Source organism: Pholis gunnellus, assembly GCF_910591455.1.
Source record: "Pholis gunnellus genome assembly, chromosome: 17".
NCBI classification, from domain to species: domain Eukaryota; kingdom Metazoa; phylum Chordata; class Actinopteri; order Perciformes; family Pholidae; genus Pholis; species Pholis gunnellus.
Window position 1 is genome coordinate 6,442,660 of NC_136544.1, and position 143,362 is coordinate 6,586,021.

At 40.2% G+C, this 143,362-nt stretch overlaps 11 protein-coding genes across 21 annotated transcripts; 8 read left to right on the forward strand and 3 right to left on the reverse strand.

Annotated features, from left to right (window-relative positions):
* The first annotated feature begins 8,538 nt into the window (after window positions 1–8,538).
* Window positions 8,539–14,302, forward strand: cdc42ep1b (CDC42 effector protein (Rho GTPase binding) 1b). The gene is made up of 3 exons (XM_079178368.1): window positions 8,539–9,004; window positions 9,852–10,399; window positions 12,867–14,302. Exons 2-3 carry the CDS (start codon window positions 9,949–9,951, stop codon window positions 13,493–13,495), a joined length of 1,080 nt encoding a protein of 359 aa, XP_079034494.1. The 5' UTR covers window positions 8,539–9,004; window positions 9,852–9,948; the 3' UTR covers window positions 13,496–14,302.
* A 2,041-nt stretch (window positions 14,303–16,343) lies between these two features.
* Window positions 16,344–78,348, forward strand: LOC306709995 (interferon-induced very large GTPase 1-like). 9 transcript variants are annotated; one of them, XM_079178347.1, is made up of 32 exons: window positions 16,344–16,398; window positions 17,006–17,062; window positions 17,384–17,482; window positions 17,590–17,630; window positions 18,813–18,921; window positions 19,260–19,850; window positions 21,277–21,317; window positions 21,593–21,698; window positions 21,809–21,940; window positions 22,184–22,218; window positions 61,873–61,978; window positions 62,105–62,185; window positions 62,380–62,414; window positions 63,651–63,759; window positions 65,510–65,550; window positions 65,822–65,927; window positions 66,034–66,165; window positions 66,409–66,443; window positions 66,798–66,903; window positions 67,030–67,110; window positions 67,305–67,339; window positions 68,569–68,677; window positions 70,428–70,468; window positions 70,740–70,845; window positions 70,952–71,083; window positions 71,327–71,361; window positions 71,717–71,822; window positions 71,950–72,033; window positions 72,694–72,728; window positions 73,005–73,116; window positions 73,276–73,310; window positions 73,412–78,348. In XM_079178347.1, the coding sequence occupies exons 3-32, from the start codon at window positions 17,401–17,403 to the stop codon at window positions 78,194–78,196; spliced, it is 7,584 nt and encodes a 2,527-aa protein (XP_079034473.1). In that variant the 5' UTR covers window positions 16,344–16,398; window positions 17,006–17,062; window positions 17,384–17,400; the 3' UTR covers window positions 78,197–78,348. The 9 variants fall into 9 exon arrangements, with proteins under 9 accessions (XP_079034473.1, XP_079034476.1, XP_079034474.1 ...); XM_079178350.1 differs by having other exon boundaries at window positions 73,279–73,310; XM_079178348.1 differs by having other exon boundaries at window positions 70,431–70,468.
* On the forward strand, window positions 38,164–39,523 carry LOC306709855 (interferon-induced very large GTPase 1-like; the record flags this gene model as incomplete). The annotated part of the gene is made up of 1 exon (XM_079178157.1): window positions 38,164–39,523. The coding sequence occupies exon 1, from the start codon at window positions 38,303–38,305 to the stop codon at window positions 39,521–39,523; it is 1,221 nt and encodes a 406-aa protein (XP_079034283.1). The 5' UTR covers window positions 38,164–38,302.
* Window positions 69,012–70,420, forward strand: LOC306709187 (uncharacterized protein; the record flags this gene model as incomplete). The annotated part of the gene is given in 2 exon segments (XM_079177250.1): window positions 69,012–69,302; window positions 69,306–70,420. Coding segments are annotated over 2 exon segments (582 nt in total). The 3' UTR covers window positions 69,597–70,420.
* A 3,371-nt stretch (window positions 78,349–81,719) lies between the features above and the next one.
* On the reverse strand, window positions 81,720–82,626 carry LOC306709209 (galectin-2-like; the record flags this gene model as incomplete). The annotated part of the gene is made up of 4 exons (XM_079177272.1): window positions 81,720–81,866; window positions 82,023–82,194; window positions 82,323–82,402; window positions 82,549–82,626. 4 exons carry the CDS (start codon window positions 82,624–82,626, stop codon window positions 81,720–81,722), a joined length of 477 nt encoding a protein of 158 aa, XP_079033398.1.
* A 2,772-nt stretch (window positions 82,627–85,398) lies between these two features.
* pick1 (protein interacting with prkca 1) lies at window positions 85,399–91,049 on the forward strand. Of its 2 annotated transcripts, none has more exons than XM_079177981.1 (13): window positions 85,399–85,538; window positions 86,021–86,093; window positions 86,313–86,424; window positions 86,539–86,667; window positions 87,388–87,454; window positions 87,605–87,694; window positions 87,788–87,841; window positions 88,027–88,089; window positions 88,218–88,351; window positions 88,567–88,659; window positions 88,791–88,841; window positions 88,974–89,118; window positions 89,397–91,049. In XM_079177981.1, the coding sequence occupies exons 2-13, from the start codon at window positions 86,053–86,055 to the stop codon at window positions 89,666–89,668; spliced, it is 1,251 nt and encodes a 416-aa protein (XP_079034107.1). In that variant the 5' UTR covers window positions 85,399–85,538; window positions 86,021–86,052; the 3' UTR covers window positions 89,669–91,049. The 2 variants fall into 2 exon arrangements, with proteins under 2 accessions (XP_079034107.1, XP_079034108.1); XM_079177982.1 differs by having other exon boundaries at window positions 85,527–85,538; window positions 86,029–86,093.
* Window positions 91,050–91,635: 586 nt separating this feature from the next.
* On the forward strand, window positions 91,636–98,334 carry plbd1a (phospholipase B domain containing 1a). Its single transcript, XM_079178194.1, has 11 exons — window positions 91,636–91,774; window positions 92,403–92,625; window positions 93,026–93,109; window positions 93,563–93,704; window positions 94,264–94,404; window positions 95,233–95,377; window positions 95,520–95,720; window positions 96,244–96,384; window positions 96,474–96,659; window positions 96,931–97,037; window positions 97,157–98,334. The coding sequence occupies exons 1-11, from the start codon at window positions 91,705–91,707 to the stop codon at window positions 97,331–97,333; spliced, it is 1,617 nt and encodes a 538-aa protein (XP_079034320.1). The 5' UTR covers window positions 91,636–91,704; the 3' UTR covers window positions 97,334–98,334.
* Window positions 98,335–99,680: 1,346 nt separating this feature from the next.
* On the forward strand, window positions 99,681–103,819 carry LOC306710055 (uncharacterized protein). Of its 2 annotated transcripts, none has more exons than XM_079178431.1 (3): window positions 99,681–99,821; window positions 100,394–100,570; window positions 102,646–103,819. In XM_079178431.1, exons 1-3 carry the CDS (start codon window positions 99,719–99,721, stop codon window positions 102,981–102,983), a joined length of 618 nt encoding a protein of 205 aa, XP_079034557.1. In that variant the 5' UTR covers window positions 99,681–99,718; the 3' UTR covers window positions 102,984–103,819. The 2 variants fall into 2 exon arrangements, with proteins under 2 accessions (XP_079034557.1, XP_079034558.1); XM_079178432.1 differs by having other exon boundaries at window positions 102,661–103,819.
* Window positions 103,820–103,952: 133 nt separating this feature from the next.
* On the reverse strand, window positions 103,953–119,589 carry gucy2ca (guanylate cyclase 2Ca). Its single transcript, XM_079178430.1, has 27 exons — window positions 119,249–119,589; window positions 117,315–117,427; window positions 116,591–116,658; window positions 116,287–116,505; window positions 116,065–116,183; window positions 115,056–115,152; window positions 114,780–114,891; window positions 114,549–114,690; window positions 113,361–113,446; window positions 113,166–113,280; window positions 112,826–112,907; window positions 112,490–112,583; window positions 110,983–111,045; window positions 110,805–110,876; window positions 110,252–110,356; window positions 109,375–109,461; window positions 108,923–109,055; window positions 108,698–108,835; window positions 108,502–108,590; window positions 108,261–108,352; window positions 107,660–107,818; window positions 106,906–107,098; window positions 106,577–106,751; window positions 105,334–105,432; window positions 105,115–105,209; window positions 104,906–104,982; window positions 103,953–104,570 (listed from the first exon to the last, which is right to left on the reverse strand). The coding sequence occupies exons 1-27, from the start codon at window positions 119,457–119,459 to the stop codon at window positions 104,363–104,365; spliced, it is 3,243 nt and encodes a 1,080-aa protein (XP_079034556.1). The 5' UTR covers window positions 119,460–119,589; the 3' UTR covers window positions 103,953–104,362.
* Window positions 119,590–126,577: 6,988 nt separating this feature from the next.
* Window positions 126,578–134,926, forward strand: pmm1 (phosphomannomutase 1). The gene is made up of 8 exons (XM_079177100.1): window positions 126,578–126,946; window positions 127,680–127,797; window positions 128,647–128,723; window positions 129,151–129,242; window positions 129,360–129,459; window positions 129,956–130,031; window positions 132,437–132,552; window positions 133,441–134,926. The coding sequence occupies exons 1-8, from the start codon at window positions 126,863–126,865 to the stop codon at window positions 133,561–133,563; spliced, it is 786 nt and encodes a 261-aa protein (XP_079033226.1). The 5' UTR covers window positions 126,578–126,862; the 3' UTR covers window positions 133,564–134,926.
* Window positions 134,927–137,589: 2,663 nt separating this feature from the next.
* On the reverse strand, window positions 137,590–140,394 carry csdc2b (cold shock domain containing C2, RNA binding b; the record flags this gene model as incomplete). The annotated part of the gene is made up of 3 exons (XM_079178205.1): window positions 137,590–137,752; window positions 138,231–138,353; window positions 140,213–140,394. 3 exons carry the CDS (start codon window positions 140,392–140,394, stop codon window positions 137,590–137,592), a joined length of 468 nt encoding a protein of 155 aa, XP_079034331.1.
* Window positions 140,395–143,362: the final 2,968 nt, after the last annotated feature.

Consider the following 143,362-nt stretch of genomic DNA (forward strand, 5'->3'; position numbering starts at 1 on the left):
TCAGCAGTCAATACTGAAAAAGATGGGACACTCACACACACGCACGCACGCGCACGCACGCGCGTGCACACACGTGGAGTAGTACACATTTTAGGCATCCACTTCAACCTCTCTCTTTCAGGGTTAGGGCTACATGGCTTCCTTCAACATCCATTATTATTTATTAATTCACGCTTCGAGTCCAGCGACCTCCTCCCTCTCCTCCTCTCCCTCTCCTCCTCTTCCTCTTCCTCTCCATCTCCTTCCACTCCACTTGTCAGCAGCAGCACGGAGCCGCTGCACCGATGCAAAGTTCATGTCCAAGCGGCAACATACGGTGCGGACCGCAAACCGAGGAGAATGACGGTGAGCTTGTGTCTGTACGGAGGGATTACTTTGTTCTAAGGCAGGGGTCTCAAACTCAATTTACCTGGGGGCCACTGGAGCTAGGGTCTGGGTGAGGCTGGGCCGCATCAGGTTTTCAACAAAAAAAACGCATTTATTAAAAACAGAAAAAAAAAGAAAAAAAAACTGTCTTCAATGCTTTTGCTTCTGCTATACCCTACACTTTTTCAGTGCTTTGGTTCCGGTTTTCCACAAGAAAAGCTCTGATAAAACATTCCACTGTTCTCAAATATCTTAATTTTTAATTTTCTACACAAAATAAGATGAAAAAATAAATAAACAAATAAAGAATAAAGAAAATAAATCAATCAATCAGTAATAAATAAATAAAATAATAATAAAACAGCAAATAAGAAAAACTTAAGAAACCACATATAGTTGGTGGGTAGAGAAATTATTTTTTTTCAGATTCAAATTAACAGTATTAACAGTTATTTAACCTTTAACATGAACATTAATGAAACTTTCAACATGAGCTGTTCTGAACATGGCTTCTCTTGCCTACTTTTGGCTAGAGGTCTGGCAGCGCTTCCTCTTGCATAGCCGAGCCACATTTGGCTTGAGGGAGGAAGCAATTGAGACCCTCAGTAGACTTTGAAGATGCTCATCAGTAAGTCTGGTCCTGTACTTGGACTTATTGAAGTTCAAGGTGGAGAAGAGCTTTTCACACAAGTACGTGCTCCCAAAAAGGCACATGGTCCGCTTGAACATTCTGGAAAGCTCAGGGAAGCTGGGAGTCAATTCTCTCAAAAATTGCCCAAGCTTGTCTGCTCTTCCACTCACCTCCCTGAACTTGGCTTTGAGTTCAGAGTTGCACTGCAGGTCAATGAGCTCCATTTGAAGCACAGGAGGGGCATCTTGCACATCAAAGGAGAAGGGGTCCGCAAAAATTTGAAATGTGGCTCTGTGCGTCTTGAAGTCTGCAAATCTGTGGTCAAATTCCTCCTGTAGCTTCAAAATGGCATCAGCATACTTCTCACCACTGAATGGTGTGCCTGCATCCACAAGTGCCTTGCATGCTGGGAAATGGCAAAGGTTTGTCTGAGATAGCTGAACTTTCCATAGCATAAGTTTTGTGGAGAATGCTCTCACATTGTCATAGGCAGCACTGACAAGTTGCCCCTGGCCTTGTAACCTCTTGTTCAGTACATTAAGCTCATGCGTGACATCAACAAGAAAAGCTAAGTCCATGAGCCATATAGGATCACTTAACACAGGAACAGCCACCCCATTCTTCTCCATGAAGACTTTCACTTCTGCTCTCAACTCAAAAAATCTCTTCAACATGTTTCCCCTGCTGAGCCAACGTACCTCGGTGAAGTAAAGCACGTCCCCATATTCTGACTCCATTTCTTCTAAAAAAGCACGGAACCTTCTGTGTTTTAAGCCCCTGGATCTGATGTGGTTGATGCATTGCACAACAACAGACATCACGTTGTCAAATTTCAGGCATTTGCTGCAAAGGGCCTGCTGATGGATAATGCAGTGCAGAGCTATGGCTTCCTCCACACCCTCCTCTTCCAGTTTTTTTTGAACAAGTGCCACCAGTCCATTTTTCCTCCCTGTCATTGATGGCGCTCCATCAGTTGTTATCCCAACAAATCTCTTCCATGAAAAACCGGCATTCTCAATGGCATCACACAGCTGGTGAAATATCTCCTGAGCGGTGGTCTGGCCATGCATTGGCATTACTGTGAGCAACTCCTCTGTCACTTCAAAATTGTCATCAACACCACGGACATATATTGCGAGCTGGGCAGTGTCAGTGATGTCTGTGGTCTCATCAAGAGCGACTGAGTATACACTGAAACATTTTGCTTTCTCACACAGTTGATCATAAATGTCACTTGACATGTCACAAATGCGCTCTGCCACGGTGTTGGCAGAAAGGCTGATGTTGCTGAACTGACCTTTCTTTTCTGGACAGACAATACTTGCAGCCTGTAACAGGCACTTTTTGACAAATTCACCTTCTGTAAATGGCTTTCCTGCTTTAGCAATCATCTCACTAACCACATAGCTAGCTTCGACTGCTGCGTTATTCTCTTTGGTTACTTTCTTAAAAAAATCTTGTTGCTTCAGTAGACATGTTTTAAGATTGGCAACTCGGTTGGCTCTCTCATCTCCCTGGTATTTTGCATAGTCCTCAGCATGTCTAGTTGTGTAATGACGTTTCAAATTGTATTCCTTATGCACCGCAACTTTCTCTGTGCAAATAAGACACGTCGGAGTGCCCCTGTGCTCCACAAAGAAATACTGAATTTCCCACTTTTCCTGAAATTGTCTGTGCTCATCACCAACCTTTCTCTTCACTGCAGGCTTTGAGAAAGACATGTTTGGGGCTGTGTAATATATAATTCCACTAGGTATCGCTGTTGTGTTGAAGTTTAAGTTTTAGTGTTTAGCTGACGTACAAAGAACGTAATTTCCGCTGGTACCAGATTGGCTCAGGGTCCTGCGCCTGCATATGACGTCGAGCACGGCACAGTTAGTGATTGGTTGAACGTCAGAAACCATGGAAACACAAAGTGTTTGTGGTGGCCGTTTAATATTTATATTATAAGTTCTCCCTATAAACGTGCATTTTTTTCACACTGACAGGATCAGATAGTTACAATAAGTGTCCGACAACATACTAGAAAGGAGAAATGAACGTATGTCTACCTTTAGCTTGAGATCGCTGTTTGTTGCGAGAGCCAATCAGTGTGGAGAGTCTCATAACGTTACTGCACACAGGTCCTGTGCGGTGTCCTGCAGGCTGCTGTGCCCGCTGCAGTTTATGGAAGACAGAGTTTACCGACAACCGTTTAACGACCAGGAGAGTTTATGTTTCGCAGCCGGCTCTGGAGGGAGAGAGCCGGTGAATCCCCTGTGAACTTCCCCTGACCGGGGGAATGGGACTGGACCGGAGTTCGCTGGCGGTTTACCTGACCGGGAGTTTCGGAGGGAGAGAACCGGAGGAAAACCGACGAGATTACATACAAAGTCAATGCAGACCGGAGGTTGTTTATTTTTTTCGCGGGACTGGACCGGAGGACTGAACCACTGCTAGCTGGCAGGCAGCCGGCTCAGAGCAGCAGCACTGAAGGATAGAACTGGGGGAAAAACCCACAGTTTACCGGCGGCCGTTTACTGACCATGGGAGTATTTTTGAGTATTTTGCGATTATTTTTGTCGCTTTTGCTGTGAACACCCCTTTAGTCCACACAGCAACAGAACAACAACAAACAGCGATCTCAAGCTAAAGGTAGACATACGTTCATTTCTCCTTTCTAGTATGTTGTCGGACACTTATTGTAACTATCTGAGCCTGTCAGTGTGAAAAAAATGCACGTTTATAGGGAGAACTAGGGAGAATGTGACGCCTCCAGAGGGTATCATGTACCCAGAAATGACAGCGGAGCTTCGGACTTTCAGAGCAGTACAGCGCAGTGATGGTGGTGATCTCAGTCATGGATGATGAGAGAAAAAGCAAAACAGGCGGGCTCGCTCGCGTATGGGCGAGACAAAATCGTGTCAATTGTGTCCGGTGTGCACACAGCTTTAAGCTGTCATTTCTGGGTACATGATACCATACAGCATCCATGTCAAACTCGCGCGGGCCGCACTAACATTAAACTTTCATATCAAGGCGGGGGCCTCAAACTAGCGTCCGGCGGGCCGCATTTGGCCCGCGGGCCGCGAGTTTGAGACCCCTGTTCTAAGGTAAGAGCATTCTGTAAAGTTTGTAAATAACTTTGTTTGATGTAAGTTGCATGACGAGTACTGGATTTGAAAAATCAACAGCAGTAAATTACTACACAGTCAACATCTAATCCAGTTTTGTTGGCTTTCTATAGAAACACGTTTGAGTGCCTTTTTCTGTGCGTAAAAGAAGAGCGCATTCAGAGCAGCCACATGCGCAAAGTCTCGCTTTAAAATCACTTGGTCACGATGAACATTTGCACCTTAATGCCCACGTGCGTACATCACCGTGGAGGCAGTTGGTTAAATAGTGAGTCCGTGTTTCTCTTGGGCATTTGAACGGTTCAGACAAAATAACACAACTAAGGACTTGATCACGCTATATGTGTGAACAAACTTGCCTTAATGACAATTAGCAGCATTTGTCAACTTTAAATAACATCTAGCTTGAGAAAACTATTAAGAGCTCCAAAGGGGACAAATGATCTGTGTCCAGAATGCAGGTGCATCAGTGCATCGTTATTCAGTCAAATATGTAAAGAGGGAGAGTCTCCTAACAACGTATAAAAACTGCATGACTTTACAACTTTTCCAAATTCTGCCATTTGGCATAACGAGTGTTTGCAATGTTGAGACCGTTACTAAGAAGTGCTTTTTTAATTTACATTATGTTACCCTCTGTACATCCTCTTGTGCAGCATTACTTCCCTTTAGTTCGGTGGTGATTCGTGTTTTTAGGTCACATTTCAATAGAACTTGCTATGTAAATTGAAATTGTAAGCGCTCTATTATATGACTTCAAACAGTGTTGGTAACATGGACGGCAGCTTGGTTCTAACCGGTGAGAGGTGTGGTGGAAGCAATCAAAACCACTTGGTCACTGTGCTCCTCCACTGGAACCACAGAGCAACTGTCTTTTAGGGACATGCCAGATCTCAGATCAGTGGACTGGCCGCCTGTCAGGGAGGTGACGTAATGGTTCTAGAGACTGTCCCTCATCCATTCAATCATCTGGACACTCTGTCTGTCCCTGCAGCAGCGTAGGTCCTCAGTGGACACTGCAACAGCAAACAAGGACCAAAACGTTAAACTCAGTATATGTGCATAATTATGGGTTTGCTTGGGGATTTCAAATGTGGATAGCTGTGATGTGACACAATGGAGACCACTGCACCTATTTTTTGAAGAAGTGACGATCATGACATTGTGATACAAAAATAGGGCGAAATGAAAAATCATAAAGATGTAATAGGATAGCGAGTGAGCACTGGAGATGATAATGGTCATCACTTACACAGACTTTTCAAATAAGACTTTGGATGAGCGTTGCTTTAAGCGGCCACTTTAACTGTGCCTCTTTGTTTATGTTTGCCAGGTGGAGGTTTGGAGAGGCAACATTTCCTTATGCTCTTTGTTCAGCGTGTCTATTGAAATGAAATGAGTTGTTGTTTGCACTTCACTGTTGCTTGGCCTCGTTTCTCCTGCGTTCTATTGACAAAGGTCCCAAGCATAAAAAAATAAAAAAAGAATCCATGACAAGGGTTAAACCTGAGCATAAAGATTGATCTGGTTGCTTAGCCTGCTGTTGTTTAGTAATATTTCTTTGTGCTGTAAATGGAGTCATTTAAAGTTGAAGGGGTCAAATGTGCAGAAAATTCTTATCTCAAATGCTTCTTCCCGTTGAGCTATTCTGTTGACTCGGTAGTGCGTTAAGGAAAGTGTGAGAGGGCGTCAACAGGAAGTTCATTTACAAGTTACAGTTCTCAGATATGAAACACATATAGACACAGTCTGATACTGTCAGACAATGTCATGAACCCATCATTACACACATATCACCATCCGATAGTATTATTCACAACTCATGACAGTTAGCTGTCATTGCAGTCAGATAACATACAGAGTAAGACACTTTACTGCAGGCAACGCAGAGACACCCTCGCCACAAAGACCTGGCAGGGTTTGAAGTGTTTTGCCACGTCGCAGCAGCAGATCCTTGTAAACTGACTGAGTGCATGTTGTATTTTGGAGTCATGCGTAATGGTCAGGGTGTACTGACCTCAACCACAGTTTGCTGGTTCGGTGCTGTAAAAGGCCCTCCGGTCCAGTGGAGGAAGCAACCTCAGAGCTGACCTACTGCGACACAGCCCTGTGTTTGTGTGTAAGTCCATGTACGAGCACACAGATGTACCTCACTCTGAGCCACTGGGATTGAACGGTCCCTCAAATGTCCCCAGAGTTCTGCAATGTGTGGCTCCGTGGTACCAGATGTTTGACTCACACATCAAATCTGCCTGCAACAAGGAGAATGACAGAGATGGGAAACACGACGGTATGTGTGTGTGTGTGTGTGTGTGTGTGTGTGTGTGTGTGTGTGTGTGTGTGTGTGTGTGTGTGTGCGTGCGTTTGTCACAGAGGGAAAAACAGATAAAAGACAGCAAGGTTGAGAGCTGAAAATAGAAATCTGGTAAAAAAGAAAAAAACATAAAGACATGAGGTAAAAATGTGTTTCTCATCAGCGTCCTCGATCCTTTATGTGATGGCCATAATAGATGGTGTGTCTGGTCCCATTGCAAGCTATTCCCATTTTACTTTCCTGAATCTGTCTCTGCAATCAGTCAAGCAGCTCGCGCAAAACAGGCTTGTATATGGATGCCTGCTGGTACAATTTACGGATAAATAACATGTTTAGCACATATAAATGTCTTTCCGTGTATCCTTAATGAGGCCAATTCTCTCCCCAGAGTGAATTTCTGTGCTGGCATTTACACTTTAGTGTGCATGAAGAGATCTGTGTTGAGCTGCGTTTACTGCTCAAAGCCGTAAAGGAAGACGGAAAACCATATAAAAGGCTGATATGGGGGTAAAAGAAATTGGCAGCTATGAAGGCAGGAGAAAACAAGTTCGTTACACAATGAAAAGCTGTGAATTATCATCAGATGACTGAAATGCAGCAGCAAAATGAAGGATTTCGGGATGGAAATGATATTTTACATACATTTCTGAAATGATTTGATTTCTTTCCAAACTTGGGGTTGACAGTGACAGTGGCTGTTTGTCTCCCTCGCTAATGTTTATCTGCCTCTCACCTTTCCGTGCCCCTCAGGCCCTAATCGCTCCCTTAAGCTAAATGTTATTGAGCTGGAGGATCAGAAGCGGTCTGACAACGGCTGAAATCCATTGTACCTCCACTCCCTCCGCTTTATGAATGGTCACTCTAAATTGAGTACTCTTTCTGTCACACCCATATTTTCACCATTTATTCCCTACTTTCCTATTTCTGGCTGACAGACAGTGAATGCTCCCTGCAATGCCCCCCCCCTGAACCTTTGTGCTGTTGAAAAACTGGGATTAGTTAAAGATTTAGGGAAGGTAATCTGAGCCCAGGCCAGTGCCCAGTAAGAGTGACACCAGCACATGGGCAGATTGGCCTGGCAGCAGTTTAAACTAGTAACTCCTGCGGCATTAATCCAACACGGACTATGGTTTGGAGAGGTCACATGTTTGGAGTTTACCAGTGCTCGCCTTGCCTTGGAGTCATTCCTTCAGCAGGCGGGAAGAAGGTGTTCGGAATACATCCAGGAAAAGCAGACATCGGAAACATTTCTATCTCTGGAGAAGTGGATTTATGGTTTTAATGTTGTGCATAAATCTGCGAGATAGACCTGTCATCTCTGCAGCTCAGTGTGGTTAAACACTGAGCTGCATGTCTGTGGTGCAGACATGGGGCTCTTGTTTTTATGTCACATCACATGTGATTTGTTTTCATTTTTAATTCAGTTTAATTTGAAAAATGTAATGTAAAAAATTGGATTAACATAAATATCACATTTGGAAGATCCATACCTTAGCAAACACTCCAAATAGGGATTCTTTTTAATTAATTGATTCATTATTTAGTCCGCAAAACATATGATATGGTTTGGTCTTTAAAAAGCATTTTCTATTCAACCACCAGTCCAAAACCAGAGCATAAAAAAATGTTTAGTATATGTGCTCTAAGTTTAGAAATATTGATGATCAAAATGGTTAAATATTTTCTGTAGATTGACTAATCTCCTTATTGCGTCAGTGCTAAAGTAGATATCAATGAAACCTGTATAATGATAGAAACGTTCACTCAGGAGAGAAGAATGGAAAGTACTTGTACTGAAATGAATATGTATCATATGAGTCAGACTTAAGAGAGTACACAGGTTCTATTTGTCAAGTTTGGTCCCTGAACAAATTCTCGAGAACCTGCTAACTCCTCAGGCAACTGAGAGAGAGAATTACATTCCCAGCATGCATCCGTCAATCCAAAGTTTTACACGCCTGACACATTTATGTGCGCCTGAACGCTCCTGTTTCAGTTTTTCGTTTAGCATGTCACTGACATTTGTCTCTGTCTGTTCTCCCAGCTGGCCTTAAGTGAACTGAATGAAAACACAGAAGACTCCCTAACTGGAAACCATCGGAGAACTAAGTGGATTGAAGAAGGCAGAGAGCAAGTGTGGGAGTCAGAGCGGGGGGGAAGACAGAAGGGATTAGCAGCTAATCCAGTGCATGGACAATCCTGGATGAGCTTTATTTTTTCCTTCTGGGTGATGCAGGCAAAACAGTCGCTGGACAACGGCACTCTACTTCGTTACCCTTTTCTAGAAAGCATCACCCTCCTTTTTCCTTTGCTCTGATTGTTTTCATTGCCTCTCAAAGGGCCGACGTCGCGGGGGCCGAGGGACCAGGGGAACGGAGGACACACAAAGAAGCGGGGCGACAGGCCTGCTGACAGGATGTCCCATGGACAGTCTGGTGTCACACATGGATAAACGTCTTTCGTGGGAGAGACGGTGCATGGCAGTGGACTCCAAGCTCTCTCCGTCTGGACTTGAGACACACAAGATTCTCCTAAAAGCTGAGATGTATTGAAGACGCACGCGAAAAGGACTCGCTGCCAGTAAGCTACAGAGTGGTGATACTGCTGTGTTGGCATTTAGCTGGCTTTTTCTTCTAAAGTGCAGGGTTACAGAGTAACACATCAGACATAAACTACTTTACTATAGCTTGTGGGCTAATCTGAAACCTAAATAATAGTGAGAAGGGTAACCCCATTCTGGTGGAAATGGGCCTATAAAGAGTAATTTATGAATTTGTATGCTGGTGCACAATACTCTCCAGTCTCACTTTGGTTTAACAAGGCTTCCTGGTGAGTTAATCCACTTAGTGTTGCGAGTAAAACGTAAGTTGAGACTGACAAAAAGACAGTTCTCCAAATCCTAAAAGATATCAAATGAAGTGGACACAGTGTACAACATCACTCATTACTGTTGTCTCGCAAACCAGCGGAGTTGTTTGGCTGAAGTCACGTCTCAGTTCATTTGCAGTTGTGGCTGGATTCTGTGTTTCTTACAGACTGTCATGCGCTAAACCAAATCTGAAGAAGAGTCCAGCCAGCCCCAAATTCTCCAACCACATGAGCTGCGGCAGCCAGAGGCAACAAAGTGTGGCCTTATAATTCATCTTCTGTGTTCTGTTGTCATCTGCTGGGCAGTAGAAGCGAGCCGAGGGTTTGGCCATGTGCAGTGCTAGCTGTGCTTGAGAGGGAGAGAGACTGGCATCTTTTGGTGTAGATCCGAAAGGGAAACCGTAGGCCGTCCGTGGATGAATAGTTGGCTCTGGCCGTGTGGAGAATGGATTATACACACATTCTCTGCCGACTGAGCAACCACATATTTGTGTTTTCTGTTCTCACTGTCCCCCACATTTCATTTCTTTTTTTTCTCTCTCTCTCTCTGGTTTTACAGTGGACCCCAAGTTGGAATTTAAACTTGACTGACATGTGCGCAGAGCTCAGACACTCTCATCCATATTAAAGCAAAATTACACCATTCTTCTGCCACCATGAGTCTGGGAAAACTGCCAGGGATTAAAGGCCTTGTGTCTGGCTCTCAGGGGAAACGTCGTTTCAAGAGTGAACTCTCAGTGGACATGATCAGCCCGCCGCTGGGGGACTTCCGACATACTATGCATGTTGGCCGTGGCGGGGAAGTGTTTGGTGACACTTCCTTCCTTAGCAACTACGGGGGCATCAGGGAGCCAGGCAGTCCGGACTCGGCCAACAGCTCCAGGACAACCAGGTTTTTTACACGCACCTTTGGGCATGTGCGGAAAAACTCCGTGCCACGGCCGCGGGGGGGCTCCCGTGACTTGTCCCCACCACCAGACGTCTCACCCATCATCAAGAACGCCATCTCCCTGCCCCAGCTGAACGTGGACTCCCCTAATGGGCGCCTTCAGCGGATGCTGTTCTCCAGCTCCATCAGCTCAACAGATGACTCCCTCTGCACATATGGTGAGATATCGATAATCACATCCTGCATGGGACAGGGTTCATGGGAAGCCTCTGAGTTAAATGTCAAATGAAAAAATGTCTATGTCAGTTTCCAAACTGTCTCACTTCCATGGTATGCTAATGCTGGATTACCCTATGGAAGAAGTTTGGCCCAAAAAATAATATTTTGACATTGCTGCTAAAAAAAACAGCGAAAGGCTTTTTCCACTGACACACTGATTCGGCTCTCAGCTGGACCTTTGTCCTGTTTAACAGAAAGGGCCTCACATGTTAATTTATTATTGAGTAAGAGAGCTCTGTGATTAACACTAAGTTCGCATGAGACAACATTCCTTTGAAACAGCTGTAGACAGGATATAGCAATGATTAGTGCTGACAGGAGGGAGATGGAACAAAACAAATGTGTAAGTTTGGTGCTAAAATTGACCTCACGTTTGCCAACTAAACACGATAAATGACATGATATATGTAGAGCTTTCTGTTCAGGAAACACGTCAACAAAAAGTGCAAACGAGAAAAAAAAGCTTCAGAGAAACAATTCAAACAAGTGGTTTCTGGATGTAAATGTAAAAAATAATAATAATTTAAAAAACAAACAGATGAGATTTGGTAAGATCATAATCATTAGTTAGAAGCTCAGAACATCACTCTAACTTATGGAGCATTTGTGTCTGAATGATCAATGACCGATGGGCTGCAGCTTAGTGGTAGACCAGCACTACATTAGTTACCATGAATTAGGGAAAACAAACTGGTGGTGTATATATCATTAGTTGCAGTTCTCACTATTCAGTCCCCAGCAGACCAAACAGCACAAAGAGCTGCTTGGATCACTTGGTCCAAACAGGACTATAAATGTCGGTGAACACACCAACAGAGAGAGTGAGGTTGCCCTCCTTTCAGCGTCGCTCCCACATTCCTCCAAGACAACCAGCAAACATGCGGGCTTCTTCTGAGTCATCTGGAATCACCTAGGCAACACCTGTACACAATTAGGTCTATAAACACAAACACACACAGCTGGTTTGGGAGAAGGAAAGATACTTAGTGGGCATTTACCTGTCGTCTCTGTGTGCATGTGTCACTGCCTGAATGCTCAGCACAAACGCACCATTATATCTGCTAACCAATCAGAGCTCATCAGGCAGCAGTGTGCAGAGCCTGGACTGGAAATCCCCTCTTCCATCTACAGATTACTTACCCAATTCATAAGGAATTTGCCCAAACTGAGTGATGTGGATCCGGCATAGAGAGTCAGTGAACTGAAGGATGATGGGGACTTTTTGTCATCAGTGCTTCTCAGTTTGCCTGCATGTCATCATTTCCATTCATCCTTTCATATTCGCTCAGTTGTTTGTCACATATTTTGTCGTTATCCTCTTTCACTGTTGAAAATAAAGTTCAGCAAAAAACCTTTTTGATTTTCACAGTATTCCAAAGGAAGGTATACTTACTATACACCTATTGGATGTAAATTAGAGTAAAAAACTTCAACTTTAGATCATAATACTGCAAAGAAAAATAAGTAAATTAAAGTAAATAAACATTTTTAATATGTGTTGTACATGGGTTCAAATTGTTTGGCATTTGTGTATAGACTGGAACACACATTTGTGAATACCCGAAATTACGCACAATTCGCACACATTTGTCATTCTTATTTTTCAAGTAATACACGTTTGTGACCATTTCATTGAAATCATTTTCACTTCATAGCGACAGCTCCAGAAACACTTGTTGTATATAGAACAACTTTATTATCATGTTACAGCTTGAGGCCTTCATCAGGGTCTTTGATGGACCCCCATCATGAAACATCACGGCAAGTTTCCCGTTACTTCACATCCATTTCTCCGTCCTTCTTGTTCTTCTCTCTTTCCGCTCCTTTCAGTGTCACCATAGCGCACTTACATGTCCTTCTGTTTTCTACTGTCTGTAACATTTAGTCTGGCAAGGAGACAGAAAACTCTGCAGGGAAGTTTCAGCATTGAGTTACTGGGTTGTTAGATACTGCCACCCTGTGGTGAAGGAAGGTAAAAACTGTACATAGCTCTATTTAAAAGTGTGTACTTAATTCATTTCTTTTTCAAATGTATTATTTCTCGAGGTTTTCTGATATATTGGGACTTTTCAGATTTACACAAATAAAATGATTCTGAATGTAGCTAAACCTCAATGAAGACTCTCTGTGCCCATAGAGTCTTCATTGTCTGATTTCCAACTCAAAGGTATTTGTGTTTGTAAAAATGTCAATTCTGTTTTAGACCAGATATCCCTTCAAGTGTTGTCACAGGTTTATACTTTGCAAAGTGCCTTCAGATTGAAAATGTAGCATGTAACATACATGCATTGAGATTATTCTGGTTCAAGGTTAAGAATGACTCCAAGATGTTTTCTGTGTGTTGTGTCATGAGTCCAGATCATTTCAGTGACTTGAGTGCGTTTTTCTTCTTCTGCTTGTTTGCAGGTCTGCAGTCTGGATTTGTGACTCTGCCCCGCCTCTCTCGCCTTGACAGACAGTTTCAAGATGGAGACGCCCGGAAAGGATCTCTACCAGACAGCAGCGGCATCACACTGACACGCTCAGACTCCCTCTCCTCGTTCACTGTTGACCTTGGCCCCTCCCTTATGACTGAGGTACTGAGCTTGATCGACAACCGCAGCTGCCTTCAGATGTCCAATCACAGCCAGGCAGCAGGTGAGGAAGAAGAGGAGGAGGAAGAAGAGGACGACGTGTCTCTGACAGAAACGCCCGTGCAGACCCCTGGGGCGACTTCACCCAACCCCTCCATGGGCAGCGGGTCATTCAGCAGGAACGGGGGGCGCTCTTGTAGCAGGAACTGGACAGAGCAGGAGGAGGAGAGGGGGTCACTGACGATACCAGACGAGTGCACTGGGTCTCCCCAGAGAGCCGAGCCTGCAATTGAGGCAGAAAGGTTCCAGAGGGCCGCTGACGTGCTGTCTCGTCATTATGGCGGAGGGTCCTTCACAAAGGGAACGAGGATGAGCAGCAACGACGCCACCTCTCCTGCATTTACCCAAAGCCGCAAAACACCACATGCCTTTTCTGAAGAGGAGGAAGAGATCAAAGTCTAGACGTTGAAACTGTCTCTGAAAGAGTGCTGTGACTTTATTGATCAAACAAAACCATAGGAGCCCTCCAGTGACCTGAGTTCTGGGTTTATGCTATATTGTTCTGTTCCTCCATAGAAACGTTCTTCCTCTTCTCACGTGCATCTACATGGGGGGCGACGTTGATCAAAGACCAGATCCTGGTACTAATGCTGATCATGACCCTGGACCTTTCTCTCTCTCTGCACTATGTTGCTGCCATGCTTTTATAGATTATTTTAACTATTGTAAAATTACAAGTCACTGATTGAGTTTGATATCACAAAATGGATTCTTTTTAACACAAACTAATAATGACTTTTTAATTTGATCAGTAACAAAGATTTAAAAAGTGACTGAAGTTTGTCCCACCTGCATTAATTATGCTCAGAACAGCTGACTGATTATACTGGAGAACAGTGAATGTTGAATGGATCTTTTTCTATTTTTTTCACACTGTACATAATCACTCACTGCATAATCATGATGTTCAACAGCAACATGTATTCTAAATTAATAAAGATCTTCAGGTTCAAAGGTCTGAGGCCAAGTTTAGAGTGAACCTGAACTGTTTTATAACCTCGTGATAAAACTTCTGCACGCTGTCAATAAATGACCTGTAATCAGGAATAGTGGTGTTATACAAACTAAGATAGTTGGACATTTTCCGCTGATGTTCCTCTGAAGTGAAAGTGATCACTGCACCTGTAACATGTAGGCTGAATGTTTATCAAGCTTTTATCAGTTTAATTGTTTTCTTAAATTATACGGCTGATGCAATAAAGGCCTGATTTGAAATTTCAGCTTTTTTAAAAACAACATTTTGAACACACATCAAAGATCCTCAACAGCTGTTTAATTGTGTAAATAGACAGTCCACTTTGTTTTGGCATGAGACCATGTTGCACCCTCTTTTTTAAAGTAAAATGATCAGCATTTGTGCAAATTGGTCCCCATGTCTAACTAAAACTGTCCACTTTCATTAAATGAATACAAGTATATTAATCACAGCAGTATCATGATCAGGTTTTTTGCTGAATAGGTTTTCACGTACAAAGAATTGCTTTGATATTTCTTTAATTAACATAAAAAGCAAGAGAAAAAAACCTAAAAAGAAGTACTGCACTGAGGACAATGAGCATTGCAAAGGCTGGGTGCAAATGCTTCACTCCATTTAGAAAAAGCCCCCCAGGCTCTTAAAATGCACTTTGTTTGAACAGAGCCTTAGATATCTTTTAGACTTTGGTCATATTGAGACACCGTTAAATGATAGAACACAAAGCCAGCTACAGAATGTGGTTTTATAACTTTGACTAGTGGTCATAGAGCTCTGCACATTCTTCGTAAAAGTTTAATTTTCTCAGGTGAGGAACAGTAAAAATGCTATGCTACACATCGCTACATAATGTACAGTTAACAATTAGCTAAATTACTTCCATACATAGATATACAGATCATTGATAACAGGTAGTTTAAGGAAGATCTACAAGTTATATTCAACACATTTACGTGAGATGAATTGTTTACACGTCATATATAACAGGTGAGAAGTGAGAATGCTAATTAGGATCAACTGGCACACGTCTTCAATTTAAGAGGACAATTGGATTCATCATTGTAAGAACACAGGTACCAGCAATTCTGCAGTTTAAGAACACGTCACAATAGCAATTACATACCATTGTGACAACATTATTTTAAAGGGCTTTGTTCTGAGCTGTGCAGGATTATACCCAAGAACATCTAGACACAGGTGGTTGTGAAGGGGTGAAGAGCAATGGCTGAAGATCTGGATTCATGTGATGTGGATCAGGACTTCTGATGAGCTCAGTGGAAGGTCCTATGGGTGCTGGTTAAGATGAAAACTGGAGGTGAATGGGGTGAAGTAGGGACGCATCAATCTGACACAGAAAACTCTCAATAAAAACAATTACAAAAAGCAATTGAAAATGCCCATTTTAAATCTGCTCTGCAGGCCTGGAGAGGCTGTTTAGGAGCAACTTCTTTTAATGTGTTGAATATCAGTGGATCTTCTGTATACTTAATGGTTTGGTAAACAAGCCTGAATTTGTAGCTTTTTGTAGCTTTGCAAGTAGGAGCTCAGTGTTGACGGCAGCATGTGCTCGGCAGTATTTGGGTATAGTGTGACCTGTAAGTCTCCTGAATGTTTTCCTCTAAGTCACATGGTTTGGGGGAAAAGAGCTCTTTTACTTACACTTTAACTTTTGTTTTTTTTAATTTAAAACTAACATGCATAAAGAATACCATGCTATAGAGCTGTCCTCTGTCAATTAACATAAACCGGTTTGTTGCAGCAGTGTTCAGTGTTGACAGTGGTTTGTGCTTCACTGTTTTTGGTTGAAACCAGAAACATCCTCAGCATGCGATAAACCTTTACACCATTTCCCTTGAAGTCACATGATTTCGTGTAAATCATGAGTTAGGACAGTCGGACTTTCACTTTGACATTTCTCATTACTGATTAACCATTAAAGTGCATGCAGAGTTCACAGCTGTTTATACCCATTATATCACATGACATCATATTTGTTGATACATTACAGTTATTTAGCAGACGCTTTTATCCAAAGCGACTTAAGCGAATTCAGATTCTAACACATTTCTACACCGTAGGCACAGCAACGGGAGCAATTTTTGGGGTTAAGTGTCTTGCTCAAGGACACATCGACATTCAACTATAGCGGAGCCAGAGACGGCCCTCTGATTGAAGGACGGCCCTGCTCTCCGCTCATCCACAGTCGCCCAGGTGGGAGGGGCTTGTGAGAGGCAAACCTAGAATTCAACAGGCTTCTGATCTCTTTATATACAGTATGGTGGACTGGAAGGCTTACTGACACGGCATCCACATCTTCACAGACCAGGCAGAGGTAAGGTGACACAGAACAATAGTTTATACAAATGTGTAGTGTTTTTGTGTACACTTCTAATGAGCTCATAGGTTTTCTAACAGACATTGGGTCTCATTCACCAACCGTTAAATATTGTTTTACAATTATTTTCATTTTTTACAAATCATAGTGGTCTTTTAAAAATAAGAAAACACCACACCAACACTGAATGAGATATAGCATACCATGCATCTTTTTTTGTGTAGTTTTTTTCACTACTGACACACTACAACATTCTTTTTATTTGCAAAGGGAATTACACATTTTTAAATCCTACTTTTAAACAACCATTTCCCTAACTTCACACCAGCTCTTTCTCATTTCAGGAAGTAAATGGTTCATACTTAGTATATTATCTAGCTTTGCAAGTATACCAGGAGCTCAGTGTTGACGGCAGTGTTAGTGTGTAAGTCTCCGTAACGTTTTCTTCTGTCGTACTTTCACTTTACTTTTTGTCATCAATGGTTTAAAAGAAGGGCAGACGTTGAACTCTTCAGCTCAATACATCACGCCTAACATGTGAAGAGGAGGTGTTTGTGAGGGACAGACCTACTAATCATGTTGTGATCTGTGTGTCAATTAAAAGGATTTGCAACAAGTCAGCACATCTACACAGACCAAGTAGAGCAACTGCAACACAAAGGTGAGTTTATTCAACATTGTTGTAGTTATATATTCTTTTGATGGTTTGTGGTGGCTCGAGGTCAACAAATTGCAACGTTATTTTCCGAAAAGATTGATTGATTTAAAAAATTAAAAAATAAATACATGGCCCTTCAGCTTGAATGGTGATACACGCACGCACACACACACACACACACACACACACACACACACACACACACACACACACACACACACACACACACACACACACACACACACACACACACACACACACACACACACAGTATAGTTTATTATTGTAGTTGTCTAACTGACTTTGTCTTACAACTCTATAAAGCATGACGAACCGATAAGATGGAGGTGGAAAACCATGACAATACAGCAGCTGGAAGACGGTCTGAAGTCACATCTGTACCATCTGGGACAAATGAAAAGGGTAATTTAAAAGATTTTTATAAATTAACTTGAATCAATAATCTAACCAAATATTATGTTTTTTTTTGCTGACCATATGTATTCTGCTATTCCAACATGACCCTGTAGTGGAGGAGTTAGAGGAGAGTGCAGCTGAAACCAAAATAAAAGTAAGTCTCTTCACCTTTATTAGTTATCATTACTATACAACTGTATTTGTTTTTAAACAGTAATCCCATTTTTAGCTGCGATCCACAAACATTTCCCCACCTTTTGGTGGACACAGTTTTTGCCATAGGAGGCTATAATTTGCTATGGAAGTGTGCGTGTGTGTGTGAAGGTGTGTGTTCGTGTTCATGTCTATTGGCAAACAAGGGGTGTGGCAATGAGAGTACCAGATAACAAAAGGCACATAACGTCTAAAGGAATTCATGTACAAAGGCCAAACTCATGAACTGTTTGTCGTGGACTCTTGTAGGAGGCTTCATCGGTCTCAGCAAAGAGTTCCTCTCTCATTAGTGTGGGTTAGCCCTCCCCCTATACTTTAGCCATACCCTCTTTCAGAACTGCTCGACTGCTTTTATTAGAACAAACTTTGTTTTACTTTGCTTTTAATTTCTGTTTGATTGATTTCATAACTGCTACAACAGTGTAAGTTATTGATCTTCAAGTTTTACATTTTGATGCAGTTTTCTTGTCTTTGGGTCAATCCATCCTTATATCAAGATCACAAGAAATATTGTAATCTCAGTCAGAATCTGGAGAATTGTTGTTCCGTTCTCTACTCGAGTCAGAGCTCGCATCCAGTTAAAGACTCTGGTACTAGCCTACAGAGCAGTGAAAGGCACAGCTCCTTCCTATCTCCAGGCCATGGTCAAGCCCTACACCCCCGCCCGACCTCTTTGCTCTGCTGCCTCGGGGCGATTGGTTGCCTCGTCGCTCAGAGGTCCCTGCGGCCGATTGACCCGGTCACGGCTGTTTTCTGTCCTGGCCCCACAGTGGTGGAATGAACTCCCCACTGACGTCAGGACAGCAGATTCGCTGCCCATCTTTCGGCGCAGGCTGAAAACTCACCTCTTCAAGAAGTGCTACCCTGAGCCTTCCACTCAGCACTTATTGTATTCATACTAGTTTGTTGCACTTATTGTATTTGTTTGTTTCTGCACTGCACGTTTGCTCTGGTTTATGCTCTTAGATGCTTGTTTAACAAAGGAGATGCACTTATGACTTCTGGTGACTATAGTTCTCTTGAATACCGATGTTGAATACACTTATTGTAAGTCGCTTTGGATAAAAGCATCTGTTAAATGACTGTAATGTAATGTAATGTATTAAATCACATATGTTCTCAGTTTGATCAGGTGAATGAACCTGGTGAAGCTCAACACTCCGAGAATAATGATGAAAGCAGAGGAGCAGAGACGATTGCATTTGCAGAGCCATCTTCATCAAATAAGAAAGGTAATATTTTGATTATGAATTGATTGTTGAGCAACATCTTATAGATTTTCAAACACGGAAAAAAAATATATTTCAACTAATTTCTGCTGTCTACGATGAAAAAATATGAATCTTCAACAGGAGAAAATAATGACTGTGAAAAGGTCATGAAAACACACAAGACTAACATCTTAGAATGTATAAATATTAAATAATGTGAGAGTCACTATATCACATTCATTATATTTTTGCATTACATTTGAGCAAAATGTGAAACAGAACTTTTAGTCATTACAATATTATCTGAATGAATCCTGCAGTATAACATGGTGATGTAATTATTTTTGTTTTTGTTTCAGTGATACCTGAACTCACACTAGTGTTAATTGGTGACACAAATTCCATTGAGATTGGATCTAAAAACATCTTAATTGGCCATGACGAGCAAACAAATGTGGAACAGTTTTCAACCAAACTGTATGATTTGTGTGGTCGACACATCTCTGTCATTAACATGCTTGGTCTACCAAACATTGATAAATTCCCATTAAATGAAGAAATTCATGGGTTTCTCATGCTGTTACCAAATGGCCTGCAGAGCAGCCATTACAGTTCAGGAGTGCAGTGGTTAGAAAACACTTTTGGGAAAGGATTCATGGCTTCTGTAATGACAGTTGTGACTCATGAGTCAGATGAAAAATGTGAAAGTGCCCTGACAGACCTGAAAGCCAACAGCAGTTTTGTTGAAAAAAGATACCACACATGTAAAAGAAGTATGATGGATGAAGGAGAGATAATAGCTCTGCTGGAAAAAATAGACACCATGGTCTCTGAAAATGCTCCCAACTGCCACAGTGGACTGATGTGTGATGGAAATAGAGGAGAGAAAGAACAACTGGAGCACAAAGAAGAAAGACTGGAGTCCTCGTTGTTTCAGCAAAGTCAAGCAGGTGAGATTTTAATGTTGGCATTTATGAATTACACCGACACTGCTTCATGTGGACAATATGGACAGAACTAACAACTAACGTATCAACATGACTTTGAAAACAATTTTACAATGTCAAAGTGGTTCTCACAGTGAAGAACCTACAAAGAATTATCACACATTATTGACTGAGCTTTACAGTGAGTTTTATTTCACTGTTTTGATTCACTTTCACAGCTCTCATGGCATTATTTTCAGCCGTAGCAGGCAGCTGTTCCAAAATAAAGAAATACAAATGATGTGTTTTGTTGGTTAACAAGTTGCACTAATATGATGAACATGCTACTGATTGAATTTAATGATTTGTGGGTTATCAATTCTTTCCACCAGATGTTTGAAAGATTCTGACGTCTGGCTCAATATTTGAATGTGTGGATTTACATAATGAGCGTACTGATAAGCAAGAGTTATGAAGATCATTAGAAAAGCACTTTAATCCATAATGATCAGTCTAAAGCAGTGGTCGCCAAACTACGGCCCGCGGGCCGGATGCGGCCCGCCTCCACATTTGGTCCGGCCCCCTGAACAATACCAGAGACGCATTATGATTTTTTTTCAGTCTGCACAATTAATCTAATTTTAATCGCGATCACGATTTTGGCTGCCACGATTAAATGAGCATGATCGTCTGCGATATTAACGTTTAAAATACGTGCTCTGCTACATATCAAATCAAACGCTTCCTGAATCAGCCAACCACCAGGGGGCGAACGAGATGAGCGCTGTCATGCGCGCACCCTGTAGAAGTAGAAGAGTAGAAGAAGTAGAAGAGCCGAGAGATGAGAGATGGGAGCTTGAAGGACGAGTACTTGTGCTTAATTTATTTACACGCCGACATGTCTTGTCTGTCAATACATGGTCGCGCGTTTTCAATTCCCCTGCTCTCTGTATCGCGCACGGCGGTGTTCCGCCCCGATCCGCGCACACGATGCAACAGTCGCTCACCTGCGAGTAGCACGCACGTAGCAAGCACGTAGCACCCCCCCCCCATAATCGGGCCCTAGGTCAAACGATGTGTTCAGTGATGTGGCCCTCACAGGAAAAAGTTTGGGGACCCCTGGTCTAAAGCATCACTGAATAATTTGAAGATACATGTATTTTACATTTAACTTAGCTGTTGTAGGAACAGACTTATAGATTAGAGATTTGTACAGTGTTTTTAATGTTTTGAGAATCAAAATTTTCTTTTGGTGTTTGTAACACTAGTGCCAGATATATATATATATATACATTTTTGTTATTATTATCCCCTCTATCATTGTGTCCCCTCCATCCCAGGTCTCCAGAATTTTAACACAGAAACTTTGTAAATATAATGATCATGGTTAGCTAATCCAGTGTTGTTTTTTAAATCTATATAATTGTGTCTTTCTTACATTATCCTGCAGTAGAAGATATTGAGGAGAATGCAACTGCAATCAAGGTAAAGGTAAGATTTTTCAACTTCGTTAGTGATCATCATTATGGAACAGCATTTGTTCTTAAAACTACCGACATGTGAGTTAGATCACATTTTAAGTCTCACGCCTAAGTAAACAGTTCCATTCTTCAAACTGAAGTTTAGAACTCGATTGGTGCATCACTGTGTGATATTGATCTGGAGTGTTGTATGTGTTCTTGGCAGAGTTTCTACTGGCAACATCTTAATCTCAAATGCTCTACCAAGTTGAACTAGAGGTTAAATGAAATCCCCTGTTTTCTTAGAGTGATACAGTGAATGGACCTGGTGATGTTGAAAACTCAAAGAATGATGAAAACACAGGAGGAGAGTCTGAAATCACATCTGTATCATCTGCAAACAATGACAAAGGTAACATTTTAATGACAAAGAACCCAAGTATTGTTTTGTTGAATTCAATGATGTCAATAAAATAGGGAACTAACTAACTCTGAAATGTGTTGGCTTTGACCCTTCCACAGGAGAGCCTGATGAAGATAAGGAGGTCAACAATGAAAGCAGCAGTGACGTGGGTGAGCGGTCCATGGAGGAGAGTGATGTAGTGAAGAACACAAGTCCAACATCTCAGACTGTTTCAACAGTTACCAAAGAAAGTGAGAATGACTTCATTTGTTTAAATGTTGTATTGCATTTCTGCCAAATCTGGATAATTATAATTAAAGTAAAACATCTATTATGTCTATTTGTCGTAGAGGACATCCATTATCTTAAACAATGCCCTTTTCAATATTTACATTGAACGTTTGCAGATAAATCTTATTAGCTTGGAATGGTTAAGTGACCCCAAAACAATTTGTTTTATCTTTGATTCTGCTCTCTCTTACTTTACCTTGCAGTAGATGAGCTGGAGGAGAACGCAGCTAAAACAGAGGTAAATGTGAGATCTTTTGGTTCTCAGTAGTCATTGTCTTACAGGAGCATTTCATCTTAACGCTCCCTTTTTTTCTAAAATGATGTTGTTAGTTAGTTAGAGTTAACTAACAACAGTTATATGTCCATCTGGTTGGACATAAGTATCAGTTGACAACACTTGCAGAAGAGTTTTCTTCTTTTCTCACTAAACTACAAACATGATTGCATTTAGTCTGTACTTATTGTTTTCCCCTTTATTTTAAGTTTTGTTGTACTCTGAATTGGTGTACCACTGAGTATTTTTGATCTTCATGTTCTTAATCCCAATGGTTTGAACCTGGTTAACTAAATGTCATAAAATCGTCTGTTTTATTAGAATGATCCAGTGAATGGTGCTAAACACTCAGACAAGTATGATGACAGCAGAAGAGTGGGAGGAGAGTCTGAAATCAATTCTGTATCATCATCTGCAACCAATAAAGGTAACAATAATAATATTCTTTATTGTAACATAGATTTTTTACAGTAAAATAATAATGAAATTCAGTGGTGTGAATAAAATAAGGAAATAACTAACTCTGAAATGTGTTGGCTTTGACCCTTCAACAGGAGAGCCTGATGAAGATAAGGATGTCAACAAAGTGAAGGACACAAGTCCAACATCTCAGACTGCTTCACCAGTTAACAAAGAGCGTGAGAAATAATTTATTTTCTTTAAATGTTGAATTGCATCTCTGCAAAATCTGGATAATTATAATTTAAATAAAACACATTATGTCTATTTGGTGTAGAGGACATCCATCATGTTGAACAATGAACCATCTTGGAATGGTTAAGTGACCCAAAACAATTGTTTTATGCTTGATTCTGCTTTCTGTTACTTTCCTGCAGAAGGCGAGCTGGAGGAGAGTGCAGCTAAAACAAAGGTAAATGTGAGATTCTTTTTGCGTCTCAGTAGTAATTGTCATAAAGCAGTTTATTTGTTATTGATACTTATATTTTCAAGTCAAGTTTTAGCTGAAGATTAGAGTTGTTTGCATTTGTAGTTTAGACTTGAACAGAGTTTTACTCTACAAACCCCCTATGTGGACACGTGGATGAGTTGAAATTAGATAAGTTTACTTTCTTCTCACTGAACTATACATCTGCTTGCATTAAGTGCATTAAGTGCATATTGTTTAGTCCTGATTTTATTTTGGAGTTGTCTGAATTGGTCTACTATTGTGTGTTCCTGATCTTCATGTTCTTAATGTCAATGGATCTAACCTGGTTAACTGATCCATCATCTCTCCATTTTCTAAATGCTACGGGGTCATACAGTTTGCGCCCTCAAATTCATTGTTGTCATTGTAGACATGCAGAAATTGAGAGGGAAGCCTAGTGTTCTTTAATGCCTATTCTTCAGGGCGCAACAGCTGCACCTCAAGATAAAAATAGTTCAACTGTTGGAACTTTATGGCACACACAGCATGTAATGTGTCGAGGAACAACCAATTACAGCTGGCAGATATCTTTTCTCAGTCTGCAGTAAATACATGAAGTTGAAGTGAAGTTAATCATTTTAGTGCAGGACTAACCGGAACTTAATCATCATCGTCATTGCAGCACACGGGTTTTGGTTGCTTTGTAACGGATGGAGCGACAGTAGCGTTACCCCCCACCCCCCCAAGCACCTTGGATAAAAGGATGAAAGTGACATGGTTGGCATTTTACGTGCGGTTTTAGATGGTGCGGGTATTTCAGACGTACCTCTCCCTAATAATGTTTCTAACTGTTACTGGGAAACCCCAAGGCGTTCCCAGTTCAGACGAATAATATAATCCCTTCAGCGTGTTCTCTACCCCGGGGCCTCCTAACAGTTGCCAGTGCCCGGAAAACCTCTGAAGGGAGTCATCCAGGCGGCATCTGGATCAGATGCCTGAACCCCCTAAGCTGGCCCGATTTGATGCAAAGGAGCAGCAGCTACTCTCCCCCCGGATGTCTGAGTTCCTCACCCTATCTCTATGGCTGACCCCAGCCACCCTACGAGGGAAGCTAATTTCTGCTGCTTGTAATCGTTTCACCACAGAACACATGTTTGACTTTGTGCTGAGTATATGGACACACCTCTCACTTTGGCTAGTAGCAATGACCCCGGTACCCCACATTCCTGCACTACCCCCCATAGGACTCCCCGCGGGACAAGGTCGTGAGCCTTCCCTAAGTCCAAAAAACACAGAGGGCAAAGTCCCATGACCTCTCCAACAGACCTGCAAATGTCAAGAGCTGGTCCACTGTTCCACAGCCAGTATGTCTGCCGTCTCCATAGTCTCTTCTAACTCCTCCCACACCTGGGTTTTTTGCTTTGCCAACCACCGCAGCTGCAGCCCTTGTGGCCAACTTGTACCTGTCTGCTCTATCTGGAGGCCTCTTTCTTCAGCTTGATGGCCTCCTTCACCGCTAGTGTCCACCAGCGGCTTTTTACGTTGCTACCATGACAGGCACCGATAACTTTCATACCACAACTCCTAGCAGCCGCTTACAAAATGGAGGCTTTGAACATGGCCGACTCAGATTCCATGTCCTCCTCCCCCACAGTTCACACTCAATACACGTTTGGGTTTACCATTTCTGTCCGACAGCCCATCCCGCTATCTGATCCAACTCACCATCAGGTGCCGTTCAGTTGACAGATCTGCTTCTCTTTTCAAAACAGAAGACATTAAGACATACTGGCACAGATGTGATGATACGGCCACAAAGTCGATTATAGATTTCTGGCCAAGGGTGTACTAATGAACCACCCTATGCTCGAACAAGGTGCTTGTTATGGCCAATCCATAACTAGTACAAATTTCTTTGAAGTCCCCCTGCAGAACTATATAGCTCCCAGTCGGCGGCCATTCCAGGACACCACTGTCGTAGAATATTTCTATGTTAATCGGGAGAAGAGAGTGTTATTCGCAAATCAAAGTAATACAAGTCTTCAAATCATTCAAAGTTGTCCTGTTCCATTTATTCTCTTGCAAGAGGGAGAATACCCAACACAGCTCTTCACACAGAGTCTGCTGGAAGCATTCTTCAACATCAGTTCAAATCTTCACATACTATATACTAAAGCAGAAACAGTCTCCGCCTTTAGATAGGTCAAGGATGTCTTACGCTGGCTTATCTAGTCTTCCATTTTCCCTTGATCTCATTGCCAGATACATTTACGTGACCCTAAACATCCCTAGAATAGGAAGAACCCCCAGTGTGAACCCTTGCTCCCCTTCCTGTGTCTGTCTTTATGGCCCTCTAAAGTAAAACAGTAACACTCAGTATATGGTCTGGTCGTAAACCATGTTTACCCAAAACTATCTGTTCTTAACCCATGTTTGGACAGAGCTAAATGTCTAACTCTGTTCTTCTAAGCCGTAAAATGTTTCTAAACCATTTCATGATACTGATATATATTTTTTACCATTACACCACTCAGAGACTCAAAGAAGGCAGGCTACTCCGAGGTGCTGTTCGGTGCATGAGCACAAACAAAAGTCTAAGACTTCCTCTCAGTGACTCGCAGTCACATACATGCAGTGGCCGGCTGTGCATTTTATACCTGGGCCTTCAGTGCTGTCCTACTACAGCTGAACCACCTCCCAATAACCTCATTATGATGCCACATCTACGGGTTATTATTTGTTGTAAAAAACGCATATTCACATAACACTGCAACATTTAACAAGTGAAATAAAATGTTACATGAAGCTCAACATCTATGAGGGCTACAAATACACTAACTGCAGAGTGCAGATACATGAATACGCGCATGGCGGGATGCTGCGTCATTAACGGACAATGCATATCGTCAAAATCAATCCAGCAAAACTGCGTCGCTAAAACACGCATTCCGCACAATATTAACCATATCATAAAAACGTCACGAGAGAAAACACAGTAGTGTACTACAGCAGATGTAAAAACAAAAGCAGTTCACTTACCAAAGCTGCTGTTCACTATTTAAAGACAAAATTCCATCCTCCTTTCTTTGTTAACAAAGAGTTAAATGACGCGGTTGTTCAGTACATCGGTCCGTTTCAGTTCCAGTAAGAGGTCCTTCTCAATTGCCATGGACACCAGTGATGACAGTCGAGCCTCCCCAGTTGAATTTCTTGAATACGTTTTAATGCTTTTGAGGGCTGGAACTCTGGAAAAGGCTACTGTCCAGCCCCTGTTCAGGAGTTTGGTTCCAGAACCAGTGCTATGTATGTCAATGCACCCAACCGTAATGCCTATTCCTGCTAGTGTTGGGCCCACAGGGCAATTGCTTTATGTAGATATTCCGAGCCACATGTGTCAAGACCTGGTCACCAAATGCTCACTGGCAAGCTCCCCTCCCAAGTCTTCCTCAAGAAGGGAGCACCGGTTTCCCTTTTGCGGGTGAGGTGCGACAACTCTTTTCTGACCAATAAATGTAGGGTCAGTGAATCACTCTTGGTCTTGCCACTTCCATGGGACCACTTTGGCCTGGGAGACCCTACCAGGAGCTATTGACAACATAGCTACCATGGTCACTGGGGCCCACAAACCATCCACAACGTTGAGGTGACGATTCACTAGATGGGTGATTAACTGATGTTAAATTAAATTATTTGTTTTCTTAGTGTGATCCAGTGAAACAACCTGCTGATGTTGAACACTCAAAGAATGACGGCAACACAACTGTGGGAGGAGAATCTGAAATCACGCCTGCACAATCTGCTGCCACTGAGAAAGGTAATATTTTAATGAATATTACCATTTGAAAAGGTGTACAGCCTAGCTGCGTAACCGATACCCCCTCCCACCTGCTGGAAGACGGCTTGTTCAATAACCTCTGACCTAGGTAACGAACACATCCCCCAAAATCTACACGTGAGACCGTCTTAGCCTGCTTAGAGGGGCGAAAACCAGGATAACTAAATACCACTAGCCACTGTCGTATCTCTTATTTCAGGCTAAAAACGTCGGTCTCCCACTCTTACCTTTGGGAGACTACGGGAACCCCACCAGAGATGAGCAACACTGGACTTTGGTCGGAATGCACAAAATACAGACCAGTTTTATTTGGTTTTTACAATAAGTAAAATAATCAAATTACAAAAATTGAATATCGGAAAAGTGTCTAAAAGTTAATACACCTTCCCTGTTAACCCCCTTTTCTGTGGAAGGGGTGTAATGGGAACTTGTGACATATGCTGCTGACCACCTGCACACCCTTCTTTAAGGCCTAGAGAACTAATACCTATATTCACGTGTTCTATGCCTTAAGGCACATGTGTCAAACTCAAGGCCCGCGGGCCCAAAAGTCAGACTTGATACAAATTACAATTATCCACCGCTCTCTGTATTGCGCACAGCAGAGGACCTCCCCGATCCGCGAGCGCACACCTCCACCAGTGGATGTGGAGGAGATGCCACAGTCGTCACCCGCAAGCAGCAGCAGCCCCCCCCCCGACGAAGATCCGGTGACATCCGCTCCTCTTGCGATCACCGCTGATGCTGATGTGGCCCCAGAGTGAAAATGAGTTTGACACCCCTGCCTTAAGGACACAATGCCTATTCTATGTGCCTTTAGTTACCCAGATACAGTATCTCCTCTACTTCACCAATTTTACGACTTGCACAGTGTGGCGCAGGATGCTTAAGTACATAGGCCCCATTGAACAGGGTTCTTAACCTTACCCCCTTTCTCCCCTGCTGACTGTTCATCTTCCAATTTGAGTGAGTTTAATATTAGTTCACTTATTTAATTTGCTTACACATAAATTCAGCACTATAATTCTTGCATGATTATATTTTGAAAAAGGATATAAAGTCACACATTAAATCAAAATCAATCCTTGAACTATCCCAATACAGTATGGGAATACATGTAACGATGTAAGTGTGAGCAAGATGCTCAAACCCCAAGATGCCGCCATTACGCTCTTTCTTTGTCTCGTGTCTCGCCCCTCAGGCTGAGAAGTGTCGTTGAAGTGTCAGAGTTCATCTGCAGTATGCAAGAACAATACTACAGCCTCCTCCCCGATACAAGTATTTGTTTAACCATAGTTACATTAAATCGACAAAACAACTGTTGTATTAATTATTTTAATAGCAAGATTGTTTCCAGGGTGTAGCGTGTCTCGGACATTATTGGTGGATACCTCAACACATTACAGGAAAAATTCAATAACATAAAAAATTATCAATACAGAAAAAAACATATTAGTTTTAAAGTGCATTGCTTGTCTTATGCTTGATTGTCTTATGATTCAGTCCATTATTCTACGGCAGGTAATATGGATACGAGTGGAAACATGGATAAGGTAAGAAACTCAAAATGTAATATTTGTATTTACTTTATAACCCAATGTGATTATAATCTTTTATATACATTACATGCTAATTTACTTATTTACAGAAGTCAGTGAAGCTTTCGGAAGAGATCAACAGGAAGAGAGAATATCAAAGAGAAACTGAAGCACTGCTTGGCAGACTTCAGCTTCAAGACAAACAGCAACAGAATTTGTCACCAGCAGATTTTTTTAAAGTAGGTCCATCTGTGAGACAGGACCATGACACATCTGAAAAAGATATAGCTCATACTTTTATTCAGAGGTTGATGATGTTAGACTATAGAGCCAGATATATTCCTGTAAGACGAGACAGTCCTGAGGTGAGCCACTCAAACCCTGTTGAAGAGTTTTATACGAATGACACAGAAGACGATGACCTTGATGATTTTTACAGCACCAATGTAGACTTTGAGCAATCAAATCACAAGACTCACGTGCATCCAATGGATGTTCAAATGGCAGTATTCCACTGCTCAGACAGCTTTTTCAAGCAGAACATGATTACAAAGCTATCACAATGTCAGTACGCCTTACCTTTGCTTGTTCCTGACCCAGTAACAATGGATATTGGCTGTCCTCTGTGGACATTCAGACAAATAAGAAAAACATGGAAGATAACCGAAATGAAAGATAATTCAAACATTGTCACCATGAAGAGTATGCCCATCTGCAAAGCTGAGACACCCATGGTGTCATTTCTCCGCCTGGGTTCATCATCTCTGTCTAAATCTGAGCTGATGAACACTTTGATCAACGATCGTCACAAAACCTTCTTCCACAGAAACTGCCCAGGTAGTACCAAGTCTCGACATCTGATGGATGGTGTGGCAGAGATTGCCTGGTACTGCCCTGCTGGAAAACCCAATGATGCCTTCACTGACTGCATTGCCTTCTGTAATCTTCATGGTGATGCTCTGTCAATTGTAAAACAGCGTGACATACTGACTGACAAATCTTCAGTCAATGTTGTACTTGTACCAACTCTGGAAAAAAATGATAAAAACAGTGCAGTGATCTCAGCCCTTCTCAAGTCTCCAAAGCCTCTCATTATTCTCATTGCTGATAGCGATGCTGATGTTGAAAAGAAAAAGGGAAATTACAAAATGGGTGTAAACAACAAAAGCCTGTCAGACATTTCTGAAGAATTGAAAAACATCATTGGAAAGATTTTATCTGGACCACATGGATCCTTCCAGCTTGAATCCATGGCTAAAGTTTCTGGAGTCAAAGTGGATGAAGACGACAATGCCTGCCAAAAAGGAAAATCTGCTGCAATGAAAATTGTGGACTTGCTTCAGGGGATGGATGTTTCAGAGATCAAAGATACATATCTCCCTTGTCAAGGCCAACTGTGGAAGGAATGGTGCAAAATCAACAAAGAACTGTATCACCTCAGAGGAAACATTGAGAAGGAGAAATGTAAAAAGCAGGAGAAACTGATGCAAATACGACAAGATCAATTCACTGTTTCCTGTAGTGAACCAATGAAGTTGTTCATTGAAAGCCTCTCATCTTTGTCATCAGCAGCAGAAAAAGATTATTTCTTGAAATGGACTCAGATCTTAATAGATGCCCTCTCCACAGACGATCTCCCTTCAATTCTCCAAGTCTATGATAAAAAGTGGGCTGAGCTCTTGGCCTTGAAGAACAAGCATGACAAATCTGCTAAAGATCTGCTAAAAAGAAAGCAAATTGAGCTTAATGAAATATCAACAAAAGTACAGTCAGCAACTTTTGGCTTGGAGCACATCTTCAGAGAAATGGGACAGATCTATGAGGCTCATGCATCTCTGAAGAAACAAACAAATAGAGGACAGACTGACTGGTCTAAATACCCCGAGCTGGCTGCAGAGTTGATGATATCAGGACACCCAATGGAGCTGATGGATGGTGATGCAGGTCATGTACCTTTAACATGGATCTCTGGTCTTTTAGATGAAGTCATCAAGAAACTGGGTGACAAGAGAGTCTTTGTTTTGTCAGTGTTGGGCGTACAAAGCAGCGGAAAATCAACAATGCTGAATGCCATGTTTGGGTTACAGTTTGCAGTGAGTGCTGGCAGGTGCACCAAGGGTGCCTTCATGCAGCTGGTTGAAGTGTCAGAAGAGATCAAGAAAGACTTTAAGTTTGACTATGTACTAGTGGTGGACACTGAAGGACTGCGTGCTCTTGAGTTAGAAGGTAAAGCCACTCTTCACCACGACAATGAACTGGCAACATTTGTTGTTGGTCTGGGAAACATGACACTGATCAACATATTTGGAGAGAATCCAGCTGAGATGCAAGATGTTCTGCAGATTGTTGTTCAGGCTTTCATGAGGATGAAGAAAATTAAACTTTCTCCAAGTTGTGTGTTTGTTCATCAGAATGTTACCGATATTGGTGCTGCAGAGAAAAACATGGATGGAAAGAGACGGCTGCAAGAAAAACTGGACAGGATGGCCCAACTAGCAGCCAAAGAGGAGGTTTGTGATGCCGAGTGCTTCAGTGACGTCATTGCATTTGATGTGCAGAAAGATGTGAAATACTTTGCCCAGCTTTGGGAGGGAAGTCCACCTATGGCTCCTCCAAACCCAGGTTATAGTGAGAGTGTCCAAGAGCTGAAGACCACCATCCTCTCTAAAGCTAAACAGTCTGCTGGGATGACTCTCTCACAGTTCAAAAGCAAAATTCATGACCTGTGGAATGCCCTGATGAATGAACAATTTGTTTTCAGTTTCAAAAACACACTTGAAATTGCAGTGTACAGAAAACTTGAGGTCCAGTATGGGAACTGGACCTGGACCCTGAGGAGCAACATGTTGACCATTGAGAACGGGCTTTATACCAAAATTCAAAATGGAAAACTTCACAAGGTCGAGCTCAATCATCTTCATCAAGAATCGAACAAAACCTATGGTGAAATCAAAAAAGCAATGACGACATACTTTGATGATGACAGAGACAAAGACATGTTGGTTCAGTGGCGAGGCCGATTTGAAAGCAAAATCAAGGAGTTTCATAATGAACAAGTGACAGAAGTTAAAAGAAAACTGGATGAAGTCATCCAGCAGAAAAAGGCTTGTAAAAAGCTTGATGATAAGAAGACAGAGTTTGAGAACAAGCTGCTACAAAAGAGCAAAGAACTCGCTCATCAGTTAAAGGACAAGGCAAATGATGAAAAGGAACTTAAAAAGCAGTTTAACTCTGTTTGGAGTGACTTGGTTGAAGAACTAACTGCAGGTACAAAACCTATTGAGAACATCAACTATGAAGAAGATCAGTCAACTGCCCTCCAGGAGCTTGGTTTTGAATGGTCTCTCATTAATGAATCCAAAATCAGTGGCAGATACAAAAAAATAGCAGAGGTTGGTGATTACGCTCATTATGTATCTCTGATCAAGCACCACGACCTCTCAGACACAAGCCAACAATCTCAAGATGAAAACAGAGAAAACACAAACACAAAAGGGCAAGGAAGTTCATTGTCAACTGTGTGGGGGTCTTTTAAGAGACTATTTACATCTGGGTCAACACAACAAATGAAACAACATACATCGAAGAGTGATTTACCACATGAAGAACAACAAGATATCAGATCCCTCATTGACGATGTTGAAAAATATTCCCTTGATGCAATTAAGAGCAAACCTGTTGCTACAAGAGGCTACAGGCTAACTTACTTGCCAGAAGTGGCCTACAATGTAAAACAAAAGGTTAAAGAATTTGAATCAAAGAGGAAATATGCTCTAAAGAAGGAGTTCACAGTTGAACTCTTGCTGTATGTATTTCACAGAGCAGGGAGATGGCTTTCAGAGTCCCACATGACATTCAAAGGGAACAATGATGCACACTCTTATGTAGAAAGCAAGAAAATGCAATATTACAACATTTTCAGAAGCTTCTGCAAAGGAAGCTCATCTGCTGTTGTGCTTGGACAGCTGATCTGTGACAAGCTGAAGAGTTCCACTGTTGAGGCCGTCTGTAACCAGACTGCCATTGATCTCACTAAAGAGATGAAGTGCAATTACCCAGCATTCAATGGGAACAGGTCGAACTTGGAGAAACATGTGTTGACGTCACTCGCAGAGAAAGAGGACTTTGATGGCTTTATCACCTACATCCATCACCCAAGGAAGCAAGCAAAGACATATATAAGAGAAGAAGTACAAAAATACATCTCCACAGAACAGGGAAAAAAGAAAGGACTGAAAATACTAAAGAAAAATGTTGACGACATCAACACGCTTGTTAGTCAAGCTTTATTTGAAGCAACAGAGAAAGTCAAAACCCACAACGGAGACTTAGACATGTGGATGGAGGAATTTTCCAGTTTGCTAAAAGATGAGCTGACATTCAATAACATCTGTTGTCAAAACTTTGACTTGTGTGACTTGAATGCTTTTGTCTTCCTTAAAGAAGAGATAGAGAAAGGTCTTGTATCCATCATAAAGGAGTTGATCAGCCTCTCACTGGATAACATGAAGAAATTCAGGATGAAGCCCGATAAAATCCTCATCGATCAGCTGTGTGACTGCTGCTGGGTAACTTGTCCATTCTGTGCAGCTGTTTGTACCAACACAGTCAAAAATCACAGTCCTGACAAACACAGTGTCCTTTTTCATCGCCCCTCTGGGATTAATGGATGTCACATTCGAGGCACACAGGACCTGGTCATTGATTTCTGCACAACATTAGTTGCAAGTGATCGAAGTTTCGTTCCCAGTCATGATTCAGAAGACATCATTCCTTTTAAAGAGTATCAAAGAGGTGGGGAGAAATATGCTTCATGGGAGATTACTCCTGATGAGTCTAAACTGACATACTGGAAATGGTTTGTATGTCGATTTGAAAAGCAACTGGAAGACCACCACACATTAAAATTTCAGGGCGGAGGAGAAATTCCCAGTGAGTGGCGGGATCACAAAAAACAAGAAGCTATTGATAGTCTGGATTAAAATGACGTGAGTGAGTCAGAAACAACCAAGCTCTACTCTGTAACAGAAGACCAACGTGTCTTTATCTGTTCAAAAGAAATACGAGTTTTTGATTTGATTTGAAAATGCAACAATATTGCTAATGTTAATGAAGTCTTTCCAAAATCAATGAAACAGCACCTTTTGATAATTTAATCAGTATAATTTTAATTATTTTACACATACAAAGTGAGTTGCTGTATAACATTAAGTAGTAAGGATTAATGAAAATGTGCTGAAGCAAAGAACACAACGTCTGCATAATTACAAATGACGTGTTTGTTCGTAATAAAAGGATGATTGTAAAAAGGATCAGACACATCAGAATTCATCATAGTTTATAATCTGTTACTGTATTTTTTAAGATGATATAGATGTCTTTGAATATTTAAAAGAAAAAATAATTCAAAGTAGGAATGAAGGAGTTTCCAGGTTCTAAAATATTATGGAGAAATTTTAACTTTTATTTTGACTTTTATGTGAAAATCTCATCAAACAGACATGAAACTGTTCTAGGTTGCATGCTTTTCTAAAGATATATTCATCAGTGAGTTAAATAGGATATTTGTCATTCATCCAAAGATGTGTATCTTTTAATACAAGATGTGTGAATTGTTGTTTTGTCAGAAGTGTATATAATTGAATTCATTCAAAATAAGAAATGGCAGCCATTAGTGGATATAATTTAGATTTGTATTTTGTATATAATATAGATCTCATTAAAAAGCATCAAGTTCATTAATTAATTAATGAACATACTATGCTTATAAAAATATTTGAATTATCTAAAAGATAATGTTTACCATTTAGCTATTTGTTGTCTAACTTGTCTGAAATTTATATATATATTTGTATTTTGTTTTTCATGTTTTTAAAGAAATTGATGAAACATGCTTTCTCTTTCTGAAGTGGTTGATGTCCATAATTACTAACAGAAATATCAGTCTTTGTATTTTCTTTTACTGTAATAAATATAACCTTCATGGAGTCATTGGAGTTCAAGCCTTTTCTGTTATTATTAAGCAAATTAAGAGGACCAGATTTAGTCTTGACACCGATTTTATTTACATAACCAAGATTTAATTTAATATTGAGTCTTCCTCTTATTCCTGAGATCAAAAGTTAGTTCTAGCTATTGTAGAAATATGCTAAAACTATATAGAGGCATTGAACTTATAAGAATTATGTATGTGCTCAATTGCAATAGTGTTGCGTGGTCATTGAGCAAAGGTTTCAAGCGCTCCGGGCGAGGCACTTTTGCGCTCCCCGTACAAAGAAGAAGCTCTGACTCACAGGTGGTTTAGCTCAAACTTAGTTGTGTTATGAAACGGATAAGTCCATTGAATATTATGTAGCAACAAATGGACGCAGGACCGACACCTTGAGAATTCCCTCAGCAGGCAGAACTCCCACACACACAGGGGCCTCTACCCTGGCGTGTGTGTGTGCGAAGATGATGCGTCCCTGTGCAGGACAAGGTCAAATCCTCATCGGAGAGGATAAAGAAACAGGGAAATGTTAGAACAGGGCTCACAACCACCGAGACGAGAGATACGTATTCTGAGCCCTGACTTTGTGTCTGATGCCAGGGATACTTAATCTTTGATGGTGTTCTGTGAAACCATAGATCTATGCATTATATGTTCTGATGCTTGACTTAATAAATTGTTAATACTTTTAGACCGTCTGTCATCTGTTGTTCATCAAAGTAATTCCAATTCAAACGATCTGCGCGGGGTCCTTCTGGAGGTGTAGTCTTTTGGAGTCAGATTATACAGTGGGCTCTTTGCCCGAGGTAGAATCCCCAACACTATATAATGAACAGTAAACAATTAGCTAAAATGCTTCTATACATAGATATACAGATTATTGGTAACAGGTAGTTAAAGGAAGATCTACAAATTATATGAAACACATTTACGTGAGATGAATTGTTTACACATCATATATAACAGGTGAGGAGGGAGAATGCTCATTAGGATCAACTGGCACACACCTTCAATTTAAGAGGACAATTGGATTCATCATTGTGAGAACACAGGTACCAGCAATTCTGCAGTTTAACAACACATCACGATAGCAATTACATACCATTGTGACTACATTATTTTAAAGGGCTTTGTCTTGAGCTGTGCAGGATTATACCCAAGAACATCTAGACACAGGTGGTTGTGAAGGGGTGAAGAGCAATGGCTGAAGATCTGGATTCATGTGATGTGGAGCAGGACTTCTGATGAGCTCAGTGGAAGGTCCTATAGGTGCTGGTTAAGATGAAAACTGGAGGTGAATGGGGTGAAGGAGGGACGCATCAATCTGACACAGAAAACACTCAATAAAAACAATTACAAAAAGCAATTGCAAATGCCCATTTTAAATCTGCACTGCAGTGCTGGTAACTGTTTCTACAGGCCAGTATCAGTGGATCTTCTGTATACTTAATGGTTTTGTAAACAAGCCTGAATTTGTGGCTTCTTGTAGCTTTGCAACCAGGAGCTCAGTGTTGACGGCAGCATGTGCTCGGCAGTGTGACCCGTCTTAAGTCTTAATGTTTTCCTCTAAGTCACATGGTTTGGGGGAAAAGAGCTCTCTGACTTTCAATTTTACTTTTGTTTTTTTGATTCAAAACCAACATGCATAAAGAATGTCATGATATAGAGCTGTCCTCTGTCAATTCACATAAACCGTTTTGTTGCAGCAGTGTTCAGTGTTGACAGTGGTTTGTGCTTCACTGTTGGTTGAAACCAGAAACATCCTCAATCTGCTAGAAACCTTTACACCATTTCCATTAGTGTTTTTGTGTACACTTCTAATGAGCTCATAGGTTTTCTAACAGACATTGGGCCTCATTCACCAACCGTTAAATATTGTTTTACAATTTAAAAAAAAAATAAAAAACCTCATGCTGGAGGGGGCCCACAGGTGAACGTGCATGAAGAATATTGTTGGGGAAAATCTAAATGACTGATTATAATGTGTGCTTACAAGATCTGGTGTCCTAATTTGATCATCTTTATTGCACCCTGTCCTTGTGTGAACTGCCTCACCACAGTTGTTTATTCTATTCGGAAGAACACTCAGCAGCATGTCCTGGATTGAAATGATAATAAGGACTGTTGGAGTGTTCAGATGGGTACAGAGCTATGTCATGAGAACCTAGCCTCCTGACTAGAGAATGTGACCTTTGTGCCAGAACAAATGCTCAGGTGAAGTTGCAGACATCTACTTGGACTACACGGTGTGGACGCCATTTGTGTGTGTGTTATGCTTCTGTGACGTATTATTGCCTGTGACATTGTTGTTTACTCAGTATAAATTACGAGGCTCGGAGGCAGATCTCCGAGCAGCCTTGATCCATGTATACTGTATGTGAATCAACTCTGTCTCCTTGCAAGAATTAATGTCCTGTTTAATGATTTTCCATCGGTCTCGGGTGAATTTTTCTAACAAATATCATTCCTTTGTCAATAAACGTAAAGCTTCATAGAGTCTGCTACGTTTTGTTGCAGGTGTTCAGTGTTTGTGTTGAGCAAATTTAGCGTTATCAATATTGTGTTATCAGTTTTCGCAGATGTTACGTTCCCCTTGTGGCATCTTAGGGATGCGGGGAGTAACGGTGTAAAATTCCCGCGGAAAGAGAGAATGAGCAACTGAAGAGGGTTAACAAAGGAGTATTTATTGCAAAGGTGGTTAGCTGCTGACACGGGAGCAAAAGAGAACTACTTTCTTATAAAAAGAAAGCGACACGAGTAGCAATATACCAACAACACACATGTCAACACACACGCCAACAACCGCCCACATGACTGGAACAAGGGTGGGGTGATCCACTGCTACACACACACACACACACACACAAACACACACAAACACACACACACACACACACACACACACACACACACACACACAGCTTCACTACTGCGGTTTGGCCCAAGGATCGGCCGCGTGGCGCTCCTCTCCTTTTAACCACCGGCGATTTGGGATCAATCACCCGGCAGTTGGCATCCAGGAACTTCACAAGGTCGAGCTCAATCATCTTCATCAAGAATCGAACAAAACCTATGAAGAAATCAAAAAAGCAATGACAACATACTTTGATGATGACAGAGACAAAGACATGTTGGTTCAGTGGCGAGGCCGATTTGAAAGCAAAATCAAAGAGTTTCATGATGAACTATTGAGAGGAGTTCAAAGAAAACTGGATGAAGTCATCTAGCAGAAAAAGGCTTGTAAAAAGCTTGATGATAAGAAGACAGAGTTTGAGAACAAGCTGCTACAAAAGAGCAAAGAGCTCGCTCATCAGTTAAAGGACAAGGCAAACGATGAAGAGGAACTTAAAAAGCAGTTCAACTCTGTTTGGAGTGACTTGGTTGAAGAACTAACTGCAGGTACAAAACCTATTGAGAACATCAACTATGAAGAAGATCAAGCAACCGTCCTCCGGGAGCTTGGTTTTGAATGGTCTCTCATTCATGAATCCAAAATCAGTGGCAAATATAAACAAATAGCAGAGGTTGGTGATTATGTTCATTATGTATCTCTGATCGAGCATCACGATCATGAAAATGACACAAGAGGACAGAGAATCCGTAAATATGTTTCAGAAAAAACTACTGAATTTGGATATTACTTGAAGCGGTATTTTCAGCATGAAGAACAGCAACTGATCAGATCCTTCATTGACAGTGTTGAAAAACAGTCTCTTGACGCAATTAAGAGCAAACCTGTTGCTACAAGAGGCTACAGTCTCACTTACTTGCAAGAAGTGGCCAACGACGTAAAACAAAAGGTGTCAGAGTTTGAATCAATGAGGAAATATGCTCTAAAGAAGGAGTTCACAGTTGATCTCTTGCTGTATGTATTTCACAGAGCAGAGAGATGGCTTTCAGAGTCCCACATGAAATTCAAATTGAACAATGATGCACACTCTTATGTAGAAAGCAAGAAAATGCAATATTACAACATTTTCAGAAGCTTCTGCAAAGGAAGCTCATCTGCTGTTGTGCTTGGACAACTGGTCTGTGACAAGCTGAAGAGTTCCACTGTTGAGGCCGTCTGTAACCAGACTGCCATTGATTTTGCTCATGAGATGAAGTGCAATTACCCAGCATTCAATGGGAACAGGTCGAACTTGGAAAAACATGTGTTGAAGTCACTTGCAGAGAACGAGGATATTGATGGCTTTATCACCTACATCCATCAACCAAGAGACCAAGCAGAGACATATATAAGAGAAGAAGTAGAGAAATACATCTCCTCAAAACAGGGAAAAGAGAAAGCACTGAAGATACTCAAGAGAAATTTGGAGTCCATCAACACGCTTGTTAGTCAAGCTTTAAATGGAGCAACAGAGAAAGTCAAAAAGGAAAAAAAAGGAGACCCAGACATGTGGATGGAGGAATTTTCCAGTTTGCTAAAAGATAAGCTAACATTCAACACCATCTGTTGTCAAAACTTCAGTGACTTGAACAGTTTTGACTTCCTTAAAGAAGAGATAGAGAAAGGTCTTGTATCCATCATAAAGGAGTTGAGCAGCCTCTCACTGGATAACATGAGGAAATTCAGGATGAAGCCTGATGAAATCCTCATCGATCAGCTGTGTGACTGCTGCTGGGTAACTTGTCCATTCTGTGCAGCTGTTTGTACCAACACAGTGAAAAATCACAGTCCTGACAAACACAGTGTCCTTTTTCATCGCCCCTCTGGGATTAATGGATGTCACATTCGAGGCACACAGGACCTGGTCATTGATTTCTGCACAACATTAGTTGCAAGTGATCGAAGTTTCGTTCCCAGTCATGATTCAGAAGACATCATTCCTTTTAAAGAGTATCAAAGAGGTGGGGAGAAATATGCTTCATGGGAGATTACTCCTGATGAGTCTAAACTGACATACTGGAAATGGTTTGTATGTCGATTTGAAAAGCAACTGGAAGACCACCACACATTAAAATTCCAGGGCGGAGGAGAAATTCCCAGTGAGTGGCGGGATCACAAAAAACAAGAAGCTATTGATAGTCTGGATTAAAATGACGTGAGTGAGTCAGAAACAACCAAGCTCTACTCTGTAACAGAAGACCAACGTGTCTTTATCTGTTCAAAAGAAATACGAGTTTTTGATTTGATTTGAAAATGCAACAATATTGCTAATGTTAATGAAGTCTTTCCAAAATCCATGAAACGGCACCTGTTGATAATTTAATTAATATTATATGAATTATTTTACACATACAAAGTGAGTTGCTGTATAACATTAAGTAGTAAGGATTCCTGAAAGTGTCCTGAAGCAAAGAACACAACGTCTGCATAATTACAAATGACGTGTTGTTAGAAATAAAAGGATGATTGTAAAAAGGATCAGACACATCAGAATTCACCGTAGTTCATAATCTTTTACTTTATTATTCAAGATGATGTAGGTGTATGATGTTTTTTCTTTGAAGATTTAAAAGAAAAACATATTCAAAGTGGTAATGGAGTTTTTAGGTTCTAAAACATTATGGAAACATCTTAACTCCTAGAAAAAGGAATGATATGATTTTGACTTTTATGATTTTAATTTTATGAATGTTTTATGAATGTGAAGATCTCAAACAGACATGACATGAAACTGTTCTAAGTTGTATGTTTTTCTAAAGATATATTGATCAGTGAGTAAAATGAGAAGGATATTTGTCATTCATCCAAAGATTTGTATCTTTTAAAACAAGATGTGTGAATTGTTGTGTTATTAGAAGTGTATATAATTTAATTCATTCAAAATAAGAAATGGCAGCCATTAGTGGATTTAATTTAGATTTTTACTTTTGTATATAGTACAGATCTCATTCAAAAGCATCAAGTTAATCAATTAATTAATTAATGAAGAGTTACAAAAATATTTGAATTATAAAAAAAATATTGTTAACGATTTATCATTTACATATATTACTGTTAATTATACTGCTCATTTTGGAATTGGTTTTGTCATTTTGCTTAAATAGAATCTGTAATTGCTACAGTATATTGATATCCATAATTCTATGTATTTTCTTCTACTGTAATAAATATAACCTTCATGCAGTCATTGAAGTTCAAGTCTTTTCTGTTATTATTAAGCAACTTAAGAAGACCAGATTTAGTCTTGACAAAGATTTAATTTAATATTTAGTCTTACTCTTATTTCTGAGATCAAAAGTGTGCTAGTTTTAGCTATATATAGTCAACTTAACCTATTTATGTTTAATATCCTTTTTTTAGTCAATGAATGCAGGATAACCACCGTTCCACCTGACTTACGTGTACTCTGCAGATCTAAGTGTGCGGATATCTCTTCTATCACATTTTAGTCAACGAAAATTGCGGGAACGAGAGCAAGTTGTTTGGAAAAAATTCCAGAATATATTCAAGCTCCTCTCCACGCTAGCGTTGATGTCACCACTCTGAAGTCATTTTTGCTGAAGTGTTGGCAATGCTGCAAGAGAAGTAGTGCGCCGAAAATCTGTGCGGAAGAATAAGAAATAAGATAATTAAGTATGTTGGATTATAGTCAGCGTGCTTACAGCCTTGTTGTGCAACAGCCACACATAATAACCTTCTAATACTGTGCAAGTACAATCTGTTTTCATTCAGTTTTTGTGATTAAATCACCACAGTTAAAACGACTTTACTGATTAATTTATGGTTTATTCCATAGAGACAGATACAGCATACTGTACACAGACAAACTGATTGAAGCTATCCAATGCAAGTATCAGAGTTCACTGGAGTCACCGCGGTAACTGTCACTCACTCTGCCTCCTTCATTCACCACCTGGCAAATATTCACCACCTGCTTATAAAGATTGTGTAAATTAGCAGTCTGGAATAGCTTTATTTGAAAACCTCAATAAAAGATTTAGATGTAGAAAAAAGGAACTTCATAGCAGCATTATGTGAAAAACAAATAAAGGCACTATTTTGCAATCTACTTTGCCTTAACTTTTCAGTCCTCCACATTGCATCTTGGAGGGATGCATGCATGAAGGACTGCATATAGATCAATTAGCATAAATGTTCCTTTGAACATTGTCACATCAAATATCTGTTTCCTGCCCTGCAATACTCTTTTTCCTTTTAGCAAACAGATACTATCAAACAATAATCAGTTCTGCCATTCACTGGCCTTCCAAAAACTTGGGGCACTCTCGTCATATTCCAAGGAGCCTTAATCAGCAAGAGTTGTTGATGAAGTTCGATCACTCTGTTACCGATAGAATATGCCGCAAGGCCAAGATTCTCCTTGTGGCACTGGAACCGCAGTGGCAAGCCTGTGCAAGCTTCAGGCAGGTGACAGGACAGTGGAAAGCGAGTGGCATCAGTACGGCACCCGTCAGGAAGCTGCCAAGTTGAGCAGGCGATATTTCCTGAGAACACCGTTTGTTGTCACGACAGGTCAGCGGCCGTAAATCGTTTTTAGGATTTTAGTTCAGTGACAGGGAAGCTGTTTTTCTTTTCTCAACTGATTTCAATGAAACCATGAACTGTGGCAAAAAATAGAACCTCTGTGCTCTGTGTTCCCGACTGGAGCACAGAGTTTCAACATGAACCTTCCACATGAATGCATTGTCAATACCTAAGATAGATAATACCAAGATAGATTAAATAACACAACATTATATATTGTATTGGTATTAATCAGACTATATATGCTGTTATTATTTAATTTAATTATACTGCTATTTATCCTATATGTACTAATTACCTATTGTTAATATATTTTACTCATACTACACCTTAATGTAGGCCGATTTCTAGATTATTCATAATTGTAATATGAAATATTGCTGTACTTTACTGAATATTGTTTTACTACTGTGGTGCCACTTGCTCGCCACTGTCCTGACGCTTGCTACAGGATTGACACTGTAAGTAATCACACTTGCTATCTCTCATAATATGGTTTCTCGTGGTTTTCAATGTCTAGACACACACTTGCCCTTTGCCGGACCACACCAAGCTGTATATTATGCTCATGGTCAGGAGGCATATCAAATATAATGTCAAAGTGTGGAATGTTCATAAGACATATGGGACCTTTAACGCCCCATCACTTATGGTTGAAGCATGGTCCCTTTGTGGACCATCTTTGTATGGGTATGCCCTAATAGTAACATTCCCCTTTTGAAATTGCTCACCAGGATGTAGACAGAGGCTGCACCCATATTGACCATTAAACTGGGCCATGTTTTGTAGTATGGACCTGGTAACTGAATCACACCTCATAACAGCTGCATCATAACAGCTCTACATTGTTCCAAAACACAGTTTCTTTTTAACTTAAAGCCCACGTGTTGCCACCAGGGATTGGTAAGTAGGGCAAGTGTGGCCAATAATTGATTTAACTCTCCTCTTACATAACAGGAGATATAAACAGGCATATACACAGGCAGCCTGGTTTGCAGTGAATGCTAGTATTTAGATGTGTGACAGGTATGTTTCTGTTGGCCTTAAACTTAAATCAAACTGTGAGGCTTAAAACAGATTTAACATTTTGTAGACTGTAGTTACAGCTTTTAAATGAAAGGTTAAATGTAAATGTAAAAGTCCAATATTTACTCAACCAACTGAGGGAAGAATCTGTCTCTTTAGGTGCTAAATGCTCCACTGTGTTAGCCAGCTAGTTGCTAACTGTGTCGGTCTGCTGTTTGGTGCTGGGAAGCTAGTGTGTGTTTTTGGCGCTTTTTATTTTTCTGCTGCTGCTAGAAACAACAAACAGATTGATGAGAGTGTTTCGGCTATAAAAGGCAAACTGAAGAATCAGAGGGTTTGTTTAAGTGACCCATTTCATAATACAATTGATAACTTAACAACTGGGTGTTGTGCTGTGTTTGGTTCCTTGTGTGACAACACAACAGGTTTGTCCTGTTGTGTTATGAGATTTCACAGAAATCATGAGTCACATCTGTCCTACTTTCGCTTTCCAATCCTCAAGTAAACACCTTACTCCAATCATTACGGGAACATTAACATAAACCTCATTCTAACCTTAAACTTTCAGCATTCCTTTGAAGTAAAATTTCTTCACTATGATGGTTTAAAGACTGAAATTGTTTCCCACAAAGATAACAATACAAGTTCCGTCCTAAGTCTCCATTGTTATGCGGACAGTATTGTATTGTATAATATAGTCACACATATGTCAACTGAATTTGAATTCACTGAAGAAGAAAAAAATGCAAAAGAAGTAGAAGACAAAAACGTGTCCTTGTAGGATGACATTTTCCATCAGAAAATATATTTTTGTGGTACAGGTGCTTTGATCAGCCAAAAAGATTGGTGGAAGTCTTATTTTATTAATAATTTTGCACATTTGATATACAAAGTAACAACAACTAATGTGCATGCTGAGTTTCTCAGCTCCTGCTAAACAACAGCGTTTCCTCATTTTCCTTTTTCTCTAAATGTGACAGAGCGTTTCTTTCCCTCAATAGAGAGTGCAGTCCTGGTGATGATGCAGTGCTGGTGTGTTCTACAGCATGGAGCCATAAAGCCCCTCTTTCTGTTTTAGGACATGGCAGGGAACGAAATTGAATGTCAACATTTGGGGATTTATTGTTGATGCAACCAACTACACAGCAACTCTTAAACACAGCGTTATCAATTTAAACCAGTTTGTTTAAAGTCAAAGTTTATAGATATGTTTCCAATTCATTAGTTTACTCTGTTGCCGTCTACGTGGGATGCACTACATGTTTTCCCATTAAAATGGGCTTGGTGATGAGAGCCAACTCTGGACGACGTATTGCCAGTCTGAAACTAAACATCTCAGGTCCCACCTCTGATTGGCCAGTCTTGGGGTTCCTTCATGAGTAGTCACTCTGAGCAACGGAGCTGCTCTTGGAGCGACAGAGCGTACTCTGGGCTCTCTGTCTGAGGAGACAGAGCAGCAGAGCACAAGACTATTTAATAAAATGTTTAGCAAAGCTAGCTACGTTACATTTTCACTAACTGATATATACAGCCATATATAGCCCAGATTGTTTGTTCCTATGCTAGTTCATCCCAGCTGCCATGTGCCTAGGACTTTGGTTTTCAAGCAGCTTGAACCCGACTCTGAGTCTGCTCCACTACCTGGAACTGGATCTGAACCTGCTGCCTTTAAACTTGTCAACCAGTACAACCAGTATCAGAACCTGCCTGTTGCCCTGCATTTACCTGCCTACCAACACCTGCCTGTGAGCTAATGAATTAACAAAAAAGTCTTAATCAGTACATACATTAGATAAGAGAATTTACTATAAATGTATTACTTTCAAGAAAACGACTAGCAACTGCAGCTTTCCGACAAAACGTGCAGGAAAATACAACATTCCTGACTGTATTGGAGTACAGTATAAGTATCAAGTACTTTGAGTGAATTACTTTCGTAAAGGAATCAGTGCAACAGTTCTTTATTACAATTTTTGCATACAACTGCATTCATTGTTTTATATTTTGGCAGCAGTTTGGCAAACATGCTGGCAAACAGTTGCATGGAGCATCAAAAGCCTTAATTTGAAGATGTGTTTCTTTGCCACCTCCTGAATGTAAAAGTCCAATGTTTACTCAACCAACTGAGGGAAGAATCTGTCTCTTTAGGTGCTAAATGCTCCACTGTGTTAGCCAGCTAGTTGCTAACTGTGTCGGTCTGCTGTTTGGTGCTGGGAAGCTGTTTTTGGCGCTTTTTATTTTTCTGCTGCTGCTAGAAACAACAAACAGATTGATGAGAGTGTTTCGGCTATGAAAGGCAAACTGAAGAATCAGAGGGTTTGTTTCAGTGACCCATTTCATAATACAATTGATAACTTCACAACTGGGTGTTGTGCTGTGTTTGGTTCCTTGTGTGACAACACAACAGGTTTGTCCTGTTGTGTTATGAGATTTCACAGAAATCATGAGTCACATCTGTCCTACTTTCGCTTTCCAATCCTCAAGTAAACACCTTACTCCAATCATTATGGGAACATTAACATAAACCTCATTCTAACCTTAAACTTTCAGCATTCCTTTGAAGTAAAATGTCTTCACTATGATGGTTTAAAGACGGAAATTGGTTCCCACAAAGATAACAATACAAGTTCCGTCCTAAGTCTCCATTGTTACGCGGACAGTATTGTATTGTATAATATAGTCACACATATGTCAACTGAATTTGAATTCACAGAAGAAGAAAAAAATGCAAAAGAAGTAGAAGACAAAAACGTGTCCTTGTAGGATGACATTTTCCATCAGAAAATATATTTGTGTGGTACAGGTGCTTTGATCAGCCAAAAAGATTGGTGGAAGTCTTATTTTATTAATAATTTTGCACATTTGATATACAAAGTAACAACAACTAATGTGCATGCTGAGTTTCTCAGCTCCTGCTAAACAACAGCGTTTCCTCATTTTCCTTTTTCTCTAAATGTGACAGAGCGTTTCTTTCCCTCAATGGAGAGTGCAGTCCTGGTGATGATGCAGTGCTGGTGTGTTCTACAGCATGGAGCCATAAAGCCCCTCTTTCTGTTTTAGGACATGGCAGGGAACGAAATTGAATGTCAACATTTGGGGATTTATTGTTGATGCAACCAACTACACAGCAACTCTTAAACACAGCGTTATCAATTTAAACCAGTTTGTTTAAAGTCAAAGTTTATAGATATGTTTCCAATTCATTAGTTTACTCTGTTGCCGTCTACGTGGGATGCACTACATGTTTTCCCATTAAAATGGGCTTGGTGATGAGAGCCAACTCTGGACGACGTATTGCCAGTCTGAAACTAAACATCTCAGGTCCCACCTCTGATTGGCCAGTCTTGGGGTTCCTTCATGAGTAGTCACTCTGAGCAACGGAGCTGCTCTTGGAGCGACAGAGCGTACTCTGGGCTCTCTGTCTGAGGAGACAGAGCAGCAGAGCACAAGACTATTTAATAAAATGTTTAGCAAAGCTAGCTACGTTACATTTTCACTAACTAATATATACAGCCATATATAGCCCAGATTGTTTGTTCCTATGCTAGTTCATCCCAGCTGCCATGTGCCTAGGACTTTGGTTTTCAAGCAGCTTGAACCCGACTCTGACTCTGCTCCACTACCTGGAACTGGATCTGAACCTGCTGCCTTTAAACTTGTCAACCAGTACAACCAGTATCAGAACCTGCCTGTTGCCCTGCATTTACCTGCCTACCAACACCTGCCTGTGAGCTAATGAATTAACAAAAAAGTCTTAATCAGTACATACATTAGATAAGAGAATTTACTATAAGGTGGTTCATAAGTGTACCTGGTACCAGAACACCTTAGGCCGGAGATCAATGATCGACTTTGTAATCGTATCATCTGATCTGCGGCCGTATGTCTTGGACACTCGGGTGAAGAGAGGAGCAGAGCTGTCAACTGATCACCACCTGTTGGTGAGTTGGATCAGATGGCAGGGGAACCGGTTGGAAAGACCCGGCAAGCCCAAACGTATAGTGCGGGTGAACTGGGAACGTCTGGCGGAGGACCCTGTCCGGGAGGTCTTTAACTCCCACCTCCGGAAGAACTTCTCACACATCCCGAGGGAGGCTGGGAACATGGAATCCGAATGGACCATGTTCAAAGCCTCTATTGTGGACGCGGCCGCTAGGAGCTGTGGCCGGAAGGTCATCGGTGCCTGTCGTGGCGGCAACCCAAGAACCCGGTGGTGGACACCGGAGGTGAGAGAAGCCGTCAAGCTGAAGAAGGAGGCCTTCAGGGCCTGTTTGGCCCAGGGGTCTCCTGAAGCAGCTGAGAGGTACCGGCAGGCCAGAAGGACTGCAGCTGCGGTGGTCGCGGGTGCTAAAACTCGGGCATGGGAGGAGTTCGGGGAGGCCATGGAGAAGGACTTTCGGTTGGCCTCAAAGAGGTTCTGGCAAACCATCCGACGCCTCAGGAAGGGAAAGCAGGGCCTACCCCAGGCTGTTCTCAGCAGGGGGGGGGAACTGTTGACCCGGACGGGGGACATTGTCGGGCGGTGGAAAGAACACTTTGAGGAACTCCTAAACCCGACCAACATGTCCTCTGCAGAGGAGGCAGCGCCTGAAGACCTGGGGGGCTCACCCATATCCCTGGCAGAGGTCGCTAAGGTAGTCAAAAAGCTCCTTGGTGGCAAGGCGCCAGGGGTGGATGAGATCCGCCCTGAGATGCTGAAGGCGCTGGACACTGTTGGGCTGTCTTGGCTGACACGCCTCTTCAGTGTCGCATGGGGGTCGGGATCAGTGCCCATGGACTGGCAGACCGGGGTGGTGGTTCCCATTTTCAAAAAGGGGGACCGGAGAGTGTGCTCGAATTATCGGGGTATCACACTACTCAGCCTCCCGGGGAAAGCTTATGCCAGGGTGCTGGAAAGGAGGCTCCGACCGTTTGTCGAACCTCGGATTCAAGAGGAGCAGTGCGGATTCCGTCCCGGCCGTGGAACAGTGGACCAGCTCTTTACCCTCGCAAGACTACTGGAGGGGTTCTGGGAGTTTGCCCAACCAGTCTACATGTGTTTTGTGGACTTGGAGAAGGCTTTCGACCGGGTCCCTCGGGGGTTCTTGTGGGGGGTGCTGCGGGAGTATGGGGTGCCGGACCCGCTACAACGGGCGATCCGGTCTCTGTACGACTGCAGTAGGAGCTGTGTCCGCATTCTCGGCAATAAGTCAGACACGTTCCCGGTGGGTGTTGGCCTCCGCCAGGGCTGCCCTTTGTCACCGGTCCTGTTCGTGACTTTCATGGACAGGATTTCTAGGCGCAGCCGGGCGGTGGAGAACGTCAGGTTCGGGGGTCTCGGGATCACCTCTCTACTATATGCAGACGATGTGGTCCTGTTAGCCTCCTCGGATCGTGACCTCCAGCATTCATTGGGGCGGTTTGCAGCTGAGTGTGAAGCGGCGGGGATGAGAGTTAGCACCTCCAAATCCGAGGCCATGGTGCTCTGCCGGAAACCGGTGGATTGCTCCCTCCAGGTGGGGACGGAGTGCCTACCTCAAGTGAAGGAGTTTAAGTATCTCGGGGTCTTGTTCACGAGTGAGGGTAAGATGGAGCGGGAGATCGACAGGCGGATCGGTGCGGCTGCAGCAGTAAAGCAGGCGCTGCACCGGACCGTCTTGGTGAAGAGAGAGCTGAGCCGGAAGGCAAAGCTCTCAATTTACTGGTCGGTCTACGTTCCTACCCTCACCTATGGTCACGAACTCTGGGTCGTGACCGAAAGGACAAGGTCGCGGGTACAAGCGGCCGAAATGAGTTTCCTCCGTAGGGTGGCCGGGCTCAGCCTTAGAGATAGGGTAAGGAGCTCGGACATCAAGAGGGAGCTTGGAGTCGAGCCGCTACTCCTTCGCATCGAAAGGAGTCAGCTGAGGTGGTTCGGGCATCTGATCAGGATGCCTCCTGGACGCCTCCCACTGGAGGTTTTCCGGGCACGTCCAACTGGGAGGAGACCCCGGGGAAGACCCAGAACACGCTGGAGGGATTATATCTCCCAGCTGGCCTGGGAACGCCTCGGGATCCCCCAGTATGAGCTGGAAAATGTTGCGGGCGAGAGGGAAGTCTGGGTCAGCCTGCTTGGCCTGCTGCCACCGCGACCCGACCCCGGATAAGCGGAGGAAAATGGATGGATGGATGGATGGAATTTACTATAAATGTATTACTTTCAAGAAAACGACTAGCAACTGCAGCTTTCTGACAAAACGTGCAGGAAAATACAACATTCCTGACTGTATTGGAGTACAGTATAAGTATCAAGTACTTTGAGTGAATTACTTTCGTAAAGGAATCAGTGCAACAGTTCTTTATTACAATTTTTGCATACAACTGCATTCATTGTTTTATATTTTGGCAGCAGTTTGGCAAACATGCTGGCAAACAGTTGCATGGAGCATCAAAAGCCTTAATTTGAAGATGTGTTTCTTTGCAACCTCCTGAATGTTAGTCCAATATTTACTCAACCAACTGAGGGAAGAATCTGTCTCTTTAGGTGCTAAATGCTCCACTGTGTTAGCCAGCTAGTTGCTAATTGTGTCGGTCTGCTGTTTGGTGCTGGGAAGCTGTTTTTGGCGCTTTTTATTTTTCTGCTGCTGCTAGAAACAACAAACAGATTGATGAGAGTGTTTCGGCTATGAAAGGCAAACTGAAGAATCAGTGGGTTTGTTTAAGTGACCCATTTCATAATACAATTGATAACTTCACAACTGGGTGTTGTGCTGTGTTTGGTTCCTTGTGTGACAACACAACAGGTTTGTCCTATTGTGTTATGAGATTTCGCGGAAATCATGAGTCACATCTGTCCTACTTTCGCTTTCCAATCCTCAAGTAAACACCTTACTCCAATCATTATGGGAACATTAACATAAACCTCATTCTAACCTTAAACTTTCAGCATTCCTTTGAAGTAAAATTTCTTCACTATGATGGTTTAAAGACGGAAATTGGTTCCCACAAAGATAACAATACAAGTTCCGTCCTAAGTCTCCATTGTTATGCGGACAGTATTGTATTGTATAATATAGTCACACATATGTCAACTGAATTTGAATTCACAGAAGAAGAAAAAAACGCAAAAGAAGTAGAAGACAAAAACGTGTCCTTGTAGGATGACATTTTCCATCAGAAAATATATTTGTGTGGTACAGGTGCTTTGATCAGCCAAAAAGATTGGTGGAAGTCTTATTTTATTAATAATTTTGCACATTTGATATACAAAGTAACAACAACTAATGTGCATGCTGAGTTTCTCAGCTCCTGCTAAACAACAGCTTTTCCTCATTTTCATTTTTCTCTAATTGTGACAGAGCGTTTCTTTCCCTCAATAGAGAGTGCAGTCCTGGTGATGATGCAGTGCTGGTGTGTTCTACAGCATGGAGCCATAAAGCCCCTCTTTCTTTTTTAGGACATGGCAGGGAACGAAATTGGATGTCAACATTTGGGGATTTATTGTGGATGCAACCAACTACACAGCAACTCTTAAACACATCGTTATCAATTTAAACCAGTTTGTTTAAAGTCAAAGTTTATAGATATGTTTCCAATTCATTAGTTTACTCCGTTGCCGTCTACGTGGGATGCACTATGGTTTCCCATTAAAATGGGCTTGGTGATGAGAGCCAACTCTGGACGACGTATTGCCGGTCTGAAACTAAACATCTAAGGTCCCACCTCTGATTGGCCAGTCTTGGGGTTCCTTCATGAGTAGTCACTCTGAGCAACGGAGCTGCTCTTGGAGCGACAGAGCGTACTCTGGGTTCTCTGTCTGAGGAGACAGAGCAGCAGAGCACAAGACTATTTAACAAAACGTTTAGCAAAGCTAGCTACGTTTCATTTTCACGAACTAATATATACAGCCATATATAGCCCAGATTGTTTGTTCCTATGCTAGTTCATCCCAGCTGCCATGTGCCTAGGACTTTGGTTTTCAAGCAGCTTGAACCCGACTCTGACTCTGCTCCACTACCTGCAACTGGATCTGAACCTGCTGCCTTTAAACTTGTCAACCAGTACAACCAGTATCAGAACCTGCCTGTTGCCCTGCATTTACCTGCCTACCAACACCTGCCTGTGAGCTAATGAATTAACAAAAAAGTCTTAATCAGTACATACATTAGATAAGAGAATTTACTATAAATGTATTACTTTCAAGAAAACGACTAGCAACTGCAGCTTTCCGACAAAACGTGCAGGAAAATACAACATTCCTGACTGTATTGGAGTACAGTAAAAGTATCAAGTACTATGAGTGAATTACTTTCGTAAAGGAATCAGTGCAACAGTTCTTTATTACAATTTTTGCATACAACTGCATTCATTGTTTTATATTTTGGCAGCAGTTTGGCAAACATGCTGGCAAACAGTTGCATGGAGCATCAAAAGCCTTAATTTGAAGATGTGTTTCTTTGCCACCTCCTGAATGTAAAAGTCCAATATTTACTCAACCAACTGAGGGAAGAATCTGTCTCTTTAGGTGCTAAATGCTCCACTGTGTTAGCCAGCTAGTTGCTAACTGTGTCGGTCTGCTGTTTGGTGCTGGGAAGCTGTTTTTGGCGCTTTTTATTTTTCTGCTGCTGCTAGAAACAACAAATAGATTGATGAGAGTGTTTCGGCTATAAAAGGCAAACTGAAGAATCAGAGGGTTTGTTTAAGTGACCCATTTCATAATACAATTGATAACTTCACAACTGGGTGTTGTGCTGTGTTTGGTTCCTTGTGTGACAACACAACAGGTTTGTCCTGTTGTGTTATGAGATTTCACAGAAATCATGAGTCACATCTGTCCTACTTTCGCTTTCCAATCCTCAAGTAAACACCTTACTCCAATCATTATGGGAACATTAACATAAACCTCATTCTAACCTTAAACTTTCAGCATTCCTTTGAAGTAAAATGTCTTCACTATGATGGTTTAAAGACGGAAATTGGTTCCCACAAAGATAACAATACAAGTTCCGTCCTAAGTCTCCATTGTTACGCGGACAGTATTGTATTGTATAATATAGTCACACATATGTAAACTGAATTTGAATTCACAGAAGAAGAAAAAAACGCAAAAGAAGTAGAAGACAAAAACGTGTCCTTCTAGGATGACATTTTCCATCAGAAAATATATTTTTGTGGTACAGGTGCTTTGATCAGCCAAAAAGATTGGTGGAAGTCTTATTCCATTAATAATTTTGCACATTTGATATACAAAGTAACAACAACTAATGTGCATGCTGAGTTTCTCAGCTCCTGCTAAACAACAGCTTTTCCTCATTTTAATTTTTCTCTAAATGTGACAGAGCGTTTCTTTCCCTCAATAGAGAGTGCAGTCCTGGTGATGATGCAGTGCTGGTGTGTTCTACAGCATGGAGCCATAAAGCCCCTCTTTCTGTTTTAGGACATGGCAGGGAACGAAATTGGATGTCAACATTTGGGGATTTATTGTGGATGCAACCAACTACACAGCAACTCTTAAACACAGCATTATCAATTTAAACCAGTTTGTTTAATGTCAAAGTTTATAGATATGTTTCCAATTCATTAGTTTACTCCGTTGCCGTCTACGTGGGATGCACTATGGTTTCCCATTAAAATGGGCTTGGTGATGAGAGCCAACTCTGGACGACGTATTGCCGGTCTGAAACTAAACATCTCAGGTCCCACCTCTGATTGGCCAGTCTTGGGGTTCCTTCATGAGTAGTCACTCTGAGCAACGGAGCTGCTCTTGGAGCGACAGAGCGTACTCTGGGCTCTCTGTCTGAGGAGACAGAGCAGCAGAGCACAAGACTATTTAATAAAACGTTTAGCAAAGCTAGCTACGTTACATTTTCACGAACTAATATATACAGCCATATATAGCCCAGATTGTTTGTTCCTATGCTAGTTCATCCCAGCTGCCATGTGCCTAGGACTTTGGTTTTCAAGCAGCTTGAACCCGACTCTGACTCTGCTCCACTACCTGGAACTGGATCTGAACCTGCTGCCTTTAAACTTCTCAACCAGTACAACCAGTATCAGAACCTGCCTGTTGCCCTGCATTTACCTGCCTACCAACACCTGCCTGTGAGCTAATGAATTAACAAAAAAGTCTTAATCAGTACATACATTGGATAAGAGAATTTACTATGAATGTATTACTTTCAAGAAAACGACTAGCAACTGCAGCTTTCCGACAAAACGTGCAGGAAAATACAACATTCCTGACTGTATTGGAGTACAGTAAAAGTATTAAGTACTTTGAGTGAATTACTTTCGTAAAGGAATCAGTGCAACAGTTCTTTATTACAATTTTTGCATACAACTGCATTCATTGTTTTATATTTTGGCAGCAGTTTGGCAAACATGCTGGCAAACAGTTGCATGGAGCATCAAAAGCCTTAATTTGAAGATGTGTTTCTTTGCCACCTCCTGAATGTTAGTCCAATATTTACTCAACCAACTGAGGGAAGAATCTGCCTCTTTAGGTGCTAAATGCTCCACTGTGTTAGCCAGCTAGTTGCTAACTGTGTCGGTCTGCTGTTTGGTGCTGGGAAGCTAGTGTGTGTTTTTGGCGCTTTTTATTTTTCTGCTGCTGCTAGAAACAACAAACAGATTGATGAGAGTGTTTCGGCTATAAAAGGCAAACTGAAGAATCAGTGGGTTTGTTTAAGTGACCCATTTCAGAATACAATTGATAACTTAACAACTGGGTGTTGTGCTGTGTTTGGTTCCTTGTGTGACAACAGGTTTGTCCTGTTGTGTTATGAGATTTCACGGAAATCATGAGTCACATCTGTCCTACTTTCGCTTTCCAATCCTCAAGTAAACACCTTACTCCAATCATTATGGGAACATTAAGATAAACCTCATTCTAACCTTAAACTTTCAGCATTCCTTTGAAGTAAAATGTCTTCACTATGATGGTTTAAAGACTGAAATTGGTTCCCACAAAGATAACAATACAAGTTCCGTCCTAAGTCTCCATTGTTACGCGGACAGTATTGTATTGTATAATATAGTCACACATATGTAAACTGAATTTGAATTCACAGAAGAAGAAAAAAACGCAAAAGAAGTAGAAGACAAAAACGTGTCCTTGTAGGATGACATTTTCCATCAGAAAATATATTTTTGTGGTACAGGTGCTTTGATCAGCCAAAAAGATTGGTGGAAGTCTTATTTTATTAATAATTTTGCATATTTGATATACAAAGTAACAACAACTAATGTGCATGCTGAGTTTCTCAGCTCCTGCTAAACAACAGCTTTTCCTCATTTTCCTTTTTCTCTAATTGTGACAGAGCGTTTCTTTCCCTCAATAGAGAGTGCAGTCCTGGTGATGATGCAGTGCTGGTGTGTTCTACAGCATGGAGCCATAAAGCCCCTCTTTCTGTTTTAGGACATGGCAGGGAACGAAATTGGATGTCAACATTTGGAGATTTATTGTGGATGCAACCAACTACACAGCAACTCTTAAACACAGCATTATCAATTTAAACCAGTTTGTTTAATGTCAAAGTTTATAGATATGTTTCCAATTCATTAGTTTACTACGTTGCCGTCTACGTGGGATGCACTATTGTTTTCCCATTAAAATGGGCTTGGTGATGAGAGCCAACTCTGGACGACGTATGGCCGGTCTGAAACTAAACATCTCAGGTCCCGCCTCTGATTGGCCAGTCTTGGGGTTCCTTCATGAGTAGTCACTCTGAGCAACGGAGCTGCTCTTGGAGCGACAGAGCGTACTCTGGGCTCTCTGTCTGAGGAGACAGAGCAGCAGAGCACAAGACTATTTAATAAAACGTTTAGCAAAGCTAGCTACGTTACATTTTCACGAACTAATATATACAGCCATATATAGCCCAGATTGTTTGTTCCTATGCTAGTTCATCCCAGCTGCCATGTGCCTAGGACTTTGGTTTTCAAGCAGCTTGAACCCGACTCTGACTCTGCTCCACTACCTGGAACTGGATCTGAACCTGCTGCCTTTAAACTTGTCAACCAGTACAACCAGTATCAGAACCTGCCTGTTGCCCTGCATTTACCTGCCTACCAACACCTGCCTGTGAGCTAATGAATTAACAAAAAAGTCTTAATCAGTACATACATTAGATAAGAGAATTTACTATAAATGTATTACTTTCAAGAAAACGACTAGCAGCTGCAGCTTTCCGACAAAACATGCAGGAAAATACAACATTCCTGACTGTATTGGAGTACAGTAAAAGTATCAAGTACTTTGAGTGAATTACTTTCGTAAAGGAATCAGTGCAACAGTTCTTTATTACAATTTTTGCATACAACTGCATTCATTGTTTTATATTTTGGCAGCATTTTGACAAACATGCTGGCAAACAGTTGGATGGAGCATCAAAAGCCTTAATTTGAAGATGTGTTTCTTTGCCACCTCCTGAATGTAAAAGTCCAATGTTTACTCAACCAACTGAGGGAAGAATCTGTCTCTTTAGGTGCTAAATGCTCCACTGTGTTAGCCAGCTAGTTGCTAACTGTGTCGGTCTGCTGTTTGGTGCTGGGAAGCTAGTGTGTGTTTTTGGCGCTTTTTATTTTTCTGCTGCTGCTAGAAACAACAAACAGATTGATGAGAGTGTTTCGGCTATAAAAGGCAAACTGAAGAATCAGTGGGTTTGTTTAAGTGACCCATTTCATAATACAATTGATAACTTCCCAACTGGGTGTTGTGCTGTGTTTGGTTCCTTGTGTGACAACACAACAGGTTTGTCCTATTGTGTTATGAGATTTCGCGGAAATCATGAGTCACATCTGTCCTACTTTCGCTTTCCAATCCTCAAGTAAACACCTTACTCCAATCATTATGGGAACATTAACATAAACCTCATTCTAACCTTAAACTTTCAGCATTCCTTTGAAGTAAAATGTCTTCACTATGATGGTTTAAAGACGGAAATTGGTTCCCACAAAGATAACAATACAAGTTCCGTCCTAAGTCTCCATTGTTACGCGGACAGTATTGTATTGTATAATATAGTCACACATATGTAAACTGAATTTGAATTCACAGAAGAAGAAAAAAACGCAAAAGAAGTCGAAGACAAAAACGTGTCCTTGTAGGATGACATTTTCCATCAGAAAATATATTTTGGTGGTACAGGTGCTTTGAGCAGCCAAAAAGACTGGTGGAAGTCTTATTCCATTAATAATTTTGCACATTTGACATAAAAAGTAAAAACAACTCGTGCATGCTGAGTTTCTCTGCTCCTGGTAAACAACAGCTTTTCCTCATTTTCGGGGGGTGGGGGGGTCAAATCTACCTTCGCACTATTTAGAGCTATAGAGTTCCAGATAAATTATGTCTAATGATGAGAGAATCTATTGGGTAATCTGGAGTTCTTGCATAACTCTGCACTGTAGCAGCATTTAGTTACTTAAGAGTAGCCTAAAGGTCTCTCCAAAAGAGAGCAAAATAAATGATCAAGTTCAAGCTTTCAGTCTGAAGCTTTACCTTAACTGTCATCAGGATCAGTTTAAATCAAAATTGAAAAATTAAGACTGAATCAATGCCATTGTCCTTCTTTGGACTAACCTCTTCTTATGTGTGAAAATATCTAAGGATCTCTAGATAGATGGCATACTTTATTTGAAAAAAAATATGCAAACTCCTGTTGCAGCTGTTGCTCTGCAAGTAACAAGTGTTCAGTATAACCAGCATGGGCTTGGCAGTGTTTAAGTAGTGTGACCTTTAATGCCCATCTTTGTTTTCCTTTAAGTCACAAGTTGGTTTTGGCATTACTGATTTACAAGTAATGTGCCTGCAGAGTTTCTCAGCTCCTTATAACTATCCCGTCACATTTAGATTTGTTAAGAACAGGTGGGACGGGTTTGTGAGGGCTGATCTAGAATTCAACAGTTTCCGTTCTGATCTCTCTATGTAAAGGGCGAGGACAACAAGTTTTCCTGCATACCCACATTTCCACAGACCAGGCGTCGGAAAGTAGACGCAGAAGAAACGGTGAGTTTCAAACTATATACTTTTTATGTGTCAAATATGAGCATGTGTGGTTTATACAACAGACAATAAGCTTTTAAACAACTAAAGTTTGATATTGTGTTATTTTTCTATAAGTCTTTGCTGCTTTGAATTGTGTGGAAGACGCTTTATTAAGAGTGCTGCACACACACATACACACACGCACACACTCACATTTGTCTTTCTACTCAATTTTGGACCCTCATTGACATAATGCATTCCCTAGCCCCATACCTTTAACCATAAAAACTAAATGTCTAACCCCAACCCTCATTAAAACCCTATAAACCTAAATCTTAATCATTAGATTGTTTTTTTAATGTCAGTTAGTTCCTTCGAATACAGATCTTTTTTTTTACAACTTTGTAATTTAACTTATTTAACTTTTTACCACCGTCACCTGAAGCTTCTTTTAGACGAGTCGTTGTTTACTTTTCTCTGGAGCGGTGCGCTATGCCGGTGCACTCCTCTGACCTCTCTGTCTCTGCGTGTGCTTCTGGAAAGCTTTGGGAAACAGCTTTGAGATGCACTTAATCGGAGGTGGCGAAGTTTAACACTTGCATGTACCATAAGCCACACGAGATGGTGAGATGTAGATGTGATCAGAAGTGTTTTAAATCAGCGTCGGGTTGCGATCAATATAACATTTTAACAGGGGTGTCAAAGTTATTTTCACCCCGGGTCACATCAGCATTATGGCTGCCCTTAAAGAGCCTGTTGTAACTGTAAGACAAATGTAACTACTTCCTAACATATTGTTTAATAACTGTATCTTATAACTCAAATCCTTTTAATGTAGGGTTAAGAAACCCACATTACTCCAGTGGCGGGCTGTGCATTTTATACCTGGGCCTTCACTGCTGAAATACCACCTTATAACCACATGATGGCGCCACAGCTATGGTTATTATTCGTTTCTTGGGCTGTAACTATATAACGTTACGTATTTGTATTAAACCGTTCGGTACGAGGCTTACAAATCGAACAAAACGTTTGAATAATACTAGTGCATTTGGAAAATGCAGAAGCTTAAATTGTAGGAAATATAATGTTTTCTGTTTTATGATACATGTAGTTTATTTAAGAAAAATTATTAAATTATAAAATAGCCAGCAGAGAAGGCTTTGCAGGCCCTGACGGCCCACCACTGGTTTACTAGATTATGGGTCCATAAATGTGCCCATGCCTGCGCTAGACCATTAAACATTTCCATAACTTTGGTAGTGAAAAATAATCCTCCCCTCAGATAATGCTTCTTGGTAAAACCTGTGACTTAAAGTCATCAGCACTCATTTGACAGACGGCCGCTCTCATCTGTCTGAAATGCCATGACTTGATCTTCGTAATATTAAGAATTTTTCCTCAAAATATTCTGAATTTTTCCTCAAAATATTCTGAATTTATTCTCAAAATCTCAGACCACAGATATTTTTTGAATGAGCAGAAATCTATTTAAACACAAAGCCTATGTGGGCAGTGATTTATGGAATAATTAAAATGTATGTATTTATCATATTTGTGAATAGATGCCACATGTAGGCTAGGCTACATTTAAAGAGGTTACTTCCCCAAACAAAGGACACAAAAGAGGATGTGTGTGTTTACTCAGCAGGGATATCAATAAATGAGAGAAGTTGATCTACTGTACTTTTTTTAAAGCAGTACCGATTCCTTAGAGCCTTATGCTTTATATTCTATTATATCTTGTCAACTGGTGCCAGAATTTTGCATGGTTATACATAAAGACATTTTCATCATAAATTCTGAAAATGTTATCTGTGATTCTATCATTTATCTTATTAAATAATTAGCTCAATCAACTCTAATGCTGATGTGCATTTGCAGATATAGTTTGTTTTACTTGTCTCAATGACTTTGTCATAGGCCGACAGCATGACTCTGTAAAGATGAAGAGCAGATAAGATGGAGGAAGACGACTATAACAAGGCAGCAGGAGGACGAGAGTCTGTCCCATCTGCAGCCAATGAGAGCGGTAATATTTTATTCAACAATATTTGATTGTACATTTAGATAGATTTTATAGATTATATTTCAGTTGAGTTTCAGAAGCTGACGAAATATTACAATATATCAAACTAATCATGTGAAAATGAGAATTAGTTTATTACCTTTTATTCTGTAATTGCATTTCTGCAAACTGTATAACTTTTGACAATGCTGTTTCAACGATTACTGCAGTGTTACATAGTGATGTTATTCTCTGTTTATTTTGTTTCAGCGATACCTGATCTCACACTAGTGTTAATTGGTAAAACAAATTCCATTGAGATTGGATCAAGAAACATCTTAATTGACCATGACGACCAAAAAAATGTTGAACAGTTTTCAACCAAACTGTATGATTTGTGTGGTCGACACATCTCTGTCATTAACATGCTTGGTCTACCAAATATTGATAAATTCCCATTAAATGAAGAAATTCATGGGTTTCCCATGTTGTTACCAAATGGCCTGCAGAGCAGCCATTACAGTTCAGGTGTGCAGTGGTTAGAAACAACTTTTGGGAAAGGATGAATGACTTATGTAATGACAGTTGTGACTCATGAGTCAGATGAAAAATGTGAAAGTGCACTGACAGACCTGAAAGCCAACAGCAGTTTTGTTGAAAAAAGATACCACACATGTAAAAGAAGTATGATGGATGAAGTAGAGATAATAGCTCTGCTGGAAAACATAGACGCCATGGTCTCTGAAAATGCTCCCGACTGCCACAGTGGACTGATGTGTGATGGAAATAAAGGGCAGAAAGAACAACTGGAGCACAAAGAAGAAAGACTGGAGTCCTCATTGTTCCAGCAAAGTTAATGTTTAATGTTGGCATTAATGAATTACACCGACACTGCTTCATGAAGACAATGTGGACAGAACTAACGACTAATGTACCTACATGACTTTGACAACAATTTTACAACGTGAAAGTGGTTCTCATAGTGAATTATCACCTGAATCTGCAGCTCCGTTTTGCTTGACTGAGCTTTACAGTGAGTTTTATTTTACTGTTTTGATTCACTTTCACAGCTCTCATGGCATTATTTTCAGCCGTAGCAGGCAGCTGTTCCAAAATGAAGAAATACAAATGATGTGTTTTGTTGGTTAAAAAGTTGCACTAACATTTTAAGATGAACATGGTACTGATTGAATTTAATGATTTGTGGGTTATCAAGTCTTTCCACCAGATGTTTGAAATAATCTGACGTCTGGCTCAATATTTGAATGTGTGGATTTACATAATGAGCGTACTGATAGGCAAGAGTTATGAAGATCATTAGAAAAGCACTTTAATCCATAATGATCAGCCTAAAGCATCACTGAATAATTTGAAGATACATGTATTTTACATTTAACTTAACTGTTGTAGGAACAGACCTATAGATTAGAGATTTGTACACAGTGTTTTCAGTGTTTTGAGAATCGAGATTTTCATGTGGTGTTTGTAACACTAGTGCCAGATATATAAATAGATATTAATATATACACAGTTTTGTTATTATTATCCCCTCTGTCATTGTGTCCCCTCCATCCCAGGTCTCCAGAAATTTAACACGGACACTTTGTAATTATAATGATCATGGTTAGCTAATCCAGTGTTGTTTTTTTAAACCTATACAATTTTGTCTTTCTTACATTATCCTGCAGTAGAAGATATTGAGGAGAATGCAACTGCAATCAAGGTAAAGGTAAGATTTTTCAACTTCATAAGTGATCATCATTATGGAACAGCATTTATTAATAAAACTACATGTGAGTTAGATCACATTTTAAGTCTCACGCCAAATTAAACAGTTCCAATCTTCAAACTGAAGTTTGGAACTCGATTGGTGCATCACTGTGTGATATTGATCTGGAGTGTTGTATGTGTTCTTGGCAGAGTTTCTACTGGCAACATCTTAATCTCAAATGCTCTACCAAGTTGAACTAGAGGTTAAATGAAATCCCCTGTTTTCTTAGAGTGATACAGTGAATGGACCTGGTGATGTTGAAAACTCAAAGAATGATGAAAACACAGGAGGAGAGTCTGAAATCACATCTGTATCATCTGCAAACAATGACAAAGGTAACATTTTAATGACAAAGAACCCAAGTATTGTTTAGTTGAATTCAATGATGTCAATAAAATAGGGAACTAACTCTGAAATGTGTTGGCTTTGACCCTTCCACAGGAGAGCCTGATGAAGATAAGGAGGTCAACAATGAAAGCAGCAGTGACGTGGGTGAGCGGTCCATGGAGGAGAGTGATGTAGTGAAGAACACAAGTCCAACATCTCAGACTGTTTCAACAGTTACCAAAGAAAGTGAGAATGACTTCATTTGTTTAAATGTTGTATTGCATTTCTGCCAAATCTGGATAATTATAATTAAAGTAAAACATCTATTATGTCTATTTGTCGTAGAGGACATCCATTTTCTTAAACAATGCCCTTTTCAATATTTACATTGAATGTTTACAGATAAATCTTATTAGCTTGGAATGGTTAAGTGACCCCAAAACAATTTGTTTTATCTTTGATTCTGCTCTCTCTTACTTTACCTTGCAGTAGATGAGCTGGAGGAGAACACAGCTAAAACAGAGGTAAATGTGAGATCTTTTGGTTCTCAGTAGTCATTGTCTTACAGGAACATTTCATTTTAACGCTCCCTTTTTTTCTAAAATGATGTTGTTAGTTAGTTAGTTAGAGTTTGACTCAATGAACCATCTGGTTGGACATATGGATCAGTTGACAACACTTGCAGAAGAGTTTTCTTTTTTTCTCACTAAACTTCAAACATGATTGCATTTAGTATGTACTTATTGTTTTCCCCTTTATTTTAAGTTTTGTTGTACTCTGAATTGGTGTACCACTGAGTACTTTTGATCTTCATGTTCTTAATCCCAATGGGTTGAACCTGGTTAACTAAATGTCATATAAAATCGTCTGTTTTATTAGAATGATCCAGTGAATGGTGCTAAACACTCAGACAAGTGTGATGACAGCATAAGAGTGGGAGGAGAGTCTGGAATCAAATCTGTATCATCATCTGCAACCAATAAAGGTAACAATAATAATGTTCTTTATTGTAACATAGATTTTTACAGTAAAATAATAATGAAATTAAGTGGTGTGAATAAAATAAGGAAATAACTAACTCTGAAATGTGTTGGCTTTGACCCTTCAACAGGAGAGCCTGATGAAGATAAGGAGGTCAACAAAGTGAAGGACACAAGTCCAACATCTCAGACTGCTTCACCAGTTAAAGAGCGTGAGAAATAATTTATTTCTTTAAATGTTGAATTGCATCTCTGCAAAATCTGGATAATTAAAATAAAACACATTTTGTCTATTTGGTGTGGAGGACATCCATCATGTTGAACAATGAACCATCTTGGAATGGTTAAGTGACCCAAAACAATTTGTTTTATGCTTGATTCTGCTTTCTGTTACTTTACCCTGCAGAAGGTGAGCTACAGGAGAGTGCAGCTAAAACAAAGGTAAATGTGAGATTATTTTTGCTCCTCAGTAGTAATTGTCATAAAGCATTGTTTATGTATTATTGATACTTATATTTTCAAGTCAAGTTTTAGCTGAAGATTAGAGTTGTTTGCATTTGTAGTTTAGACTTGAACAGAGTTTTACTCTACAAACCCCCTATGTGGACACGTGGATGAGTTGAAATGAGATAAGTTTACTTCCTTCTCACTGAACTATAAACCTGCTTGCATTAAGTGCATTAAGTGCATATTGTTTAGCCTTACTTTTATTTTGGAGTTGTCTGAATTGGTCTACTATTGTGTGTTCTTGATCTTCATGTTCTTAATGTCAATGGATCTAACCTGGTTAACTGATCCATCATCTCTCCATTTTCTAACTGCTTCGGGGTCATACACATGTCTCCTTTTTGCGCCCTCAAATTCATTTTTGTCAATGTAGACATGCAGAAGGCACGCTCAAAATCGAGAGCGAAACCTAGTGTTCTTTAATGCCTATTCTTCAGGGTGCGACAGCTGCAACTCAAGATGAAAATAGTTCAACTGTTGGAACTTTATGGCACACACAGCATGTAATGTGTCGCGGAACAACCAATTACAGCTGGCAGATATCTTTTCTCAGTCTGCGGTAAATACATGAAGTTGAAGCGAAGTTAATCATTTTAGTGCAGGACTAACCGGAGCTTAATCGTCATCGTCATTGCAGCACACAGGTTTTGGTTGCTTAGTAATGGCTGGAGCGATAGCAGCGCCCCCCCCCCCCCCCCCCCCCCACAAAGCACCTTGGATAAAAGGATGAAAGTGACACGGTTGGCATATTACGCTCGGTTTTAGATGGTACGGGTGTTTCAGACATAACTTCTAAATGGATTCATGTACAAAGGCCAAACTCATGAACTGTTTGTCGTAGACTCTTGTGGGAGGCTTCATTGGTCTCAGCAAAGAGTTCCTCTCTCATTAGTGTGGGTTAGCCCTCCCCTATACTTTAGCCATAGCCTCTTTCAGAACCGCACGACTGCTTTATCAGAACAAACTTTGTTTTACTTTGCTTTTAATTTATGTTTTATTGTTTTCATAACTGGAACAACAGTGTAAGTTATTGATCTTCAAGTTTTACATTTTGATGCAGTTTTCTTGTCTTTGGGTTTAAAATACACTCCTTATATCAAGATCACAAGAAATATTGTAATCTCAGTCAGAACCTGGAGAATTGTTTTATTAAATCACATATTTTCTCAGTTTGATCAGGTGAATGAACCTGGTGAAGCTCAACACTCCGAGAATAATGATGAAAGCAGAGGAGCAGAGGCGATTGCATTTGCAGAGACATCTTCATCAAATAATAAAGGTAATATTTTGATTATGAATTGATTGTAGAGCAACATCTTATAGATTTTCAAACACGGAAAAAATTATTAAAACTTAAATTAAAAAACGTAATATTTCAACTAATCTCTGACGTATACGATGACTACAATCTTCAACAGGAGAAAATAATGACTTTGAAAAGGTCATGAAAACACAGGAGGACACAAGTCTAACATCTCAGAATGTTTCAATATTAAATAATGTGAGAGTCACTATATCACATTCATTATATTTTCTGCATTACATTTGAGCAAAATGTGAAACAGAGCTTTTAGTCACTCAAAATGTTATCTTATTGAATCCTTCAGTACAGCATGGTGATGCCTGATCTCACACTAGTGTTAATTGGTGAAACAAATTCCATTGAGATTGGATCAAAAAACATCTTAATTGACCATGACGGGCAAACAAATGTGGAACAGTTTTCAACCAAACTGTATGATTTGTGTGGTCGGCACATCTCTGTCATTAACATGCTTGGTCTACCAAACATTGATAAATTCCTTCAAGAAATTCATGCCTTTCCCATGTTGTTACCAAATGGCCTGCATAGCAGCCATTACAGTTCAGGTGTGCAGTGGTTAGAAACAACTTTTGGGAAAGGATGAATGACTTATGTATTGACAGTTGTGACTCATGAGTCAGATGAAAAATGTGAAAGTGCACTGACAGACCTGAAAGCCAACAGCAGTTTTGTTGAAAAAAGATACCACACATGTAAAAGAAGTATGATGGATGAAGTAGAGATAATAGCTCTGCTGGAAAACATAGACGCCATGGTCTCTGAAAATGCTCCCCACTGCCACAGTGGACTGATGTATGATGGAAATAAAGGGCAGAAAGAACAACTGGAGCACAAAGAAGAAAGACTGGAGTCCTCATTGTTTCAGCAAAGTTAATGTTTAATGTTGGCATTAATGAATTACACCGACACTGCTTCATGAAGACAATGTGGACAGAACTAACGACTAATGTACCTACATGACTTTGACAACAATTTTACAATGTGAAAGTGGTTCTCATAGTGAATTATCACCTGAATCTGCAGCTCTGTTTTGCTTGACTGAGCTTTACAGTGAGTTTTATTTCACTGTTTTGATTCACTTTCACAGCTCTGATGGCATTATTTTCAGCCGTAGCAGGTAGCTGTTCCAAAATGAAGAAATACAAATGATGTGTTTTGTTGGTTAAAAAGTTGCACTAACATTTTAAGATGAACATGGTACTGATTGAATTTAATGATTTGTGGGTTATCAAGTCTTTCCACCAGATGTTTGAAATAATCTGACGTCTGGCTCAATATTTGAATGTGTGGATTTACATAATGAGCGTACTGATAAGCAAGAGTTATGAAGATCATTAGAAAAGCACTTTAATCCATAATGATCAGCCTAAAGCATCACTGAATAATTTGAAGATACATGTATTTTACATTTAACTTAACTGTTGTAGGAACAGACCTATAGATTAGAGATTTGTACACAGTGTTTTCAGTGTTTTGAGAATCGAGATTTTCATGTGGTGTTTGTAACACTAGTGCCAGATATATAAATAGATATTAATATATACACAGTTTTGTTATTATTATCCCCTCTGTCATTGTGTCCCCTCCATCCCAGGTCTCCAGAAATTTAACACGGACACTTTGTAATTATAATGATCATGGTTAGCTAATCCAGTGTTGTTTTTTTAAACCTATACAATTTTGTCTTTCTTACATTATCCTGCAGTAGAAGATATTGAGGAGAATGCAACTGCAATCAAGGTAAAGGTAAGATTTTTCAACTTCATAAGTGATCATCATTATGGAACAGCATTTATTAATAAAACTACATGTGAGTTAGATCACATTTTAAGTCTCACGCCAAATTAAACAGTTCCAATCTTCAAACTGAAGTTTGGAACTCGATTGGTGCATCACTGTGTGATATTGATCTGGAGTGTTGTATGTGTTCTTGGCAGAGTTTCTACTGGCAACATCTTAATCTCAAATGCTCTACCAAGTTGAACTAGAGATTAAATGAAATCCCCTGTTTTCTTAGAGTGATACAGTGAATGGACCTGGTGATGTTGAAAACTCAAAGAATGATGAAAACACAGGAGGAGAGTCTGAAATCACATCTGTATCATCTGCAAACAATGACAAAGGTAACATTTTAATGACAAAGAACCCAAGTATTGTTTAGTTGAATTCAATGATGTCAATAAAATAGGGAACTAACTCTGAAATGTGTTGGCTTTGACCCTTCCACAGGAGAGCCTGATGAAGATAAGGAGGTCAACAATGAAAGCAGCAGTGACGTGGGTGAGCGGTCCATGGAGGAGAGTGATGTAGTGAAGAACACAAGTCCAACATCTCAGACTGTTTCAACAGTTACCAAAGAAAGTGAGAATGACTTCATTTGTTTAAATGTTGTATTGCATTTCTGCCAAATCTGGATAATTATAATTAAAGTAAAACATCTATTATGTCTATTTGTCGTAGAGGACATCCATTTTCTTAAACAATGCCCTTTTCAATATTTACATTGAATGTTTACAGATAAATCTTATTAGCTTGGAATGGTTAAGTGACCCCAAAACAATTTGTTTTATCTTTGATTCTGCTCTCTCTTACTTTACCTTGCAGTAGATGAGCTGGAGGAGAACACAGCTAAAACAGAGGTAAATGTGAGATCTTTTGGTTCTCAGTAGTCATTGTCTTACAGGAGCATTTCATTTTAACGCTCCTTTTTTTCTAAAATGATTTTGTTAGTTAGTTAGTTAGAGTTTGACTCAATGGACCATCTGGTTGGACATATGGATCAGTTGACAACACTTGCAGAAGAGTTTTCTTTTTTTCTCACTAAACTTCAAACATGATTGCATTTAGTATGTACTTATTGTTTTCCCCTTTATTTTAAGTTTTGTTGTACTCTGAATTGGTGTACCACTGAGTACTTTTGATCTTCATGTTCTTAATCCCAATGGGTTGAACCTGGTTAACTAAATGTCATATAAAATCGTCTGTTTTATTAGAATGATCCAGTGAATGGTGCTAAACACTCAGACAAGTGTGATGACAGCATAAGAGTGGGAGGAGAGTCTGGAATCAAATCTGTATCATCATCTGCAACCAATAAAGGTAACAATAATAATGTTCTTTATTGTAACATAGATTTTTACAGTAAAATAATAATGAAATTAAGTGGTGTGAATAAAATAAGGAAATAACTAACTCTGAAATGTGTTGGCTTTGACCCTTCAACAGGAGAGCCTGATGAAGATAAGGAGGTCAACAAAGTGAAGGACACAAGTCCAACATCTCAGACTGCTTCACCAGTTAAAGAGCGTGAGAAATAATTTATTTCTTTAAATGTTGAATTGCATCTCTGCAAAATCTGGATAATTAAAATAAAACACATTTTGTCTATTTGGTGTGGAGGACATCCATCATGTTGAACAATGAACCATCTTGGAATGGTTAAGTGACCCAAAACAATTTGTTTTATGCTTGATTCTGCTTTCTGTTACTTTACCCTGCAGAAGGTGAGCTACAGGAGAGTGCAGCTAAAACAAAGGTAAATGTGAGATTATTTTTGCTCCTCAGTAGTAATTGTCATAAAGCATTGTTTATGTATTATTGATACTTATATTTTCAAGTCAAGTTTTAGCTGAAGATTAGAGTTGTTTGCATTTGTAGTTTAGACTTGAACAGAGTTTTACTCTACAAACCCCCTATGTGGACACGTGGATGAGTTGAAATGAGATAAGTTTACTTCCTTCTCACTGAACTATAAACCTGCTTGCATTAAGTGCATTAAGTGCATATTGTTTAGCCTTACTTTTATTTTGGAGTTGTCTGAATTGGTCTACTATTGTGTGTTCTTGATCTTCATGTTCTTAATGTCAATGGATCTAACCTGGTTAACTGATCCATCATCTCTCCATTTTCTAACTGCTTCGGGGTCATACACATGTCTCCTTTTTGCGCCCTCAAATTCATTTTTGTCAATGTAGACATGCAGAAGGCACGCTCAAAATTGAGAGGGAAGCCTAGTGTTCTTTAATGCCTATATTCTTCAGGGTGCGACAGCTGCAACTCAAGATGAAAATAGTTCAACTGTTGGAACTTTATGGCACACACAGCATGTAATGTGTCGCGGAACAACCAATTACAGCTGGCAGATATCTTTTCTCAGTCTGCGGTAAATACATGAAGTTGAAGCGAAGTTAATCATTTTAGTGCAGGACTAACCGGAGCTTAATCGTCATCGTCATTGCAGCACACAGGTTTTGGTTGCTTAGTAATGGCTGGAGCGATAGCAGCGCCCCCCCCCCCCCACAAAGCACCTTGGATAAAAGGATGAAAGTGACACGGTTGGCATATTACGCTCGGTTTTAGATGGTACGGGTGTTTCAGACATAACTTCTAAATGGATTCATGTACAAAGGCCAAACTCATGAACTGTTTGTCGTAGACTCTTGTGGGAGGCTTCATTGGTCTCAGCAAAGAGTTCCTCTCTCATTAGTGTGGGTTAGCCCTCCCCTATACTTTAGCCATGCCCTCTTTCAGAACCGCACGACTGCTTTATCAGAACAAACTTTGTTTTACTTTGCTTTTAATTTATGTTTTATTGTTTTCATAACTGGAACAACAGTGTAAGTTATTGATCTTCAAGTTTTACATTTTGATGCAGTTTTCTTGTCTTTGGGTTTAAAATACACTCCTTATATCAAGATCACAAGAAATATTGTAATCTCAGTCAGAACCTGGAGAATTGTTTTATTAAATCACATATTTTCTCAGTTTGATCTGGTGAATGAACCTGGTGAAGCTCAACACTCCGAGAATAATGATGAAAGCAGAGGAGCAGAGGCGATTGCATTTGCAGAGACATCTTCATCAAATAATAAAGGTAATATTTTGATTATGAGTTGATTGTAGAGCAACATCTTATAGATTTTCAAACACGGAAAAAATTATTAAAACTTAAATTAAAAAACGTAATATTTCAACTAATCTCTGACGTATACGATGACTACAATCTTCAACAGGAGAAAATAATGACTTTGAAAAGGTCATGAAAACACAGGAGGACACAAGTCTAACATCTCAGAATGTTTCAATATTAAATAATGTGAGAGTCACTATATCACATTCATTATATTTTCTGCATTACATTTGAGCAAAATGTGAAACAGAGCTTTTAGTCACTCAAAATGTTATCTTATTGAATCCTTCAGTACAGCATGGTGATGCCTGATCTCACACTAGTGTTAATTGGTGAAACAAATTCCATTGAGATTGGATCAAAAAACATCTTGATTGACCATGACGGGCAAACAAATGTGGAACAGTTTTCAACCAAACTGTATGATTTGTGTGGTCGGCACATCTCTGTCATTAACATGCTTGGTCTACCAAACATTGATAAATTCCTTCAAGAAATTCATGCCTTTCCCATGTTGTTACCAAATGGCCTGCATAGCAGCCATTACAGTTCAGGAGTGCAGTGGTTAGAAACAACTTTTGGGAAAGGATGAATGACTTATGTATTGACAGTTGTGACTCATGAGTCAGATGAAAAATGTGAAAGTGCACTGACAGACCTGAAAGCCAACAGCAGTTTTGTTGAAAAAAGATACCACACATGTAAAAGAAGTATGATGGATGAAGGAGAGATAATAGCTCTGCTGGAAAACATAGACGCCATGGTCTCTGAAAATGCTCCCGACTGCCACAGTGGACTGATGTGTGATGGAAATAAAGGGCAGAAAGAACAACTGGAGCACAAAGAAGAAAGACTGGAGTCCTCATTGTTTCAGCAAAGTTAATGTTTAATGTTGGCATTAATGAATTACACCGACACTGCTTCATGAAGACAATGTGGACAGAACTAACGACTAATGTACCTACATGACTTTGACAACAATTTTACAATGTGAAAGTGGTTCTCATAGTGAATTATCACCTGAATCTGCAGCTCTGTTTTGCTTGACTGAGCTTTACAGTGAGTTTTATTTCACTGTTTTGATTCACTTTCACAGCTCTCATGGCATTATTTTCAGCCGTAGCAGGCAGCTGTTCCAAAATGAAGAAATACAAATGATGTGTTTTGTTGGTTAAAAAGTTGCACTAACATTTTAAGATGAACATGGTACTGATTGAATTTAATGATTTGTGGGTTATCAATTCTTTCCACCAGATGTTTGAAATAATCTGACGTCTGGCTCAATATTTGAATGTGTGGATTTACATAATGAGCGTACTGATAAGCAAGAGTTATGAAGATCATTAGAAAAGCACTTTAATCCATAATGATCAGCCTAAAGCATCACTGAATAATTTGAAGATACATGTATTTTACATTTAACTTAACTGTTGTAGGAACAGACCTATAGATTAGAGATTTGTACACAGTGTTTTCAGTGTTTTGAGAATCGAGATTTTCATGTGGTGTTTGTAACACTAGTGCCAGATATATAAATAGATATTAATATATACACAGTTTTGTTATTATTATCCCCTCTGTCATTGTGTCCCCTCCATCCCAGGTCTCCAGAAATTTAACACGGACACTTTGTAATTATAATGATCATGGTTAGCTAATCCAGTGTTGTTTTTTTAAACCTATACAATTTTGTCTTTCTTACATTATCCTGCAGTAGAAGATATTGAGGAGAATGCAACTTCAATCAAGGTAAAGGTAAGATTTTTCAACTTCATAAGTGATCATCATTATGGAACAGCATTTATTAATAAATCTACATGTGAGTTAGATCACATTTTAAGTCTCACGCCAAATTAAACAGTTCCAATCTTCAAACTGAAGTTTGGAACTCGATTGGTGCATCACTGTGTGATATTGATCTGGAGTGTTGTATGTGTTCTTGGCAGAGTTTCTACTGGCAACATCTTAATCTCAAATGCTCTACCAAGTTGAACTAGAGGTTAAATGAAATCCCCTGTTTTCTTAGAGTGATACAGTGAATGGACCTGGTGATGTTGAAAACTCAAAGAATGATGAAAACACAGGAGGAGAGTCTGAAATCACATCTGTATCATCTGCAAACAATGACAAAGGTAACATTTTAATGACAAAGAACCCAAGTATTGTTTAGTTGAATTCAATGATGTCAATAAAATAGGGAACTAACTCTGAAATGTGTTGGCTTTGACCCTTCCACAGGAGAGCCTGATGAAGATAAGGAGGTCAACAATGAAAGCAGCAGTGACGTGGGTGAGCGGTCCATGGAGGAGAGTGATGTAGTGAAGAACACAAGTCCAACATCTCAGACTGTTTCAACAGTTACCAAAGAAAGTGAGAATGACTTCATTTGTTTAAATGTTGTATTGCATTTCTGCCAAATCTGGATAATTATAATTAAAGTAAAACATCTATTATGTCTATTTGTCGTAGAGGACATCCATTTTCTTAAACAATGCCCTTTTCAATATTTACATTGAATGTTTACAGATAAATCTTATTAGCTTGGAATGGTTAAGTGACCTCAAAACAATTTGTTTTATCTTTGATTCTGCTCTCTCTTACTTTACCTTGCAGTAGATGAGCTGGAGGAGAACACAGCTAAAACAGAGGTAAATGTGAGATCTTTTGGTTCTCAGTAGTCATTGTCTTACAGGAGCATTTCATTTTAACGCTCCCTTTTTTTCTAAAATGATGTTGTTAGTTAGTTAGTTAGAGTTTGACTCAATGAACCATCTGGTTGGACATATGGATCAGTTGACAACACTTGAAGAAGAGTTTTCTTCTTTTCTCACTAAACTTCAAACATGATTGCATTTAGTCTGTGCTTATTGTTTTCCCTTTTATTTTAAGGTTTGTTATACTCTGAATTGGTGTACCACTGAGTATTTTTGATCTTCATGTTCTTAATCCCAATGGGTTGAACCTGGTTAACTAAATGTCATATAAAATCGTCTGTTTTATTAGAATGATCCAGTGAATGGTGCTAAACACTCAGACAAGTGTGATGACAGCATAAGAGTGGGAGGAGAGTCTGGAATCAAATCTGTATCATCATCTGCAACCAATAAAGGTAACAATAATAATATTCTTTATTGTAACATAGATTTTTTACAGTAAAATAATAATGAAATTCAGTGGTGTGAATAAAATAAGGAAATAACTAACTCTGAAATGTGTTGGCTTTGACCCTTCAACAGGAGAACCTGATGAAGATAAGGAGGTCAACAAAGTGAAGGACACAAGTCCAACATCTCAGACTGTTTCACCAGTTAACAAAGAGCGTGAGAAATAATTTATTTCTTTAAATGTTGAATTGCATTTCAGTCGGGAACACTCTCGTTATAGATTCTAACCATTTATTGCAACAAATGGAATACAGTTAAACTTGGCGATAATGGCTCCGCTCTTTGAATGCTCCCCGGATTAGCCAGCAGCTACTGAGCTAAGACCGGGAGCACGAGCAATAACCCCCCTGGGTTTACAGGACAGAGGTACATTTTTTAAATACATTTCAAACATTTGCCAGAAGATGAACTAACAAAGAGGTGGAGGCTGGGGTGGAGGAGGCGAAGCTTCGCCAGCAGTGTGGTCTGTAGCAGCGTAGATGTAGAATGAATCAGTGAGAAGGAAGCCATATTTAAATAAACCTCCGTGAAGTGAGAGTGGGCTGTGATTGGTGCGTGGCCGATCGGAAGCTATGATTCAATCGGCTGGCTGTCAGCTGGTTACAGCTGGGGCGTATAACTTCCGTGTCCTGCATGAATTTACGCAAGCTTCATTACTGCAAAATCTGGATAGTTATAATTAAAATAAAACACATTATGTCTATTTGGTGTAGAGGACATCCATCATGTTGAACAATGAACCATCTTGGAATGGTTAAGTGACCCAAAACAATTTGTTTTATGCTTGATTCTGCTTTCTGTTACTTTACCCTGCAGAAGGCGAGCTGCAGGAGAGTGCAGCTAAAACAGAGGTAAATGTGTTTTTTTTTCCTGAAGCAGGGTGCACCGGTTTCCCTTTTGCGGGTGAAGTGCAACAGCTCTTTTCTGACCAATAAATGTAGGGTCAGTGAATCACTCTTGGTCTTGCCACTCCCATGGGACCACTTTGGCCTGGGAGACCCTACCAGGAGCTTTTGACAACATAGCTACCATGGTCACTGGGGCCCACAAATCCTCCACAACGTTGAGGTGATGATTCACTAGATGGGTGGTTAACTGATGTTAAATTAAATTATTTGTTTTGTTAGTGTGATCCAGTGAAACAACCTGCTGATGTTGAACACTCAAAGAATGATGACAACACAACTGTGGGAGGAGAATCTGAAATCACGCCTGCGCAATCTGCTGCCACTGAGAAAGGTAATATTTTAATGAATAGTACCATTACTGGAAAAAGTCAATAACATTAAAACTTGCTTACAGTGAACATTATCAAAACAGAGAAAAACGAATTAGTTTTTAAAGTGCTTTGCTTGTCTTATGCTTGATTGTCTTACGATTCAGTCCATTATTCTACAGCAGGTAATATGGATACGAGTGGAAACATACATAAGGTAAGAAACTCAAAATGTAATATCTTTATGACTATATCCTTTTTATCCCAATGTGATTATAATTTTCTACATACAATACATGCTAATTTACTTATTTACAGAAGTCAGTGGAGCTTTCTGAGGGGATCAACAGGAAGACAAAATATCAAAAAGAAACTGAAGCACTGCTTGGCAGACTTCACCTTCAAGACAAACAGCAACAGAAATTTTCACCAGCAGATTTCCTCAAAGTAGGTCCACCTGTGAAACAGGACCATGAAACATCTGAGAAAGATGTAGCTCATACTTTTATTCAGAGGCTGATGATGCTAGACTATAGAGCCAGATATATTCCTGTAAGACAAGACAGTCCTGAGGTGAGCAACTCAAACCCTGTTGAAGAGTTTGTCACTGATGATACAGACGATGATGACTTTGATGCTCTTTACAGCACCAATGTTAAATCTGATAAATCAAATCTCAAGACTCACGTGCATCCAATGGATGTTCAAATGGCAGTATTTCACTGCTCAGACAGCTTTTTCAAGCAGAACATGATAACAAAGCTATCACAATGTCAGTACGCCTTACCTTTGCTTGTTCCTGACCCGGTAACAATGGATATTGGTTGTCCTCTGTGGACATTCAGACAAATAAGAAAAACATGGAAGATAACTGAGATGAAAGATAAATCAACCATGAAGAGTATGCCCATCTGCAAAGCTGAGACACCCATGGTGTCATTTCTCCGCCTGGGTTCACCATCTCTGTCTAAATCTGAGCTGATGAACACTTTGATCAACGATCGTCACAAAACCTTCTTCCACAGAAACTGCCCAGGTAGTACCAAGTCTCGCCATCTGATGGATGGAGTGGCAGAGATTGCCTGGTACTGCCCTGCTGGAAAACCCAATGATGCCTTCACTGACTGCATTGCCTTCTGTAATCTTCATGGTGATGCTCTGTCAAATGCAAAACAGCGTGACATACTGTCTGACAAATCTTCAGTCAATGTTGTACTTTTACCAACTCTGAAAAAAGATGATAAAAGCAGTGCAGTGATCTCAGCCCTTCTCAAGTCTCCAAAGCCTCTCATTATTCTCATTGTTGATAGCGATGGTGGTGCTGTCCAGATGAAAAAGGGAAATTACAAAATGGGTGTAGAAAACAAAAGCCAGGCAGATGTTTCTGAAGAACTGAAAACAATCATTGGAAAGATTTTGTCTGGACCCCATTCAACCTTCCAGCTTGAATCCATGGCTGAAGTTTCTGGAGTCAAAGTGGATGAAGACGACAACGCCTGCCAAAAAGGGAAATCTGCTGCAATGAAAATTGTGGACTTGCTTCAGGGGATGGATGTTTCAAAGATCAAAGATACACATTTCCGTTGTCAAGGCCAACTGTGGCATGAATGGTGCAAAATCAACAAAGAACTGTATCACCTCAAAGGAAACATTGAGAAGGAGAAAAGTCAAAATGAACTGAAACTGATGAAAATACGAGAAGAACAATGCAAAGTTTCCTTTAGTAAACCAATGAAGTCGTTCATTGAAAGCCTCTCATCTTTGTCAGCAACAGAAAAAGATTATTTCTTGAAATGGACTCAGATCTTAATAGATGCCCTCGCCACAGATGACCTCGGTTCAAATCTCCAAACCTATGATACAAAGTGGGCTGAGCTCTTGGATTTGAAGAAGCAGCATGACAAATCTGATCAGCTAAAAGAAAAGCAAACTGAGCTTGATGAAATATCAACACAACTACAGTCAGCAACTTTTGGCTTGGAGCACATCTTCAGAGAAATGGGACAGATCTATGAAGCTCATGCATCTCTGGAGAAACAAACAAATAGGGTTCAGACTGACTGGTCTAAATACCCCGAGCAGGCTGCAGAGCTGATGATATCAGGACACCCAATGGAGCTGATGGATGGTGATGCAGGTCATGTACCTTTAACATGGATCTCTGGTCTTTTAGATGAAGTCATCAAGAAACTGGGTGACAAGAGAGTCTTTGTTTTGTCAGTGTTGGGCGTACAAAGCAGTGGAAAATCAACAATGCTGAATGCCATGTTTGGGTTACAGTTTGCAGTGAGTGCTGGCAGGTGCACCAAGGGTGCCTTCATGCAGCTGGTCGAAGTGTCAGAGGAGATCAAGAAAGACTTTGAGTTTGACTATGTACTAGTGTTGGACACTGAAGGACTGCGGGCTCTTGAGTTGGAAGGTAAAGCCACTCTTCACCACGACAATGAACTGGCAACATTTGTTGTTGGTCTGGGAAACATGACACTGATCAACATCTTTGGAGAGAATCCAGCTGACATGCAAGATGTTCTGCAGATTGTTGTTCAGGCTTTCATGAGGATGAAGAAAATCAAACTTTCTCCAAGTTGTGCGTTTGTTCACCAGAATGTTACAGATATTGCAGCTACAGAGAAAAACATGGATGGAAAGAGACGGCTGCAAGAAAAACTGGACAAGATGGCCCAACTAGCAGCCAAAGAGGAGGTTTGTGATGCCGAGTGCTTCAGTGACGTCATTGCATTCGATGTGCAGAAAGATGTGAAATACTTTGCCCAGCTTTGGGAGGGAAGTCCACCTATGGCTCCTCCAAATCCAGGTTATAGTGAGAGTGTCCAAGAGCTGAAGACCACCATCCTCTCTAAAGCTAAACAGTCTGCTGGGATCACTCTCTCACAGTTCAAAAGCAAAATTCAGGACCTGTGGAATGCCCTGATGAACGAGCAATTTGTTTTCAGTTTCAAAAACACATTTGAAATTGCAGTGTACCGAAAACTTGAGGTCCAGTATGGGAACTGGACCTGGACCCTGAGGAGCAACGTCTTGACCATTGAGAACGGGCTTCATACCCAAATTCAAAATGGAAAACTTGACACGGTCGAGCTCAATCATCTTCATCAAGAATCGAACAAAACCTATGATGAAATCAAAAAAGGAATGACAACATACTTTGATGATGACAGAGACAAAGAAATGTTGGTGCAGTGGCGAGGCCGATTTGAAAGCAAAATCAAAGAGTTTCATGATGAACTATTGAGAGGTGTTCAAAGAAAACTGGATGAAGTCATCCAGCAGAAAAAGGCTTGTAGAAAGCTTGATGATAAGAAGACAGAGTTTGAGAACAAGCTGCTACAAAAGAGCAAAGAACTCGCTCATCAGTTAAAGGACAAGGCAAACGATGAAGAGGAACTTAAAAAGCAGTTTAACTCTGTTTGGAGTGACTTGGTTATTAAACTAACTGCAGGTACAAAACCTATTAAGGACATCAACTATGAAGGTGATCAGTCAACTGCCCTCCAGGAGCTTGGTTTTGAATGGTCTCTCATAAATGAATCCAAAATCAGTGGCAAATATAAACAAATAGCAGAGGTTGGTGATTACGCTCATTATGTATCTCTGACCAAGCATCACAATCATGAAAGTGACACAAGAGGACAGAGATTCTGTAAATATGTTTCAGAAAAAACTACTGAATTTGGATATTACTTGAAGCGGTATTTTCAGCATGAAGAACAGCAACTGATCAGATCCTTCATTGACAGTGTTGAAAAACAGTCCCTTGACGCAATTAAGAGCAACCCTGTTGCTACAAGAGGCTACAGTCTCACTTACTTGCAAGAAGTGGCCAACGATGTAAAACAAAAGGTGACAGAGTTTGAATCAATGAGGAAATATGCTCTAAAGAAGGAGTTCACAGTTGATCTCTTGCTGTATGTATTTCACAGAGCAGAGAGATGGCTTTCAGAGTCCCACATGAAATTCAAAGGGAACAATGATGCACACTCTTATGTAGAAAGCAAGAAAGAGCAATATTACAACATTTTCAGAAGCTTCTGCAAAGGAAACTCATCTGCTCTTGTGCTTGGACAACTGATCTGTGACAAGCTGAAGAGTTCCACTGTTGAGGCCGTCTGTAACAAGACTGCCATTGATTTTGCTCATGAGATGAAGTGCAATTACCCAGCATTCAATGGGAACAGGTCGAACTTGGAGAAACATGTGTTGAAGTCACTCGCAGAGAACGAGGACTTTAATGGCTTTATCACCTACATCCATCACCCAAGGAAGCAAGCAGAGACATATATAAGAGAAGAAGTAGAGAAATACATCTCCTCAGAAAAGGGAAAAGAGAAAGGACTGAATATACTCAAGAAAAATGTGGACGACATCAACCCGCTTGTTAGTCAAGCTTTAAATGCAGCAACAGAGAAAGTCAAAACCCACACAGGAGACCCAGACATGTGGATGGAGGAATTTTCCAGTTTGCTAAAAGAAAAGCTAACATTCAACACCATCTGTTGTCAAAACTTCAGTGACTTGAATGCTTTTGTCTTCCTTAAAGAAGAGATAGAGAAAGGTCTTGTATCCATCATAAAGGAGTTGAGCAGCCTCTCACTGGATAACATGAAGAAATTCAGGATGAAGCCTGATGAAATCCTCATTGAACAGCTGTGTGACTGCTGCTGGGTGAAGTGTCCATTCTGTGCAGCTGTTTGTACCAACACAGTGAAAAATCACAGTCCTGACAAACACAGTGTCCCTTTTCATCGCCCCTCTGGGATTACGGGATTTCACACTCGAGGCACACAGGACCTGGTCGTTAGTTTCTGCACAACATTAGTTGCAAGTGATGGACGTTTCATTACCAGTTCAGAAGAGAGCTTTCCTTATAAAGAGTATCAAAGAGGTGGGGAGGACTTTGCTTCATGGAAGATTACTCCTGATGAGTCTAAACTGACATACTGGAAATGGTTTGTATGTCGATTTGAAAAGCAACTGGAAGACCACTACACATTAAAATTCCAGGGAAAGGGAGAAATTACCACTGAGTGGCGGGGTCACAAAAAACCAGAAGCTATTGATAGTCTGGATGAAAATTACCTGTGAGTGAGTGAGAAACAACCAAGCTCTACTCTAGTAACAGAAGACCAACAAGTATTGCAAGTGATAGAAGTTTCTACGCTAACCAAGATTCAGAAGTGCTCATTCCCTTTAAAAGGTACCGAACTGCTGGCCCAAAGTTTGCTAACTGGGCAATTACCCCTGATGGGTCCAAGCTGGAATATTGGAAATGGTTTGTGAGTCGATTTGAGAAGAAACTGGAAGACCACTATGGATTAAAATTCCAGGGCAATGGTCAAATTCCCAGCGAGTGGAAAGAACACTCTAAAGAACAAGCTATTAAAAGTTTGGATGAAATGTTCAATCTGTGAGTCAGCCAACACAACCACAACCCTGCTGACAATCATGATACTGGTTTTCACACAATTTATCATTAATCAGATTCCTATAAAGCAACATTTATTGACATTTGATTGTTTTACCATTGACGGGGGAAGTTGTGTGAATAATAAATGTGGACAGTCAATGAATCATTACAAACTACACGTGATTAGACGGGTTCACAGAACTCAGATTGCTTTATGCAAACTAACACTTAAAACAAAAGATTGTACAAGAACAATAGTAATATGGAGAATTTAGTGAGTCATAAAAACATTCTCAAAATATTAATATTAATTTCAAGTCAATGACTCATCTACAAAGTTGGTCTGTGAGGATTTCTGTAAATGAAAATTATTTTCATAAAGTAAAAGTCGAGGAAAGAGTTGAGACATTTTAGTAATAACTAATGGAAGCCATATTTCTTTGTTAACCTGTATAATTATTTTCTTAAATTTGCAACTGAAAATCATGCCATGAGTATTGTATGTTTGTATTTTTGCATGGCGTACATTTTGTTATGGGAATTGTTTTGTTAAGATGCTCATGTGCTGGTAGCTGCCAAAACATATTGAAGATTATTCATAGTGAAGTATAACCAAAGAGTGACTGTTGTGAAACTGTAAAAGCCTGAAGAAGTATCAGGTTTTCTGTTTGCCATGACAACTTCTCAAAGAATATTTCAAACATAACTGGTGAAGGATGCTTTATGGTTCTGAAGTATTTAAAGTGTTAAGTTCTGTTATTTCTATCTCATTTCAACCAATCGGTTATTATATCCACACAATTATGAGTTTTGTTGTTTTTATTCAATTTGATTTAGCCAATATAACCACGACACTGATAAAAATCATAATACTTGTTTTCACATAATTAATCATTAATTAGTATTTGAAGTGTTATTTTTATCTCCTTTCAACCAATCTGTTATTATATCCACAGTTTTAGTTTTATAACAGATTGAGTTTGAGTTTTGTTGTTTTTATTTAGAAACGTACTGTATCCTATTCTGATATCCAAGAGTGATGTAAACAGATTTAAACAACGTAAGTCATTGAGAAGAAATCTGTTGAGTTTAACCTGTCATGTTTCAATAAAAATAACTTCTTCACATCTACTGAAATACCAGGTTTCTTAGTGTTTATGATAAATGTACACCTGTAAGTCTGCCAAAGACTACAGTACATTTATTTCTTACACTGTATTTTTTCAAGGTTTTTATGCTTCAATGCCAGCCACAGTCATGGTCAGAGGCATTATATTGTTGGGTTGTCTGTACGTCGAGTCCTTTCTCATGAATTTATAAATCCCAGGAACACGAGGATGAACTGATCAGATTTTGATGTGAACTCGGTGGTCTCAAAATGTGTTTTTGGCCTTAACTCAAGTATTCATAAGCTAAATATGACAATTTCACACAAATGTCTAATACGATAAAATAATGGAAGTGATGACATTTTAAACAGACATGGATGTAAACTGCAACATGACTGGTTGGCGGAGTCATAGAACCAGGAGGCGTTCATTTCTAGTATTTCTAATATTAAATCTTAGAAAACAGCTAAATATCTGCTAACATGGGTCGTCATCTTTGACTGTATGAATATATTATTATTACTATTGTTGTTATTTCCATTCCGGGGGAAACTACACTTTTCACATCTGGGGTTAACTTTTTAAATGGTGACTAGATTAAAGAGTTGTCTTTAAAGAGCTGAAACCTTACCTCTTAACATCAGACAACATTGTTCATTTCTCTTCCAGCTGTTCTTCAATTCAAGCTCCTAAGAAAAACATTAGTGCAGTTTCATGTAGGAGTAAGGTGCAGCAGTCTGTGTGGCAGTAAACATGGTCAGGAACTTTCTCTTAGGCACAAACTTGCTCTTCTCAGGATTTATAGATGAGGTCTTTTGTGAACTGGGCTGCAACGGTTTGTCCTTTTCAAAAGGTGGATCCACAGAAAACAAAGTTCGGGAAAAAGTGTTTTCGATAACAGCCCACATACCATGTAGTTACTAAGTAACGTAATGTAATTGAACGAAACGATAAGGGAACAATTGTAGTTTTCCTGTTGGTAATAAAGTAATTTTGAGATAAAATCACATCAGATAAGTGATGCAAAAGGCCCTCCATCTTCTCTGAAATGTCTAGAGTTTTGCTCAGTTATGGTCATACTGTATCCTGTAATAGGAATAGGTACAGTTAAATAATAACTACAGTAGAAATGATTTCTTAACTTCCTCCCAAACGTGCAGCTTATTGCTCGGTGGGTCTTACATACCCTGTAATAATAGAATAGGTATCAGTAGTTAAGGGGAGACACTAGATGAACACGGTAAAGATTTTAACTAATAAATATCACCATGAAACTTTCACAGATTACTGATATTAATCATCTGAACACTGGATATTAAATATCAACATTAAGACTAACCCATGGTCGTCATAAACTTAGTTAATTTTGAAGGATTTGTTGTCTTGTGAAAATATAAATGAACGTGTCATGTGAAGAGATGAAATAAAGAGTCTGTTGCAAAAATGAATTAGGACACCGATAAAGAAAATGAAGAGGAAACACAGAACACGAAGTTGATCAAATAATTAAGAATTTGTGACGAGAGCAAAGATTTGGAGGCATCTGTCAGATCAAATGACTCCCAATGATGCACTCTTTGGAGATAGAGTTGAAGCAGTAAGAACTATAAAGACCCTTGTGTATTCTCTGATAAAAGTGACACATTGGTCCCATTAGATATTACTTTATGTGCACGAAGCATCTCAGGTCACTTCTCTTGACTGTGTGTTTATTATTTCGGTCACAGAAGGCAGCAGAAGTCCACTGACAGGCTGCACAGGTAATCTCAGTGGGCTGTTACGATTTATGGAGCAATTTGTTGTCTCTCTTGGTCTGCTGCTCTCTCACGACTAGACTGATACTGTATGTAAAGTTAGTGTTTGTGGGAAATGTTTTAAGCCTCAACCCATCAAAGACAATAAAACAAGATCATTTGAATATAAACATTTTATATTCTTGTGCACAACAGGACATTTTTAGATAAAGGTACATTTCCAATTCACTGAAGATCTACATCTCATAGATTCATATTTCTTACAATAACTGAAGTCTCAAAGTCTCGTCTTTAACCAAACCGATAATGTCATGCATGTGTAACAGCAATTGTGTCTCTTAGCAGATCTTTAAGGAAGTCAGTTTGAAGTCCCCTGTGATGTTGATGTAGCTGATGATGTTCATGCCATCACGGTTGGGAAACTGTACTTCATGTCCATCAGGAAGCTCCACTTCAAACATGTCTCCAGTCAGCTTCAACACCATCTAAAAGAGAAAAGATTCAGTAAAACCTTTTCATTTTAGCAGACATCTCAAAATCTCTCCAAACTGAATCTCCCTGCATGGCTAAATATCACTAAAGGAAAGTGAAGGAATGCGTTTCTTGTGATTTTCTCACTCCCTTCAGTCAGATTGCCTCACCTTGACTTCTGCTCCCCTCTGTAGGGGGTTGTGTATTTCCCGTTTCTCATCGGCCCAACAACCAGCAGCCTTTGAGTTGCACACAATAACGGCTCCATCAGTGTCGTCATGGAAACGAGGGTTAAAGTGCAGTGCCAGGTCATCTGCACCACAGCCGAGATCGATCTGGAATCTGAGTGGATCAGAGATTATACAATAGATGTAGTCTTAATAGTGACGTGTTTGCAGAGCATACATATCACCATTTTATTCAGTGAAGAAGCTAATATTAAACACATGTCATGGGTTTGGTTGGCTCACCTCTGAGCATCATGTGGAATTACCCCCTTTACTTTCAGCTGATCTCCAGCTCTTATAATCACGTTCTTCAATTCAAGTTGCTGAGAAACACAATTTTGCAGTTCAGGATTAACAAACTATTTAATTAGAAAATAAAAGATTGCTGTTATAATGGTGCTCATAATTGTATTCTACACATTACAGAAGCAAAGTTAAATAGAGGCAAGAACAAAGCAGTCAAACTTACCATGCTGGTGTTGGTGCTGGTGCTGGTGGACAGTCCTGGAGCAAATGGAAGATGTAAGAGGATGGTGTTGGCACACATGCAGCCTTTTGCCCTAGAAGACAACAAGAAAGTAGCCTGACTGTGAAGTTTCTCCCAATTTATATGGATCACTGTAACAATGTGACCCGTTGATCATCATGAAAATCAAGTAGCCCTTTCAATGCAGATTTAATTTAATTTAATCATTGCTGTTGAACTCATTTAGTAAAAAAGATTAATTGTCTCTTTAATCACAGAACACGTTGTGATTAACAGCTGCACAGTGACAATGCTAACTGTTTGAACAAACTACTCTGCCGAGAACTATTTAAATAGGTTTTGATTGGGAGCCATTGTGCACGTTGAGGAAGGTCCGCTTTACGTTACTGATTACAATAGAGCATAAACACTACCAGAGTACACCGTCTGTTTTCAACCGGTCTGTTAAATTGATCCTATAAATTAAAGAACATTGCCTTAATATTATGTATTAGGCTATTGTTCACAATAAGGCTTGATGTGTCTTTAATAATTAATATTTTATTTTATTTTTAAAGATTATAACGATTATTTTGTAAAGCCGTCTACCAATTACCAATAATACTCTCTCCTCTCTCTTTATACTGAACTGGATATCTACATCTATCTCTTTGGTCGTAATACACTGAACCTGTGCGTAAAAGCTTAATAGTGACTCCGCATCAGAGCATTGCACGTCGGTGAGCAGTAGCTTTACTGATAAACTTGTGTTTTCATATTCGCAGGTGCTTTTTGCTCAGATCTCGTAAGAAAAAGTTCACTCCGAGTCTCCCGCTGCTGCTCGAAAACAAACGATAAACTACAGCAGGCCACAATAAAGCTGATATAATTGATAATGTATTCTTTATTTTAAAGATGCGTCTGTGACTCGGCAAACAATGGACTTTAATTTACCGATGGTGTCAACGTGTTTTGATGTATTCGTATTTCAAATGCCTGGAAGTTCAGTTGTCAAGGGTAGAGTGTAACAAAAATGTAAGGGTCGCTTTTTATAAAATTATATAAAAGATGCAGCCCTCCTCTCCACCCCAATAGCGTTTGTACTGTCCCTTATACAAATGTGATCTGTGCTAAAGGTTAGTTGTCTAAACTGCCCTCCAGGTCACGTGTTAAAATAATCTCATCAGCGTCAATGCTGACAAAATAACACTTCTTGTAAATATTTTCAAAATATAGAGACCAAACTGTCATTTAGAATAACCTAGTATTGTATGCTATAATAGTTGTATAGCTATTACAACTTAAAACTCAAACTCCATATATTCATCAGTGTGAATAACACAGATGTCAAGACGGATCATGTGTATTGGTGGACATGGTTATGGTTTAATGATTGCAATCATTAAACAATCCTGGCCTAAATCGACCTCAAGTTATCACAGTGGTGAAACTGTGGTAACTGTTACAGCATAATAATAATTGTGCTACTTATCAGTAACATTGTCACATGACCGCCTTGCTCGTCGTAGTTTCCCTCATGAACTTGATGAACTGTAGCTACGAAGACGATTGATTTACGTTATCTTTTCTAGATGCTTCAGTTTGGCCACTTTATTTTGAAAGTATATACCGGAAGTGGTAGTATGCTGCTATGTCTGCAATGATGTTGTCTTTATTAATTTTTGAATCAGAAACAGTTTATTGCCAAGTAGTTTGCTCTACTCTAAATGCTGCCTTGAAACTAAGTGGAGATGAAGGTTAAATCGAGTGTATTTTGAATCATATACGTTTGTGTTTGTCCGAATGGGTATAAATGACTTAGCATAGTTAGCAAGGGATCGAAAACTAGCTACGGCTGCCTCCATATGTGACCATCGTCTTGCAGGTCGTAGTGGACACTGGGTGGAGATGTCTTTCCTTTAAAAGTATCTGCCGGAAGTACTGCCATGTCTGCATTGACGCTATTTTTATGAATTTAGTGAGTTGCAGTTTCAGACTGTGGCCACTAGAAGGCGGTATATAAACATGTATTTGAAAAGACGACCTCAAGTGATCACAGTGTGGAACTGCGGTGAGTGTTGCATCACAATTGTCAGAGGGCTACATTTCAGTAACATCGTCACATGACCAAAAACTAGCTTCGGCTACACATCCATCTGACGTTACGCTCATCTTCAACATTACAGCTTAGAGAGCTTGATCACTTTATTTTGAAAGTATATACCGGAAGTGCTGTCATGTTTGCATGAAATTGATGAGTTGCAGTTCCTGATGTTGGCCACTGGAGAGCAATAAATACAATTTATACAGTTTTATTTGTTGTTTTTAAGTAGTGCAGAACTGCAAATACATTAAAATGGAAGCGATTGATTGTCAATGTGTTTTTGTTGACTCTGCCAAAAGAATATCAGTTCTGCAAAAAACAAACTAAAAGGCTTGCTAGCCGTAGCAGTGCTAGCTTGTGTACTCACGTCGGTCACGTGACAACCGCCTTGCTCGTCAGAGCGGCTCTGTTATATTTTGTGAACATTCTGTTATTATATTTCGGATGGCTTCAGTGGAGTTTGAAAGTACTACCGGAAGTGATAGTGTGGTATTATGTCTGAATATTGATGCTAGCTTGACTAAATTAAAATGCTGCAGTTGCCGAATTTGACCACTGGAAGGCAGTAAAACCCCAAGCTTATACATTGAAGACTTTCTTTGAAAGAATGACATGGGCTTAATATTGGTTGATAAGAACGTTTATACCATTCCAGAAAAATATAGATACAGGTATAAATATCTCTAGTATTCCGACTAAAAAATGGTCTTTCTCTACAACTTCCGCTATGCTGCCGGAAGTGACAAAATAAAGTAAACAGAGGAGCTGCAAGTGGATCCAGAAATTAGGATAATTGCGACAAAAGGAAGCGATTAAAAAAAAAGACATTGTGCTTTGTATGCATACTAAGGGACATTTGTACGCGAAACTGGTGCGAAGTCAAACAAAGGTAAATCGTTTTCGGCATATGTTTGCTATTCCACTTCCAAATAGCCTAACGTTACGTTAGCAGCTGTTAGATGCTAGCTGCTAACGTTATAGCTACTGTTACGTTAGTAAGCCTTTTTTCTGTTACTTTCCGTCACTACAAATAAATATATCAGTCGTTGGTTTTTACGGCCTTGATCGTTGTACGTGTTGCACGTTCAGACTCATTTAACTGGCCAACATCGGGTAGCTTTAGTTAGCATGCACTGAAAGTAAGCAGCTGTTCATCCAGCTGCTGCAGCAGCTACGTTAGCGTGTTTCACTGACAGTGGGATCATCTGTCTTATTATGGGATACCTTCCAGTTGATACCAGTATTTTATTTACCACCAACATGAGCTCACTTTAAATCACCTGTTGTAGTTTTAGCCCAAACTGAGGAAGCACATTAACATAAAGGTACAGTCTCACAATATTGAACGTGATGTGTGTTCATCACTCACAGGTTCACAGCGACAGGATTGACACTTTCCTGCAATGTTCACAGACATGGATTATGAACTGGAGGAGGACAAACTGTGAGTCCCAATCATGTTTCCCCTTTTTATGATCTGCACCATTCAGTGATGTTTCAGCCTGAGTCCTGATATGAACTTTGCACTCATTCCTCTCATTATTGGACTATAATGTTTATGAACTTGTAGGATTTTATACTACAAAGTTGTACTTATTAAAATGCAAAACCAGGATCGACTAAATGCTACAAATCTCAAAGTATCGTGTTTTCTCCTCATCAGCGGGATACCAACAGTACCTGGTACTGTGTGTTTGAAGAAAGATGCTAATAACCTTATTGGGATCAGCATCGGTGGTGGGGCACAGTACTGCCCTTGTCTCTACATTGTCCAGGTATGTACAGAACAATTGATCTGAACAATTCTGTAAAGTATACAATGTAAGAACATACAGTGTTTCTGGGTCATTGGTACCTTTTGTTTTAATGTGGTTTTTGGTGTCTTACAGGTCTTTGATAACACGCCAGCAGCTCTGGATGGGACACTGGCAGCAGGGGATGAAATCACAGGCGTGAACGGGAAACCAGTGAAGGGAAAGACCAAAGTGGAGGTGGCAAAGATGATTCAAGCTGTACAGGTACACAAATACTGGGCATGCTCAGACGGCTTATTACTTCCTTCTTCTACGATGTTTTGGATATACAATCTAGATTTATAATAATAACTCCACACCACTAATGACCATCTTGTTAATGAGTTCAAAAGTCAAATTCAAGCACATATGGAGATGAATAGAAACACGCAAAAGGAATCAAACATTACTTACATGTCTGCGTCCCACCTGGGCCGAAGATTTATCAGCGAATAGTCCGAAGGTTTACTGACTGTGGATGCAAACTCACCATCAAACTGGAAAAGAGGGACTTTACTGGCTCGGCAAGCGGTGCTGCGGTGCAGGGGTCGGGATAATAGCCCCAGTCGCGTTTAGTATAACGTCACCAGTGCAGGGTGTCTGTGTTTATTTAGGCGTCCATTGTTCGCACCCAGAAAATTCCATGACTTGACACGACTGCATGATGGATTAAAGACGAGGTGCTACGTAGGATTTAAAGGATTAGAATGTGTTGCTGTTTCCCGTTCAGGACAAATGAATGTGCAACATGAACTTCACCCTCGGCACCGTGAAGCTGGAAAAGTTAGCACATTATCAATTTTGCCTCCTATAATAAGATAACGCATAGTATTTTAATGGTTCATTTTTAGATTTTATAAGACAAAATGAATGGCAGATACAGTTTGTTTTCTAGAGGTGGTCTACTTTTAAATATGACGTTTTTGTTGTTGTTGATTTTCACAGGAAGAAGCAGTAATCCACTACAACAAACTGCAGGCGGACCCCAAACAGGGGAAGTCGCTGGATATAGGTATCTCCTCTATTAGTCGTGATTCAGTCCGTTCATGTTGCTGCATGTGGATTATGTATTGTAATGCTGTGAACTGCTTTCTTCCTTCATCACAGTAACCTTTACTCAGTGCAGTTTGTGTCCATTAAACACGTTCGCTGTGTCTTCCAGTGCTGAAAAAGGTCAAACATCGCCTGGTCGAGAATATGAGCTCAGGCACAGCAGATGCTCTTGGACTCAGTAGAGCTATTCTATGCAACGGTGAGATTATTGTTATTGCGAACATGCTGTATATGTATATGTGCATTTATGTGGATCGACATGAGGCTCAACTCCCGTGGATTTACTCTACAGATGGACTGGTCAAGAGACTGGAGGAGCTGGAGAAAACAGCAGAGCTCTACAAAGGTGAAGAATAATCAAATTACAAAACTGGCCTTCAGTGAGCTGAAGTGTTGTAGTTTAGTGTGATAAGTGAGGTAACTGTTCATGTGGCGTTTTAATCAGATGCACTGTGTTAAAGTGAGTTCCTGTAAAGAGTCACCTGTTCCTGTTTGTTCAAACCGATGCTTCATTGTTGTGTTCGCTCGTAGGGCTGATGGAGCACACGAAGAGACTGCTCAGAGCTTTCTTTGAGCTTTCTCAAACTCACAGAGGTGAGTTCCTGTGATCAAAATCAAACTCAAGCAAAGAAGACAAGCACAAACCATATCCTCTTAACAGATCTCAATCTGTCTGAGCTTTAGTGTCTGAGGTATCTCTATTCTAAAATCTACCCCTCCAGCGTTTGGCGATGTCTTCTCGGTCATCGGGGTGCGAGAGCCTCAGGCTGCAGCCAGCGAGGCTTTTGTGAAGTTTGCTGATGCTCACCGCAACATCGAGAAATACGGTATTCAGCTGCTAAAGACAATCAAACCTGTGAGTACGGATTCAAGTTTGACTTTGAAACCATTGTGAACTCTCAGACCAAACGGATGGATGTGCAAAACACACACACACACACACACACACACACACACACTTGTTTGTGAGGATGCGGTTAATAATTAATCTGCAGTTAATCCAACACTGCTCTGTTCTGTGGTGCATCTCATGACATCACTGAATGGTCTGTCTGATGTCTCGTTGTGCAGATGCTCCACGATCTGAACACGTACCTTCACAAGGCCATACCCGACACCAAGCTCACCATCCGCAAGTACCTGGATGTGAAGTTTGAATATCTGGTAAGGCGGCAGCACTCTGTGCCTTTTGGTTTCAGTGCCATGTACAACACGCTGTCATCACTTGTAAATCTGACCGACGTCGCTCACGATCACTCGACAGACAGACAGAATGGATTCTTTGTGTCTTTCAGTCGTACTGCCTGAAGGTGAAGGAGATGGATGATGAAGAATACAGCAGTATTGTGAGTTCTGCTTTTCATTCTAGACACAAGATTTAGGGGTTGCCAATTATATAAATGCGTAGCTTCACGTCTCTCGGAGGATTCTTGTACTCGTATCGTCTGAAGCAGTGATTACTGGGCTTCTTCCTGCAGGCCATGGGAGAGCCCCTGTATCGGGTCAGCACCGGTAACTATGAATACCGTTTGGTGCTGCGGTGTCGGCAGGAGGCTCGCGCCCGCTTTGCCAAAATGAGGAAGGACGTTCTGGAGAAGATAGAGCTGCTGGACCAGAAACACGGTCTGTTGTTGTTGTTGTTGTTGTTGTTGTTGTTGTTGTTGTTGTTTTTGGGCTTTTTTTTCAGCTCTTTTCTTTTTCCATTTACCTTCTCAGTCGATTGTTAACTGGCAGTAGTGGTACACCGTGACATCTGTCTGATCGGCTTCTCTCTGTTCAACAGAAATGGGACAATGTCTGTCACTCACCCCCCATGTAAAGCACAATTTAATAGTGTTAGTTGTTCACTTAATAACATAGATGATCCTCTCTCATCCCCGTCCCCTCTTCTTCACCTACAGTCCAGGACATTGTGTTCCAGCTGCAGCGCTTCGTCTCAGGCATGTCACATTACTACGACGAGTGCTACGCCGTCCTGAAGGAGGCGGATGTCTTCCCCATTGAAGTGGACCTCTCCCGCACCACCATCAACTACGGCAGCCAGTCATTGTCCTACGCCGGAGATGATGATGAGGAGGAGGAGGAGGAAGAGGGAGGAGGAGGAGAGGAAGGAGGGAGCAGCACAGAGAGACAAGCAGAGAATGGTGCTGAGAAACTGATCGATGACGAATGACAGTGAGTGAGTGAGTGAGCAAGCTAGCGTGTGTGTGTGTGTGTGTGTGTGTGTGTGTGTGTGTGTGTGTGTGTGTGTGTGTGTGTGTGTGTGTGTGTGTGTGTGTGTGTGTGTGTGTGTGTGTGTGTGTGTGTGTGTGTGTGTGTGTGTGTGTGTGTGCGTGCGTGCGTGTGTGTGTGAGATGAAGTCCACCCCTCTAACATAACTGTTCTTCACTTGCATCTAATGTCAATGCACTCACCAAGCAGCGGTCTTTGCAGTGGAGTACAGCAGTTTAAATGGTGAATACTACTACAAGTTGCTGCTATAATGCTGTGTGTTAGTGTTTTCGTGGTGTTTCCTTCTTTGGATTCTCTAAAATCAACAGCTTTGTGATTATTTCACCATACTTCTGAGTGTCGGCTCAATCTGAACGCTATGGAGGGGTTTTAATGTGGCAGAACAGGATTTACGTGATCATGAGGCGATGAGATTATGAGGTGTGCCTTCTTAGCTCTAAATGAAGCCTGATGGGCCGGGGCTGCGTGTCAATGTGCATATTGTGGATTGTTAAAGTTATATCTTGTTTTTTGTTATTTTCTTTGCTACAAACTTGTCATTTTTTTTGGACAGGGATTTATTTAGCTACCAAAAATGATATTTTGTGGTGAATGTTGAGTGACACTTTCTCCTCAGTTTAACAAACGAATGGCACTACTGGATACACAATCTGAAGGTATTGTTGAAGATAAAGACTGAATGAAGTTTGTTACATGAAGCTGTTACATTCCTTTGTCTTTTCTTTTCTATTCTTATGAGCACATCTTTAGTTGTTTCACAAGGGAGAGCCTGCAATTTGTGTCGAGCTCTGAAAAGCTTCACAACCAAAGTCTATTTTTTAAATGTTTCACCTGCTTTTACTGCACGTTTCAAGTCAAAATGTGCTGTTTTTTTTCTAACTCTCTTGTAACGCACCTGATTTGCTCTCTCCTCGTCAACAGCATGTTTGTTTTCTTTCATTCCAGCAATGTTAGTGTTTCTGTTGAGGAGGAGAAAGGTAATGGACTCACAGAGCTTTACCGCTGTGTGAAAGTCATAGATGATGAAACAATACAAACACTACATGTAAATAACTGTGTACAAAGGGAAAGGGTGTATCAACTGTTGTTTTATTTGTTATTGTCATTTTCACTTTATTTATTATTTTTGTTAAAGTATATTTAAAAGCTTTTAATTAGAAAATTGGATTCTGTTTTATAGTCAATATATTTCTCCTCTTCTGTGGCTCCTTGTTGCCTTCAGGGAGATAAGATGATTTTGTGCATTTTCATGATTTACTATTGGGAACACTAGGGGGGGCATCACACGACTACACCATGTTATGAATAAAAAAAAAAACATATCGTTCGTGTTTTTGTCTTTTACTGAATAACTGGAACGTAATGAATCAGAAAGAGCTACTGTGTTATCTTACACAGATCGGTTCATAGTCAACTAACGTAACAGCGTGTTGGCTGAACCGTAGAACGTTATTTATCGGGTTGTACCATTTAAAGAAAAAGCTAATAGCAATTTTCAGAGGGTTACAATGTCATGGCTGCCGTTGTATAAGTAGTGCGTATGGTTGCGTATAAATACGTACGTGGTGTGTTTGAAAAGCCGCCAAGCCCCAGTGGCCTAATGGATAAGGCACTGGCCTCCTAAGCCAGGGATTGTGGGTTCGAGTCCCATCTGGGGTGAGTCTTTTCTTTACTGTGAGACTATATTGGGGAAATATTTAAAAAGAAAGGCAGAAATGGATTTGAACTACTGCCATTGCTTATGATTACTTAGCGCTATGTGTCATTTTCTATTTCAACAACAAATCCCTTTAAAGGACATAATGTTGTTCCCTTTTCCTCCGCTCAGCAGCCAATGAGGAAACGCTCCACTCACTCAGGTTTACTCGGACTTTCCTTCCGCCATATATCAGATTTTCTCTTCGCCTTGAGCCACGTTTGACTGATCCGCGTCTCTATTCTGCAGTTAGATTAGCTTTAAACGGCATTTACACAACAATGATTTTAGCAAAGAGGCTTTATGTCCTTCTGTTATTTATTGTGGCTACGACCTTCGCCTCTCCTGACAGTAAGTAAGCCACGTCTATATGAAATCACGGGTTGTTGCTTCAGGATCGATTCAGGATTTAATAAAATGTGGTTCACTGTAAGCATGCATGCACTTTTGTATAAATTTGACTGACTCTCTGTGAACTATTATGATTCTGAAATGAACTGAATAACCTGTTTTCTTGCGCTATTTAACGTTACGATACAGGGTAATCCCCACACCCACAAGGGCTCCTTCCACTGAACTGTTTAGTTTTAACCTTCATTTTTGTTTATATATTTGAACATAAGCAAATGTAGAAACATTTAGACTACGAAAGACGAAATTCAGACATGCAGGGTGGGATATTTTTAGTGAATGGGACATCTAGTCTTGTGACCCCTTAATAGATTCTCAAGCTAAAAAACATGAACACACAATGCAAGGTGTACCTGTGCACTTCCATACATTTAGTAAAGGCCAGCATAAGCTCAATATAAGTCCATTGGTAGATTTACTGAATATAGGACTTTACTTGTATTCTAGGAGTCAATGTGCCCAACTTAATATATTTTTACAGCCATCATTCTACATGACTGTTGTGAGCTTGTATTGCCATTTAGTTGTATTCATGTCATCTTACTAATGGTGCATAATTTATTCTCAGAGATAACAGCAGCCACAGTGTACTGGGACCCTCAACACAAGGTTGTCCTGCTGAAGGAAGGGGTGCTGGAGACAGAAGGGGATGCCTACGGTTATCTGAATGATACCCTCTCAAGTACAGGCTGGAGCGTCCTCGAGATCCGTGCTGGGTATGGGCAGACCCCTGAATCTGATGAGGTGACTTTCTTCCTGGCTGGCTACCTCGAAGGCTTCCTCACTGCCCAGTAAGTGTGATGAATGTGCTGTCATGCTCGCTTTTCCTCTAGAGTCCTCATCATGAGTTCATGCCTCTATCTCAACATCTGATTATCAGAACTAAACAAATATCAGTAATCAAATTGGTGATTGGTTGGTTAGTATGTTGATCAGTATGCGTCTGATTAGGAACTTGGAGATAAGAAACTTTGATGAGCTTTGACCTTTGTCACCTTCTGTAACAATTAAGAAATGATAGACAGCCCCCACCAGCCTCCCTCACAATGCAGTAAAAATACAAAATCCTAGGGATAATAAACTACTGACGTATCAAACATTATCAAACACGTAGTTTTAACATTGTAAATACTGTATTTTTTTCATTCTGATTACATTATTCTAGTATTCATGCATGTTCTTTCTCCCCAGGCAGATGATGGACCACTATACCAACATGTATCCGCAGCTGATCCACGACCCAAAGATCCTCGGCCCGGTTCAGAGTTTCATGGCGTGAGTCTGTTTTGTTTTCCTTTAAAACATTAAAACCACAGCAGCAGCACCGCAGTCACATACAGTACACAATCTGAGTCCCACAGTACTGTCACAATGTCTCATATCCTCATTTCAGAATTGTTCACTTCAGCTCAGACTGTGGCCAGATATTTAAGCTCTGTATGATTTCTGTGATGGCATTCGTCTGCTCTTGACCGGAGTTTAATGTAGTTCATTCCTGAAAATGATTACATTGTCAAATTCAGCAAGAAAAGGAGAACAGAGACAATATTATTGTTTGTTTAAGTAACTTTGGATTGTTTTGATAGTGCAGTGTTTGACCTGAGTTTAAGTCAGCTTATTAACATGTATCTGCAGAGCTTTTGGTCATGAGCTCAGTGTTTGGTTCTTTACTTTGAAGTGTTTTACAGTAACTAATTATAATGAATGATGTCACTCTTGGGCTTGTAGGAAGCAGGACTCATGGACCAGAGAGCAGGTAAAACTGAACAAGAGCTCCGATCCTCTGTGGAAACACGCAGGCTTCATCGTGGCTCAGATGGATGGACTGCAAGCGGGAGTCGCACACTGGGCAAAGCAACAGGGAAAAAAGGTAAGAAGGGCACATCACATTAATAATATCTTATCATTGCAATTTAACTCCTGTTTAAACAGGCTCTTTTATGAGAATTGAAGCCCTATGGGATATCTTTTCTCTCCATTAGTAGAGAAAAAATATTAGACAAAAACTATTAAAAAACACATAAAACAAAGGTGTAAATCAATGGTAAAATACAGAATAATCAACTGCAACTGTTCAAATTCAGGTTTCAGGTGTATGCATATGTAAAGATAAAACATAGAAGTGCCCTAATTAAGAATAAATATATTTAAATGGGATAATCTGAATCTTATGGAAACTATAAATTCCACTTTAAGATCGGCTTTAAATACTGCTCTGCCAAGTAATAGATTTTTATTGGGTCATAAAGTTAAACTGCAGATTTGGTATGAAATGTTTCTTAATAGCTCATGATTTCAGTAATTTTAACTTATCACTTGTTTTGTAAGATATTTATTTTTCGATTAGTGGCTGTCTCACTATGGAAGCAACACTACTACTCATTTTCATTTTCTGACAAACAGCTGTTTATCTGGCCTCCTTCCCATAGCCGCTGTCCCTGTTTGCTGTCCAGTTCCTGAATGCAGTGGGAGACCTGCTGGATCTGATCCCAGCCCTGGTCCCCACCTCCAACCCTCCGCTCAGAAACTACAAACTTCCAGGGATGGGACACTGCTCTGCTCTCATCAAGGTCAGAGGTCAAGACATGTACAGTAAGAGGTGTTCCTCAAAGCTCCTGTGCACAATATGTGTTTTATATCAGTAAAACAACAGCTGCAATAAGATGATTTACTTAAATGTGCTAAATTTAATAGAAAAGTAGTTACAAACTATAAATTAATTTCCTAAACAAATACACAGGTGCATTGGCAGAATGAGAGAATATTATTCTTCATCTTGCATCTTCTTTTAAGGCTCTCTCTTTGCATTAATGAAGAATTTAGCATATCAAAGTGCTATGTGCTCCTCTGTGACCACCACCACTCTGTTCCCAGAGACGCAGTAGTGTATTTGTGTGTAGTGAAAGTTTAATTTGCTACACAAACAAAGAACTCCCACTCACTCTTGTGTTTGTGAAAATGTGTCTAGTGTGGGGTAAGAAACAGGCCTTAGTATCAGAGAAAGTGTTAGCAGAGTCCTCTGTCATAAAACCTATTTAGTAACAGTAATAGCAGAAATATTACTATAATAATACTTTTAAGGAGTGCAGTATTGTTGGTGGTTTAACTTATAATCACACATTTCTTTATATTATAGTATTTGTTCTCCATCCATCGTTTATTTACTTACTTACGTCATTGTTCCTATTTGTGCCATGTATATATTTTTTTGAATTTGTGAAATTCACATCACATCACACATACTTGAATTACAATTAATTATGTAGCTGCACCAACATAGTAATTCATTCATTGAGCACTGCCACATTTACGACACGAATTCCAGTCATTTCTGCTGACACAGGAATACCGTATTGACTGTTGAGTCTAACTCTACGCGTCACTGTTTTCCTCCTCAGATGCTGCCCGGCTTTGAGAACCTCTTGTTTGCCCACTCCAGCTGGTACACGTACGCTGCTACAATGCGGATCTACAAACACTGGGATTTCCACATCACTGAGCCCCACACAGCCACCGGGAAACTGTCCTTCAGCAGCTACCCTGGTATGAAGGCCCCAGGAATTCTCCTTAACAAGAATCATTCAACGATAACAAGGACAACGGTGGAATTGTAGCGATTTGCAATCAGTTTTTCACACAACTTTTGTGAAGTGTGTCAGTATCTCAGCTTACTCTTCCTCTTCAGGTTTCCTTGTGTCTCTGGATGACTTCTACCTCTTGGGCAGTGGTCTGATGATGACCCAGACCACCAACAATGTCTTTAACGCCTCCCTTTTTGGCACAATCACTCCCAACAGCCTCCTGGCGTGGCAGAGGGTCAGGCTGGCTCACAGTTTGGCACATACTGGAGAAGAGTGGGCAAAAACATTCTCCATGCACAACTCTGGTTAGTGACTATATATTTTGCACTAAGCACAGTTACAAATTATTGCAAAAGACATGAAGAGACAAACGGGTACAACATGAATCAATAGGTCAATAACAGTTAAATAAAGACCATTTTATCTAAAGCAAATCAATAAAACGTATTGAAATTAATTTATAGTTACACTACTGCCAACGTTTAGTTTAGCAACGCATATCAGTGTATTAGATCTTTAATTCATTCATTTTACCTTGCAGCCATTGGATTACATTTATTTTAGCACAACATTTTAATTAACCTGCGTAGACCTGATACTTAAAGGGGAAAAACAGTTGTATAAAGCCTTTTGTGTCTCCAGAGGGAGGTCTGTGATGTCTAATAAATTGCCTCAAGTGATGTCACTTGAGTCAGTTTCGGGTGGGTCTGAGGACTACACGTTTGAAAAATAACTCACCAGACCTCTTCAGCCTGGTCCACATCTGTGCTCGAGGCTCGAGGCGACATTAGCCGCTAAAAGACGACATCTCTGGCTCTGCTTGTGTAGGCACCTACAACAACCAGTACATGGTGTTGGACAGGAGCAAAGTGAAGCTGGGCCACAGTGTTGATGACGGCGCTCTGACTGTGGTGGAGCAGATCCCTGGGCTGGTGGAGTACTCTGACCAGACACAGGCTCTGCGCAGAGGTAACAACAGATCCTTTTATTCTGTTTTTCTACAGTATTTGTTGAACGCTTGTAAAGTTTGTCTTTCCTTCTGCCTTCGTTAACCAAAGGTTACTGGCCGTCCTACAACGTTCCTTTCCACCACAAGATCTACATGCTGAGTGGTTATGGAGAAATGTGGGAGGAGCATGGAGAAGACTTCTCCTACGATCTCTGTCCCAGAGCCAAGATCTTCCGCCGTGACCAGGCTGATGTCAAGGACCTGGACTCCTTGAAGCACATTATGAGGTCTAATGGTGTGTGACTCTGTCTGCTTTTGGTAGTTTCTGACTCGCATTCAGCTGGTTCTCCGTATCAACTGGAGCCTGCTTTTCTTATGTTTTTTGTAAGTCACAATGATTAACAATGATTAACTGAATGACCTTGCCTCGCCAGGTAATCATGAATCCTAGTCAGTCATAGTAATGTTGGTCCCACATTTTAAATAAAGATTTACTTATCAGCCCAGAAGAGGACTTGTGGCCACATGTTTAATGTTACTGTTGTTGTTTGTCTGTTGGTTTTCAGACTACAAGAAGGATCCATACTCCAAGGGTGACCCCTGCAAGACCATCTGCTGCCGTGTCGACCTGAGAGCAGAGAAGCCTACACCAGGAGGTTGCTATGACACTAAGGTACCACAGTCTTTCCCTGTCGCCACAGTGATCTTGTATTATAGCAACAGAGGTCACTTGTAAAATCAAATGCCTTTTAGCTCAGAGTTTCTCTGGTTCCTGTGTTGTTCTCCGTCCAGGTGACAGATTTCCAAATGGCTGAGGACTTCCGTGCGGAGGCAGTGAACGGGCCAACGACACAGGACGGACTCCCGCCGTTCTTTTGGGATAAATTCAGCAACATCAGCCACCAGGGTCTGCCGCAGTACTACAACTTTACCTTCATCAGGATGCAGCCTCTTCTCTTCAAGCCATGAGGTGTGTTTGTGTTTGTGTGAGTGAGACGGAGAGAGAGTCTGTCTGATGCTTTCGGGGTAGGGAATAATGAGAGTCAAAGGTACAATCTGATGTTTCTTTTGTGCTTCGCACATCTGTTTACACACTGATTATTTTTTATTTAATTATTGCTGAAAGTTACAATCTCAAAGTTCCCAATTTCATTCTCTTTGGCGGCAACCATGGCAATATGTGGTAATTGCAGTTGTTTTTTGATCTCACTTCCCAGAGATACAAACGGCGTGCGCCTTTTGTGATTTGTCTTGGGAATGTCGCACACAGACGCCCAGTTTGTAATAATGCAAGTGCAAGGGCTTTATCACTGGCCCATAGGCTCAATCACTGTTGTGATTATCATTCTGTGATAGATAGTGATTTAACAGACATTTATTTAAATGAAAGTCTTTGAGAACATTATTTTAATGTTCAGAATTGCATCTAAACAAATGCTTTTATTTTTTTTTTATTAAATGTTTGACTAACAGTACCTCCTTCCACCTGATAAAATGCAGGATGTCAAACTGACAATCAGGTTTAAACTCAGTATTTTAACGCGTATATGTCTCATGTGCGTTATTTAATTTGGAATACAGTAGAAACCAGTAGTTTTTTTTTATACTTGCAGCCATTTGTGCCTTAAACACTGAGAGCAACTTAATGATTTTATAATATGCAGAATTAATGCACTAAATCACTAAAATGCTTTAATCTTTATTTAAATGCTTGAATGTCTTCATACATGCAAACACCATCATTTCAATGGTAAATGACTAAATCAGTGCAATGTGATACTCAGGGCTGTGATCTTCTCTCGTGCTGTTATTTATATTCATCTATTTCTTATACTGTGCAGAATGAAAATATCTCAGGTTGATATATTTATTACAAGCCTGTGTCTCTTGTAATATGATTTGTAATACTGCACATCTGTATCATGCCATCATTTCATGTGTTGATTGTTTATTAAAGTTGTACAGTTGTACCAGCAGAGTCCTGTCTTTAATCTTGTGCATATATACACCCACTGATGTTGTAGCATTTTTCCTTATCATCAGTTGTGATTGGTCCAAAGTCTTGAAATCAGGTGAGGACATACTTTGGGTAACTATGTAACAGTACAAGTTTGAAATGTTTAGATCACATGAAAAAACACATTTCACCTGGATGCTTTTATGGGCGGTGAGCCAAGCCTCCCTCGGACATGTCCCATGACTTCATTGATATATGGATGGCATTCAAGGTAAAGATCGTGGTGACGGTCTGAGTGAGGTCGAAATGAAGAAGTTGCATAAAGATAACAAATTGTTGCACATACACTGGGCCACACAGCCTCTCATTGACTGAGCCAGGCACCACGTGAGCTAAGCAAATAGCTTCCTAATTACCATCTCAATTTCTTAACACTGTATACATCATTGACTGTTAGTATCATAGCACCACGAGGACATAACGTTAGACATTATTTGTGATGACTTACATTGTCACCGACGCACACTGTTGTAACAAAGGCTATTGATAACAAATATTGAAGATCAGACTCACGAGTGAGGGGAGTTGACTACAGTACATATATACACACGAGAAAGTCTGCATGCACACAGGGTCTCTAAGGCAGAATAAGAGTGGCTTGCTGTAATGTTGGTTATCCTCCAGCAGGGTATTTTCTACAATAGCTTATGAAAAGTCTTTATATTTAAAGGCTATTATATTTGTTTATTGATCATCTCACCTATCAAGTATATGGTGCGATGTCAAGCGGGTTGGACCGCCAATAATCGTCAATATATTGAATTATTCACCTGCATGGTGGAAGTAGAGAAGTCGACCGCAAATCTCACGGCGTCCAAGTTAAATCTGCACATATAATTTAGGCTATAGGCTACCATGCATTACATGGAAGAGGAAGATGCGTGGTAGGGCTGTGCCTTTTATGTGAATTAGCGATGGAAATGTTGCAGTCAATCAAAAAGGAGCTATAAAACTACTAACCTGTTGTAATTAATCAATACCCTCACCAATAAACCATGTGGACAAACTGTAAAACGATGGAAGATTACCCGTCATTCAATAATTTATCCAAACTAAGGAGTCTGAAGATCAGGACATTTTTGTTTTTGAAACGGAGACACAGTAGCTCTCTCTCAGCCTGCCCCCTGGGACACTGTGATTCACCCTTTCCTCTTAAATGGAGGAACTGAAACGTCTGTAAGGCGCTCTGCAATCATTTCATATATGCTCCCTTCACACCCCTCCTCTGTCTCACAGTGTTCTGTTTTCAGCTACTTTTTTCAGTTTGTGTCACACACACAAGTTTAGTGGAGGGTAACACAGCAGACGGTCTCCACATTCCTCACCCTGCTTCAGCCATGGCCAAGAAGGACTGTCCTGCTGGCGGAAAGTGGGACAGTCTCGTCAGCATATGTATCTACAGCGAGTCCAAAGCCACACCTGAACCCGGACCATCAACAGGTGAGTTTCACTGAATGCCTCTGACGTCGAAGTCTGTTTTTTTCACTTCTGAAGAACTCCTCTAGATTTCTTTATCTATCTTCTGAGCAGAGTTGCTTTGTCATATTCTAGTCTCAACATATCTCTTTTTAGCTGTACTCTAGTTTGACTTGAAATCTCTTGGTCACTTGATTTTTACCTTAATTCTTCCTGGCCATCTCAAAATGTAGTGATGTGTTGTTTTCAACTTGACCGTAACGCAAAGCAATCAAGTGAATACACCTGTGTGCAGCTCCTGAATCTATGCACTGATTAGTAAAAAAAAGGGAAAGCACAGAGCTCCCGCTTTACGATAAATTACCTCCGTTGATCTTAAATAAACATTTTAATTGTTTTTTTCTCATTTTCAACTGACTCTGATTTTATTGACTTGGACCTGACTGCAGTCCTGCTCCTTTAAGAACTACACAAACAATCAATGCTGATAAATCCCAGTGTGTGCTCATATCCTAAATAATAACTTGGGTTCTACAGCTGTTGAAAATGTAAACTATTTTTTATGTTGAGGTAGTTGATCAGTCTCTTCCCCTCAGAGCGGCCTCTGGCTACTGTGGTCCAGCTGAGGTCTACGGCCCCCACTGCCCACTCAGTGATGTTGCTGAGTCCGGCTCTGTGGATATTTGTAGTGCTGGCCACACTGGGGTCCATGTTGGCTCTATCTCTCTGGTTTATCATATACAAACGACAGACCAGGCACAGCAGCCCCTCAGGTAAATATAAATGGCATTGATGATTCATAGGATTTATTTATTTATTCTTTGTGAATTCATTCTTCAATTGAAGGCCAACATATCCCAGGATCCTCAGAAGCTGAAAAGAGTATTTCTTCAGCATTCTTTTAGTCTTTTTCTGGAAGGTTTGTTTGTCACATAATGGTTGGAATTCTGTTTCAGAGGCTACAGTGTTATTCTCGAGGAAGACACAGAAAGGTTGCTAATGTTTTGCATTCAATATTTTAAAATATTGTAAAAATACTAAAATATTGCCTCAAAAATCTGTGACTTTATTTTTTTAAATATGAATGTCAGTATTGATGTTTAAACAACTAAACTGGTCCTCCTTGTAGAAGCAGCTGCTGAAATAGAATGAATTGTCTTATCAGATACAAACATTTATCAGGCAAAGAAGTGTATAATTTAAGCCCCAGAAATACAATTTTCAGAGATAATAATTGATCACTCATATCCTGGGTTAAATCCTCCTTAATGACGTATTTTATCAGAGCCGTTTGTCAAGTCTTCGGATATAACATGCAGAGTGAACATCTGTAGTCCATGAAGTAGAGCATGAGTCGTGTGGAGGAAGTGGGGTTGCAGGCGGGCAGGTGGTGAAGTGTGACGTTCATCACAGTAGAAACTCCACAGTTTCTGTTCTCCTCTTCTCAGGCGTCCCATGGGTCAGCTCTGCTCGCTCAGCAGCTATTCTGGTTTCAACACGCATCCTTTGGTTAGGCAGGACAAATCGGGTCTCACACAACCTTGAAAACACATATGCTGATAAAAAAAGACATGCAGAGAGAGGCACTAACAGCAGAATAGCTTTCACTCAATCACATACTAATGTTATAAAAGAGTGCAGCCTGGTGGACAGAGAGACATCATATTGTATCCATAAAGCCAGATATTTGAAAGCTGCTAATGTCTGTGTGCATTAGCTGTGTAATTAAAACTCTTACATTTAAAATAACTGTGACAGTGACAGTCATGGGCTCAGCCTGCTTCTATAAAAGGCAACTCCTTTGAATGGCTCTTGTGCAGATTAGAAAGCCTGGATCAGCCTGAACTTGGTAACTTTTGTGCTTTATATGATAAATATGCCAAACTGATCATGACCACCATTTTAATCCCCTGGAATACATCTCCTGCGCAGTCTTAACCCAGTAAAATAAAAAACCTCAGGACTGAGGAGTAACTAGATTCACTTTATCAATAGCATGCGTCTGTCAATAGACCTTTATCCACAGGACAAGCAAGAATGTAAATAAGATCAGCAGCGTGGAGGTATTCAGCTTAGTCCACTTACTTGTTGTGAAACACGTCATTGTTGTTTCACACGTGATGTAATGCAGAAGTCTGATGCTTGGCTTGTAATGTTTAGAGGTGTTTTTACACTAGTAGACTAAATACAGGAATATAGTGCAAAGTCGAATACATATCATAAAATCAGATTTCCATACCGGATAGTATACTAATTAAAATCCATATACAGATGCAGAGAATAAAATATAAATCCTCCTCTGCACATTGCTGTCCCAAGGAAGTCTTTTTGGCCCTCTACAACACTTGTTGTAAATAAATACAAGCATGTGTATGAATGTCTTAAAACCTAATTGATGGTTTAATTACACATTTTATTTGTATCTATACTTCTAAACAATCTTAGATTTTCCATTTGCAACGTGCAGTTAGGCTACTTGTTAGAACACACCATGCACAGTGATGTACTATGATGTTTGCTTGATTTTGTTGTTGTTTGTTTTTAGAAGGTCTGGGATATTATATATGAGGGATATTGTTGTACTTGACGTGTGTGGTTGCATGGCATTTGGTCGTATTCTATAGTGTTTTCTGTGTTATGGGGCCATCAGGCTTCCTTTTCTCTCTTTGCCACAGTATATAAAATGGTTCTCTTGACTAAAAGTAAATGGTATCTGCAATTCTGTGAAGTAATCAGTGCTCAATTTCAGTCCACACACGTATTCAGGGAGATCGTATCACAAAATATATTCAATTCAGTCTGGATGTTCAGTGACATTCAAATATTCAGTGGCATGGTCATGTTTCAGTTCTCTGTGTTGCAGAGGAAGCAGGACTGCAACAGGAGCCTCTCCAGAAAACAGAGCCACCTGCCAAAAGTCAACCACCGCCTTCAGAAAGAAACGGCCAGGCAGAGATGTTGCAGATAGCAGCATGGACCCCTTCACCCTGTTCTCACCTGCACTTCGGGGCCCAAACGGGCAAGAAGTGGGAGGAGGGCTTTACCGCGAGCAGCGACCCCGCAAAGCATGCTGGGACAGAGGGGTTTCGAGGGCTGCCTACATGCAGCACAACGAGGGAACACAGGATCCCACTTCCTGCCACAGAGCTGGGTGGCACTGTCTTAGTTACAACTAAAACTGTGTAGGGCTTTTGCCCCTGCATGTTCTCGGCTCAGTGTGGGGAATATTCGTTAAATCCAAATTTTGGATATTTTTCTTTTCTACCTCTACCTTTTCCTTCTTTTGTGTTTTTGAAATACTTTTCTACTACTGTTGTTTGATTTCACTGCAACACTTGAAGAAATACAAGTGTATTCTTGTAGATTGGTGTCCAATTATACCATGTAAGACTGTTTATAGTTTATTGTACTTTATTGCAAAGTTGTTAAAAAACAAAACAAACTGCTCTGATCTTGTGCAATATTTCAAACATTGTTTAATAAAACACGAGACCAAAATCATTACATATATTCATGATGTTCTGAAGACAAGGTAGCATTGTTGTGGTGTGAAAGAGAAATATTCTCAGATCTCCGCTATATTATGACAAGTACATTTTGGAAATAGTTTCCCTGTCTTTAAAGCAGAAAAGGGTATTTACATGGTAAATAATTTCGTCAAACTTTCTCAATCAATAAGCTTCCTGCAGGCAGCATCTAAACATTAACGGAGAACTGTTCAAAATAAAGTCAAGAAGAGTACATTCAATATCATTAATTGGATTCCTTTTGGAGAAAGCTGGGTTTTTTAATTAGCTCTAAAAGGAGGACTCTCACACTAAAATCTATGTAGTTGTGACAATAACTATCTGTGACTTATCATTGTCCACAAGGCAGAAGAAGGTGATGGTTGTGTGTTGCAAATTACAAAAAGGCATGAGCCCATGCTGTTTGTATTTAAAACATTATATAAGAAAAATCCACCCAAAACAGTTTTTATAGCCATTATATGGGTAAAAGTGGAAAACTTTGGCGCCACCAAGTGACAGTATCAAAATAAGCACTGTGTCAGAGCCTATGTGTTGGCTACTCTTGGGGCCAGTTTGTTCCTTTCTAATTCACATGAATAACAGTGCAAATGTAACGATGTAGAGTACACAGCTACAGTGATTTTATCTCAAGAATGTTGTGTTGAAATGTGTCAGTTCCACCCAATAAAAGACGCGGAGGCTTATTGATATCACCTATTCCACCACAACAAAACTCAACATACATCTTGAATGATATGTAAAAAAATGTCAGGGTGGATTTTTCCTTTTATCAAAAAATGGACAAATAAACAGTTAATTTCGTGTCAGAGGGATGGGTGAAAGCGTTAAAGGGTAAAGACACAACTGAGACTCTGTTGCTGGACCGTTTATCATTACATCAACACACAAGTCTCTCTTTCAACACGCCTGCTTGTCCCACGGCCGCTCCGCTGTCACCCTGACAAACCCAGCAGTGCTGATTCAGACCGGTTCAGGCTATGACGTACTTCTATGACGTCTACTTCTTGGCCAGTATTGTACGGAAAGCTCCTCTCCTCACAGGTAGGTGCTGGGGTTGTCAGTGACAGCCAGGTGGAAGTACTCTGGTGGGCTGTTCCCCTGCAGGCTGCTGTTGGTCTCTCTGCGACGGACTTTGGTGGACAGGGTCTTCCTGTTTTTAAAGCCCTCGCCTCCAACTCCACGGTTCTCCAGACTGGACACTATCATCTCAGACAGGTCCTGCTGGAGCCGCTGGAAGTTCTCCCTGTAACGTGAGGATTATTTTGGACTATGAATGCAAATGTATAAATATGAAAAATTCCTATAATTATGTTAATATGCTACAAGCTTGGACAATTTCAGCTTCTGCTTCATTAGGGTGGGTAATAATTGCATGACTTTTTGCTTGATTAAATGCTGATCATGAATACATTCATGTATGCATGGAATTATAATGAATTGTTTCCCAAATTTCTGATACGCTCACTGTTGTTTTGTAGCTGAACACAGTGTACATCAATAGTGAGCTGGAGGGAAATGTTGGGATCGAGTGTATCTCTTCAGCATGGAGTTATTTATAGGAGACAGTGTTTTACTCACGCTGTTGGTGGTGTCGGCAGGTTGTATTTCCCCCCAGTCACTCCTGTTAACCAGTAGGTCATCTCTTTGCCTTTACCCTGAAGGTGAGTTACAAACAGTCACAGACACAAAGGACATGAGAGTAGCAGCCACTATCTGTACGATTTATGTTTGATGTTTGAACACCTGGATTGATGAGCACACACAAAGCCAAAGCAAACCCAGCTAACCTTAAGGTACGTTTCTCCTCTTTGTTCATACTCAAACTTGCAGTCTGTCCTCTGCAGGATGTTGATGGTAGACTGGCTGACATGAATTCTTAGAGCTGGAATGATGACATGAGGGAGAATCATAAGGGTCAAACCCTCAGCTCTCTCAAGATCAGAAGCTACAACTAAACCATCAATATTGTGACTGTGTGGAGTGTCAAAATGTTGGTTGTCTCTTACGCAGGCCCGTGGACTCCATGCGTGATGCAGTGTTGACTGTATCTCCGAAAAGACAATAGCGAGGCATCTTGTTCCCCACCACTCCTGCTGCACACGGCCCTACACACAAACAAGCAATGCTATCTTTTATTTTATTTCCATCCAGTTAAATGGATCAAAACGATTTGAAATAATTGTACTCTCCCATGTATGGTGGCTTAATTTTTCAATTCCTCACTCTTCTTATTTTCTTAGTTCTCACACATTTGTTGACATGATCTATTTCCCATGTTGTGAATGAAACCCATGATTATTTATAACATCTGTGATAATGAGAAAGGTGTTTCTGGTGGTGTCCGACTTGTCTTTGACTCATCATTTGTATTATTCAGTCACTAGATATCAGTAACATTATGAGGTTATAACTTGTATCAGTGGGTTATTGCCACCTACTGTGTTTTTAAATTACTTTCACATCCATTACTGTTATTATTTACACACTCCTTGTAATTACTGACTTAGGTGTTCTAAGTCTTTCCCACAGCCGTGTAGACATGTTGTTCTTATTTAAGAGAATGTTGTGGGGCGGAAATGGGAAATAATGTGGTTGGACAGAGAAAACTGAAAAAGGGAGTTGAACATTTTTAAAGTAGTAATAAAATGTAGTCTTTTATAATATTTTATTAACTTCTGTTTAAATAATGTACTCCATTTTGGGTATTTGTATAAATGTTTTAATCCTCTCTGTAAATTTGTCACATATTATGTTGCTATGATGATCTTGTGAATGCTTCTTTTGAAATATATTAGCACTGCACTATGACAAAAAAAATGTGTATTGCCAAATGTTAAGTTTTAAGGAACAGTGTGTGAGATTTAGTGGCGTCTAGTGGTAAGGTTTATTACCGAGTTTTGCTAGCCATCTCTACCATTAGGTAATACAAAAAACACAAACAGCTCTCGCCAGAGCCAGTGTTCATTAGTGTTTGTCCGTTCTGGGCTCCTTTAGAATCATGGCGGTGCAACATGGCGGACTCCGTGAAAGAAGACCCGCTAACTATGTAAATATAAATGGCTTTTTGTAAGCTGAATAAAACATAACGATTCCAGTTTTAGGTAATTATACATTAATGAAAACACAGTTTTACATATTATATTTCATTTGTGCAAATTAATCTCCCTGAATCTTACACAATGTTCCTTTCATGGAATTTTATTGGCAAGAATAAGCATTAAATAACACAATATCATGACTCTCTGTTACCTGAATGCACACCAATCCGAATCCACAGAGGTATGCCGGGCAGGTGCTGCAACTCAAAAGTCCCTACAAATGCCAGGATGTCCAGGGCCATGTGGGCAATATCCACTGCATGCCTGTCGCCATTGCGGTTGGGCAAACCTGATGCAACCATGTACGCATCTCCTATTGTTTCAACCTGAGAGACAAAAGATGAATAGCTTTATTAATACATTTTTCTAAATCATTATCTGTATTCCGTAAACATGAAAAAAACTAACTCTAACTTGAACTACCTCCAAGTTTTAGATTATTGTTGAACAAGTCCAAATTAATTCAGACTGTCACAGTACCTTGTAGACATCATGGTGGTCAAGGATGCTGTCAAAGTTCTTGTAGATGTCGTTGAGCATGTCCACCACCTCCATGGGGGTGCTGTAGTGGCAGAGGGTGGTGAATCCCACAATGTCGCTGAAATAGATGGACACCTCCTCAAACAGCTCCGGTTCCACTTTGCCCGTCTCCTTCAGTGAACGCACCACTGGGCTGAGGAGACACAGGGAGAGTGAAAAATACTGATGTTAATTGATGGCTTCTAATGAAATTTAAATTGCTGTCAGTTACAATTTAGCTCAGGGAATATGTCATGTACATGCAAAATACGCTTTGCCTTGAGCAGTAGTTCATCTCGTTGCCTCCGCAGGCGGAAAAAACAAAAAGTGAAAGGACAAATTTAAGTCCAAAATTCCCACTACGTAAAGCTTTGTTTTTATCTCCACCAACTCCTAAAGCACATATCTTTAGCTGCTTCATGCTCCACTGAGTTAACTGGCTAGTTGTTAGCGTTTACCATTTGGTGCTGTGCAGGTAGAGCACATATACCTTCTTCCTCTCCTTGAGGGAACAGAAGTTGACGTAACATTTAGATTTTGTGGGCCATAATACCAAAATCAAGAGTCAGGTGATAATTGTTTGTTGGTTTGTCAGTTCCCTTTAAGTCCCTTTAAACAATACATATTTGATCCTTTGTAAAATAAAGATAAAAAAGCTCAGTGCAGCTTGTTTTCAGCCGTCCTCTGATACTCAGCAGATACGGCACAAGCCTACCCAGGAAGTAGCATAAAGTTGAGGCGATCAGCTCTGTCCCTCTCAGCTTTGTACAAAGAGGTTCTCTCCTCCACCAGATGCTCCAGAGTCCTGGAGTACATCTGCAGGCGACGGATCAGGTTGTCCATGTATGTCTCACTGGCTTGGTTGTGCAGGTTACTGTGTCAAAGGAAAAATATATACAACATTACAAAGATTGTTGTTGTGTAAATTAATGAATTAATCATAATATTAGAATATAGTGCAGCAGGAACGATCTCAATGAACAGGATTACGTACACAATAGGGCCAAAAGTGTGTAGACATTCCCATTTTTCATAGTTTTGGCACTTTGGTTCCAATTATTGCAAACTTTAATGCCACAGCATACAGTGAAATGTTACACCAGCTCAGTCGAGTACAGTATTCGTATAGCCCCAAATCACAAATGTAGACAAAATTATTATATTTTCAGGATAACTTGACTGGCCTGAACTACACGTATGGGTGTAATGTTTTGGTGTCCACTTGTTTTTTTCATGTGTCCACCTATATTTGGCCATGAAGTGTATTAGTGAAATAATTGAAAGTCTGCCTAAATGAATGTGTGGTGATAACGTACCTGAAAATCTTACCCAGATTTAACTCTATTCTCTTAAAATCTGGCCTTCTTTCTGGGTCTTCATCCCAGCTGTTTTTTATCAGCATGAACAGCTGTATACACGCAAACACACACAGACAAATAGAGAAAAAGAGGGAGGGAGTGTCTTTCTTTATCTTACTTAAAGCACCTTTATTTTACAAACCACCATGCTCAGAGTGTTACTGTGACAGCAAACGTTTGTGTTTGGTTGCTCTCTTACCTCGACCTCTCTTTCGGAAGCACCATCAAAGTTGAGGTCAGGTCTGAAGAAGTCCATCCCATTGGGATAATGCACTCTGTAGATCTTCTCTGAGGGATTCGATGACATTAAGATAATCAATGTGAGCAGGTCTGTAAACAACTTTTGTTTTGTTGTTTATCGCAGTTTATTGGTGTGTCAAATTATCCAGGCCTACCTGTAGGATCAGAGCAGTACTGTGTATAGAACGGGCTCCACCTCATAACGATCTCATGAGCAATGATGGCATAGCTGTAGACATCGCCTTTTTGAGACACCCCGTCTTTACGAAGATGCTCCGGGGCCGTCCACACGTCTCAGAGGAGAGGAGAGGAGAGGAGAGGATGACTCTATTCTCAGTGTTTAGTTCAAAAATCGACCTTCGTGATTATGAAAAACTCACCTCTGCCTGGACTCAGGATGGTGTGACAGCCAAAGTCAGTGATCTTGACCACCATGCGGTTGTCGACCACACAGTTGGTGGATTTGAGGCGACCATGGACCTCAATGTTACTGGAGTGGAGATATGACATGCCCTGTATACACGAAGTGGGAGGACAGTAGTGACGAGGATGGTTATGCGGAGTTGTTATGAATAAAATCCCCTACTCTCTTTGAAATGCATTGTGAGTAAAATACACTGAGCAAACTGAAAATCTTTGAGACACATTCAACAAATCATGGACATGTCCATGAGGAAAATGCTGCTGAATTTGAATAAATATCACTGAAGGAAAATGAATCATTGAGTGATAGAAAATTATGTGGAATTCATATTGTTACTATTTGGTAAAGTGTATGAATAAATTACATACCCACACAAAAAAAACCTTTGGTAACAAAAACAATCCATACCTTTGCTATGTCATACATGACTGATATCTTGAACTCCATGTCCATGAAGGTTTCATCTGGGTATGAGATCGTGTCGTTCAGAATGTACTGGGGGGAAAAAACAAATAAACAAGTTTGCCTTAATCAGTTAAAGGAACTGTGAAACATTGGTGTGTGTGTGTGTGTGTGTGTGTGTGTGTGTGTGTGTGTGTGTGTGTGTGTGTGTGTGTGTGTGTGTGTGTGTGTGTGTGTGTGACTACGTGCATTCATACACACACTATTAGTGCTCTTTAAACTCTGTGACTACGACTTATCAAATGAACAGTAAAGTCATTGTGAGCAGTGAAAACAGGAGGCCACTGAGCTGTGTCATAAACAAGTTTTTCCGTACTGTAGTCATGATGTAAAGTCTGATCATCATTGCACCAGAGTATACAATATAGATGAATACACTGCTGCAGGATTTTAAAAAGCTTTAAAATGTATTCAAAAGGTCAAACAAGCAGATGTTAATCAAAATACGGTGGGAGATAAGAGGGAGGAGATAAAAGCAATATCTATGGGGAACAAAATAACAGCTACTATGACAAAAAGCAAGGTGTCTTTAAATGCATTTCAGTCAGTCAAACAGCTGCTAGACAAAACGATTTTTTAAACTACAAATCACAAAGTCATTTTTTATTAATTTATTGTATGAGGATCCAGATCTGCATTGAAATACACACAATGTTAAGACTCTCTTGGAATATATGATACAGGTATTTAGTTTAAGTAAGCACAGTAGTTCATGATAAAATAGTGAAAAAGTTCAAAAAGGTCCTATTAGCATTAATCACTGCATTATCTGATATTGAAGGGAAAGAGTCAGACAATGGCACTGTGTGAGTGAAGCTCTTACCCTGAGGGAGCCCCTCTGACAGAGCTCAAACACCCCAAACACACCGTACTCAAACTTCACTGTGCCGTAGAACTTTGTCAGGTTGTAGTAATCTATACGCAGCAGCTGAAACATGGAAGCAGTGACAGGGAGGGACATGGAAGTTGGACAGAAAGGGTTAAAAAAAATGGATTGGGCAACTTTTACTGCTCTGACATCAGAAATGACATGTTATATACGCCACATTTGTTAGAGAGGAAAATGCTCATTCATTTACAATCTTTTAATCTTATCACAATGACAAAGCACAATATCTAATTGATTAGCAGGAATATTTATGTCTTCATGTGCTAACAAAGCTAGAAATAACTTCCATGGCTGGGAACATCCTAAACTGACAGAACTACAGAACTCATGATCTATCTCCATTGAAGTATTTTGGGAAAGAATTGTGTAAATTTAACATGAAAGATTTTCAATGTGGAGCTACAAGAAGGAAGAAAGGTGGAGGTAGGTTTACCAAAAGTGTTTTATATTAAAGATAAAAAATAGGCATAATACAGTAGTGTCTTACAGTGTTCAGCTCAATCCTCTGGTCCTCTGTGAAGTCTCCGTCTGTCTGTTTCAACTCTTTCAAGATTACTGGCTGAAGATTACAAAGAAATAAGACACATTTAAACGATAAGTGATAATACATGATCGTCGCTTTCTTTTTGTTCTTTTTACGACTAAATATTGATTTTTGGAAGTACCTTTTTGTCATAGCGGCCTCGATGATTGAAGAATGTGCTGTCCTTCCTCTTATCTTCATCAATCTGTTACATGCACACACACACACACACACACACACAAACACACACACACACACACACACACACACACACATCTGATATCATATCCTGATCTTGCTGGATATGATTTAATCAAATTTCGAGTATACATCATGTAAACGAAAGTATTGAACTCTGTAAACATCCAAAGCCTGATGGATGACAGATGTGGTCAAGGTCAATAAACTGATAACGTACTTGAGTTTAATACTCAGGGTGGATGCTATGCTCCCGCGACAACACTGATGGTCAGGACGGCATTATTAGCTGTAACTTCCATATGAGAGCAGTGGAGCGGCCGTGAGCTAACCAGTGGGGTAGGCTCACATGCACTAACATGCACTTAAAGCATGCACGGTCGGCCCGGCTACGCCACTAAAGGCAAGGGGAAGCTCGGATTACACCACACACAGAGGGAGAGTGACTTCATTCTCTGCTGAGGTAGACGTTACTCCTCTATATCTTTACATTGATAATAGTTGTGTGCTGCTATATTAATGCCCTGAATCCCGTAGATTGCACCTTTAAATATTTAAAGATATTTAAAGATTTAGCTGCTAAACGTGTTAGTGATAAAACAGATAAAACCAGCATGATAAGTTAATGTTGACATGATGCTATGTCAGGTATGCTTTACAATAGCAGACAGTTCTTGCTGAGTGGTCTTTGAGTTTCTGTACAACAGCGCAGGTGAAGTGACCAATAAGAATCTGACAAAGAGGACACCGCGCTGCACCAATAAGCATGAGACATGGTGAGCAAATATAGCAGGCCTGTTTTAGACGGGTTCATTTCAAGACGAGACCAGGCCGTATGTGAATTTTACTGTAAAATGTTGTGTGTCAAATATCAAGCGTTAGGCCTAACTTTGAAACTAAGCGTAACAAAACATGACAACAAGATGAGTCCGATATTGCTACAAAGCTACAAAGGGCAGCTGGGCATAATGCTAAACATGGGCAACCACTCACAGACAGAGAATAGATAAATGAGGCTTTCCTCAATAGTGCAGAGGTTTTGTTTGATTGACTGCCGAATAAACACACCGTCATATCCAGGATTAAAGACAGGATCACAAAGGCATGTGCACAGGTGAGAGTATCAACAGACCAGACAAAGCTTCACAGAGCAGCAAAAGGTAAGGACAGGGATTGCATTAACTAGTAAGTCTGGTTTACTTATTAGTGACCTACATCATAGAATGGTTGTTTATGTGTGAATGAGCAACTAAACAAAGGGACCCTGTGCAAATAATAGGCCTACAACAGTATGATTAAATCACAAACAAGGTCAAACTTCCAATAAAAGTGTAACTAACTAAATGACATGTGCGTTAACTTCTTCTTTGTAAAGCGACACTCATAATAGAAAAGCTTGCCCACCCATGCATCGAACATGTAGGAAACAGTTGATTAATGAGGCTGTTTACCTTCAGCGAGACCTCCTTCTCATCCAGTGGACCAATCAGATGCGGGTTGATGTGAGACCACTTCTTCTGCAGAAGACGCTCTTTCCTGTTCTGCCTAACATTATCCACACACACACACACACAGTAAATAAATGTATACGCCATAGTGCCACATTGGAAGCACTCATTCTTCTGGTGCTCCAACATCAAAAACATTTTGTCAGCAACAATTTACGCTCTAGTCAGAACTGTTGTATCTTCCTGCTCTCTGAATGCAGCTTTAATGATGCCTTGAAGCTTTAGGTCTACTGATGCTAAAGTTCTACGTGTAGCAAGTGTGATACAGCAGCCGCTTACCTGTAGAAGATAAGAGCGATGGCTGTCACCACGACAACACTGAGACTCAGAACGATCACAATCACGTCCTGCATATCCAAGACTGGAAACACACACACACACACACACACACACAGTTGTAACAGGAATAAAAACAATGAAATAACACTATATTTCTAAATTATGTCTTCAGATGATTTTAATGTGGTTTTGTGTGCTCTGTGTGTTAAAGCTTCTCAGGCTTGCAGGAGGGACAATACATGGGAAATCTCAAACACGCACAGACTGAGATGAACACTACCTCTACAACATCAGTGTGTGTGTGTTTGTGTGTGTGTGTGTGTGTGTGTGTGTGTGTTACCATTTTGATTTTCTGGCACGTCAGGAGGTAGGTGACCATTCCAATGCAGGGCGGGGTTTGTGTCAATCACTATGGTTTTATTTTGCGATGTGTCAAACACCACCAGGGTTTCGTACTGGAGAGAGATGAAGGCAAAGTATAAAAAACAAATGTTCACATTGACTGTGCCAACTGCTGAATGGACAATAGTCTCACCTTGCCAGTGAGGGTTGATGTGAAAATCATAGAGAAGTTAACGTCTCTGTCACCATACTCATCGAGCGCATAGTGTCCTCCCATTCCTGCTTGAAGCACACAAACATAAATACGCGCTCACATACACACACAACAAAGAAAGCATTTTATATTTCCTAGACATGGCATAATCTAAGTGTATGATTGTAGGTTATTTAATTGTCCAAAAACATAATGAGTAGCCTTTGCCTTTGCTTTGGATTTCAAAATTGTGAAAAAGCTCATATGAATAAAATGATTTAATCAGAAAAAAACAATTAACAATTAATTTAATTCACAATTAATCTGCCATTTTCTTGATTAATCTATTCATTGTTTAGTCTATTAAAAAGAGTCCAAGGTGACTTTTTCAAATAGCTTTTTATACCTGACAGACGTTCCATACCTTCAAGATATTTAGTTTACTAAGTTGTAAAACAAGGAAAAAAGGAGCAAATCCTCACATTTGAGGAGCTGGGACCACATCACATCCCATTTGCTTGAAAAATAATTATACTTGATTATTAAAGCAGTTGCCAATCCAATCAATTACATGTCTAATAACAACAAGCATCGCAAAGGTTTTACAGTATTGCACTTGCAAGCCAGAAGCATTTTGGAAACTCAGATGGTGCCTTCATGGACACCAGAGTGGCCCCAAAACAAGCAACGTTGTCCAAAGAATAACAATTTGTCAATTTGGTTGTGTTATATTGCTTTATAAAAGGGTAGCTTTGGTATTTTTTAACCTGGAGACTATGTTTTTGTCTTCTGTTTGTCTTTTATTTTCTGTTAAGTGACTAATCAGGACAACGTTTTGAAATTGAACGCTGCAGACAGCAGACGCTAAATGGGCTGCAATGTTATCACTTAGAGAAACTCCTAACCTTCAATGAATATACTAAAATTTTTTGTTTTTGCCACTGACAGGCTCAGATTGTTATTGTCTGAAAATATTATGAAAATGACCGGACAGCTCTGACCCTACAGACTTTCTATACACACAAAATAACGAACAGAAAGCGAAATGTAAGAAAAACATTTAATTTCTCTTGTCACACACTTATTATAACAATCTAAGCCTTTTGTGGCAAAACAAGCACTTTCAGTGAACACAAATTCTTCTTTCCATTGTGTTGCTAACCTTCATTAGTCACTGATCATACGCACCGTCAAAGGAGACGTTAACAAAAGGGTTGTCATCCCCAGGCACAGCATAGGATCTGTTTTGCAGCTGGCTGAGCATCTCCTCTCTGAGCACTTTGCCAAACAGCAGAGCCCCATCATGATACCCGGCCACATAGTCATTTATCTGCCCATTAGATAGAAAGAAAGACAAAACAGTCAGAGCCGGATGCAAGAACCATGTCCCTACACAGTCTTGTTTAAGATGTTGCTCACCGTGTCGTTGTACGTTAAGATTGATCCATTGATGTAGTTCCTCTGTGGCAGAGTGACCACCAGTACATCCTGCATAGCCTTACTGGATGTTGTGTTGACATAATACTCAGGGCTGGAGGAAGAAAAACGGTGTCACTGTGAACAGTCTTAGTTCTACACATTCAAAATGTCATATCTCTATGATTTATTCTGATTTCTTGTTTTAGAGTGAAAAGACTCATTAAACTTCATGGTCACAGTGTATGGGCAAAATGGTGAAATCATAGACAGGCTTACTTGTAAATATCAAGGAGAATGAACATGATCTCATCATCAATCCGGCCCATCCCCTTTATTGAAACAACGTCGTCAGGGCTCCCACATAAGATGAAGACTGAAATAGAACAATTTAAAACAACTTATTTTTAGCTCTGGTTACATTATTTCAATGCTACTATGTACAATTACTTCATAAGTCTGGTACAAATTGACTTTCAGTGTTTGAGTTAGATATGTACTGTATATCAAAAACGCCAACAACGACCTGGTTCCATGCGTATTTCACAACAAAAAGTGGGCTGGTGAGGAACAACTTGCAACCTGATGGTGGTGCTAGAGAAAAAGTCAGTGGATCACCAAAGTTATTCATGTTCCTTTCAGAACCATGAATATCTGTACGATATGTGATGCAATCCATTTATTACATATTAATGATGAGATATTTTATTCTGGACCACGGTTGTGGACCAATCAACACACCAACAGACCAATCCCCTGTGAGCAAAAAACATTATCGTAATGTTACTTGTAAATTGTGACATTACATCCTGTTTTGATGCGCACACACTCACACACCTTGCCCCAACATCCTCAGTATTTCACATTTTGATACTTTTGTCTGGACCGTCAATTCAAAAATAAATAAAAGAAAAGCAGGCAAACAGGGCAGAGTAGCTGGTGAATTTTTGTTCAGGCTAAGTTGTTGACAAGTTGTAGATGAATATTTAATATACATGAATTTACATTCCAGACGCTATACCACTGACTGTCCCTGTAACAATTGGGCTGCAATTTAGCCCACTGACTGTACCAGATTTGGACCTAGACTGGTTTCCGGTTCACCTCATGCACACTAATGTTGTGACTGTTCAGATTAGATAGTTTACTCCCCCATAGATGTAGATATTAGATGACGTTTTTCAGATCAACATAATCCTTTTGATTTCAAGCTTTGTTGAAGGAATGAAAGAAGAAGAAATGCTTGATGTGTTGAGATATAACTCAAACAGACAGACAAAATACTCACTGTTGCTGTGTCTATTCTTAGAGTCGAGGGCGTTCTTCAGATCAACCTCCCCACGCAACATCTCTCTGCTTGTCTTTGAGGCAAAGCTGGCAGAGGGTGCTTCCAATGCGTTGATGTACCTGTGGAAAAAGCACGGAGGAAAGACAAAAAAGTGACACATGCTTTAGTGCTGAACAAAGCTGCAGAGGTCAATCAAGTGAATTGCAGTCTGTGTTGTCTCACCAGAAGCAGTCCTCAGTTACGTTGCTGGACTTCTTGTAGACGTAGACATGCTTCCATTCCGTCTTAAATGTCAATTTCGTTATCATAAAGTTGTATAATAAGTCTGAGATCTTGCGTGCTGGAGGCAGAATTCTGGTCAGTTTGGGCTTATAGTCACACGAGAGGCCGAAACTCCCAGCAGAGATGATGGGAATGCTCAGGTTCAGGCCAACTTCATCACTGAGGTGGATAACGGGGTGTTAAAAAGTCAGAAATCAGTCAGTTGTTTGGTGGTAGATAAGAACAGAAAAAGAGTCATACTCACTCCACTAACTGGAAGGTGGCGTAAGTGCAGGAAGGCCCCAGCATGACGCAACCAACCTCATTCTTACTCTGCAGAAAAATATACAGTGTGAGTACTTATTCTGTCATCACATTATACGTGTCACGTATTGTGTGAAACTACAGCACCACCACTGCCAAGGTTCAGATAAGACACACTTCAAATTGGAGAAATTTCCCGGCCATCTGCAACTATGATGGCAACCCCTGTAATGTTGATATTGTTGGTGCAAGATGGTCAGTCTTCAGAGAAGAGGTTTGTCATTGACTGTTAGGCCCAAAAACAAAAAAAAGACTTCTACTGTTGAAGTTTTTGATGACTGACATGTGAGCCTTCGTAACTGCCCTAAAAATAGTTGACACATTTATAATTCAACATTTAAGTGAGCCAGGATAACCATCCTGTCATGGAACAATTGACATGTAACTGTGCCAGCTAAAGAGTAATCTAGGGATGATTAACTATCAAAAAAGTAAACATACAACGTTATTGCTGTGCACCAAACCACACAGAAAGGTTTAATCCCTTGAATCTTACCACTATTAACAATAGCTCACTTATTTCTCTAAGCCTCTCAGGGCCTCTTCACCTAAAACAGTTTTACCACAACACCCTTGATTGATTTGACCTTAACGTATGCACTAAAAGAAACACTTTAAACATCCTTTAGGCATCTCATCTGTTGATATCTTTTGACATCACTCACATGCAGCATCTTGAGTATTGCCACTCCCTCACAGGTGCTGCTCCCACAGCCCTGCCGGTTGTACACCGTGGTGTTGAAGCCGTTGTAGTTAGCCGTCAACTTGAAGTCCAAACCTTGGGTCATGGAAAGAAGATAAGAGTTATTAATATTAAAAAAATGAGCAAATTAATCTCTTTGGGCTGGTGAGATTAGATTAGACTGACTTTATTGCTCACTGGTGTAAATGCTTCCTTAACATTTACAGCAACGGCAAGAACAATGCTGAATATTACAAAGTGTACCAATTTGATAATAAGATGACTAGATTCTGACAAAGTGATGGCAGTAAGAGTAAAGCTCATCATCAGTTGCTACTGTAGATAATAAGTCATCTTAACTATTTCTTTAAAATGAATAACTGTGAAGTCACATATATGTTTGGTTGACAAGGAACACTTTGATTTCCAAAGATGAATTTAAAGAAGTTTGTGCTAGTGGTTCCCAACTGAAGGTCAGAACCCCCCGAGCCGTCTAAAGATACGTAGACCTGGTATTAAGGTGGTTAGGAACCACTGGTTTGTGCTGCATTTAGCATTTAGCTTTCTTGAAGTGTGAATAGTCCACATTTGAAGAGATCAACACCGTGGTTCTTATTTCAGCAGCATGGATACATGACAAGTTTGAACAGTTTCTGTGTGTTCGGGAGAGAGATTTTTCGCTGACAATTTTTACCCTGTAGCTGCGCACAAACAGTAAGAGTAGGTAGAGACAGCTAGCCTCTGCCAAATTCGGAAAATATGCCAGAAACAGCTTCAAAAGTGACAATATATCAAAGAATCTCCCAAGTGTTTTTCAGAGTTAGGAAAGCCCAGCTGCTAATTGTCAGTTTGTAACATCTGGATGTTTTCTATCTCCACACAAGATACAGGAGATAGAATGCAACAAGGAGACTGTGTTGGATTCTTTTTAAGTATTAAACATGTATTTTGCTGAATGCATCTACCACAAGAGCAATCACTGTATATTCACATACCTACATACATAACCAGAGGTTTCCTGTACAGTATGCATCTGAAGGGTTGGGTATCAAACCAAACCTCAATACGTTTTGGTACCAAACACAATGTGTTCACATCAAATACTGTCAAGCACTGACTTGCATTGCATGTCAGGTCTTTTTTACTTATTCTTTGATGAATATGTTTTCAGCATTAGTACTGAAATATTTCAACGGAGGCCCAACCCAAAAGACCCCAGACCCCCCATATATGAGAAACACACTGGTGGTACGTCTTTAAAGTGATGAATAAAAATTTAGATAAATTAAGGGTGAAATTGAATTCATGTTAATTCATTTTAATTCATACCAGGTTTATCTTTATTAAGATAAATTAAGTGTGAAATTGAATTCTAAAGACTAATCATTTTGTGTAAAAATCATCTGTAAAAAGCTTAATCCAACAAAGGAGGAAAATAAAAAATAAAAATCTGAAATAACCGCTAAATCCAAAAGAGATCTCATAGTCCATGAACAATTCATGGACAAATTTGGTTTTTAAATTACATTTTAAGTCTTTATCATCCGTATTATCATTTATCTGCCTTCTTTTATCATTTACACAATGGTGGTGCAGTAAAACCTCTTCTTACTCAACAGGATGCAGAGAAATAGTTCATACATTTATAAACCATCTTGATTTTGTAGTTCTCAATTGTAATGGTTTTCTAGGAGCTTCTATTACTTCACTTTCAACTATTTAAAACAGATCTATCACTTGCCTTAAAAAATAACATTGGCTCCTTGTGATCGTTAAATTCTTTATTTTAGTTATCTTAGATTTTTTTCATTTTTAAAACCATTTGTTTTTTATTGGCTGCTGTAAAGTAATTTGTTTGCAGATTGTTTGAGACTATATTTGTCTGTAAGGTCTTATTTATGAACTATCAGTCCTTACCTTGGTTATCATTCTCCTGCTTGTCCTTTTTAATGGCTTGTTCCACGGCCGCCTGTACAAATGGACGACTCCACCCATAAGTGTTGTCCTCCAGCAGCACAACATTCATGGTGTATGTACGCTTCGATGACAAACAGTGTTCCAGCATTTTGTTTCCAACCACCGCCACTATTAACACTCCCAGGTAAGGCAAGCTGTGTGAGCTGTACATGTTGCTCCGTGAGATTTTCCTGTTTCCCTCAGAATTTTTTGTCTTTTCCGAAGCTTCTACATGTCAAACAATACAAAAGCCAGTCCTGACAAACAGAAAGCTGAAGGCAGGTCTTTACATTCGCCCCCTTAAACAGATCCTCTACTTGACGATTTAAGTCCAAGAACAAGAGCGAACAGAACTCTTCAGTGACGAATCAGAAGTCTCACAGTCTCTTGATTCACTGTCCAGCATGCAGACAAGAGAAGAAAAAAAAACTTCTGTCTGGGATCTGGCACACAACCAATTGAGTAAATACAAAAGATTCAATTGCGGGTTTCACACCAGTTGTTCCTCTAGTGCAAGCTTGAGATCAATAATCCTCCACCTTGGTACGATCTGGTCTACCTGTCCTCCATACGTTAATGAACAACAGTCAAGTGACAGTCGGTGCACCATTCAGACGGAGGGCAGGGCAGGAAAGTCTCCCACACTCCATCTGGACTGACATCTCACTTAGAAACTTATTAAGATCATAAATCATCCTGTTTGTAAACATGAAGTTAAGGCCTGCCTCCACATTACATCTCCTGCCTGAATAACATCAAAAATGATTTATTAATTTCCATTTTTGTAGTGACTAATCTGTCACTACAAAAAGAGTGAAAGAATAAAACACCAGTCTCTTTGCTGGCTCTTTATTTGACAATAGCAGAATAGTTGTACTCATGACCAAAGAAAACATAAATGTAGACAGAGGAATCAGTTCAAATGATATTTTGCTTTGTTTTACACAATCTGGTTTGTTCTGAAGACTCTTTGTTCGAAGCAGAGGTGGGGGAAAGCTTGCATAGGGAGAGGGGCAAAGGTCATAGAAGGCAATAAAAGTGAAGGCTTGTGTGGAGCTGATAAATATTGTCTGCTATAAAAGCAGGGTGGATTAAGCCTATAAAAGTCTTGGCCAAACTGCTCATAAACCAGTGCCACCTCATTTTGAGGAAAGCAGCTTTAAACCTAACAAAACCAAATGAAAAGTGTGAGTGTGCAACCAGTACCGTTTACTTTTATTTGTTTGGATAGAAGAGAACCTCTATAAATTGCAGTTAAATACACCAACAATATTTCTGGTATCTTCAAAACTGCACCTGCTGGTGAAAATACAGGCTAATACAAGTTAAAACAGTCTGTACTCTTAGCTTAAACACATCATTAATATGTTTACATATGCATGCTAATAATGTCATTACAACATGATAAAGTCATTACTCTGATGATCACAATTATCACACCGGGTTTATCATAGCAGTGATCATATTCTGATTAACAGTTCGCTAAAAGGATAAGGTGATCGTCTATATTTTCATATTATCAACAAATCTCCTGAATAGACCCAAACCAACAATGAATGTATCCGACTAACAAGTCTCGTCTTTGTAGCCAAAGACGGATATACCTTATTCCTATCTGGGCCAGAGAATGTATTAATATCCAAGAGCTACTAAAACTAAGTGAGTAACACCAACGCACTGGGTGAAATGTTCCTTACAAAGCGATGAACATGGGGACTGTAGTTTATTTGGAGTAATTCCCTCACACACCGTCCTGCTGCCATAAAATACACACTTAATTCTTCAAATCAGCACTTATGTCTGTTTGAGAAATGTTTGCTAAAAGCCTCAAAGCCCCGCTGTTTGAGGAAACAAGCTTTGCCTTTTTTGAGTAATTATACATTCCTGTGCTTTTTTATTTGAACCATGCCAACAGCATGGCTCTATGGGGGACCGTGTCTGACGGTCAGTCTCTCAGTCCACCACTTTGGTCTAACATATTTCCACAGATACTGAATGGATTGCCCTGTTATTTTCACTCATGGGCCCCAGATGATCAAACTTAATGACTTTGATGATCCCGTGCCTTAGACTGCAGCACCACCAGTCAGTCAAGGTTTTCAGTTATTCAGAGAAATATCTCGATATCTATTTGATGGATTGGCGCAACATTCATGCGATCGCCTGACTTTTGTGGTTTTAAGTGACGTGTTTGCCAAGCATTTTGGTCCACATATTCTAATTGTCATTCAGCACCATGATCTAAATTTTAATTAGTCCAGTGTTTTGGTTAATGACGAAACACCTGCAAAACTAATGACATTTCTATCAGCCTCAGCTGTACATGGTGTTTAGAGCTATTGAGCAAATGTCAACATGCTAACATGCTAAACTAAGATGGTGGACATGATAAACATTATACTTACTTAACATCTGCTTGTTAGCATCATCATTGTGAGTGTGTTGTATGTTGAGACACTGCTGTGCCTAAGTACAGCCTCACATGCTAGCAAGGCGTCTGATTTTGTGACACACAACTACGCAAACCTATACTTGCTCACATCATCAAGTTATCAAACAAATGTAATATCATGTAATCTCAGATTTTGGATGGAGTAATTTGCTACAGCACACAATGTTAATTCTTTTCATCAACTTATTACCATGGTAGTTTATTTGATAATAACTTGCTGTATCTTTTACAGTTCTTTCAGTATCTGTTGTCTCATTATCAGTCCATCCTCGTCACACATCTTCTACAAACACACTGTAGTCCTATTGCCAGTCCTAAATCTCGCTGGTGTCAGACTCTTTTATCACTCCATGATTGAATTGTCTTTCTCACACTGTTTTATGTTCTTTGCTTCACAGGTGATAAGAGGAATTTAAAGAATTATCATTTCGATAAAAAACATATTTACATTGCAACTGTGCACGTGAATTTAAATGAGCTTGTTTTCTCATCTCTCCAAAAGCTCTGCTGCGTAAATGGAGAACAACACGTGGAAGAAATTTATTTATTTCAATAAATGTAGCTATTTACACCAAAAACCCACTGCATTATTACGCTGTGTGATTCTACTACACAAAACAAACAACATTTATACACATTTGGACTCAACATTTCCAAACAAAACTTCATGTCTTTCCAGTGCAATTCATCATCGCTCAGCTTCCTGTCTGGCCGCCACCTTACAGGGTCGTAAATGTCTCAAACAAACACACACGTATGACGTCGTAATAGCGCGGTTGGCTTGGGGCACACGGCCATTTAGACCCATTACTGCTTCATGTGAAGAGGCTTTCCGTCTCAACACACCCTTATTATCAGTCAGAGGAAATGGTAACGTGTTAAGAGGAACAAGTCTCTTTGTTTTATTATCTCTTCATGGCTGTTTAACAGCAACTGAATGCTGTTAACAGTGGCTGTTATTGTTAGTCTGAGAAAATGGGTCCAAATGAGCACTTTCCCCTCTGCATGCAGGTAGATAAGAGGGCTGTTTTAAAGGAGGCCTTCAGCTCAACTCACAGAGCACCCAAACAGATGTGAGAGTGTGAAGGCCACACTCACACATGCACACACTTATACATATATGAAAGAAGTTTAGGTAGGTAATAAGAAGCCATTTGTCAAATTAACTTTCAGAGAACATGTGTTGTTGATTTTTTTAAATCTTTTATCTCATCTCCTCGACCCCAAAACAAACTCAGACAATTATTAAACCCAGTGAAATGTATTTCAAAGATCAGCAAGTTTCCACAGATGCAATATATTTGGATTTGAGTGCATCACTCAATGTACATGTGATACATCTGGAATAAGCAGATAGTCTTCTTTTTCTCTTCTTCTTTCAGCAGTACCCATTAGAAGTAGTCACAGCAGATCATCTTTTTCCATCTAGTTGTTAACCCGGGCCTTAACCCCGGTATGGAAATCCGATTTTATGAACTGTGGATTTTATATAGCATATGTTTTACCCTTCCTCACCTCTACTGTGGTATCTGGACTGAGGGACCACATGCACACATTTCTCCAAAACTCATGCCTATTAATCTGTGTCAAAAAATACTCCCCACAATGAACACCATTTATTCTTGTTAGACTTACTTTTTGCTAAAACACTACAATGCCCAGCTGTTTCAGTAAAAATACCTAGCTTTTTCTAAAGATGAAACTATTTATGTTTTCTAAACAATACATATTTTTCCTCTTACCTGTAGTGCTATTTGTCACATGATATAGTTCCTACATTAAACTGTTCACAACAAGGTCTGTGGGTTATCTTGAGTAACCAGGTCATGATTTCTGGAAAGGGACATTGTTGTTGAGTTTTTCAAATGTATTTTTTGGCACTTTGAACACCTCAAGCTGAGTGCCACATAGTACCATTATTTTCTAGAAAAGGCAAACATCTTTATGGACAATATTTTCAAAACTATGCAACTCACACCAAAACAATCTAGATTGATAAACAGCAACACAAGTAAGAGGGAAAATGTGTATTGATGACTTTGGGGTTAACTGTCCCTTTGAAGATTGACATCTTCAGTGACAAATGAGCCTTGGGAAAGGGCCCAGGTTAAGGAAGTTAAGAATTGAGAGACAGATTAACTCGAGGATTAATGGGATGTTTCGACAATACCGCGTTTTTTTAAAGCCAGTCTTAACCCTTGAATAAAGGTTAAAGCTATAGGACCCCGTTTGCTTAGGAAACATGGGGATTGAGGTCGAAGTCAAATAAAGAGGCATGTTCATTATTTCAGAGGCTAATGATTAGTCTGTTTATGATTAGTCAATAATTGCTCTCTGCTGTCTCTTTCCTCATACAATTTAACCATATCAATCGGCATCTTACTAATAAATCAGTCACATAAATAACTGACTGACCTTATTGACAGCTAATGTTTTGACTTTCGCCACACTGAAGGGAACTCTGAAACTCAGACATAAATGCCAAAAGGTCCGTCAGCATGGTGAACACAAACATACAATGGTACCTTATATGCAAAGATACATAAAATATACGTACTAAACCAAAAAATGGGTCAAGTTTGTTTTCGTCCCGACACTATCACTTATTCTGAAGCTCGTCTCAGTGGTGCTTTATGATTACTGTGAAATGTGGAAAAGATAAAACATACAAGTGATTTATGGTGCCAGCATTAGGCCTGTCCCCTATTGCAAAACTTCCCTTTGAAAGAATCCTTCAAAGTGTTTCATCATATGTTGTTAAAGAATTCAATCTTAAGTTCTTTAGTTTTGTGTAGTTTTGTCAACATAATGATGTTGAGGACGACGCAATAAAGTCTTTCTTATTTTCAAGAGCTTCATGTGTGTATGGTAAGAAATTAGCTATATAATAAATATTTAACTGGCAGTTCTGTTTGGGGTGATTGCCTGATAGACAGTAATTCAAGTGTTTCTGCGAGCACAATACCACTCTTGAGTGGTACCATCTCTGTCTCGCTGCCATTCTGCCCTCTTGTGGATGTGTTGGTTACATGGACCAAAAAGCTGCCAGCGTCCCATGAATCATAAGACACCACCAGTAGATGTATGCAAAAGATTTGCAAGGAATTTCATAATGACCATTTTCCTCATGTTCAGAATATAACATGGTGTTAACTTGATTGACTAATTTGAGAGAGTTGTTTCTATAAATACAGATTAAGTATCATTTAATACAATATGCCACTGAATATTTGTTTGGGTGAGTCCGTTTTGTGACCCGTTTCAAAAAGGCACCGCAGTGAGTCACTGTCTGGTGGTTTACGGTTGGCACCTGTGAGTCACCTGTCAGACTCTGAACTGTTTGTAATGCTCTGAGTTCTTTCTGAAAGGATAATAATTAAAGGATAATCTATTTTATCTATTCTAACCTAATTGAACGTAATCAAATCAAATGCACATGATATATTCTTAACTAATCTATCTAACCTCATCTAATGTAGTCTAAAAACACCTAATGTAATATAATCCAAGCTGGCCTACGAACAAAGAAAACAATACAATACTGAACTCCCTAACTAGCCACAAAACAGGAGAAAACTTTGCAAAATAAAAGGCAGAGAACCCCTACAAAGCGTCCATTAAGTTTGAACCCCAGGTATGGCTGCACAAATGCTCTTGGTAGCAGCAACAGCAAACCCCCAGCGCCACAGGCCCAGAGTGAACAAAACGGGGGCCGTTATGTCATATTATGTAATCATAACCTAATCAAATTCAGCAGATGTCTCCACACAGTTCGACTGCTGCCCATTCTGAGTGTGTTTGCTGAGAAAACCCTGGTGTACATACAAAGCCCCGGCTCTGCAAATGGGGGTGTTTGGGCTCGTATCGGGATCCAAAAGCATTGTGTCAGTTGAAGTCTTATTGTACATCAGAAGTCCTGTCTGTCCGCTGCAAAGCTGAGAATGTAGCTGATGAAGGTATAGAGATAGAAATCAAATTCAGGCGAGGGTTCATGTTGTCTGAGCCTGAACATGTCTTAACTGACTGACTTTCAAAATGAAACAATAGAAACTAGGTCTGATGACTGTAAAACAACCATAGCACAGCATTTTCTTTGAAATGTAATAAAACACTTTTACTAATTAGAATGTGTTATGAAACCTCTTACAAATTTGTCATAAAATCAGGGATAGGGTTTGTGTTTCTCATTATTTCTTAAGCTCTCAAACAAGACAGGCTGCCACACAGGATCTATTAATTGAAGCAGCAGAAGAACTCTTAATTCTTAAAGACTGGATTGAAGGTCTTAGCAGGGAAAAATTAAACCTTTGTAGTTGTATCTAAAGCAGGGAGCAACATAATAATTATTGTGACTGGTTTGATTAATTTGTGACTATATTGGAGTAAATACAAATTAAAAAATACTTATATATTGTTTTTTATTTTATTGTTATTTACTCAATTACAGTCCCAAATTAATCAAACCAGTCACAATACTTATGATGTTGCTCCATGCTTTAGATCTGTTTATTAATAACTTTTTACTTCCCTTATTCTCATGCATGATTTTTATTCATCAGTATTAAGTCCCTCAGGTGTTTCTTCATAAATAAGGTATTACTCTACTCCAGAAAAAACTGTTTATACGACTTATCCTCTGTTGTTGGTCTGTTTCTGTTCTGCATCCATCACTTCACTCCTTCTCTTGTAGGCAAAAGGTCGGCTGGCTCTTGACTGAACTGCCCCGCCCACTTGTTTACGTCAAGGCACCCTGGCTGTGATTGGCTGCCGGGTGTGGAGCATACAGTGTTGCAAAAGAAACAAGATACGTTTAACGGGCCGTGTTTGTTAAGCTTGACGGTTTCGGTCAAACCGGCTGATCTGAGCCGAGCCGTGACAGCAGGACTGTAGACACGAAGAAGAAGCTAAAGAAGAATAAGAAGCCAGCGCGCTCGAGGAGATTAATGTACCATCTTCAAAACCGTAAAGTCTATTATATTCGTTTGGATATTTGAACTGGCTGCTGGATACTTTGATTATTTTCTCCTTCGCGTGAATGTGTATTATTACGTGTTTGTTTGCACGAGCGTGGACCTGTGACACGTGCAATTTGTAAAGGAGAAAAACTCAGAAGAGAAGAAGAAATGGAGAAATCAAACAGCTTCTCGTCCGACCGAAACATCCTCTGCCTGTTTGATGTGGACGGTACTTTGACAGCACCTCGAGAGGTGAGCAGCTCTCTCCCATCCAAATCGATAATATAGGTTATTGGTTATTATAAGCTTTCATAACAGCTCCCTCGCTCCTGCTCCTCTCGCTCTTCTCCCTTCAGGATTTGCCTCCGAATTATTTTCAGAGTGTGAGACAGTTTGTGAGAGGACACGGTGTCTCCCAAACATGACGTCTGGTGGCCTATTTATGTTCTGTCAAAACACACATGGAAACTATACTGTCACCTCACGTGAGCTTCAAGAGGTTTTTCTTTAATATACTTTAGACTCACTAAAGGAAAACTGACATAAATGCCATTTTCCTGAACCTAGTTTTTTGGTGTTTTTGTCATTTAGTAAATTATGTAAGGTTTAAAGGATAAAGTATGTCTTCTATTATTCAGTCCAATTTATTTTGTAATGCTTTTTGCTCCATGCTTCTGCCTTTTTTCATTCCTTTTTTCACTGGCCCATTGAGTTTGAATGTTTGGGTTCATTTAAGGTAACTGGTGTGCGTGTGTGCAGCTGAGAGTTAGTCTTCCATATGCTGGAGTAATTGGAAATCTGTGCCAAATGATATTGCCACAAAGGCAAATTCTGCAGCGTTGTCCATTGTTCTCTGTTCTATGTAATGATGCTTCAATAACACAGATTTGTCTTTTTAATGATGGTTCATGCATGTGTATGTGTGCGTGTGTTTGAGAGGGAGCTCTACACAAAGCGATAACGTGCCTTTTCCTGTAATCTGCAGAAAATCGACCCACAGTTGGATGAGTTTTTCCAGACTCTGCGGAGGAAAGTGAAGATCGGCATCGTGGGAGGGTCCGACTACCCCAAGATAGCTGAGCAGCTCGGGGAGGGCGATGATGGTGAGCAGTCCTCTTCCTGTCTGAACCACAGATGGTTTACTCACTGCATGCTGTATCGTTTACTCAGCTGGCTCACACTGCATGACCTGACCCTTTTCAGTGTAACTTCTGCTTAATTGGACACCAGTCCACAGAGAGTGGAGCTGAGAGGATGGTCCTTGGGAATAATGTGGGATTATTTAGGCCATTATACAGCTATATAGAGAGTAACACAACATCCTTCTCACAGACCCACTATAAAAAAGAACGATAACACAAGCCTGATCACCCTTTTCTTCCTTTATCTGTGAATCGTTTTATACTTTGTGATGCACACATTCGCAGCAGATGCTGTTGTTGCTGCAGTATAATGTGAAGTCCAAAAATGACTCAGTTAATTCCAATAACACTTTTATTACATTTTTAATCCAGTTCGAGGAGTATTTGATTGTTATTTGTCACACACAATCCGGCAGTTATTTTATAATCATCTTCTGCATGCTTTTATTATGCTGGATTATGCTGTTTTGCATGTGAATGCTGTGTTATTGAAGGTAAAGTGATCAAAGCTGGCATTCAGGCAAAGTTATAGACTTTTCCTACAGGCTGTTGTTTGCAGGGCAGTTACAGGCTAAAGTGAATGGGAAGGTCAGAGAGATTAAACTTGGCTTTTCCAGGCAGTGTTACATACACTGTAATCTGCTACTAGGTAAAAATAGCAGGCTGTTCCATTCTTATTCATATTCAGGCCTTAGTGGAAGAGCCACTGTTAATTTAGTTGAGTGTGTGTGTGTGTGTGTGTGTGTGTGTGTGTTTTAAAGAACCCGATGAGCACATGCAGCAACGTTCCATCTGTCTCCTCTCTTGCAGTGATACAAAAGTTTGATTATGTCTTTGCTGAGAACGGGACAGTGCAATACAAAGATGGGAAATTCCTCTCGAAGCATGTAAGTGAACATTCAGTCCCATCTTTCGTGTTAAGTCACAATATCATCTAGTATTCAACACGTTATTTATTTTGAGAAAAACACATAGGACGACATGATTGTATGACGTACATGCTTCACATTTTGTGAGATGAAACGTATGTTTACGGACAAAGAAATAAGACAAGTGATATAATTAATTAGCCTGGTTATGTTTAGTAGACAATAACTGAAGAGTGGAAAGGGAAAAAAAAGGAAGAAGAAGCATTTGATGTCAGACCACTTATGACTATGAATCTACCAAGGTGACTCTTCTTTCCTGCATCTTGACAAGCCAGATCCCCGGGGCAAAAAACAAATGTCATCAGTTTCAGTCACCTGTCGCAACAATGGGACAGTGCACAGCCTGTCACGTGTTAATGAATAAAGTGCAGATTCATCCCGCTAGGCGATACAGAACCAGATCGGAGAGGAGCTGCTGCAGGACCTGATCAACTTCTGCCTCAGCTACATGGGGCTCATCAAGCTGCCAAAGAAAAGGTGAGACTTTGACCAACCTTATGAAACAGGCCACACACTTGGTATTATTTTAAACCCAATCCAGGTTTCTGCCTCACTTAAGTCCTCTAGCAGTAGCATGTCCTTTTTCGCCGGCAGGGGAACGTTCATTGAGTTCAGGAATGGAATGCTCAACATTTCCCCAGTTGGTCGGAGCTGCTCTCTGGAGGAGCGAATTGAATTCTCTGAAATCGACAAGGTAAAAGACTTGCCATTAGTGCATTAGTGCAAATTCGCCTGATTTGCAATGTGATTGAAACCTACTGTAACTTAATTAAAATCCACAGTAGCCAAATTAAACAAGCCGTACATTTTTAATACATCAGGCACTGAGAGTCACAGACTAGTCACATCTCTCGGCTCCATGAAATGTGCTCAATTAGGCAGACAGAGAGAGGTCAAACAATGTTGAGCTTTCAGGACCTCTTAACAGGCTGCCCATTGATGGTTCACAGAGCCAGGCGATATGGAGGAAGCAGATAGCAGCAGAGGAGGAGAGGTTTAACCCTTCAGCTGCCTGCTAACATTTATGCAGCTGGATCCTGTATACTCAGATTAAATGAACCAACTTGGCCTGTGCATGACATCTGGTGAACAGAGCAGATACTAGTTATAAGTGTGTTAAATGCAGATACACGGCTTGTGTGCAGTAACAAGGTTGGCCAAGTCTGACTGCTTTGTCTCTTTCTCCACAGAGGGAGAAGATCAGGGAGAAATTTGTGGCTGCCCTGAAAGAGGAGTTTGCTGGAAAGGGACTACAGTTCACTAAAGGTGAGAGAGTCGAAAGCCCACTTACAGAAAAACCTTGTTCAAGTTTACAAGCATGTGCACTTGCTAAAAATACATCCTGAAATATTTTACCCACTAATTCTAACTCTGACTGGTCTCAAATGACATTTAGGAAATGGGGCGTGGCAGTGTCGGGTCAGTACTCTGTATTGGAAGGTACTCCTGTAAGAATGGGTTTCATGTCAGTGCATCCCAACTCCCTACCATTAAAGTCCTAATGTCCACACCCCTGAAAACTACACGTTGTATTAACCCCTTTGAACCTTGATATCACCATCAAATGTCACCAGAAGAGGGGAATAGGGGATCAAAACACCAGATGACAATGTTCCATGAGGAATTGACTTGTCAAGTCATTTCCTAAATATTATATTTATGGTAATCTTGAAAACTGTGACTACCACTAGAATTTACAATACAGTTATGTGAGTTTAAACAAAGCTCAGATCTGTTTAGCATGTTTGGACATTACCTAATCTACTCTAGTTTTAACTTGCATGCTCTCTGAGTAAGAAAAGGTGTGTTCAGGATCTTGCAGTCATCCTGATGACAGTGTAGTTTAATGACAAACTAGTTTTACAGCATATCTTTCAGCCCTTTGTTAACTATTACACAAACACACAGTTCCCTGTCTCTCTGTGGCGACACAGCAGCAGTACGGTTAATCAGATAATGGATGTTTGCTTACGTGCTCTGCGAGGTGTGAGCCTCAGTTGATGACGTCTGAAGGCTGTTCACAATACAGACAAACAAAGGAGGTTTTTCCTGAAATCAATTCCAGTTCTAGTTCCTTGGCACGTAGCACAAACGAGAAATGTGACTTTATGTCATGTCCGCTTTCTGAGTTTACAGCGTTCACCATATATCTATCATGTTACCTGAAGTTTATAAGATAAAACAACATGAAACTTTATTCGTCCTGAGTGAAATTGCTGCTCTGCAGTTGCAATGTAAAATGGGATGCGTGCAAATATAAAAACAATAAGGTGCAAATGCTAAATAAGTACAATGCCAAAGTGACTTTGGCATTGTACTAAAGATATTAGCAGGTTAACAGTAGGGATCAGTCTAGGTGGGGAGATGTGTTTGTACAGTATCAGATCTGATTTTTAGTATTAGTCAAAGCACAGGCTTTTAATTGTTATTCTGTCAACTCCAGTGTTGTCAAAAATTATTTCCAGCGCCTGATCCTTTTCTTCAAGTAGGTTTCACTTTGTCTAGATATTGCTTCTTATTAAAGTTCTATTAGATTCCTGTCTTTATAGTCTTTGGATCTTTTTCACTTTTTGTGCATTTTTGTCTAGGATTAACCAACATGCTGAGTAATTAGTCTTTAAAAAAGGCAAGTTGTGTAATTAATTTAGATTTTGGGGGTTTAGCAAAGTGGTTGAAAAGGTTTACAGGCATACCTATGCATTGTCAGCAATTTAGCAGCCCTACTTTGTTCTTTGCTCAGGAATGTAAGAAGCAGACAGCAGGCCGGGGGATGGGTTGTTCCAGAAGTGGTTGAAGCACTGAGGTGTGTGGGGTTGAAGGTGCATGGGATGGAGGCGTGTGGAGGGTGGGTCAGTGAAACAGCCCTCTGATTGGCTGGATGCTCCTCCGCTGTTGCCTTTGTTGTTGACTCCTAAAACTCTTAAGCTGAGACAAGGCAGTGAATAGTATTTAAGGGGGGAGGCATGATTGAAAGGGAAGTGCTGGGTAGAACTGTGGAGGAGACTTTCTGGCAACGTTTCACAATTCTTAGGTCAATCGACTCCCGGCTGAGCAACAATAGAGCTTTTTCTGTGACCTTTAAAATGTGATGAACAGCGAGCTGTAGTGAGAACCAGAGCTGGACATGTTGCAAAACACACGTCGCAATCTATGACCTTATCTATGAGCTGCAGCCGCAATCACGCCTGTCACTGTTCTTGGCATTGGTTGGTCAATGATGGACACACATTGTGTGTGTTTAGTTGTGGCAAATCCTTTTTTCTCCTGAATACAGTGTGTCGCTCTCTGCCAACTGTTAAAACAAACAAGTACCTGCTGAACAATGGGGCTCCAACAGCCTCCATCAGTCAGCCTCTGCTCAGACAGTAAACAACGTTTGTTCTGCAGAGACAGACTTGTTGACTGTAAATAGGTGAAAGAATGCGAAAGGGAAAGCAACATATTGAGTGCACTGGTTCATACTAATTGTGTTGTAAACAGACATGAAGACTTCTTTGTCTGCTCTTTCCTGAAAGAATTGGCAAATGCGCGTTAACTGTTAACAGAATGTTTAATTTGTCTCTTTAAAATGCATTGTATTGTTAAAGATGTTTTTTCAAGGATTACAAAGCATATGACGAACTAATTAAGACAAGGATGATAACAAAGTCCTGTTGGTCATGTGTTTTTAGGTGGTCTCATCAGCTTTGACGTTTTCCCAGAGGGCTGGGACAAGAGGCTGTGTTTAGAGCTGCTGGACAGCGAGGGCCTGGACGCCATCTATTTCTTTGGCAACGAAACGTCAGATGTAAGTTCGTCCTGGGAAATAATGACAGGAGGGCTGGGTGCAGTGATGTGGATACAGATACTGACACTGTTTACTAATTACATTTTGTATACACTGCATGGTCGAAAGTATTTTTGACAACCAAAGATTACACTGATTGTTGAATATCTCCATTTTAAAACCATGGGCATTGATCAGCTGCTAATAACAGCCTCCACTCTTCTGGGAATTCTTTTCACAAATATTTAGCAACCTGGCTGCAGGGACTCATTCACACTGCTGTCTACAATATCAGCAGCAGTAGGACTTCTCTTAAATAAGGGATCTTGCAATTCCAAGATTCCATTCACTAGCGAGGACAACACCATCAAATAGAAGCATTTAACAGATATATTGAAGGTAAACGTGATTGAGATGCGAGGCTTGAGCTTCATGTAGCTCGTCCGGTTAGCCGAATGAGTTGTGGGAGCTTTGATAGGGAATACACCGTAGCACCCGGGCACGGCGAACCCCCTCAGGACCCTACGTAGAGGAGAGGAGGAGAGAGAAAGACAGAGGAGGAAAGCAAAAGCGGGGAGGGTACCGAATACGAGAGCGTAACAGGAGGAGCGGGTTAGGGGGGTATTTATGGATATGCAAGAAGTGGTACGGCTCCTGAAATTCCAATAAGTATCTTCAATTGTATTCTGGGGTTTACCTTCACAAAGTCTTTTTTGCAAAGCCAACCGTAAACACATCCCAAAGATCAGTTGACTGACTGTGGTGCTGGAGACGTGACTACAGTGATGGCTTTTGATGAGGCCATGACTTCAGTGTTCGGTTTGTCCAGGGTCAGAGGTTAACGATCAGAGAGCCTTGGCTGAAAGGATGTTAATATGGGTTTGTAATCTTTGATGATTCTATTTTCAGGGAGGAAACGACTATGAAATCTTTAACGACCCGCGGACCATCGGTTTCACGGTCTACTCTCCGGAGGACACGGCCCGGTTCTGTCGGGAGCTTTTCTTTAAGGCTCCACCACATGAGCCCTGATGTCCTGGAATGCCCCGCTTCCCTTCCTCTGCCCCCTTTCCCCGCCTGTGGGTCTTTGCTGGTACGACAACAAGCAACTCCAACCCAGATTATAACGGCTGAAAGCTACTACTGATCATCTCCATGTTAATAATATGATTACTCTTAATACACTGACAGCAGCAGGGGGATTTGACTAAATGTGTGCAATAAATCCAGCTGCTTTTTTTAATTTAAAGGGACAGAAACTGAGGAAGTGTTACATGTTGATGTATGGGAACGTTTTTAAGTACTCTGCCAGTACTGTAACAGCACTACAGCACTGCGATGTGTAGCATGTGACATGAAATTGGAATGAGAGATTCTGAAATATTCAGCAGTGATGGAAATGATTACTCCTGAATTAATTAAGCGTATCGAATGATGTTTTGCACTAATGTTGGCATGTTTTCTTACCAATCGTTGATGTGGTCTTGTTGAACACTGCTGAAGAAGGTGACCGAAGTGAAAGAGGAAGCCGGTGAGGAAGCATTTACTTGTTTTGTGAGTCCTCCTCTGAAGTTGAGGATATAGGAATCATTCCAGGTATTTTTATGTCTCTACAGCTCTCTGAGCTGGATGTGATGATTTGTTTATTTACTGTGTAATCCCTTAAATATCAAGTGTCTCTTTTGAAAATGTATCAGATTTTTATTTAAACACTGAACATTGCTGACTCAATGAATTCATCTTAACCAGTGAATGTAGCTACTGTGACCAAGTCACTCTGCAAACCTTTGTCAGTTGATATGACAGCTTTTTATGTAAAATATTTTTACGAGCTGCGTCGTGGACTGCACGCAGGGTGACTGCATGTATTGCTAATCTCTTTCAGATTCCTGCCGTTTTCAACAGATGCTTAAAGTGTTTTTAAAGTAATTTTTAAGATTTGGGAACACTGACACTTTGATTTTCCCATGACGGGTCAATGTTCTGTCATGGTTCAGAAAAAGAATGCCTCCTTGGTGGTATCGTTGTTGTAAATATGAGGATTTTGATAAATCATATATCAGCTGCAGTTCTGTGTCTGACTGTAAACACTCCTTCAACAACAAAGACTCAAAGGATCATGTAGACAATACTTTTATGACAGCAGAGATGAGCTTTTAATGTGTTGATTGAAACTGATTAAAAAGATCGGTCTTGTCGTTTTTCAGTCATTTATAGATAAAAAAGGGATTTGGCTCAATTCATGGTAATAAAACCTTTTTGATATCATATCACTGACCTCAGCTTTCAAGTGTTGTTCTTTGTCCTGTTGGACCAAACAGGGCTTGGACCTTAAAAGTGCTCATTGTACATGTAACTCACTCACAAAATCATAAACTCTGAAAGAAATCATAAATAAACTCTTTCGCCTCAGTGTCTTTACATTTTTCCACTGGGAGACGCCAGAAACATTCAAATCTCACCGACACAAATGCTTTAAAGATAAAAAATACAATTCAACTTGTGACTGTTTTTGTGCACAAATTAAAAATGTATTCCCCTGAACAATCATTAATATCTATTTTAATCTAAATCAGCAGTGTCTGACATGTAGAAAAATGTATGTGACCGGAGTGAACTACTTATTCTACCATTAAGTCACTGATAACTAAGTAGCACTAGAGTTTATATTTCAAATATTCAGCACCAAAGACAGAATCCTGTCAACCAATATTGCTAATTGTATAATATTGGTTTCTTTTGGTATTGTTTTTTTTTCCAATCCCACTGTAAAAGCCATTCAGGGCTGTGTAATAATACACAGTAAAAAAGGGGGGAGCGTTGAATGCAGACAAGTGGGAAAATGTATTATACTAAATATGTGATAGACACAAGCACTTAAATGGCAGGAAGAACACAAAAGGCTTGTATCGACAGATGCTCTGGATTGCAGCATTTTTCAAGTTCTTCTTGCACCATCAAGTTTATGCTGATGCTGGTCTCTAGAAATAGAGAATAGGCAGGAAGTGACGTGATAAATACGTCATCGTATTAAGCATATCTTCTTTTGTTTTTTTTCCGTATGTTTTTTTTACTCCTCAATAACAGCCCTGGTTCATGCAATTGTTTTACCAATGAAGACAGAAGTTGACGTGTCAGTGGGTGAGCTTAGCCCGGTTCCAGACCTAAAGCACCACCCACATCTCTGTATTCAGAAATCCCCAAATAGATGGAATAAAATGTAATGAATTGAAATAGTAATCACTGTCATACTGATCAGTCTGGGGACATTTTAACAGGATGTGATGTCTGTGGTCAAAATCAAACCTGTGACCTCTTCATGATAGACAGCCACACATGTTGACCAACGTTCATACCGCTCTTCTTCTCTCAGTCTCACTCTCACTCGCAACTAAAGAAATACAGCTTCCATCAGACGTGTGAATCATAAAATGCTTTAATGTTCTTTCGAAGCTCAGTAGAAGTAATCATGGGGATCACCACCACCGTGGCTCGTCCATAAAATAAAGTGCCCTTAAATAAATCAAAAGTAATGTTGAACAAGTTCAGGCAGTGACACTGACAGACAGACAGGATGCATAGAGACTCTATGGAACAGACATATTAGAAAATGACACACTGAGCAAAACCTGAATAACTACAAACAACGTTGATCTCTTTTGGCACCAACTATGAAGTCATGTAGTTCACCATCACACTAATACGTTTAATAAACTAGACACAGATACTTGTTTTTCTGATAATAGAAAAAGAGATTTACAAATAGTTTTTTTTTTGTCAGCAATATCTGGCCCCAGACATTTTTTTCAAACAACACAACACATTTTGAAAAACCTGACAGTGATGTCAATAACAGTTTTTCTGGCAGTTTTCATTTTGTAAGTTCAAATTTCTTAAGTGCAAGCTTTGACTGTACTTACCCAAAATATAGAGCTTGCAATCTGAGAACACACACAAATCTGATTAAATCATCAAATAAATAATCTAAATAAATAACCACAAACAAGACACACAACCAAAGATATGTGTTTTCCAAGAAAATACTCGCAGTCGCTTTCCCTTAAAGTAAAGTATGTAATTTCTTTTCAATCTTTTGAAGTATTCATGCTTGGTTTAATGTGATCTGCCTGTTTTACTCCTGGTCTCCCTTCATGCTTTTTCTGTCAAAGACAAACTGGATTCATGACTTTGAACTCACTCCACTCACTTCAAAATAAAACTTCCCCTTTTTTTTGTCCTAAATGGTCATGTTTCTAAACTGGGGTGCAAACATAGAACTATTCATATTTCGGGTTACTGTCATTGTGTTGGTCAACCTGCCATTTCAACTTCCTTTCACTCCAACAACACAATCCGTCAAAACTCTTCAACTTTTTCCTTAACTACTTGCATTTACATCCGTTATCTTTGTTCTTGAATTCAAAGTTTCTTATCTGTCCAAAGTCTGGACTGTGCAGGCTGTGATAATCTGACCCACACTTACATCCTGGAAACGCTGGTGAAGTAAACAAGTGCACAACAGCGGCAAGAAGGGAAGTAAAAGTGAATTCAGCCTTCTGTCCTACGTCGCTCTCCTTCCTTGCACAAACATTCAGCTGTCATGCCTCAGTTTACAGTTCTGCAACACAATGACGTCCTCAGTTTTACTAGTTTTTCATACTTTACACGGCTCATCTAAAAAATGAGGCCCAAAAGCCTTTTCCAGTTTGATCCTTCGCCAGTCCCTTTACCCTACCATCTCAAATCTGACTTTTATTACTGCTGTCATGACAAAAATAGAAAGAAATAAAACAAAAATATCTTTTTCCTAACAGTGAATAAATGGTCAGTCTTACATACACAGCAGATTCATCAGTGCAGTGGACAGCTTTTGAACAGTGCATCCGCTCTGCGAGTGGACACCAACGACACATGAATTGTCAACGGGCCCTTTGCTGTGGAGATAAAACATGTTTTTAAAGAAAGATTTTAGCACAGATTGTAAGTTATCAGTCCTACGACAGGTCCATCCTCATCCCCACCCAGCCCTGCACGACCAACCAGGCCCGGAGTTCAGGTCTACGAGCTGATGATCTGGCCAGACCAGGTCTCGTGTTTCGTCCCTGGGTTGAGATGTATGATCTTCACCTCCACCGCCTGCACCTTCAGGTTCTTGGGAGGGACCCGGCTCACTTTGTACGTGACCTCGTCGCCCTCTACTGGTACGTACTCCCCCTCAATGCTGAAAGAGAGCAAAAGTAGAGCGATGAACTATGAGTAAAAATGAGTCTTGCTTCGTACTGTCTAGGTATATAGATGTACAGGGGGGTACAGACAAAATGTAAACACCAGCTCAACAAACAGGATACAATGTCTTAATTACTGAGCCTTAGAAGTGCTAGTAGGAGTAATTTTACAAATTTGCTTTTGCTGAGGCTGTAGTAACATTTGGCATAGAGCTTGTGCAGAATAAAGAGATACAATAAAAGAACTACAGACTGCTGTACTCTCTGTGCATGTCCCTGTATTTCAGGTGTCAGAGTCTGCTGAGTCCTTGCAGTCCAATGAGTTGACGCTGCAGTTCTGCAGTAAGTCTGTGCTGCTTTTTGTAATTCCGCTAATGCCCGGCGTGTTTGCCTGCTATGAATCTCAGAGGCGACAGCTGTGAAATCTGTATGATTATATCATATAACAGTGTGTTAAGTGTTATTGCCACTCACTCTGAGATGTGAACAAAGATTTCTTCGCCGCCGTGGGAGGGTCGGAGGAAGCCGTGACCTTGTGACCTGGAGAAGTTCTTACACACGCCCTTAAACACGGGTCCTGATTGAGCACGTACCGTACTGCAGCCAAAGAGAGGAAAACAATAAAGTCATAAGCATAAAATGACTCATCCCAGTACAATTTACTGTTGTTATTGTTTCAGTAAGACTAGAAGGAGCCGTTTAGAATACATTTTTTTTTTCTTTTATGTGAGACAATTCGGGATTTAGGCCCTTTTGACAAGGTAGAGTAATGGAGAAGTGGAGGGACGTGGAGGAGGATTTATAAAGACGGTTAAAGGGAAGATGAAGAGCTGACCACATCAACTCCTACACACTCCCTCATTACATCACAACACTCAGAGATGAGAACATTGATCCGTGTAATACTAATCTGTGTAAACAGTACCGTATTTAATCTTTCTTAAGTACCAATCACAGTCTGCTAAGCAGCCACAACGCAGCAACAAAAAGTCAGATTTACTTTTAAAAACAAGCAGCTTTCACACCAGTGAAGCTGAAATTAGTATTTTCTTTCTGCTTGAAAAACAGCTGATGGTTAATCAATTATTTCTTCAGTTTGGTTGATGTGGTGGAAACAGTCAGATCCTTTATGTAAAAAAATGTGACAATACCACAATTCAAAAATACTCCCTTACAAGTACAATGACTTCATTCAAAATGTAACTTGAGTAATGGGTACCCCTTTCTAAAAAGGCACTCTTTATAGTGAGTTTATAGGTGTGGTATATTTCATGCGGCAGTGATGTTGAAGTGGTGATCGAAGGAAGCTCCGCGGACACTGTTCTTGATATTATAATGAAGTTTATTACAAACAAGCAACACATGTCATACGGCCGGTCGACACGGCCGGAGAGCCCTTGGCCAATTCAAAATGACTCTAAAGTACGGAGAATCCTCGTCTCCTTATATCCAGCTGATGCCCACCCCCTGAGGTTAGGAAGATAACTCAGAAGGAGCATAACATGTTGGCCGCTCCAGGACCCCTAATAAACATGTTTCGGACATGGATCCCTGGTCCTCCTCGCACCCTGCTCCGATAATAAGAAACATCTGGACATGTCATCAGGGTGCATAAATTGAGGACATGGCTTCTACATGGCCCCCATTATTCCATATCTCTGCTCCTAACAAAAGGGCAGAGTTCATGCACTTATTCTGTTTACTGTGTAAAGGAAAATACACCACATAGGTTATACTGTAGCAACACCTTCTCTGGTCACATACTGTTGTTTTGTCAGACCCCTTGGCGCCACTTTCTAACGCACTGGGTAGCCCATCGCATGGTTGCAGCATGGTCGGGAATTCAAACAAAACAAGGAATGATCGGGCGCACTTAAACTTAGGTTTAGGCAACAAAACCACTTGGCTAGCGCAGGAAAAACATCATGGTTGGGTTAGAAATAACTACATGGACTATACAACACAACAACAGAACATAAGTAGGGAACACATGTCACAAACATCACTAACGTAACTTTGGGACACGAACACCGCTCTCGAAAACACCAGTCTCCTGGTTGTAAGTCCTATGTTTGTTTGACCATCCGCAACCTCTTTATACTAAGTCATCACACTCCCGGACTATTGACCCTGAGCATCTACAGGGGTGGGTTTATATTATAGTTACTTGAAATCTTGGTGCGTCTCTTACAGACGCTAGGTACCTTGTGCGTCAGTATTAGCCACCTAGGGGCGTGACAAAGCGTCGGTATTTGACGCCCTATATGAGAAGTGCTTTGAACCCATTATTAGTTCTGGCTTGCTGGCTACAGGGACTTGAAGCTTTAGTATATTTAGTGGAGTAAAAATAAATATGTTCTCTGAAATGTAGTGAAGTTTAAATGAAATGGAAAAACTCAAATGTGTGTGTTTGTTAAATGTCTTCTCACATTGGTGAATAAACTAATCGTACTTACGCTGAGTAGGTGCGGTTGCGTTTGGTTGGCAACGGGCTGGGCAAATCCCGTGGCAGCGGGTGCTCTTTCCCCTCCTCCCATATACGGCTCCTCTCCCTCAGGAAGGGGAAGGAGAGGCTGAGGGAGGTGTTGGGGGAGCGCAGCGGGATCCTAGAGGGTGACGTGAGGCTCGGGTCTGCCATGTCAGAAGTGACAGAGGGACGAGGAAGATGAGGGAGGATGGTGTGGATGCAGTGTTGGACGCTGCTGCTACTGTTCAAGCCGCAGGCTGCCGACGGGCTGCTGACACAGGCGTCTGTCCGATGGTCTATCTGTGAGTCCTTCTGCTTGGAGAGGCCTGCCTCAGTGTGGGACAAGAGGCACAGCCGCTATCCAGGTCAGGGCTGTCACTTCAAGTCTGTCGGGAGGCCAGGCTGTGAAGAGAAAGATGACAGGGAGAGAATGGATGAGGATCAGAGAGTTGTCATGTGGCTTTAGACCTGATGGGGGAAAGGGGGGACGGGAGGGGTCATCCAGCCGAGAATAGGTCTGTTCAAGTCAGAAACATCATACAAATAGGGACCTGTGAGGTGCAACTGTTCTTTCCTTTCGTCTGGGAATATATTGTTTTACCATTACATGTCCAATTCATGTTATTAGATATAAATCCTTCCAAGAGCTAAATAGATGTTGAGGCGACGCCTCCTCGGTCGATTGTCAAGTCCTTTAAATCAAGTCCCTTCTTTAAAGCGGCATTCCAGTGATTATCTTGTATGCTAAAGTTGGGGAGCTTGCTCGGGATTTATTTTAATAAGAATGATCCAAAATGGCAGATCCCACACTTCCCATGATGCAGATCAATTGCATGTTTTCATCTCGAAAACACACACACACACACACACACACACACCTGAGATACCCCAATGACATCATCAGGGTTATTGTCTGATTTGACAAAAAAAACAACCACTGAAGACTTTACACAGCTGAGCTCTCATGACAAGTATGGGATGTAAAATTGGTGGAGTGCCCCTTTAAATCCAGCCCCAAATTGAATGCAAAAAACACCCATTTTCTTTTTGTCACCTGGACCCTTTGAATGTTTCCTTCGGCTCTGTTGGTAACAAACTGCATTTCCGGGAAATCCCCCATGATTATTATACTACAGGGTTTCTAGCTGAAGCTGGCCAAAGCTATGAATACATGTGGAGATCTACTCGACTTGCACTCCCGCTGTTCAGTGTATTACAGAGCACCATCATTGCGGTGTATACTCAATATCAGAGTAACACAGTGTGCTCTTAATCCAGTCTCCAGTTCGGGGGAATTGGGGAATTATTCCTCTGTCCATCTGTGTTGATCATCATTCCCTAATACTAAAATCCGCAGCATATCGTGTAAGGTGACCTTGCCCTTCAATACCTCATAATCCGGTTTTTCCCCCTCTTTGATATTTTCAAGGTTAGGATAAGAGGCAACTGACTGATCTCCTGTCAGCACTAAAGGGTGAATTCACCCCCCAAAAAAACATTAACGCAGTCCGGACAACAAACATCGTGTCGTTTTCCATATATACGAGCCTACGTGTCTTTTACGCCCACTCTTCTCGTCTGTAATGATGCAGGCCGAGCTCGTGACGTCAGAACAGCTGCAGAACACCGCCTCCAGTGGTGCGTTCGTGACGTCAGTGCCCCGTTCCCAAATGAACAATTGCACATCCTACAGGAGTACTACAATCCTAATGTCACGGCGTTACCACAGGGAACGTTACAAAGAGGTCTATGATCAATACCAGACTGTTTCATGATGAGAAACTATACTTTGAGAGCGACTCAGAGTTCACAGACACCAGCAGGTGAACATCTGGATGTGCAGAAATTAAGTCACAGAGGGTCATGTCCCTGTTCCATGATTATCCAAAGGCAGTGTGTAGATGAAATGTGTGTTTGTGGAGTTCAGTTGAAGTCATACACTTCTCTTATACCTCAGAGAACCACCATCAAATCCCATATTTTATTCATTTGCTTTTTCCCTCGTTCTATTTTAGCCTATCTAGTAAAACACTTCAGCAAATGAATACCAAATTGACAGCCCTAATGATATTCGCAATTTTTCAAAAACGTGTGAAAGGTGTGTGTGGGGGGGGGACCCGTCGATGCTATTTGATAGTATAGGCTACAACGTGGATAAAAGCAGGGTGAGAGGTCCGTTCATTGAGACCCGCTAACGGTCAAATATGGTGGAGATGTTACACCGACCAGTGCTCCATACAATCACAGATGAATATAGCGCATAATAAAAGCTGTCTCTATTATTCAGCGGTTGTTCCGTCGAGCATGCAAAAAATACATTGTCCCGATCCCAAAACAAAGCCACACTGGCACACTCCCCCCTCAGCACGGACTCAGCATATATTCACAGAAATGTTACTTACTGCATTGGGCGCGCTATGGGTTGAGGACGATCCGCGTGTGTGAGTGAGTGCCTTTAAGTCGGTGTGTATTATATAACAAGATATTAAATAAATAAGTCGACTAAATCAGCGCAGTCCGACGGAAAACCCTGATGTGACGATGTGAGGGGCTGCTGAGTCTGCGCAGCTGGCGGAGATTCCGATGGCGTGATGCGACTCTGTGTGAGCGCGCGTGTGTGTGTGTAGAAAGGGACTTTCTTCATTCCTTGTCATGTGTGTAGTTTGTTGAGGGAACAGTGTGCTCTGAGGTATTATTTGTTTTTACCATGATTTAAAAAACAACAAAAAGTCCCTGTTTACGCAGCTGTTCCTGTGCTCCTCTATTATAAAGGGTGCTTTATGCATCCAGTGATGCAATGGATTTTAAATTGTATCTTTCATCACATAAACATGCCAGCAAAAATAAAATACTGTAAATATCTAATACTGGCATGTATATGTGATGAGAGATAAAATGTAAAGCTAAGCTAAGCTTGCTGTATAGGCAATATTTCTGCAAGGAGGTTCACATGCAAACCATGTATTTTTGTTGATAGAAACTCTGTACAGTCTGACCTAGTTTCACAACAATCAACTGAGACAAACATCTACTGGCCACGCAGTTGTCACATGAACCCCCCCCCCCCCCCCCCCCCCCCCCCCCCCCCACCGCATGTCTGTTTGTACATCAAACACAAGTGTGTGGGTTGCTAAACTAA

Bases quoted from the DNA above. Each gene is read 5' to 3' on its own strand.
- pick1 (XM_079177981.1), top strand. From the start codon at position 86,053: ATGTTCACAGACATGGATTATGAACTGGAGGAGGACAAACT. The intron at 86,668-87,387 runs GTACACAAATAC...TGATTTTCACAG, and splicing joins AGATGATTCAAGCTGTACAG to GAAGAAGCAGTAATCCACTA. The intron at 87,455-87,604 runs GTATCTCCTCTA...TGTGTCTTCCAG, and splicing joins GGGGAAGTCGCTGGATATAG to TGCTGAAAAAGGTCAAACAT.
- plbd1a (XM_079178194.1), top strand. From the start codon at position 91,705: ATGATTTTAGCAAAGAGGCTTTATGTCCTTCTGTTATTTATTGTGGCT. The intron at 93,110-93,562 runs GTGAGTCTGTTT...TTGGGCTTGTAG, and splicing joins CCGGTTCAGAGTTTCATGGC to GAAGCAGGACTCATGGACCA. The intron at 95,378-95,519 runs GTATGAAGGCCC...CTTCCTCTTCAG, and splicing joins GTCCTTCAGCAGCTACCCTG to GTTTCCTTGTGTCTCTGGAT.
- LOC306710055 (XM_079178431.1), top strand. From the start codon at position 99,719: ATGGCCAAGAAGGACTGTCCTGCTGGCGGAAAGTGGGACAGTCTCGTC. The intron at 99,822-100,393 runs GTGAGTTTCACT...TCTTCCCCTCAG, and splicing joins TGAACCCGGACCATCAACAG to AGCGGCCTCTGGCTACTGTG. The intron at 100,571-102,645 runs GTAAATATAAAT...GTCATGTTTCAG, and splicing joins CAGGCACAGCAGCCCCTCAG to TTCTCTGTGTTGCAGAGGAA.
- cdc42ep1b (XM_079178368.1), top strand. From the start codon at position 9,949: ATGAGTCTGGGAAAACTGCCAGGGATTAAAGGCCTTGTGTCTGGCTCT. The intron at 10,400-12,866 runs GTGAGATATCGA...GCTTGTTTGCAG, and splicing joins TGACTCCCTCTGCACATATG to GTCTGCAGTCTGGATTTGTG.
- pmm1 (XM_079177100.1), top strand. From the start codon at position 126,863: ATGGAGAAATCAAACAGCTTCTCGTCCGACCGAAACATCCTCTGCCTG. The intron at 126,947-127,679 runs GTGAGCAGCTCT...TGTAATCTGCAG, and splicing joins CTTTGACAGCACCTCGAGAG to AAAATCGACCCACAGTTGGA. The intron at 129,243-129,359 runs GTGAGACTTTGA...TTTCGCCGGCAG, and splicing joins ATCAAGCTGCCAAAGAAAAG to GGGAACGTTCATTGAGTTCA.
- gucy2ca (XM_079178430.1), bottom strand. From the start codon at position 119,459: ATGTACAGCTCACACAGCTTGCCTTACCTGGGAGTGTTAATAGTGGCG. The intron at 116,659-117,314 runs GTGAGTGATGTC...ATTTTTCTGCAG, and splicing joins CAATACTCAAGATGCTGCAT to AGTAAGAATGAGGTTGGTTG. The intron at 116,506-116,590 runs GTGAGTATGACT...TATCCACCTCAG, and splicing joins GCCACCTTCCAGTTAGTGGA to TGATGAAGTTGGCCTGAACC.
- LOC306709995 (XM_079178347.1), top strand. From the start codon at position 17,401: ATGGAGGTGGAAAACCATGACAATACAGCAGCTGGAAGACGGTCTGAA. The intron at 22,219-61,872 runs GTAAATGTGAGA...CTGTTTTATTAG, and splicing joins AGAACGCAGCTAAAACAGAG to AATGATCCAGTGAATGGTGC. The intron at 62,415-63,650 runs GTAAATGTGAGA...ATATTTTCTCAG, and splicing joins AGAGTGCAGCTAAAACAAAG to TTTGATCAGGTGAATGAACC.